The sequence below is a fragment of the Schistocerca serialis genome, chromosome 1 (assembly GCF_023864345.2).
Source record: "Schistocerca serialis cubense isolate TAMUIC-IGC-003099 chromosome 1, iqSchSeri2.2, whole genome shotgun sequence".
NCBI classification, from domain to species: Eukaryota; Metazoa; Arthropoda; class Insecta; order Orthoptera; family Acrididae; genus Schistocerca; species Schistocerca serialis.
Window position 1 is genome coordinate 31570712 of NC_064638.1, and position 144179 is coordinate 31714890.

Here is a 144179-nt window from a genome sequence, read left to right on the forward strand (position 1 = left end):
AAATGCAGTAAATGAAGCAGGCAAAAAGGAATACAAAAGTGTCAAAAATGAGATCGACAGGATGTGCAAAATGGCTAAGCAGGGATGGCTAGAGGATAAATGTTACGGTGTAGAGGCATATATCACTAAGGGTAAGATAGATACTGCCTACAGGAAAATTAAAAAGACGTTTGGAGAAAAGAGAACCACTTGTATAAACATCAAGAGCTCAGATGGAGAACCAGTAGTACTAACCAAACAGGAGAAAGCAGAAAGGTGGAAGGAGTATATAGAGGGTTTATACAATGGTACTTGAGGGCAATGTTATGGAGATGGAAGAGGAAGTACTTGAGGATGAAATGGGAGATATGATACTCCATGAAGAATTTGATAGAGCACTGGAAGATCAAGTCGAAACAAGGCCCAGGGAGTAGACAACATTTCGTTAGAAATGCTGATCTACCGATAGCCTTGGCAGAGCCAGCCGTGACAAAACGCTACCATCTGGTGAGCAAGAGGTATGATACAGGCAAAATACCCTCAGACTTCAAGAAGAATGTAATAGTTCCAATCCCAAAGAGAGCAGGTGTTGACAGATCTGAAAATTACCGAACTATCAGATTAATAAGTCATGGCTGCAGAATACTAACACGATTTATTTACAGACGAATGGAAAAAGTAATAGAAGCCGACATCGGGGAAGCTCGGTTGGGATTTCGTAGAATGTTGGAACACGTGAGGTAATACTGACCCTACAACTTACCTTAGAAGATAGATTAAGGAAAGGCAAACCTACATTTCTGGCATTTGTATCCTCAGAGAAAGCTTTTGACAATGTTGACTGGAATACTCTCTTTCAAATTCTGAAGGTGGCAGGGGTCAAGTACAGGGAGCGAAAGGTTATTGCCAGCCGGTGTGGCCGAGCGGTTCTAGGCGCTTCAGTCTGGAATCGCGCGACCACTACGGTCGCAGGTTAGAATCCTGATTTGGGCATGGATGTTTGTGATGTCCTTGGGTTGGTTAGGTTTAAGTAGTTCTAAGTTCTAGGGGACTGGTGACCTCAGATGTTAAGACCCATAGTGCTCAGAGCCATTTGAACCATTTTAAAGTCTATTTACAATTTGTACAGAAACCAGATGGCAGTTATAAGAGTCGAGGGGGATGAAAGGGAAGCAGTGGTTGGGAAGGGAGTGAGACAGGAATGTAGTCTCTTCCCAATGTTATTATATCTGTATATTGACCAAGCAGTAAAGGAAACAAAAGAAAAATTTGGAGTAGGAATTAAAATACATGGAGAAGAAATAAAACTTTCAGGTTTGCCGATGACATTGTAATTCTGTCAGAGACAGCAAAGGACCTGCAAGAGCAGTGTTTTGAAATGAGGATATAAGATGAACATCCACAAAACCAAAACGATGGTAATGGAATGTAGCCGAAGTAAATCAGGTGATGCTGAGGGAATTAGATTAGGAAATGAGACACTTAAAGTAGTAGATGAGTTTCGCTATTTGAGAAGCAAAATAACCGATGACGATCGAAGTAGAGGGGATATAAAATGTAGACTGGCAATGGCAAGGAAAGCGTTTCTGAAGAAGAGAAGTTTGTTAACATCGAGTATAGATTTAAGGACCATGAAGTCTTTTCTGAAAGTATTTGTATCGAGTGTAGCCGTGTATGGAAGTGAACCATTGACGATAAATAGTTTAGACAAGAAGGGAATACAAGCTTTCGAAATGTGGTGCTACCGATGAATGCTGAAGATTAGATGGGTATATCACGTAACTAATGAGTAGGTACTGAATAGAATTGGGGAGAAGAGGAATTTGTGACACAACTTGACCAGAAGAAGGGATCGGTTGGTAGGACATGTTCTGAGGCATCAAGGGATCACCAGTTTAGTACTGTAGGGCAGCGTGGTGGGTAAAAACCATACAGGGAGACCCAGAGATGAATACACTAAGCAGATTCAGAAGGATGTAGGTTGCAGTAGGGACTTGGAAATGAAGAAGATTGGAGGAGAGCTGAATGAAACCAGTCTCTGAACTGAAGACTATAACAACAACAACATGGTGTCACCAGTAGGGTGTTTATGGGATACTACCTCTGTGTCTCCTGTGCTACATTTTTGTTCCGTTTACTGGTTTCAGTATACTGCATGTGTAAAACATGTTTTGTCTTGGAATCTGTCCTTTTTTAAGCCTGTGTGACTTCGCGCCAGGATACCACTTAAACTAATCTATACTCTGAACTGTCAAAACAAACTAGTATAGCATATCCAGTTCTGAAATGTCTGTGTGGGCGTGTTTAAAAATGTACATGCAATGATCATTCTACATCGAAGGAAAAAAGAGTTACATGCAATGGTAATTCTACACCAAAACTGCACTTCCAAGGTGGCCAAGGACGAATGATTAGTATTTAGGCATACGACACGAACGATCATTCTAAGCAAGAAAGTCTAGCAAACATGGGGCCTTTAAGCATACGTTAAGGGCTGTGAGCACTATGTGAATCTAATTTCTTTCCATATTTTGAGAACACTTGGCTTCGTTGAACTAACATTCCTAACAGTGTGAATAGTAATCAATCAGTGTCCCCCACCCCCTGTCCTCTCTCTCGATTATTTAATGAATCGAACTCCCTTGTGTAAAACAGCTACAGAAGGCGGCTGATTACTTCACATATGAGTCTGTGTGTTAAATACTTGATATTAAGCATGTCCATCGTAGACCATATGCTCTAGATTCATATGAATAGTACCTTCCATCAGAGTCCTTTTATTTCTGTAAACATTTATACAGCCGATTTTAAGAACTATTGACCTTGTTCTGAAAAGTGGGTTTTACTCTTGAACTATGAGTACTACAATCATACAATTTTATTGGTATCTTGAATTGCATATGTTAATACCGTCTGGTAAATTGGTAACGATAGAGTTTATATTGAAGAAATAATAATTTGTACCGTCATTCTTGAAGCTGAAGTTTTGCCGTATGAGCAACGAGCAGTTAGTAAGCAATAAACTGTTTTCCTTTCATTATTTTCTGGGGCTGTAAGCGATAAGAAGCGTAGAAAAGGTTAGAAATTACCATTGCAGTTTGTTGGAAGTCGCTAAGTCCTCTCATTATCAAACGTATGGTCTGGGCAATTTGCGCTTCGTTTCGTGAATTTCTTTGTACGCATTCAGTCTTTGTGACGTCACATCTCCTGATCTATACCTCGTTCAATAATATAACTTTGGAGGTACCGGTACATGCAGTGATATATGTGGTTTTGTCTGCAACCTTTGTTGTGATTAAAATTAGAAGTGAAGAAGGAATGAATTAACACGACGTGCCCGAAGTTGACGTTTTACTGCATAAATATCGAAAATGTAGTAATCCATGTTGGGTTTATTTCATTGTTTTATGGGGAAAGTGTGATGCCAGCGAGAAGAAGTGTCAAAATGTTTTGAAATTAAGTGTAAGGTTTGTTTTCAGTGGCTACGTGTTCTCATTCTCAAACACTGGAGGAATATGTTCTGGGTAACTTGTGCGCCGAGACTTACACCACCTCAAGAAGCAGAACACAGTTTATAATTTTTATACTTGTCTTATTGTGTTAAATTTCTAACATGAGAATATACTTCTTATTGAGTAGATTATGACAGCATTTTCAGTGTATAAATACGTCAGTAATTATATGAAATACTGTAAATCGAAATCTTGCTGCCCCTGGAAGCAGTTAGATAGGCAACATGCAACTGTGAATGGACTTCCGTTTTAGCTAACCTTAAACACACCAGTCCAGAACGGATAAAGCGACAGACTGACCTCGTCACGTTGCCGTTTTTTTTCCAAATTCTTGAGAAAACGACAGTCGGTTGTGGATGTAGTGCCTCTTGTTCCTAGATCGTTGTTGTCCACTTCTGTCACAACAACAGCATCTTGTGGGAACTCCATTGCCCGGACTGCGATGCTGGCTGACTGTTCATACGCTTTGTGTTTGTTTCAGCATGCAACATATTTTTACACACAAATTAATAAAAGAATTTTTCCCATTTGTCGCCCTTGTCCCGTCGCTCACAAGCAACACGTGTTTAATTTCATTATGTTCTCTTTTTCATATTAAGTTAATCCTTTACAGGGGAATACAAGAACTCATATAACTGGACCATTACATAATCTCTGGTGCAATCTTGAGGAATACCGCCTGCTTCAGTTGCTATGACGTTTCAAATATCAGCCTGTGTGACCACAGATATGTTTGTACGCTTGTTTGCAAATCACTTTTCCTTTCACGCATGGGTGAGCGAAAGCCTCAGCTAACTCTTGACAGACGTGCATCTCATTGCTCTTTTCTGGAGCTTCTAGAAACACTCGAAGCGAGTAGTGGTTTTTTTCAATGCCTGCTTTCGCATACTACGCGTTAATTCCAGCCATTTAATAAAGCACCATGTTTGAAGAGAATGGATGAAGGGACACCCAGGAAGTAAATTATTACGACTGCAGTTTAGTGAACTCGTAACACAGAACTGGGGAAGGTCAGCCACTGTTGGAAATGCTGCGTCACGCTTTAGAGCTACGGGAATATTGCCCTGGAATCCTGACATCGTTCTCCATCACAGTCACACTGTGTCTGATGAAATACAAGCACAATGACGCAGCCTCCCAATCAACAAACTCCGGAGTATCCCACTGTAAAGACCATCATCCAGCTGGATGTGCGTCAACTGCGACACGATCATGTAGCGAGACAGCTGCTGAAATTCGATGTGACACTCCGATAGGCCAACGTGAGTTGCAGATCTGACTCCAGAGAAGCTCGTGGAATAATTGTACATCGCATCTAACAGAGTCACTTGCCTAAGAAAACGGGCAAAATCCGTGGTTGCTCTGTTACGTTTAAAAGTAAAGACGAAAAAAACGAAAAATACAGAGAACAAAATTTGAAAAAAAAGAAATCCTCAAAAAAGATGTAACGAAGGTCATGTTGTTATTGTTGTTATGGTCTTCAGTCCTGAGACTGGTTTGATGCAGCTCTCCATGCTACTCTATCCTGTGCAAGCTTTTTCATCTCCCAGTACCTACTGCAACTTACATCCTTCTGAATCTGCTTAGTGTATTCATCTCTTGGTCTCCCTCTACGATTTTTACCCTCCACGCTGCCCTCCAATACTAAATTGGTGATCCCTTGATGCCTCAGAACATGTCCTACCAACTGATCCCTTCTTCTGGTCAAGTTGTGCCACAAACTTCTCTTCTCCCCAATCCCATTCAATACTTCCTCATTAGTTATGTGATCTACCCATCTAATCTTCAGCATTCTTCTGTAGCACCGCATTTCGAAAGCTTCTATTCTCTTCTTGTCCAAACTATTTATCGTCCATGTTTCACTTCCATACATGGCTACACTCCATACAAATACTTTCAGAAATGACTTCCTGACACTTAAATCTATACTCGATGTTAACAAACCAGTTACATCCTTTTTTCTAGTCTAACTACCTTGTCCTGTTGCAGACCTTACGCCAGCCTGCGTGAGCTTAAACGCGTGCCTTTCGGCTTCCTCCAAACCCCGTGGGTTGGCTCCTGCCAATCCACAACAGATTTCCATGCCTGTTGCTCTTCGCTGGTCAATACGGGGACGGTTAAGGTTGTTTGTGGATGACGCAGGAGTTGTCGTCCGATGATGTCCCAGATGTCCTAGAATGGAGACAGATCTGGTAACTGAGATGGCTAAGGCATCATGCTGGCACTCTGTAGAGCATGTTGGGTTACAACAGAAGTATGTGGGCGAGCGCTATCCTGTTGGAAAACACTCCCTGGAATGCTATTCGTCAATACCAGCACAGGAGGTGACCACTGCTGCCATAAGTCATGTATAATGGCTGCATTCCTGCCAAGTGTTTCTGGAGTATCACAGAAGGAACATCCACCTCCTCGTAGCACGGTTAAACGACTTCGTTCAAACTCAGTGAGATGTTGATAATGGTGTCTTCTTTATTTTATCTTTATGACAAAAAGCAGACAATCTAGACGTGGAACTGAAGTATTACTAGTCGTGTTGGTGTATTCTTTCCCAACATGTTTGATGAGTGCCGTCACGGACGCAAGTGCACATTACCTACCATATATCTCAGTATCTGAGAAGGACTTTTATTAATAAAATATACTTGTTTGATTTTTAGAAGTGTTAAAAGAAATTCAGCCCGTCGCCACACCTTCCACTATGAAGAGAGGACCTGTCAATTAGAAATACCGCCTGGAGGTGGTGACTAGAAACAGTACCTAACCGGCAACAAGAAATACACTCATCAGATTACCTTCCATTCAGAAGGCTGTTGCACGCAGAACTGTTGTATTGCCTTGTAAATAATACATTTCAGCTATCAGTCGTCCTTTTTAAATTTTATTGGCAAATCTAGATTTCAGCTAAAAACTAGCCATTCTCAATTCACTATCATTTTTGATCAATGCATGTAATGCCTCTTGGTCGGGCTTTATCCACAGTACATTGAATACTACTGAATGAACTATGGATGAAGCCCGACCAAAAGGTATTACTTGCATTGATCACAAATGATAGTGAATTGAGAATGGCTAGTTTTTAGCTGAAATCTAGATCTGCCAATAAAATTTAAAAAGGACGACTGATAGCTGAAATCTATTATTTACGAATACACTCATGTTCAGAAAAGACAGAACGCCATGAACGACTAGAGACAGGACGTTCATATCTGTCCTGCAATGCGATATGGGTGAGGTGTCGATCTTCTCGGAGGTGGTGGTGTGGGGTGGTGGGTGGGTTGGGGACCTGGGTAGGGAGTGGCTGGCCTGAGTGGTGCGACCTGACGCATCTCGTCCTGTCCTTTGGCTTTCCGTGAACCACTCTGCACACAGACGTTGCACTGCCGGTACACTTCGTCCCACACGAGCAGCAATTTCCCCGGCGGATGCATCACATTATCTGATGCCAATAATGCCCCCTCTGTCACACTTACTGATCTGACACTATGGTTCGCACATACGTCTGCGAGGCATCGTGCACGTTTGCTCAAGTCACACCGATCCACTGCCTACGGTTTATAGCGACAACGAGAGTCGCAGGCAAGTTTTACTGGTACGTGGTGTTGCGCCGTGGTATCGATGCTGACCTTGAACCTGCGGGCCGACATGATTCAGTTCCAATCATTTCTTCAGAACATATTGATGTATATGTCCTGTGAATAAGAACGTCCTATCTCTAGTCGTTAAAGATGTTCTGTCTCTTCTGTACATGAGTCTAGTTGCATCACAATGAATATCCTATAAGTAGAGCATATCCTTTGGGTTGTTCATATTTTCCTAGGATATTCAGATTATATTCCCGTTCCCGATTTCATCCCAATTAACTATGACATGTGAACATAATTATCAGTGATTAAGAGAAACTAATCTCTACTGAAACAATAAATGTAATTCTGCACTATACAAATTTATTTTAAGTCAGAACTCGTTTAAATCAATATGAAATATGAGATAATCGTCCCATGGGCATATAAAACAAATAAAATTCACTCTAAAGTAGTACTAGTAAGCAACTGCCTAGTTCAGTCCTGCTTTTGGACACGTGATCTGTGAAATAAAACGCGATTTGACTGAGATCATCTCAATACGAAAATCTAGACGAAACTACTCCCAAACGTGAAATCTCAGTACAGATAAAAATTACGTCAACAGTAATCAACAGCAATTTACCTTTACAGTCCTGCAGTGCCGGAGCGAATCGCAATATCACCGTGAATACAGCGGGGCGGCGTAGCGGAGTCAGGTTTCCCGAAGAAATCTACGTCGTCGGCAAAGGTGCAACCCTGCCGAATATTCTGAATGCTCAGACACATGACCTTGGTCAGCAGACTGCAGTCAAAAACCCACTAAATCTAAATACTGTCTTCGTAACTTCTCTGCACACGACAGTCTTGAACTCCCAGCCACAACGGCGAAATTCAGAAGCCTCTCAGCGTGAGAGTATAACAAGCGAACTGCTGTAAAGACAACCGTATGCTGCGTAGTGGCCGAGAACTGCCAACCAGAAGGGCGGAGTTCAGCATCATCTGAGTTTACAGCAGGTACAGTAGGCCTAGTTACTCGCTAAAATACAAGTTATATGTTAAAAAATGACGAAATTCCTCCAGCTGTATTAAGGAGTTGGTTTTCTTGGCAACTAGTTTCCATGTTGTTACAACATCATAATCAGGCCCTAAATACAACATATCATACATAAACAACCAATGCAACAACAGTAATTTATGAGTTGTTATGCAAAACAATTCTTTTATAAACATATTACATAATGGATAATTTTAATGAAATTAATTATATTTTTGGTCATTTCCGTTAAAATGCCATCACTCTGGACATTTAGTCATTTACGTGGTATTACAAAATACAAATGAAGCTGCATATGCACAATCGTTTTGTTATAGGTTAATATCAGGTATTAAAAATGGGAGTATATAAAAGCTTAAGCGACAAGCCGTTATTCTAATGGATGGTAATATGGGCGTGGAACATTGTAATTGTTTTAAAATAATGAACTATAAAAAGGAGAACATACGCATTGCCAATGAGACATATGCTAGGTAAACTTTATTGTTTACTAGTAGTGAACGGTGAGCAAGGTAGACTAGAGTTACGTTTGCAAAATTCTGTGCTGTCGTCACACTAAAGTAACAGTGGTGTAATTTACTTAGACAACTTCGTTCCTAACACCACAAATGAAATGGTGAGGGACCGAAAAAATGGTGCGAAACCCAGTTGACACAAGGTAGTCAATAGTGTAAAATACATACTAATCAATTTAAAAAACTATACATTCCAATAAAATTATAAGTTAACACGTTGCTGAAATAATTTCTATGTCGGTGTCTTATCGAAGGCTATGACCAGGGTCTAAAATAATCAATTCCAGTAAGTTTACATGGTCAAAAGCACGATCAGGTACATAGCAATGTTCTAAAATAGAACCAATCTAGGTAGTATCAGTTGAAATAAACAGTCATATATGTAACCTATTTGTTGTTCCTGTAAAACATACGCACAAAAACAGCCACTCAGTAAAAAAAACGATGTGTAACTCTTGTATTAAGTATGTGATCTCGTCGAGTGTCAATTCGAGTTAATTACGATCAATGATGCGCTTAATCTTTATTTACTATGGGCAAGTAGTCTACTGGACCAATCACTACTACACCATGGGGACTCATTCATTTTACTTATCTTTATAATTCAGTTGTTGTATAGACTTGGTAGTTAAAACTTATCGGCTACCCACTGATTAACCTACAATAAACGATTCTGCATATACAGCTTCATTTGTATTTTGTGATACCACGTAAATGGCTAATATGCAGAGTGATGGCATTTTAACGGAAATGACCAAAAATACAATTAATTTCATTAAAATTATCCATTATGTAATATGGTTATAATAGAATTGTTTTGCATAATAACTCATTAATTACTGTTGTTGCATTGGTTGTTTATGTATGGTATGTTGTATTTAGGGCCTGACGATGATGTTGTAACAACATCGAAACTAGTTGCCAAGAGAGACAACTCCTTAATACAGCTGGAGGAATTTCGTCATTTTTTAACATATGTTATACTAGCTGACGTCCCAAGTCGTCCGTTTGAATTATGGATATACAAAGATAAAATACAAGTTCGCCTGAGAGCAAAACACAGCAAGTCCGTCCGTCGTCAACAACAGCTGACCCGGAAGACATCCGCTCCTCGCTGGCGCCCAGACTGAAGACCCTCACTAAAAACTGCCGGCTCTCCAGCAGATCTCTGATTTCCTCCGCCCTAAGTTGGGGCGGCGAATGATAGTCATAGAATTCCCTGCACATTATCCCTCTCTGCTCTGCACGACAAACGCCCACTAAACTCCGACTTTAGTTTATGACGTCGAAACGTCTTCAACTTATCCCCACTTTGCCATTTAAACAAAATTCCAGTAATCGGAGACCACTCGGTGAAAAATTCGTAGGAAGCAGCCTGACACCGACGTGTTGCTTAGAACGTTCCAAACGTCCTCTGCATTGTTCAACAGGAATTCCAGGCGCGACTGCAATGGCGCCGACCGACCACAGATGCGCATTGTGTCCCCGCTATCGTAGTCCAGTTTGTGAGGTCTCCAGCCGTTCATCTACATCGACATCTACATCGTACTCTGGAAGCGACCCAATGGTGTGTGGCGGAGAGTACTTTTCAACCACGCTGCACTGGCAAATGGCGCGTGGGAAGAATGATTCTTGGCAATCCTCTGTATTGGTTCTAATTTCTCGACTTTTTTCCTCGTGGCCATTACGCGAGACGTATGTAGGGGGAAGAAACATGTTGTCCGACTCTTGCCAGAAAGTGTTCTCTCGAATTTTCAATACTAGATCTCTCCTTGATGCACAACGCCTCTCTTGTAACTTCTGCCAATGGAATTTGTTATCTCCGTAACACTGTCGCATCGGCTAAACTATTCCGTGACAAAGCACTCCGCTCTTCGTTGGATCTTCTCTATCTCTTGTATCAGTCCTGCCTGGTAGGAATACCAGAGAGATGAACAGTACTCAAGAGTCAGTCGAACAAGCGCCTTATATGCCACTTCTATCGTGGATGAGCTATATTTCCTTACGGTTCTTCCTATGAATCTGAGTCTTGCATCTGCTTTATGTGGTCATGCCACTTACCCTTGCTCAGGATAGATACTCCTAAATATTTTACGGTAGATTCCGGTTCCAGCGGTTTGTCGTCAATAGTGTAGCTAAACAGTAGTGGTTTTCTTTCCCTATGTATGAACAATATGTTACGTTTATGTACGTCCAAAATCAACTGCCAGACACTGCACCATTCATCAGTTTCCTGGAGATCAATCAGCAATTCGTTACTATCTTCTGGCGTTGCTACTTTTTCATAGATAACCGCATCGCCTACGAACAGCCATAAAGAGCGTCCGACGCTCTCTATTAGATCATTTATATATCTTGTTAACAGTAACGGTCCCACCAAACTTCCTCGAGTACTCCAGAAATTACCTTTACATCTGTCGATTTTGTTCCTTTAAGAACGACGTGTTGAGTTCCATCTGCAAGGAAGTTTTGAATCCAGTCGCAAATCTGCTCCGATACTCGATAAGCTCGCATTTTTTTCACTAAACGGCAATGCGGGACAGTGTCAAATGCCTTCCCGAAGTCAGGTAACACAGCACCAACCTGAGCGCCGCTGTCCACTGCGCTGTGGATCTCACGGAGGAACAGAGCGAGCTGAGTTTCACAGGATCTCCGTTTGCGAAATCCATGTTGACTTCTCATGCTCCAAATACGTCATAATTCTTGAGCATAAAACGTTCCATAATTCTACAACAGACTGACGTCAACGATGTAGGTCTATAACTGTGTGCATCTGTCCTGCGGCCCTCCTTAAAAAGGGAATGACATGCGCTTTCTTCCAGTCGCTTCTTCCAGTTGCTCAAACAATCTACGATAAATTATTGCTAGAAGGGGAGCAAGTTGTTCCGTATAGTCTTTGTAGAACCTTACATGTTTCCACTACTAAGCGACTGTAATTCTTTTTCTATTCAGCGATCGGTTATCTCAATATCTGCCATTTCGACGTTCGTTCGACTATTGAGAGGAGGGTCCGTGTTACGATCTTCCGCGGTGATACAGTTTCGAAAAACCGAATTCAGTATTTCGGCCTTCTCTCTGTTATCTCCTGTTTCGCTGCCAGTATGCTCACTGAGTGAATGACTAGATAGTTTTGACCCACTTGCTGATTTTACGTACGACCAAAAATTCTTAGGGTTTTTACTCAGATCGGTTGTCAAAGTTCTACTTTCAAAGTCACCGAACGCTTCTCTCACTGCTCTCCTGATGCTCACTGTCGCTTCGCTCAGCTTTTGTTTGTCAGCTAGATTCTTACTTCTCTTCTATCTGACATTAAATTATCTTTGTTTACGTAGCAGTTTTCTTACACAGCTATTAAATCATGGTGGATCTTTTGCATCCCTTCACGCCTTACTCGGAACGTACTTGTATAGGGCATATACTTGTTTGACCCTGGCTGTCTATAAAAGCATCCGATTGCCATTTTTGACAGATCTCTGATATTTAACTTCTACCAGCTTAATTCGTAGTCGGATTTAGTTTTACCGAATTCTTCGCTACAATAAACACGCTACCACCATTGGCGACTAACCTGTACTTACAATAAATGTTGCAATCTGAATTTATGATTTCGTTGTCATTAACGTCCAGTTTCAACCAACTTTCTGTTTTTAATACTATCTGTGCATTGTAACCTTCAGTAAGCGTTATTAATTCTGGGACCTTGCCTTGGACACTGCTGCAGTTACATTAAATCATGTTAACCTTTTCTATCTCTGATATGCGAGGACGAATATTCTGTGAGGACACTGTGGCCAATTTATCAGGCAAATCGTCTTTGACGCCAAGGAAAGGTTGTTTACCACCATTCCTTGGATTCCTGCGAAAATGAATTGTTATACAGTCACTCATAGAAAACAACATGACAACCAAGGAAGGGTTTCTCTAACCTAAAAAAGCGCCATGTACAGGACACACGTGCTCTGGTACCCTAGTAGTCGCTTCCTGCGTGTACTGCACGCCTGACCTATGGGGGGGGGGGGGGGCAACCCTACAATTCTGCACCCAATACGGAGGTCGAGAAGTTCGCATCCGATACAGTCGTCTGAGCCTCTGGTTTAGACCTTCCACTGTGCTAAAACCGTAGGACCACGGTCAGCCCTTGATACGATGTAGTTTAGCCCATACTCTGCATACAATGCTAGGTGCCTTCACCAAATCAGCTAGCCGCAGAAAGGAGCCAAGCATACCCTCAAAACCCAAGCGACAGGCGTCATGGCCGGCCGCAGTGGCCGAGCGGTTCTAGGCGCTTCAGTCTGGAACCGCGCGACCGCTACGTCGCAGGTTCGAATCCTGCTTCGGGCATGGATGTGGTTGATGTCCTTAGGTTAGTTAGGTTTAAGTAGTTCTAAGTATAGGGGACTGATGACCTCAGATGTTAAGTCCCATAGTGCTCAGAGCCAATTGAACCAATTGACAGGCGTCATGCGTGCCGAGACGTGCCACTGCGTGCAACCGGTTGCACCCAGAGCACTAGATAGCCGCCAGCAGGGCCTTCTCCACATCGCGGAAGAGACCCGCTGGCAAACTTACCGAGTGCTCACTCGCATTCTTTCCAGCCTTGCCTGTTATTTTCCTGACCGGCTCTATCAGCGGCTGATATTGGAGCTGCCGATGACAAGCATCCACAACCTCTGCACTTGTCCGAACTGGGCAGGAAAATTGGTCGCTGACCCAACAGGAGAGGCATCCCGTGATGGCTCATAGTTACCAACACTGGGTAGCAGCTCGTATCTATTGCTCCCTCTTTCGCCTTCCGCACAGTGACACGCAAACCCACCGCTGTCTGCCACCAACTGTAGAGTGAGGATGGACCGGTCAGATGTTGCGTACCAGAAGACGCAGTGACATCCGGGTCACCAAGGGATTCCGACGGCACCAGAGGTGTCGCACGCCTCGCGGCCAGCGCCCCGATGTTGCCGTGACTTTGAGCGGTAGCCAGAAGCAAGCCGACGGTGGCCAACGCTGCTTCCAGCTGTTCAGGACAGCAGCTAACTTTCCCTGTACCCGCTCACAACACGCGCAGTCCCCATCCACATCGTAGTGTGCAAAGAATTGATATAAGATCTCAAATGGCGATACTGAGTTTGGTATGTGCGAAAAATATTACGAGCGGAGAAAAAAAAACACTAAAAGCTGCTCTGCCGATTTCTCACTATACCGTCAAACAGCAAGCTCTTAAGCAGAAATAAATTTCTCTACTGATGTGGATGTATCTACAGCTGCTGTTACTAGAAACTCTGCAAGAGATGAGTATGGAAACTAGAATGAACTGACCTTAACTATATGCTGTGTAACAGCACGAGACTTAAACTCAGTGCCGTAAAGTTGAGCTTCTGAAGGCGGGAAAATGACTCTACGAAGCCGCCTTACACACGGATATGCACCAAAATTGACGCGAAAACAAAAACTTAAAGTAAATTGCTAACCACTAGTCTACACAGAAAAATCCACAGGTGTAGTTCACTTTTTTGCAGAAGAACATGAAAAAAAACAGTAACCAAACTAAATTACTGTGTATCAGACAAGTGCTGCTGCTGCTGCTGCTGCTACAGCTGCTGGAACGTCCGCCCGGCTCGGCGTCTGCTGGTATTCTACCACACAGCAAGGGAGCTTGACAAATCGTCCATAGCGCAGGATTGCCTAGAAAACAGACAAAATACAGTCCGAAAATACTAAAGTGTTGGCTCATGCATATACATATTGGGACTCCGTTATAAAGGAAGAGGCCGAGATTCGTTTAAACAACAACAGTTTCAACAGAGGCCAAGGGTACACACTCAGCAGGGCATGGGGGCGGGCGTTGGACATGGAAAGAAAGCAGAGATGCGCGACGCGGGAGCGGCAGTTTCAGACGTGGCGACTGCCGCTGGCGGCCCCTGACGTCACCGGTGCTGCCACGGGCTACAGCCCCGCTAGCTGCACCGGTCGACTTACGCGCGCGCACCACATTGGGCCTATCCGATTGGCTGCTGATGATGTCATCATGCCCATATAAGCGAGAAACCGTAGCAGCCCCGGCAGTCAGTGAACTCCTGAAAACGATGACGGAGATGATCGAAAGCTCGAGGTTTTTATTAGAATTGACGCGGCTTGGAAACCGAGAACGTTTTATTCGTCTTTGCTGTTGACAGTTATCAGTAAATGCATGAGAGGTATCTTTGTCCAAGATGTGACTAGTTTGATCCCTGAAACCACAGATGAGCGTATAGTATGCGTCATCTGTGTTTGCGCGGTAGGCAGCGTCATTTCTATCTTGTTGAAGACCGACGCGAAAGATTTCATTCGACTGTTACGAATCCTGGTGGTTCCAGTTCCTGCTGCTTCTTAAGGTGACAGACGTGTAGTTTTTACTCCCCCAATAGCGTCCACTTATTACGTTACTTGTGCCCATAGGGCAGCACGTAGCGCAGCATGAACTGGTTGTAAGGGCATTAGAAAATCAGAATTTCAAAGCAGTCTCCAAATCCACTGTACTCATGTTCCACCGCTAACACAGGACGATGACTCTCTCTTTCTCGAAGTCGTATATAAAGTGCAGCAAATTCACACTGAAGCCTGAACAGTTAACCACGAGTTGGCTACATGTGCGTCTACATCTTTTAGTGTGTGGCGGAGGGCACTTTGTGCAATAGTGTAACTTCCCACCTTTTCCTGTTCCAGCCGCAAATAGTTGGCAGGAAGAACGATTACCGCTAAGCCTTCGTGTGCCGTCCGGCCTCTCTGATTTATCTTGGCGGTCTTTTAACGAGATACAGGTAGGAGGAGGCAGTGTACCGGGTGGCGGTAATTAAAGTTCTACTTCTCGCTGGAGGTCCACTGTGGACTGTAATTATAGTGTGGCAGCGAAAGTTTGTAGATATGCTAATGCGTTAATACGGAATCGAACCACGCTGGCAAAAAATTTGCCACCAGGTGCAAATCTGGCGCTGTACAGCATATAGTCGACGTCTGCGGTGCTCGTATTGAACAAACTATGTAAGTGGTGACAAATAGTAACATCAACACCATGCCTTTCTCACTTCTTTCGCCTGCTCTGTCCATGTCGTGTTGCTGATTTACTACATATCGAAAATTTTCTATACGTCTTTCTTGTTTTCATACCGCCAGATCTGCACCTGATAGCTAAAACTGGAACTATTTTTTTTCCTAGAATAAATCGGTTCCACATTAACTCATTAGAATATCTACCAACTTTCACTGTTATACGATAATTACAGCCCACACTGGACTCTGGACTTCTGTGAGTGGCTATAGATTAATTACAGCCACCAGATACTTGTTGACTCTTCTAGGAACGTACGCTCTCGAAACATTTAACAATAAACCGAAGCGCGATGTAGAGCGCGTCTCACGCAACATCTGTCGCTGGGGCTGGCTGATCATCTGTGTGACACTTTAGTGCTTACTAAATCGACCTGTAACGAGATGCGCTGCTCTCTTCGGATCTTTTCTATTTCCTCTCTTAGTTATACTTGGTACGGATCCCGTATTTACGAGCAATATTCAAATACAGACCGAACGAGTGTTTTGTATGTTCCTTCCTTTGTTCGTGGACTACATTCCTGGTGATTCCTCAGATCTACTTGGTGCGGATCCCGTACTGAAGAGCAATATTCAAATACAGGCCGAACGAGTGTTTTGTGTGTTCCTTCCTTTGTTCGCGGACTACATTTCCTGACGACTCTAGCAATGAGTCTCAGTCAGTCATTTCCCTCACTCGCAGTTAATTTTATGTGGTCGTTCCATTTCAGAACGCTCCGTACACATACTCCAAGGTATTAATTATTTATGTTCAGGGTCATGTACCACCAAGCAACGATTCTCTCTAGCTCTACCTGCATCTCGCTATTACTGTCTGACAGCAGTATCATTCGCCGAAAGCCTCACTGAACATCGGACGTTATCTACATATGACTAATAGAGTGTAGGGCTCCCCCGAGCACGCAGAAGTAGCGCCGCAACGACGCCGCATGGAGTCGACTAATGTCTGAACTGGTGCACGAGAGAATTGACGCCATGAATCCTGGAGGGTTGTCCATAAATCCGTAAGAGTACGAGGGGTTGGTGAAGTCCTCTGAACAGCACGTTGCAAGGCATCCCAGATACGATCAATTATCTCCATTTCTGGAAAGTTTGGTGGCCAGTGGAAGCGTTTAAACTCAGGAGAGTGTTTCTGGAGCCACGCTGTAGCAATTCTGGACGTGTGGGGTGTCGCACTGTCCAGCTGGAACTGCTTAGATCCGTCGGAGTGCACAATGGACATGAATGGATTCGGGTGATGAGACAGGATGCTTACATACACGTAGCCTGTCAGAGTCGTATCTAGACGTATCAGGGCTCCCGTATCACTCCAACAGCACACGCCCCACACCATTACATAGCCTCCATCAGCTTGAACAGTCGCTTGCTGACGTGCAGGGTCGATGGACTTATGAGGTTCTCTCCATAACCGTACACGTCCGCTCGATACAATTTGAGGTGAGACTCGTGCGACCAGGCAACATGTTTCCAGTCATCAACAGTCCAATGTCGGTGTTGACGGGCCCAGACGAGGCGTAAAGCTTTGTGTCGAGCAGTCATCAAAAGGTACAAGAGTGCGCCTTCGGCTCCGAAAGCCCATATCGATGATGTTTCGTTGAATGGTTCGCACGCTGGCACTTATTGATGGCGCAGCATTCAAATCTGCAGCAATTTGCGGAAGGGTTGCACTTCTGTCACGTTGATCGATTCTCTTCAGTCATCGTCGGTCCCGTTCTTGCAGGATCTTTTTCCGGCTGCAGCGATGTCGGAGATTTCATGTTTTACCGGATTCCTGATATTCACGATACACTCGTGAAATGGTCGTACTGGCAAATCCCCACTTCAGCGCTACCTCGGAGATGCTGTGTCCCATCGCTCATGAGGCGACTATGGCACCACGTTCAGACTCACTCAAATCTTGATAACCTGCCATTGTAGCAGCAGTATCCGATCTAACAACTGCGCCAGACGCTTGTTGTCTTACCTAGTTGTTGCCGACCGCAGCACCGTATTCTGCCTGTTTACGTATCTCTGTATTTAAATAATCATGCCTATACCAGTTTCTTTGGCGCTTCAGTGTATAATAGCTGAGATATGCGGAGTACTTTATAATGTTTTAACACAATATATGTTCCAAAATCCTGCCGCACATCAACGTTAACGATATGGGCCTGTAATTTAGTGGATTGCTCCTACTACGTTTCTTGAATATTGGTGTGACCTGTGCAACTTCCCAGTCTTTGGGTGCGGATCTTTTTTTTTAAATTCTTATGGGACTTAACTCCTAAGCTCATCAGTCCCTAAGCTTACACACTACTTAAACTAAATTATCCTAACGACAAACACACACACCCATGCCCGAGGGAGGACTCGAGCCGCCGCCGGGACCAACGGATCTTTCGTCGAGCGTACGGTTGTATGTGATTGTTAAGTATGGAGCTAATGAATCAGCACACTCAGAAACGAACCTAACTGGTATACAGTCTGGACCAGAAGACTTGCTTTTATTAAGTGATTTAAGTTGCTTCACTACTCCGAAGATGTTCACTTCTACGTTACTCATGTTGGCAGCTGTTCTTGAATTCTAGAATACTTCCTTCTTCATCTTTTGTGAAGACATTTCGGATCGAGAGCACGATTCACTTTTGCGCCATGTCGGTAAAAATTTATAGTCTTTGAAGATCGATTTTATTTAAACAGCTGAATCGATTTTAGCTTTTAAGTGGGTCATTCTATGAGAACTTTATGCTGTTTTATTTTGGAGTATTGAAAATTTTCTGTGGGATATTGTTTTCGAGTTATAATCGTTAAACTGAAAAAGTTAAAAAATGGCATCGTTTTTCGGCCCCCAAACGTTTACCAGAAGCAAAAATCATGGCCAACTCATTTACCTCATATTTTGGATGGCTAACACCGATTAAAATTATTTCCAGCTTGTGCATTTTTATTGGCCAGCAGAAGTCTGCTTTGCTTCCACTAGCCTACTTACACAGCTGTTTCGCAGGTGCTTATGATTTTCTTGCAAGCCATTGTTCTGACGACAGCTTCTACCATTGTCTGACGCCTGTCTGTTTCGAACGCATTATAGAAGACTGTGAGGAGCTATACTCTGCAGATAATACCTGTCATGGACCACTGAAAAACGGCCCCCGTTTATCTAACAATCTTAAATTTCTTCGAAATAGTAAATAATGCTTGAGTCATAGTCATGGGCACAATATCGTAAATGATTACTGCTGATATTTTAAAAATGTTGCTAAGATTATGTGGTACTTCTATCGAATACTGTGGATCTTTCTTGATATTATACTAGCTCTACACCATTGTGTAATAAACTGCATTGTTTTCAAGTTTCGGGAGTAAAACTGGTAGTAGTGCTGAAGCAGGAAAGGTATTTGTATTGTGAGGCTTGTGGCAATATCTTGCGGGTGCACGCAAACACAATGAAGCGCCAAAGAAACGGGTATAGGCATGGGTGTTCAAATACAGAGGTACATAAACAGGCAGAATATCGCGCTCCGGTCGCTAACGACTATATAAAAGCCGGCCGGAGTGGGCGAGCGGTTCTAGGCGCTACAGTCTGGAACCACGCGACCGCTACGGTCGCAGGTTCGAATCCTGCCGCGGGCATGGATGTGTGTGATGTCCTTAGGTTGGTTACGTTTAAGTAGTTCTAAGTTCTAGGGGACTGATGACCTCAGACGTTAAGTCCCATAGTGCTCAGAGCCATTTGGACCATTTGACTGTATAAGACAACAAGTGTCTGGCACAGTTGTTAGACCGGTTACTGCTGCTACAATGGCAGGCTATCAAGATTTAACTAAGTTTGAACGTGGTGCTATAGTCGGTGCACGAGCGATAGACAAATCATCTCCGAGCTAGCGATGAGGTGTGCATTGTTCCGTTTGACCAATTCACGAGAGTACCGTGAATATCGGGAATCCGGTAAAACATCAAATTTGCTACATCGCTGCAGCCGGAAAAAGTTCTTTCAAGTGATGTGTGGCGGCAATGGTCGGGCGAGCTATGGACATCCGGGCCTCACCGCTGCTCCAACCCAACTGGACAAGCGCCGCGTTTGAACTCCACGACCGGCAGGTCCGAACTGCCTTCCTGGCACGTTCCAACTCACTCCACGACAGACGACAACCAGTAAATAATAGCAGTGCAGCAAAGATGACACGTGGGGGCTGTATCGATAGGCGCTGCTGCTGCAGCTGACAGACAGACAAAGCAGCAACTCAGTGACAACAAAAAGTTAAACTAACATAACGAGCCACGCACGGCTTAGTGATAAAGTCGTTGTTTAGTGATGAAACCGCATTTACCAATCATGGCCAGGTAAACTGGCGAGAAATGCACTATTGGTCTGTTGATAATCCCCCTTGGCTTCGCCAGGTAGAAATAGCGCTCATATTAAGTAAATGTGTGGTGCTGGATACTGACCCGTAAGCACATGGGCTCGTAATTCATAGACATAACAATAAACATGCACAAGTACCGCAGCCTCCTAGCAGACCATCTTCGGCGGATGCTAGAGGACGTTCCTCTGCAGACTAGGAGGAACCCGTAGTACCAACATGATGGCAGTCCAGCCCATAGTGCTCGAAGTACTACAGCATGTCTTCACTAATTGTTCCCAAATTGTTGGATTGAACGCAGAGGATCTGTATGTTGTCTAGCCTGTTCCCTACATCGAATGTGTGTCGTCCTTTTTCTGTGGGGAAGCTGAAATTTGCTGTGTAAAAGGACACACGTGTACAACCGATGATATGCAACGACATATTACTGCAGCCTACTCGGACATGTTCTCTGAAATGCTAGCACATGTACAGCATTCGCTCCATACCAGACTAGAAACGTGTATTGCCGCCGCCGCTGGTAATTTTGACCGCAAACTGTGATGATCAGTTGCCTTGTTACTCATCAGAATCCACCTAGTGTATGCACTTATGGTGTTCTAATAGGGTATGCTGCCACAGAAGTGTTGCAGGTGTCGACGTGGGAACTTTTCAAAATACGATATCTCGTAATCGATTCGCACTAGATTCCTGCAACCAACACCACTGACACAACACCCACTTTTAGTTCATTAATGTAAATAGGCATTGTTCCATTTAAAGACGTGTATGTCTGCTCAAAATTACACTTTCTATGTATTATTACAATCTGTTGTTTGGCTAACAATATGAGAACCAAACTACCAATCCATTTCGTGAAACCCGTACACCAATAAATAGCACTTTTCGTTTCTCAATATTTGCGGTCAAAGGTTTGGGCGATTCACCCTGTATATCAGTATCACGTTAAAAATCGAGCTGTAGCAGACCGCATAACACCAATAACATTAAATATTAGGCAGACACTGGAACTACATTGAAGCACCAAAGAAATTGGTATAGGCATGCATATTCAAACACAGAGGTAAGTACACAGGCAGAATACTGCGCTGCGGTCGGCAACGCCTATATGAGACAAGTGACTGGCGCACTTGTTAGATCGGTTACTGCTGCTGCAGTGGCAGGTTATCAAGATTTAAGTGAGTGTGAGTGTGGTGCTATAGTCGGTCCACGATCGATGGGACACAGTATCTCTGAGCTAGCGATGAAGTGGGGAATTTCCCGTATAACCATTTCACGAGTGTACTGTGAATATCAGGAATCCGGTAAAACATCAAATCTCCGACATCGCGACGGCCGGGAAAAGATTCTCCATGAATGGGACCAACGACGACTGAAGAGAATCCTTCAGCGTCACAAAGGTGCAACCCTTCTACAAATTGCTGCACATTTCAATGGTGGGCCATCAACAACTGGAAGCGTGCACACCATTCAACGAAACACCACCGATGTGATCTTTCGGAGCCGAAGGACCGCTTGTGTACTCTTGATGACTGCATGAAAAAATGGTTCAAATGACTCTGAGCACTATGGGACTTAACTTCTGAGGTCATCAGTCCCCTAGAACTTAGAACTACTTAAACCTAACTAACCTAAGGACATCACACACACCCATGCCCAAGGCAGGATTCGAACCTGCGACCGTAGTAGTCGCGCGGTTCCAGACTGTAGCGACTAGAGCCGCTCGGCCACCTCGGCCGGCATGACTGCATGACACAAAGTTTTACTCCTCACCTGGGCCCGTCAACACCGACATTGGACTGTTGATGACTGAAAACATGCTGCCTGTTCGGACGAGTCTCGTTTCAGATTGTATCGAGCGGACCGACGTCTGCGCGTATGGAGACAGCCTCATGAGTCCATGGACTCTGCATGTCAGCAAGGCACTGTTCGAGCTGGTGGAGGTTCTATAACGGTGTGGGGCGTGTGCAGTTGGAGTGATATGGGACCCCTGACACGTCTGTATACGACGCTGACAGGTGACGCAAATGTAAGCATCCTGTCTGATCACCTGCATCCATTCATGTCCATTGTTAATTCCGACGGACTTGAGCAATTCCAGCAGGACAATGCGACACCCCACACATCTAGAATTGCTACAGAGTGGCTGGAGGAACATTCTTCTGAGTTTAAACACTTCTGCTCTCCACCAAACTCCCCAGACATGAACATTATTGAGCATATGTGGGATGCCTTGCAACGTGCTGTTCTTACGGATTTATGGATATCCCTGCATGATTCATGGTGTCAGTTCCCTCTAGCACTACTTCAGACATTAGTCGAGTCCATGGTACGTCGGGTTGCGACACTTTTACGTGCTCGCGGGGGCCCTACACGATATTAGGCAGGTGTACCAGTTTCTTTGGCTCTTCAGTGTATAACCCATTCTACCCTCATGCATAGCTTCACACACAGGAGCACTGCAGATGTTACATAAGAGGGGACAATATTGGGATGTTATTTGTAAACAATGACAGCTCTTTTCCCCCATCGTCTGTAGGAAGACAGGAGCCTCCAGACATGCAGAACACCATCCGCCTCTAACCCACGCCACTCAACATGGAGGTCTGCAGCGGGTGCCAGTACGATATCACCCAGCTGTGCCCGCCATAGAAGTCCTCTGAGCCACGCCTCCACCACTGCCACGATCACAGCTCACCACCAGCGAATGCTTCCCCGTGAGCGACCTCTGATACCACGAGAAAAATATTAAATGACAAAACGTTATCGTGCAGTGCGCATATGCAGACTTATATTAAAGTACAGATATGTGGCGTTATCTCCCTCGTTGTTACTTATGATTATTTCCTCCATTTTTGTGTTGTACATCTACTTCTACATGATTACTCTGCAACTCATAGTTAAATGCCTGGCCTCTACCGTTCCACTCTCGAACAGGGCGCAGGAAAACCGAACACTTGAATCTTTCCGTGAGCGCTCTTATTTCTCTTATTCTACTATGATGATTATTTCACCCTATGTAGGTGGGACTCTTATGTTGTACGTCTACTTCTACATGATTGCTCTGCTATTCACAGTATAAGTGCCTTTAAGCTACTTCTCTACCTTTCCACTCTTGAAGAGTGCGTGGGTAAAACCAACACTTAAACCTTTCGGTGTAACCTCTCATTTCCCTTATTTTATCACAATGATCATTTCTCCCTATGTAGATGGGTGCCAACAAATTATTTGCACATTCTGAGGATAAAGCTCGTGATTGAAATTTCATTAGGAGATCGTGCTGCAAATAAAAGGTGCCTTTGTTTTAATGCCTGCCACTCTAATTCGTGTATCATACCCGTGGTTCTCTCTCCCTTATTTCGCAGTAATACAAAACAAGCTCGCCTTCTTTCAACTTTTTCGATGTTCTGTCTGCTATCTGATGTGGCTTCATACCGTAGAGCAATACTGCAGAAGAAGGCGGATAAGCATAGTGTAAGCCGTCTCTTTAGGAAACCTACTACATTTTATTAGTGTTGTCCCAATAAATCACAGTCTTTGGCTTGCTTTCCCTACAGCATTATCTATGTGATCGTTCCAGTTTAAGTTACTCGTAACTGTAACTTCTAAGTATTTAGTTGAGCTTGTAGCCTTTAGATTGGTGCGAACTATCGCATAACTGAAATTTAGCAGTTTCTTTTTAGTGCTCATGTGGATGATTTCACACTTTTCGTGATTTGAAGTCAGTTGTCACTTTTTGGTCCATACAGGTATCTTGTCTAAATCATTTTTAAATATGTTGTGATCATCTCATGACTTTACGAGGTGGTAAATGAAAGCAGCATCTGCAAACAATCTAAGGGGACTGATGAGGTTGTCTTCTATATCATTTATCTGGATCACGAACAACAGAGGGCCTGTCACACTTCCTTGGGAACGCCAGATATTACTTCTGTTTTACTCGATAACCTACCGTCAGTTATTACGAACTGTGTCCATTTTGACAGGAAATCACGAATCCAGTCATGCAACTGAAACGATACTCCTATTTAGTTAGAAGTTGCTTGAGAGGAACGATGTCAAAAGCCTTCTGCAAATCTAAAAACGTGAAATTAATTTGACACCTCCTATCGATTGCACTCATTACTTCGTAAGAATAAAGAGCTAGTTGTGTTTCACAAAGACGATATTTTCTGAATCCCTGTTGGCCCTTTGTCAATAAATAATGTCGGACAGTAGTATATGTTCCAAAATCCTACCGCAAATTAATTTTAGTTATATGGGTCTGTAATTCAGTGGGTTACTCCTATCTCCTTTCTTGGGTATTGGTATGACTTGTGCAACTTTCAGTCTTTGGATATGGATTTTTCTACGGGCGAGCGGTAGTATATGATTGCTAAGTATGGTGTTGTTCTATCATCACACCCTGAAAGAAACCTGACTGAGATACAGTCTGGACCGGAAGTCTTGCCCTTCTTGTTTTAAGATGTTTCGCTACACCAAAAATATTTACTTCTAAGTTACTCATGTTGTCAGTTGTTCTTCATTCGTATTCTGAAATATTTACTTCGTCTTCTTTTGTGAAGGAATTCCAGAAAACCGTGTTTAGTAAGTTTGCTTTAAGGCGCTGTTATCAATAAACCGCCGTTGCAATCGTGCAGAGGAGGTAGTGATTGCGTCTCGATACTGGCTTCCTTACATACGACCAAAATCTCTTTCGATCTTCTGCAAGATTTCGAGACAGAGCTTCGTTGTGGAAACTATTGAAAGCATATGGCACTGAAGTTCGTCCTAAATTTCGACCTTCTCTAAAACGTTGCCACTCTTGGAAATTTAGCGTTCTTTTAAATTTGGCATGCTTTTTCCGATTTTGCTGCAAATGGTGTTCTGAACTGTTTTGTGGACCATGGTGCTCAGTACCATCTCTTATTAAATTGTCTGGTGTATACGTCTCAACTGACGTCGGTGCCATTTCTTTAAATTTAAGACTCATCTGGTCACTGCTTACACAGTCAGACAGGAGTGAGGAGTCTCCCTTAGGAAAGCGTAAAGCGAACTTTTTCTGATTTTTTTTTAATAGACGACAGTTCTACCATTTTAACTTCTGGAGGAGGTCGAGAAGTTTCGGTAAAACACTTAAACGACAAATACATGTCTTTAGAAGGCATCGATGTCCATGAATGGAACGATAATAAATCATACATTCTCAGAACACAATAGTGACTATTCTTTACGTTCAATAATGGTACTGCAATTACGAAAACTGTTTATACACTGGACAGCCAAAGAAACTTCCTGAGTCTCGCTATTACTTTCTAACGTTGAGACGTCTCACTATACAGCAGTATTCGCCAAAAGCCTCACTGAACATCGGACGTCTAATATAATGTAGAACCCCCGCGAGCACGCAGAAGGGCAGCGGTAGGACGTGGCATGGACACGACTACTGTCTGAAGTAGCGCTAGTGGCAAGTGACACCATGAATCCTGCAAGTCTGTCCATAAATCCGTAAGCGTACGAGGAAATGGAGATTTCTTCTGAACAGCACATTGCAAGGCATCCCAGCGAAGCTTAATAATGTTCATGTCTGGCGAGTGAGGTTGCCAGCGCAAGTGTTTAATGTCAGAAGAGTGTTCGTGGAGCCACACTACAGCAATTCTGGACGTGGGGTGTGTCGCATTGTCCTGTTGGAATTTTCCAAGTCCGTCGGAATGCTCAATGCTCATGAATGGATGCAGGTGATCAGACAGGATGTTTACGTACATGTCACCTGTCAGAATCCTATCTAGACGTATCAGGGGTCTCATATCACTCCAACTCCACACTATTACGGAGACTCCACCAGCTTCAACCCTGCCGACATTCAGGGCCCATGGATTCGTGAGGTTGTCTCCATACCCATACATGTCCATCCGCTCGATACAATTTGAAACGAGACTCGTACGACCAGGCAACATGTTTCCAGTGATCAACAGTCCAATGTCGGTGCTGACGGGCCGAGGGGAGGCGTAAAGCTATGTGGTGTCCACTCATCAAGGGTACGCGAGTGGGCCTTCGGCTCTGAAAGCCGATATAATATCATCGATATAATATCGATGATATTTCGTTGAATGGTTCTCAGACTGACACTTGTTGATGGCCCAGGATTGAAATATGCAGCAATTTGTGGAAGGGTTGTACTTCTGTCACGTTGAACAATTCTCTTCAGTCCCGTTCTTGCAGGATCTTTTCCGGCCCCAGCGATGTCGGAGATCTGATGTTTTGCCAGATTCCTGATATTCACGGTACACTCGTGAAACGGTCGTACGGGAAAATCCGCACTTCATCGGTACCTCGGGGATGCTGTGTCCCATTGCTCGTGCGTCGAATATAACTCCATGTTCAAACTCACATAAATCTTGATAACCTGCCATTGTATCAGAAGTAACCGATGTAACACCTGCTCCAGACATTTGTTGTCTTCTATAGGTTGTTGTTGACCGGAGCACCGTAGTCTGCCTGTTTAAATGTCTCTGTATTTGCAATCTGATACCTATACCAGTTTCTTCGGCGCTTCATTGTAGTTCTTGTAGCGAATAACTGTTCTACACAGAAATGTTCACAGGCTAAAACGAGAACTTAATATCACATTACATTTAACTCTGAGTTAAAGTGCACTATTCTGACTTACGACCGTACCTCGCTGCTGGATCTGAACTGCAATGAAGCTGCTATCAGGGTGGGCGAGAGCCGCTGCGCTCTGACGTAACTAGACTCCCAGCAGCGACGATATACGGAACCTCTTGAGGGTGTGTGTTGTATCCACGGACCCAACCAACTAACCTACCAACCAACCAACTCGCGCACGCGCGCCCTGACCGTGACATCGCTGGCCACAGTTCCTGTCGCGGCCGTCGGAAGAGGTCGCGTTACGGCTGAGCTCGCGTCCGCAGCGCCCTCTGCCTTTTGCATATAAGGAGGAGCGCTGGACAGTCTATTGTGGATTGTCTATTGCTAGCCTTTCGTGGAGTTTATAGCGGAGCCATTGCAGTGTGATATTTGCTATTGTATTCGACTAGGCTCGGTACACGGATTACTCTCGGATATTACTTGGACTTGTATTGCTGGTGCACGTTTCGTCAGAAATAAAGATAAGTTATCTCTTCATTCTAGCTGGCGCAATTCTTGCCATTAATTATTTTTCGGCCAACAGACATAGCTACATCGTGGTCACTACCCACGCTTTATACAATTTGTGGTGGCTGCCCCAAAAGTACCGCCGTGGACCTTGGGTAAGGAGCCGTCACAAAAGTGTGTGTGTGTTGACGTCTCTCATTCGTGGCTACGTCTGGCATCGATTGTCTTTAGCTTATGGTGCCACCGTGAGGTACCATTTTTACGATAGGACCTCATCCATTGGGCGACAGCACACTCCGTATACTCATTTTTTAAGGGCATCTATATTCAGAGGACAAAAGTTCTGGGATGATCCCTAATATCGTGTCAGACATCCTTTTGCCCGGCGTAATGCAGTAACTTGACCATGCTACCACTATATCCTTCCATAATTGCAGAAGTGTTGCTGGTGCAGGATTTTGTGCACGAACTGACCTCTCGGTTATATCCCATAAACATTCGATGAACCCATAACGGGCGATGTAGGTGGCCAAATAATTCGCTCGAATAGACCAGAACGTTCTTCAAACCAATCGCGAGCAGCTGTGATCCAGTGGCATGGCACAGTGTCATTCATAAAAATTCCATCGCTATTTGGCAATATGAACTCCATGAATGGCTACGAACGGTCTCCAAGCAGCCAGACATAACCATTTCCAGTCAACGATCGGTTCAGTTGGCCAGAGGACCCAGTCCACTCCGTGTAGACACAGCCACCACCACCTGGCAAAGTTCCTTGTTGACGTATATGAAGTCTTCACGGGTTGTCAGCCGAGTAGCGTTGTCGTCTCGTAGCAACGTTTCGATGGAATGCGTCTCCATCATCTTCGCCTGCAGATGATGGAGACGCATTCCATCGAAACGCTGCTACGAGACGACGACGCTACTCAGCTGACAACCCGTGAACACTTCATATATGAAATTCGCCGAGAAAGCCTGCACTCACATGCCTTGTTGACAGTTTGGATCCACGGCTCTGTCAACTGAAATAGTGATTCATCTGACCAGGCCACAGTTTTCCAGTAAGCCAGGGTCCAACCGATATGGTCACGAGCCCACGAGAGGTGTTGCAGGCGATCTCGTGCTAGTAATAAAGGCACTCGCGTCGGTCGTCTGTTGCCATAGTCCATTACTGCAGGACAACTCATTGCGGATGGTTTTGACCTAAATGAAAGCTGGAAGCATGAATGGTCAACAAAAACATTGGGAACAAGAGCCTATCACCTTGATCCCACAAAGAAGCCAAAAGGTTTTGACCTACCGAGGAACCTTTGGTGCCGCCTCAACGGGTTAAGGACTGGGCATGGTTGTTGTAGCTACTTCAGGTACAAATGGGGGCTGGATCAGTTCACCAATGTGTGAATGTAATCAAGAAGAGCAGACAATTGAACATTTAGTCCAACGCTGTCCACTTCATTCATACCCTGGAATTTCCGATGACTTTGAAACGTCCCCTTAGAAAATTTGTACACGACTGTGCTTAAACTGACACACAATATGTTTTGGCGCACGCAATCTGACTTTCAAAAATCCCTACAAAAGAATGGCCCTGACTAACATTAACCTATACCTTTCACAAATCACTTACCTCACAAAAATCTTCCTTCCTCTAACTACTGCAATACAGCGAGCGCCACTATTGCCAGCTAAATAAAAGATTGAAGCTACTGAAGGCACTAACTACTGATAGGCATAGTTAGCAAATGAAAGAATTTGATAGAGAACAAACAATGTATTTTCCTTGATGGTGTTCAAAAGTCATTATATATATATATATATATATATATATATATATATATATATATCAGTTCATGGCATCCAGTCTTACAAATTTACTGTCTCTGTCCAAAACTCCGCCATCTCACTCCCCACATCCACCACTGCTGGCGGCTCACCTCCAACTGCGCAACGCTACACGCTGTTAACAACCAACTGCCCAACACTACAATGGCCAACAACAATGCAAACCAGCCACAGACTCCACACAGCACAGCCAGTGATTTTCATACAGAGCGCTACGTGGCGTTACCAATATAAAAACCTAAACAGCCTACTTACATAGCCCCCATGCTCCCCACAAAAAATTTTACATATTGTTTTGGGCAATGGCCAATACATATTTGTTAAAAAATTTTTACAATTACAATAACAAAGAAATCAAGTGCACACACCTATTGATACAATGTTGGTCAAAAGATAAAATTTTCTCACAGTCCATAAAGACAGTCCTGATCGTTCATTACAGTAAAATAGCAGTGTTTTTCTCAAAGTCTGAGCAGTAAAAGAAAATGCACACAGAAGTAGTGGATTTCCATGTAGTCTTGAAGACTTAGTGTTGTCCTTCCAACGGAAAGACAGTGCTGACTCTCGACATGCAGACAGGTAATGGGCCACAACAGAGCAAACCCACAGCAGAGTCAGTCGAAGTTTTGAAGAATATTGGTAGGTAGGTCATCACAGACAGACCCACTATAGTCCTGGTAGAGATTATGGTATTGGTGGGCCACCAGAGATGCAGACCCACTGCAGTCCTTGTAGAAATAATGGTATTGGTGGGCCATCAAAGATGCAGACCCACTGTAGTCCATGTAGAGACGGCCAGCAGCCATCCGTTGCGACTGTGCAGGTGCACAATCACCATGGAAGAGTCTTGCGGAGAATATAGCAAGTCCATAAACCACCACTTGTGCACTCACAAAGCTTTTTTTTATTTTTTTTTAAATTGTCCTTAGAACCAGCAGTGCTGTTAATCAGTCCCTTGCTGAATCATTAACACACATGCAAACACTATCAGTCCCCACTTCTCACATATTGTCCATATACTATGACCAACAGATACGTGTGCAGTGAAATGTAACTTACAAGTTACTTAATTTGATAAACTGGTGTCAATTACAATTTTATAACATAAGAATACAATAACAAAGGTACAAAATACATCATTAAAGAACATAACAATACAGATAACATTTGTAGTAATAGGGGCTTTACAAAAGAATAGAAATAAACATATACATCAGTGTTACAGGAATTATGACATAAGTAAATACATAAAAGATCAGAATAACTTTTGAAACATCAACTTCACACATGAGCATTAAAACAAAGCAGAATAAATAATGTCTAAACATCTTTACAAAGTAAATAACATATTATCAGAAAAATTCTACAATGTAACTCTCATCAGATAAACACATAAAGACAGGAAGAACACAAATACCCAAGGGTACACAAACACATAGTGGGATAACACAAGGAAAGGACAGGGTTTGTTTTACTGCAGTGTTTTGCAAACAAAACTTTCTTTACTTCTCGGAGATCTCCCTTCGTTCTTCATTATTTCCAAAAAGTCCTATCTATACCTGCTTTCTGTACTTTTTTCGTATAACTTCTCAATGCATTTCTTCCAATTCATCGCAACTCATTCTCTTATATAGTCTACCCCCTCTTGAGCTAACTTAAATCTACTGAGCTCAGATGCATAAACTAAGGGACGAGGCAATGCAGCAGCACAAAACAATTAATACAAGCAGCAATGACAAAAAAATGCAAATTGGCAAAGCAAGCAGCAGCAGCAAATGCAATAACTTATATCTAATTATGACAAAGCTCAAGCATAAAAAATATTATAGTAAAGATGACCATGTCTAATACCTATGTCACATCTTAACACTAGAGGGATGCATCACCTTTACTTACCGTACCAAAAGTTTACCAAGTCATTGACAAAAATTATCTATGCAATTCCTGTGAAGGGAAATGTCTTTTTGTGCTCCCTCGTTTTTTTTGGAAGTAGATCATAAAATTATTTATTTACTGGATCTGTAGGCATAAAATATCTACATTAGTACAGCTATTAAATTTTATTTTAACCAATGCTGCAGTGCAGCTAGAAACTAGATATTAAACAAATTGAGCAATCTCTCAACTAGAAAGACAATAGATGTAAAAATGTTTCTCATCATTTCATTAGGCATTTTAGTAAATATCATAAATTAAGAGCTCAACAGTGTAATCATATGTTTTCAAGTTTGAGCGTGTTGTATTTGCGATGCTTTCTACAAAGGAATGTCAATAGCGAGGATAATGGCCTCTTTTTTTTTTCACCTGTGCCTCTGAAAGGCACACACTAATGGCTTTTTCCCAGGCGACTATCGTGCAGCTGGGTGCCCACCACGCATTACGTGAACGTCACTTAACTCTCCTACCGAACTATTTACGACAGCAGTTTGCGCTACAGAGACAGTCTCATATAAAAACTTCACAGGTCGAAAATTTGCATCACGAATGTGTAGAAACAAAATCCTGTAAATATAACAGTGTCCAAAAAATTTTCGCCGGCATTGTGATACATTCACACATATACACACATTTCATAACTCTTAAAGTACGATTCTTGGTTTCCAACATCCTTTTCATAAATCAGAGTCCCTAACCACTACTCCTTATTCCTTACCTTATTACACATGTACATATTCATATTCATCAACACGTCTTCAATATTTCATCATAATAACTACATAGCATAATCAGATTCCTCATATAGCATCATCTCATTGATCATAAACATACCTCAAAAGCATAATACACATTGTCGTCGTAATAGTAACACCATAACACCTCAGCCAAATCTCAAAAACGTCGTAACTTTCTGCAATAATTTCAAAACCTAAAAAATATTCTCTGCTCATTTCAATAGTGTCATCTACCTCAATCGTACTTTAAAAATCGTGATCCCATACCACATATATCATTCAAAGCTCGCATAGTATCACAATGGTTCCAAAAATATATGAACGGTTCACAAAGTACAGACAAAATACAATTTTATAAGTGTGAAGTTATCCAACTGTGTAATTGCGTAAACATGTGTCACTGGCATAGTAAGAAAAACATGTTTGTCTCTCTCAGTTGAATGATCAGATAGCTGTGTAATTTATGTGTTAGAGAAATATGATATCGATGTGTAAAGTTGTATAAGCAAATACCATATTAGCTAGGGCTCCTTGTGCTTGCCAAACACATGGTACACAAAGTAAGTGTGTACCCCCCTGAGCATTAATGTAATTATACCCTCAGGTGTTACAGATTACAGAAATGGAATGAAATGTATCACAGAAAACTTACATTGTAATTCAAAAATCTTTAAAAATAAATGTTTTAAGTACAAAATTAATCACTCAAATGCGTGTCCTGTAGCGCTAAATGTGCATCTTGCTGTAAGATAATTCTGTGGAAGTGTCGTAGTTATCATCCTCCGAAAGCTAAGTTCTGCAGAAGTCAATGTACTTACCTCGTAATAAACAACAGTGAAATGCTATGCATATAGGTATCGTAGTTATTACGTACATTACAGTATCAAGAAAGTACTATACTGTAACGTATTGTTGTGCTACGAAAAAGGCTGTCTCATTGTAGCTACACCACAAAAGTTACTACTAAAACATGTTTTACTTTCCAGAAGAATTCAGAAAAACTATGCAGATATAAAACATATACATTACAAAAGCAACAATGCAAAATGTTGCATTAAAATCTCGTTAGCACTACTGGTATATGTTCTAAGTATGTGAGCCTTATAGTCATTATGTAATCGTGCAACTAACAAGCAAGAATGTACAAATAACAACACTGTGTCATCTGTTCACTATAACAATGCATTCATAATTACTTGTCTACGTTCCCTAGGTTCTTGACTGGATAGTTAACTTTAAAACATAGTTGCATGTCAACAGTTTGTAAGTGTGACAAAGAGTACTAGTAACGTGAACTGAAAATTTTTTTTTAGCAAAGACTAAGTTAAAAAGCAGATTATCATTCAATAAACGGTTTTACATGTGAAATGTAGTGTAAGCCTTTACTCTTCCTAGTATGCAGAGTTTCAACTTCAACGCAATTATCATGTTATATACACCGGTAAGGAATGCTAAAATTTGCTCAAGGTTAGCGTCTATGTTATTTTTCTCTGAGTCAGCCGCCGCACGTGGCTGCCTGCGGTGTGAGTCATTGTGTGCTATCTCTTTGTTAGCGTGCGTCGTTATTGGGATTAGGAGACCTAACTTCTACAAATTCACCTTGACGAGAAGGCCCTGCCCTGTTTGAAGCTCGCCTGTTCTGATGGAATTCAGGACTGTCGTTTTTTCGGTAGTTTACATAGTTTCTTGTTTGTCGGTCATGTGGTGGAGAATTTCTCACGGAATCGTAACTGCGCGCTGGACCGTTGCGTCTGAAGTTATTCTGTCTCCCTTGATAATAATTATTTTGGTTCCCATATTGTCTGTTTCTATGGTTGTCTCTGTCACATTCATTACTATGGAAAAGCGATCTTTCTGTGTAACTATTAATCTGCCAACGGTTGTCATACAGGTGGTGTCTGTTTTGGTCACGATTTGTGTTGTGAGAATAGCCTTGTCATGTCCAGTTATTATTTCTTTCATCGCGGAATTGCGACGGATGTGACCTGTAATTGTTGTGTTCCTGTTTTCGCGTTCCGCGATTGTCAGTGTCAATTTCTAATTCTTGTAAGAGTCCCTGAAAAGCTTCAATTTCGTCTTTGCAACGTCCTGCCAAAATAATATGTCGTAAATGTTCAGGTAGTTTGATGAAGCAAATGCAGATGAGTTCTGAGGGGCTGTATGGGTTTGACAGGTACTGATTCTTGTGCAACATGTCTTCAAAATATTTCACAAGACTGGAAAATTCAGATTGTTCGAAATGTTTCATCATTATGATGCTATGTTTTACTCGGTCTTGTGTAGCTTGAGACCAATATGCTGAGAGGAAGGCATGATAAAATTCTCCTTCACTGTGGCAATCATGAATGACCGATCGCATTCTTACAGCTGGTTCATCCTCTAAATAGCCACACATAAATTCCAATCTGTGCTCTAATGACCAGTTGGGAGGAAAACAATGAGAGAATTGATGAAGCTACGCTTGTGGATGAATATCGTTGCCGGAATTCTTAAATGTTTTGAATTTATGTGTAGTAATAAACAGCTTATAGTCAAAATCATCATGTCGGTGAGTCGCATATCGGTCATTGTTACTTCGTTTCGGCGGTTCCATCTCAAAATTCGGTGTACCTTGCCAATTTCTTTCATAATTTCCGAAGTACCCCGTGTTATTACTTTGTGGCTGTTCCGTATTTCTATGTCCCTCTTCCCATATTGGAGCGCGAGTGTCCTCTAAAATAGGTAATTCCTGTATTACCTGTGTCAATTGATCTTGTACTTCCCGGATTTCTCTTTGGTGTTGCGTATTAATTTGATTCTGATTTTGTTTGAATTTCCTAATTTGTTCGCAATCTTCTGTGTCATTAAAGACTACCGGTTTTGTGTCATTCAGATTATCATCTACCTTCGTAGATAAATTATTTAGCTGATCCGAAAGTTCAACTACTTCCTCTGATAATGAACCAATTTCCTCCATGTGTCTTTCTGAACCAATTTTCAGAGTATCTACTGTGTCCTTTAAGTTTTCCTGAGTTTTTGCAAGTTGCGTAACAGAATCGGTAGGTGCAACTGAGTCAATTTTAGCTTGTAAGGTGTGGTGATTTTCATGAACTATAGTTTGCAGTTCCTTTATGGCTGCTTCGTGATTCTGTAATGCATTTTTATGACGCGAAAAAATAGGTTGGAAATGCTCACAAATTTGTATTTTTACGTCATTACAGACTTTTTGACATTTCGATTCGATTTTATGTAACTCAGTAGTTAAATCTTCACGTGTTTGTTCAAGTGTGGTGTATAACTTTTGAAGATTTTGTTCCATTGCGTCTAACTATTGCTGTGTTTGTCTCTGGTGTTGTCCATTGTGTCTAACTTTTGAAGATTTTGTTCCATTGTGTCTAACTTTTGAAGATTTTGTTCCATTGTGTCTAACTTTTGAAGCTTTTGCTCTGCTTGTCTCTGGTTTTGTTCCAATTGTTGCATTAATTGCAATAATAATGTCCTAGTGTCTGGAATCTGTTTCTCTATGCTTCTTGGCAGTGTATTTTCACCGGCAACATTCACATTTTGACAAGCAGAAAATGTGTCTTGACTCATTTGAGAAAACGGTGAGGACCCAAAACCTGAGTCAACAGTATTTGCAATATTGTGTTCTGTCATTTCGGATTCCTGAGGCGAGCTGTTGCCGACTGATCAATCGATAATGCTTCCTTGTTCAGTATTTCTTTCACTGTCTACGCCATTATTTGCCGCCCGTTCCATTTCCCTATGCACAATTACCAAATTACTACTTCGAATGTCTGTTAATTCATTACACAGTGGTGCTGATAAGCTACGTTCGTCGTCACTATTATTTCTGAGTTTACTTTGGAGCCTAGTGTTACGTTTCTCACACGCCATTATTGTTACAATATTTCACACGATAACACAGAAAAGCACAATTTGAAGAGCAAAAATAAGAGAACACATTAACATAGCACTGAAAATAATATCTAGTTAATTGCAAGCACAGCTGCGAAATACTTGGTGCAAATCTACATGCATGCCACAACTGTTTTACTGTACAACAATGAAAGACCGCAACTACAAAGGAAATTCTCTCTACAATTACGCGCTAGCAATAAACAATAGCTACACTAATTACACAAACAACAAGAAAAAAATCAGAAGATTCCAGTGAGGTATCCTTGGCTAAGGGTCGACATTTAAAACGTCCCCTGAGAAAATTTATAGATGACTGTGCTTAAACTGACACACAATATTTTTTGGCGCAACGCAATCCGACTTTCAAAAATCCATACAAAAGAATGGCCCTGACGAACATTAACCTGTGTTGTTGTTGTTGTGGTCATCAGTCCTGAGACTGGTTTGATGCAGCTCTCCATGCTACTCTATCCTGTGCAAGCTTCTTCATCTCCCAGTACCTACTGCAACCTACATCCTTCTGAATCTGCTTAGTGTATTCATCTCTTGGTCTCCCCCTACGATTTTTACCCTCCACGCTGCCCTCCAATACTAAATTGGTGATCCCTTGATGCCTCAGAACATGTCCTACCAACCGATCCCTTCTTCTGGTCAAGTTGTGCCACAAACTCCTCTTCTCCCCAATCCTATTCAGTACCTCCTCATTAGTTATGTGGTCTACCCATCTAATCTTCAGCATTCATCTGTAGCACCACATTTCGAATGCTTTTATTCTCTTCTTGTCCAAACTATTTACCATCCATGTTTCACTTCCATACATGGCTACACTCCATACAAATACTTTCAGAAATGACTTCCTGACACTTAAATCTATACTCGATGTTAACAAATTTCTCTTCTTCAGAAACGCTTTCCTTGCCATTGCCAGTCTACATTTTATATCCTCTCTACTTCGACCATCATCAGTTATTTTGCTCCCCAAATAGCAAAACTCCTTTACTACTTTAAGTGTCTCATTTCCTAATCTAATACCCTCAACATCACCCGACTTAATTCGACTACATTCCATTAACCTCGTTTTGCTTTTGTTGATGTTCATCTTATATCCTCCCTTCAAGACACTATCCATTCCGTTCAACTGCTCTTCCAAGTCCTTTGCTGTCTCTGACAGAATTACAATGTCATCGGCGAACCTCAAAGTTTTTATTTCTTCTCCATGGATTTTAATACCTACTCCGAATTTTTCTTTTGTTTCCTTTAAAGCTTGCTCAATATACAGATTGAATAACATCGGGGAGAGGCTACAACCCTGTCTTACTCCCTTCCCAACCACTGCTTCCCTTTCATGTCCCTCGACTCTTATAACTGCCATCTGGTTTCTGTACAAATTGTAAATAGCCTTTCGCTCCCTGTATTTTACCCCTGCCACCTTTAGAATTTGAAAGAGAGTATTCCAGTCAAGATTGTCAAAAGCTTTCTCTAAGTCTACAAATGCTAGAAACGTAAGTTTGCCTTTCCTTAATCCTTCTTCTAAGATAAGTCGTAAGGTCAGTATTGCCTCACGTGTTCCAGTATTTCTACGGAATCCAAACTGATCTTCCCCGATGTCGGCTTCTACCAGTTTTTCCATTCGTCTGTAAAGAATTCGTGTTAGTATTTTGCAGCTGTGGCTTATTAAACTGATTGTTCGGTAATTCTCACATCTGTCAACACCTGCCTTCTTTGGGATTGGAATTATTATATTCTTCTTGAAGTCTGAGGGTATTTCGCCTGTTTCATACATCTTGCTCACCAGATGGTAGAGTTTTGTCAGGATTGGCTCTCCCAAGGCCGTCAGTAGTTCCAATGGAATGTTGTCTACTCCGGGGGCCTTGTTTCGACTCAGGTCTTTTAGTGCTCTGTCAAACTCTTCACACAGTATCGTATCTCCCATTTCATCTTCATCTACATCCTCTTCCATTTCCATAATATTGTCCTCAAGTACATCGCCCTTGTATAGACCCTCTATATACTCCTTCCACCTTTCTGCTTTCCCTTCTTTGCTTAGAACTGGGTTTCCATCTGAGCTCTTGATGTTCATACAAGTGGTTCTCTTATCTCCAAAGGTCTCTTTAATTTTCCTGTACGCAGTATTATATACAGTATACATTAACCTATACCTTTCACAAATCACTTACCTCACAAAAATCTTCCTTACTCGAACTACTGCAATACAGCGAGCGCCACTACTGCCAGCTAAATAAAAGATTGAAACTACTGAAGGCACTAACTACTGATAGGCATAGTTAGCAAACGAAAGAATTTGATAGAGAACAAACAATGTATTTACCTCAATAGTGTTCAAAAGTTATTCTATATATATATATATATATATATATATATAAGTTCATGGCATCCAGTCTTACAAATCTACTGTCTCTGCCATCTCACTCATTTTCACATCCACCACTGCTGGCGGCTCACCTCCAACTTCGCAACGCTATGCGCTGTTAACAGCCAACTGCCCAACACTACAATGGCCAACAACAATGGAAACCAGCCACAGACTGCACACAGCACAGCCTGTGATTTTCATACAGAGCGCTACGTGGCGTTACCAATATAAAAACCTAAACAGCCTACTTACAACTTGTTCACTCTCACACCCAGCTTAATTAACTGGTTGAAACACACAGACTATAAGGTTTAATCTTATCTAATATCGTATGTATATTGTATAAAATCATTTGCCTTATATGAACTGTATATTGTATAAAATCACCATACGATTAAATAAATAAATAAATAAATAAATAACGCCAAATTTCGCCGTACTGTTCTAACGGTTCTAACGTTCGTCGTACGACCCACATTGATTTCTGTGGTTATTTAATGCAGCGTTGCTTGTCTATCAGCACTGACAACTCTACGCAAATGCCGCTACTTTCCGTCGTTACGTGAAGGCCGTCGGCCACTGCGTTGTCTGTGGTGAGAGATGATGGCTGAAATTTGGTATTCTCGGTACACTCTTCACTTTGTGGTTCTCGGGATACTGAATTTCGAAACGACTTCCGAAATGGAATGCCTCATGCGTCTCGCTCCAACTATCATTCCACGTTCAAAGTCTCTTAATTGCCGTCATGCGGACATAGTCAAGTCGGAAACCTTTTCACATGAATCACCTGAGCACCGCTCTCTTGTAAGTTGTGTACGCGGCAGTAACTCCTTCTGTATACGTGCATACCGCTGCCGCATCACTTTTGGCACCTCATTGTAATACTACTAAAGGGATCGGACATTCGGTGACAAAGTGAGGACGCAGGTTTCCCATGTACCCATTATAAATGACATTGTTTGCATTTTAAGTGTTTTGAAATATTGCCAATTTCTTCTATCGTGACGCAGCACAAGAGATAATTCATGAAGTTATTGTCCCTCAAAAAGACGTGAATGACATATAAACGTTACGCGTAATTGATTCTGCATAAGCATGCAGTAATTCCTGTAATATGCGATTTGCGGCGATTGCTATTAGTATTTGTAAATGCATATTATAACACTGCTTCCTCCATAAAGCGCCGGCCGAATTGGCCGAGCGGTTCTAGGCGCTACAGTCTGCAACCGCGCGCCCGCTACGGTCGCAGGTCCGAATCCTGCCTCGGGCATGGATGTGTGTGTTGTCCTTAGGTTAGTTAGTTCTAGCGGACTGATGACCACAGCAGTTAAGTCTCGTAGTGCTCAGAGCCATTTTTTTCCATAAAGCTTTTTTCCAGACTATGCTTTTCTCTATGTACATTAACCCATCTCCCTGTTCCACTCAGATGGAAAGAATGATTGCCAGTGAATTCATGCATTACTTCTGATTTCTCATGGCAGTCATTCTGCGGGACGTGTGGGATGAATTTACGTGTATTATTTAATACAGTAAACTTCCATGAATCCATCGCTTTCTGCAATGTACGGATAGTTTTAATTGGTATTTACAGTAAATACAAATATTTTTTCTTCTCAGTCATGGCCAAATTATTCCGTATACTATGTTTATAGTAATATGTGAGTCTAAATCGCCTCGTTCCCTTTATTTTGCACAATACTGTGTGTGGCGTATGGCAACAGTGGGGAGAGGTGGGCTACACAGTGGTGCTGCGACTGCCGTCGTAAGAAAGCCGCACACGAGCAGAAATGAAAGCTAACACGACAAACAGAAGGTTTACTTAGCTCGTTTTTCTCCAGCTGTACGAAGACTCATTACAAATAGTGCAGCAACAAACGGAGTCTGGCTGCTACAACAGCAACAAAGATGAGGCTCACTGAAATAATGCACGAGCGACGGAGTCAGAGCTGAGACTAGGAGGCGACTGCGCAGCGTCACTTAACGAAGAGGCTGAGCGTGTGTGTGCGGCGTCAGACTGCCGCCGGCCGTCCCACACTGCGGCGTGGCTCAGCCGGCGCGCACCACTGCCTCCCCCGGATTCCGCACGACCGCATCCGGCGTCTGGCGGAAGCTAGCAGTTTCGCTGCCAGCTTTGACGCCTGTGGTGTTTTAAGCGATTATTTTGCTGGTAAAACTTAAAAAAGCACTCCGTCTTCAAGCCACGAGTGGCCTACCGGGACCATCCGACCGCCGAGTCATCCTCAGTGGAGGATGTGGATAGGAGGGGCGTGGGGTCAGCACACCGCTCTCCCAGTCGTTATGATGGTATTCTTCACCGAAGCCGCTACTATTCGGTCGAGTAGCTCCTCAGTTGGCATCACGAGGCTGAGTGCACCCCGAAAAATGGCGACAGCACATGGCGGCCTGGATGGTCACCCATCCAGTAAAACTTAGGGTTCAGCAATAATAGGATTGACAGAGGACATAGAAAAACTGTTGAAACGACGGCAGCACATTTTAAATTGTACTTTATTGTATGCTTTGATCTTTGAGATTAACACCATCTGGCGCCGAGGCTGAAGTAGTGTGGTTCTCGAGTCTGCTGCCTACAGCCTGGCATGCGACGTCTCAAGGTAGCGTCTTTTCAAAAAACGCTTCATTGCAACTGCAGATGAGAGTGTACATTTTCCTTGTATTGCTCACTTGTATGGACTTACCTAAGCATATTGTAAGTACTTATACTCAATGTGTACTTCCATTCCAGATGCTGCATTCGTCTTGCAGTATTTATAGACAAGCTTTCCTATTTCTGTCTTTGTGTTAATTTTGGCCAGACTTATCTGGTGATGGTTATTGAAACACGTCATAAATAAAATATTAAGTGATCAGGATGTTGGCAAGGTATTATTAGTTGCCAAGTCTGATTGGCCGCAACTGTCAAAAACTGATGATTTCATCAGTCAAGTAGAAGTAGAAAGCTTGTCACAGACATGTTACACATGAATTGGTTTTACAACTGTCTAGCAAGCCGCTTCTTTCGCAAAGAAATTACATTTCCCTAAGATTCTCCCAATTAATCTGAGATAGATGTATACTTTTCAGGCATTTTGTTTCTTTTTTTTATGTTGTCATCCCACTCTAGATCACTCTCGTTGTTACTGTTTCCAGCGACAGTGTAATCGTACACTAGTGGATTTTTAGTCCTATTTATATTCACTGCGGTATATTTACATATATTGTCACCCCCAATCCTTGTGCCATCACCGATCCTCTTCCTGCATTTCGCTAGATACTGGTGTATACCTGTCCCAAATTTGAATTTCCCACCATTTCTTCTCTGGGTTATGCCACTGTTTGAAATAAAACACTGTAATTCGTCCATAAGGTGATGATTGCGGAACATAAGAGAAATTGTTGTTACATATAAAACCAGTCGGCTATCTTGGATTTTTTTAAAAATTTCCAGTAGTTTAAACTTGGAACAAGTAAGCTTAATGGGCGACTCTGATTTTCCGTTAGAATAAGCAAGACATATTGGGTTTTTTCACCAATTTTGAATTACCCTCTGTAGTGAGCTAGCGCCACGATTTTGGGGAAGGGGCTATGAGGATAATTAAGTGACATCATTAATTACAAAAAAATGTATAAGAAAAGACAAGGCATCTGTAGTGCATACAAATCTATTGAAAGAGTCACGTTTTATAAGTATGTGTATATGTAGGACATTAGTGGAAAATGAAACTGGAACCACTAATTTGGGATAAATCTGGTAACCATGCAGGCTGGCCCAGCTTTTCTGACCAATTGGTACATACTTTGTTGAACTTCCTCCCCAATTTTTAACTTACCAATTGACCTAGAGCGGTGAGGAAGGTGGGAGGGGGAAGGGGTATGGCAACTGGAGGGAGTGGGAGTACCTTGATCTTGATACTGGAGGAGAACTGGCAAGAATGGGTAGTGCCCTGGAACTGACCCTGTCCCACTGTTCATTGTGTGGGGAGCTGTCAGGTATGACTTCAGGGCACAGCTGGTAGTGATACAGAGAACTCTGTTGACACAGCAGTATGTCATGGACCTACTGCATCCTCAAGTGTTACCTCTCATGCAAGGGTATTGTGGTGCCATTCTTCAACAGGATAATGCTCATCAATAGATGGCACGTGTCTCTATGGACAGTCTGCGTGATACTGAGGTACTGCCACGGCCAGCAAGATCACCAAAGCTACACCCGATAGAATACGTATGAGAGCTGCTCAAACGTCAGTTCTGTTGCAATGGCTGTATCAAGGATATCAAGAGCCAGTTTACTTCTGTTGTGGCCCATCTTGCCGAAGGAGAACATACAACGGCTTTATGATACCCTCCCAACCGAATTGATGCACGCATCCAGACCATGTTGCAGCGTCATACAGATAAGTGGGCTCATACTGTGAAGTATAACCACTGAAATAACATCACATGCCCTCTTAAGCAATGAAGGCTCATTCTGTTTCCTCGTTCTTTTCTCGGTGCTTCATATTTTTTAGCAAGTGGTTTATATGCAGTCTCTAGGAGAGTGTTGTTTCCAGTCAGAAACCGTTCGCCCATGAGCCTTAGCGAAATCAGTATACACCTGTTCCCTCCTCGCAAATACAATTCGTAGACTTCTAGCAGGTCCATAATATCAGTTGGTGAGTTAAGGAACCTTAGTGATATTCTGTCAGCCGCCTTAGGAATAGGAAAGGAAATGGTCTGTTCTGTAGGATGGGCGAGCGAAATTTAGTCCTTTTCTGCTCCAGTCAGGTTGAGAGGCACCCACATGCCTTGCTCATACTGTGGCATCAAGCAGTCAGGCCTGAAAGATGAGTGGGCTGCCAAGCGAGTGGATTCATTCTTATTGAGCGAGTAACATAAACTCTAGTACTCACACTTAAGTTACAAGTTATCCTCCCATATGATTAATACGCAACGGAAACACGCATCTGACTATCAGTAATTTACAGAACACTGACTGTACACTACGCACTGGCAATACCACATTTTCTTTATGTCTTTTATTTAACGGCTTTTGTCAACACGTGGCCACCGCACTGAATATGAGTGGCGCACACATTATAAATTTGGGACATTATGACAACATACAATTCGAAGGAAAAGTCCACCAATCTTTTTCTTTTCACTATCTCATTTATTCCGATAAATTCTCTAACCTAAACACACAAATTCTATAACCTACAACAATAACACATGAGAAATTCCGCCCAGTGGGCATGGCTTTACTTTGGTGAATCTCTATATTATGGTCTCGTAATTATTTAACGCTACAGTGCACTTTCTGGATAGGATGGTGGATCTTTTATTATATCTCATACTTCGACTCTCACAATCATCATCATGAAACTTTCCTCCAGATCGAGCGGTACAGAAGGAACAAGCATAACCCACTAATTTTTTGAAACTACCTTTCTACTCTCCCATGCAAACCACACATACCCAAATTACATGACATACATCACAATACAATATGAAATACAAAACACTAACCGAGCGAGGTGGCGCAGTGGTTAGACACTGGACTCGCATTCGGGAGGACGACGGTTCAATCCCGCGTCCGGCCATCCTGATTTAGGTTTTCCGTGATTTCCCTAAATCACTCCAGGCAAATGCCGGGATGGTTCCTCGGAAAGGGCACGGCCGACTTCCTTCCCCATCCTTCCCTAATCCGATGAGACCGATGACCACGCTGTCTGGTCTCCTTCCCCAAAAAAACAACCAACAACAACAACAAAACACTAAATAGTCACAACACTATCACTTTCAGCTTTCCCACTTCAATTAATATTTATCCCAGTTTCACACGACACTGCCCCACTTCGTAATTCTACTTTCCTACTATGAACTCTCGAGATATATGCACGTCTTCCTGTGCAATGCAAGCCAAGTGGCGTTGCTGGATAGACGGCCGACTCACCTTGCTTCTCTCTCAGAGTTTGAATCTAGCGTCACACGGAATCATATCACGCAAAGTAATATTAAGAACGTCTTCATCACACACGCGAGTCCTCAACTGATACCATGGACGAGTACTTCTCTTTATCTTCTGTCTCATACATAGTTTGAGACTCACACAGTACTCACCACGTGGAAGTACTCGTCTCTAATTTCAAGTCCTGCACATGCCATTTCTTAAATATTTCAACTTATGGTACACACGCTATTTCTTACATATTTCAACTTATTGTACACACGCTAGTAATTCAGCTTAACTTAAGCACACGGAAATATTTCAACTTATTGCTACACGTGGTTTCATTGTGACCGTTGGTCACTTCCGAAGATTACTACAATCCCATTAATATCACCTGCCTGACACTTAATTCTCCCCACAAAAGTTCCTGAAATAGAGAAATTATTATTTCAAACTACTCTCAAATATTCCACATGCATACCATGTCTCCACTCTTTTGTCATTACGGAGCACAACTAAAACAGGTCTTAACAGCACAAGATCCAGCGGCAGAGTGCTGAAACATGGCCGTTCTCCAGGTCCTCTCGCACCTTTGCTGAAGTGGGGGAGCACCTTGCTACCGTATTGGTCAGCCACATTTCAGGTGCTCACAGCTCAGGTAAATTTCATCTCTTTGGTCCCACCAAACGTGGCCAAAGGATCGTCTCAAAGATGAATATATATTCACATTCACAATCTGCGGTTAGCAGATGACCATACATTCATTCATTTCACAGATCTCACCAAACTGGATGTAGGGATTTATTTTGTGGGAGTGCACATGTGATCAATTAAATAAATTTCCCACACTGGTATCGGGCTTCGCTGTATTAATTGAAATTGAGTTATTTTACAAAGAAAATGTGTTGTTCTGACAAAAATAATGAAGTATGTTGTACCTATTTTCAATGTCGGGCAGTACTGTACCCTTTCACCACCAGCTACCCATGCAGAAAAAAATGGCACGGTACTATCCTTGCAATGCAAGGGTAGTTCCGAACATTTTTTTAAGAAAACTGTATTAGAACAAACATAGCAAGTCATCAAAATAACCAGGAGGAGACCTTAGCCCCTGGTGACCACAAATTGACGACCAAATGTTGTTACTTTACCAAATTATTGACACAGTTGTTGCATGATTGTACTCTCCACAATCCGGAGTAACATACACATACAAATTTACAACAATCCACATGACATATAAAACATTACATCATACAAAAATAGAAAATAATGTTGAGATAAATATTTGCTTAATTACCGGGATCTCCGTTATTTTTAGGAATAATCCAAACTTCACTAATTCTATGACAAATAAAAGAAAATACTAATTGTACTCGTGAAATATTAAATAGCTCACCGTCCAAACACAGAACAAGTAATCTGACATTCATAAATTGCGTTGTAATAATCTTTACACGGAAATGTCTAAATACAAAACAAAATCAACAAATGAAAAAAATTGCGTACACTAGTTACACGTAGAAGTCAGGCTCCATATCAATACACGCAATAAATAGTTAGAAATAAGTGCTTGAATCCACCAGTCACTCTCGTATCTTACTCTACTGCTCATTTCTCTGTTGTTACACATTTAGACGACAAGAACATGCATTTCGACTAGCTTTCATTACACTTTAATGTGAAATATCACCACTGTGATAATGCAAATAAGTGGCTTCAGTCAACACACCAACAAGATCATTACTGTCCACGACATCAAAATGCATCAATTAATTCCGATATTTGTTGTGCAATGCAAACTCTTGTCCCCTGTGACAACCTTACTGACCTACGCAACAAGAGCCGCTACGTTAGTATTATGCCACTGGCTAATAATTAAAGCATCATTGTACCAAATTTTCTAATAAACATGCTATGTGAACTGGTAGCCCAGAACAAACAAAAAAAAACACTAACTATTCTAAACACAAATGTTAATGAAATACAATTACACTTGCTGTCCCTTCAGGAATGAAACATATAAAAAAAATTACACAATTACAAATACATTATTCCCTATCTTGCGAGTCCCATGGAAACATTTCATTCTGTGATTTTCTTGGGGTCAAAAAGTTGCTGATAGGTTCCCCAGATACACTGTCTCGGTGTCAAAGCTCTCCCATGGTTACCCGGACGAAAGTCTTTAAGTCACTCAAATCGGCATTTTGAACACGCACTGAACAGTAAACTGTATCTCACATTAAACACAAATGTCATAGTCACTCTCAGAGTACCATCCACACGAATCTGGTCGTCCAAAAATGGCCCCACAACTACTATTACCCACGGTTCTGTCCTTTCAGTTCATGGTGTAATTAAAAGTCGTAAGTTCCAACAAACAGCACTTATTCCCACACCAATTAAAGAAATGTCTCCTACTACAAATGCAAATGTCAATGTCCCACTTTAGTTTCTTGCATTCATACAATAATTAGTCACCAAACGACAACTCTCCTCTTTAAGTATACCAAGCGTCCCACATGCAATTCACAAAGCACACTTAACAAGTCACTGCCAAAAGTTTATGAATCCCACCGTTCAGTGGTCAAGACAAAACAAAACGATCGTCCTGTCTGCTAAAGACAAAATCTTTTCCACCACTCACAACGTGAAAACACCAGTCCTTCACTTTCCACCTTATGGAGACGTAACGAGCAGTCATCTTGTTTCACGGCTCCACAGTCCAGTACTAGTTAATAGTCGCTGGTAAAAAATGCCAGCCGGACTCTGCCATGCGTCGTTCATTCTGCCGTGGCGCCGCCGCGCGAGCCGTTGTGCAGAAGAAACCACCCACTGTTGCCTCCGCGGGATACTTTCTCCCGTCGTAAGGGTGGCGGAACTTATGAATGGCCAGTGGTACGTGCGTGTCGCCCCAGGCCGTTGATCTGCTGTAGTGGGCGCGTGGAGTGTACCCCGACCGACAGTGGAGTGGGGAAGGGCCGCGGCTGTGTCGCCTCTCCCATGGCGAAGTCGGCTTGGCCTCCTTCATTTTTTATGCGGTAGGGCGCGTTCCGCGTAGCACCTCAGCATTACGACACCCATTCAGTCAGACCCTTCCGTGCATCTCGCAACATTACAGACAAAAGGATATTCTTACAGTATTTAAATACTCATTGATTACATGTATGATCTATTAGATACATTGGAATAAAAGAATCTTTGTTCTAAAAAACATAAAATCATACACCCTAGTTTTCTACACATACACCAACATTTATGCCTTTTCTATGTACAACCCACACTTGGGCTATTGATTGTACCTGTTGTCCCTCATACAAAACATGAAAGTGTAAAAAAAAAAAGGAATAAGGAACAATCTATACAGCTCATAATTACAATATCAAATAGTAGACTACTCTAACATCCTATCACAGTGAAAATATTAGAAACTGTTGATTCTAAAACTACAGTATACAGTGAACCTTTGTGCTTGTGACAGACTGAAATTAATATATCTTTATACATTTTACCTTTTTATTATATATAACAACATTTCTAGGACATGTATGTACCATCCACACGATGCCAGATCCTGACCTGCCATCGAGGTTCATCCAAATCAAACAATAACACAATAGTGTGTTAGTTATGGATCGGTAGCATCCCCTTTACAGGGGTGTGCTCATTGATCACACTACTCTGCGACTCTCACTCACCAGACATCACATTTTCCTTCTCATTCAACCCATTAATACACTAACAGAATAGGTCTAGAAGTCATCTAACCTTAACACCATCACACTCACGACAACATACCATACCTTTGCTCCCTTATACTTATAACACCACCCCACTCACGACAACATACCATACCTTTCCTCCCTTATACTCAACCACATAACACATGAAGCTGTTTCGGAGATAGCTTTCCAGTCTCCGAATTCGTCCTTTCACTCTGGCACCTCTCTCCATCGGCTTACCTCTGCATTCACTTTACCGATTATTCATCCTGCTAAATATCAACTTCGAATTGCGACATTTCATCTAAGAACAAAAAATACACAAATTATTCATCCTGCAAAATAACTGTACACATTCTTGGTACCGTTTTGATTAGTTATATTGGTACCAGGCTTCAACAACAACAACAACAAAGATTTTTTTTTTATATAGCAAATGTTATGGTAAGAATTAGATTTACACTTATATTACATCTTACGTCAGTATTCCACAACGTTCACCATCTGGATCTCATACTCCCTTTATGTCCTTTCACGTTGTGCAGTTGTCCTCATCTCTTCATTCGTATTTCGGCTCTCCGTCCGTCGATTACTTCATCATTTCCTCGTCATCCTTCGCCATTCGCATCAATCTCGATTGCAGCATACACAGACCTCTCTGTAACATACCTCTAAGACATCTCCACATTATTAGTTCTACTCACCTTTATTTACCACTGTTTCATCACGTCGAATCTCTCTTTATTAATCACACTGCTTCACGTCGCTTCTCTCCTTAAATATCACCTTTATCCACTACTATTTATCACGTCGCTTCTCTGTCTACCATCTTTATCCACTCATTAATCATCACGTCGTTTCTGCTTGATCCTTATTCATATGACAAGAAATACGTACATACACTACTCTGTCGACTCCTGTTCATGACTCATTCGACCAGTCTATTCCGTCATACTTCCTGACATTCCGCCTGAAAATTCTTATGTTCGATTTGACCCTGCACAACGTTACACACCACAAATAAATACACTGACTATCTACCATAACTTGCCGACTTTCGATCTATCCTTAACTTTTCCATAATTTGATGTTAGAAATGTGATGAAGCCTACGCGATTGTTTTCCCTTGATCGTCTCAACCAGTACAGCATTTTCCTGGACAATCCACCTCACTCTGAATGGTCCACTATACACAGTAAAGAATTTGCTGGTTAGGAATCTGAGCTTACATGAAAATTAAATGTGTGCAGAGAATACAAGCTGGGAGAAATGGGCAGCCCAAGTGTTAGAAACTTAGGTGCTAGTGGCCTCTTTCCCTAACACCAGATTCCGAACAACCATACATAGCACCTCATTATAACTGTCACCACGACAATGACATACTATATATCAGATAGCAACTAATCTAAAAACTTCGATCACATTGCTGATATCACCTGTAACAGCAGAGTAAATGTACCCCATGCCATACAGATAACAATGTTGACTTTTTTACCTTACGTGTTAAATACCTGCAATAGTCAAATCGCACTAATTAAACTGGACTCATTGGCATTATTACATAACTTTTTTTTTAAACAGTCCTTTTACTTTACTGTTCCGAATAAAAATTTGCAAATTTTGCTCTGAGAGACCAGCCTAACAGATTCCATTACTGGTGTTTTATTCTCTGATCAGAAGTATGGCATTTGCATTCTTACATATCAGTAGAGTATGTCTGCTACATAGACAATTTTCAGTGCCAGCTGCATGTGTTTTAAGGCAAGATGCTAAGGGCTGATATGTTGGATTAGTTTCTCCTATCCTTCAATCCATTATGACAAGAATGAAATGCCAGGATTCCATGCTTTCCTGTCATTCTGATCGTTTCTGCCGTTCCTATCCTCGACGCTATCTGACCTATGAGTCGTGTCTCCGTTCACGATATTGCTCTCATTACCCAATCCTTGTAACAAGTGCTGAAATGACGCAGAATCGTCTACGCCTCTGTCTGCTATCGCTATATCTCTGCGCAATTTTACTGGCAACTTCGTTATACAGATCCCAATGAGCTCCCCAGTTTCGTATGGTACATCCAAATACCTATTTCGTCTCAGCCTTTCCTGATAGCACGACGCTGGATTTCTTCGTTACAATTTGGCATCATCAATATGCTTTGCTTAACCTGGTCCTGCTTACTTTTCGACCAGAATTCATTTAAAAACTTGTCACAAAATATCTTGTAGCTACTACAGTCTTTAATAACTTCCTGCATTTTCGCTCTAGCCTCGTCCCTCAAATGGTTACACACAAACTTCATTTTGAGGAGCAGTCCCCACGATGAAGGTAATGAATCTTGAAATTGAGACAGCCACAGGCATGGATGTTGGTAATTATCAGGATCCGGAAAACAAGTGTACGTTTGTACCGACACGAAGTGCCTCCTACATTCTTCTTCCGCATTTATGTTTTCCGACCTTGGACTATACCCAGTTGGGTTTGCCATCTGTTTTATCCGACACAACCGTTCTTCTAACTCTCTCAGTTCGTCTTCCTCTTTCTGCCTATTTTCGTTTTTGAATTTATCTCACTCTCCCCCTTCAGTCTACCTTGTGGTGTTTCACCTTCACTTCTGCACGCTAATTGCAACTGTGCAAGTTCTTCCCTATGTTTCCTATTTGTTTCTAATTGTGCCTCTTTAAACTGTAATAGTGATTGTATCTCCTCCTGGTCGGCATAAACCTCTCGCTGCGTACTGTCAGAGCCTGTTTCGCCTCTCATACTGATCTTTTCTACATCTGTGCTAATCGTATTCAATCTGACCACTACCTCCGCAACTTCATCCCTGTGTTTATTTAGCGCCACTTCCTGCCGGGTGACTTGAGCTTCCACGATGTCTAGTGCCGCTTGTTTATCTGCAAGTAAGTCCTCCACTATCTCTTTGATTCGCTCATCCGGCAACCCGTCCCTACATTCTGTAATATCGCTCTCTATTGCACTTATTCGTACCTCCAAATTATTGGCTTTTTCTTTCACAATATCACATACTTGCTTCATCGCACCCAGATTCTTCTCCCCTTCATCTAACCGATTATTAACTGCGCACAGACGCTCATCGATAACTGTGTGTAGCTTCCTCATTGCCTCTTTATTTCCCTTATCCATTGCCTCCAGTCTTTCCTTATTGGCTTCCAATCTTTCCTTAGTTGCTTCAAATCTTTCCTTATTCTCCCTATCTCTCTCCTTATTATCTCTATCCACCCTCTGTAAAAACTGCAGTAGCACACTGTCATTTGCTACTTTCGGTGCGCTCACCTCGTTCGCCTGAGAAACCGTAGCTTCGCTAAGGGTAGCTGCACTTTCACTGCATACCTGACCTAGTCCCGGCTCGCCCGCGTCGTTGGGAAAAGATCCCGATTGTGAACAAAGCCCGCCGCTCAAAGGATCGCCTAGCAGCGGTCCACTGAGCAATTCAGCCCCTTCCGAGTGTTTGCCATTCCCGCCCATTAGCCCATGGTCGACACCTACTTCCTGCTGCACTGCTACGTTCACCCCAGAATCGCTATTCTCCCTGGTGACTACACTTTTCGGCTGCGACCTAGTTACTACAGAAATTACGTAAAAAAAATTATACAACGATCTTCCAGCCTAGGCCGATATAGCAATTAATTACATAAAAAAATAAAAGATCCTCACAAATCCAGAAAGAAATTGCTAACAGAAAACATTTTACTTCTTAGCGCTATCACAATATATTACGTCAAAAAAAAATCTTAACAGCAATAAACCTAACAGCAAAATTTCCTGGCAGGGTCGAAATTATGAGAGGCATGCACATGCCTTACTCATACTGTGGCATCAAGCAGTCAGGCCTGCAAGATGAGTGGTCTGCCAAGCGAGTGGATTCATTCTTATTTATCGAGTAACATGAACTCTAGTACTCACACTTAAGTTACAAGTTATCCTCCCATATGATTAATACGCAACGGAAACACGCATCTGACTATCAGTAATTTACAGAACTCTGACTGTACACTACGCACTGGCAATACCACATTTTCTTTATGTCTTTTATTTAACGGCTTTTGTCAACACGTGGCCACCGCACTGAATATGAGTGGCGCACACATTATAAATTCGGGACATTATGACAACATACAATTCGAAGGAAAAGTCCACCAATCTTTTTCTTTTTGAAGATTTTGTTCCATTGTGTCTAACTTTTTAAGATTTTGTTCCACTGTGTCTAACTGTTGTTGTGTTTGTCTCTGGTGTTGTTCCATTGTGTCTAACTTTTCAAGCTTTTGTCCCATTTGTTGCATTAATTGTAATAACAATGCACTGGTGTCTGAAACATGTTCCTCAGTGCTTTTCGGCAGTGAAGTTGCACCGGCAACATTCACATTTTGACAAGCAGAAAATGTTTCTTGACTCATTTGAGAAAACGGCGAGAACCCAAAACCTGAGTTTACAGTATTTGCAATATTGTGTTCTGTCATTCCCGAGTCCTGAGGCGAGCTGTTGCCGATCGATCGATCGATAATGCTTCCCTGTTCACTAATTGTTTCACTGCCTACGCCATTGTTTGTCGCCCGCTCCATTTCCCTATGCACAATTACCAAATTACTACTTTGAACATCAGTTAATTCATTACTCGGTGGCGCTAACACACTGCTTTCGTTTTCACTGTCATTTCTCAATTTACTTTGGAGCCTAGTATTACGTTTTTCACACGCCATTATTGTCACAATATTTCACACGACAACACAGAAAAACACAATTTGAAGAGCAAAAATAGGGGAACACATTAACATAGCACTGAAAATAATATCTAGTTAATTGCAAGCGCAGCTGCGAAATACTTGCTGCAAATCTACATGCATGCCACAACTGTTTTACTGTACAACAATGAAAAACTACAACTATAAAGGAAATTCTCTCTACAATTACGCGCTAGCAATAAACAAAATCTACACTAATTACACAAACTACAAGAAAAAATCAGAAGATTCCAGTGAGGTATCCTCGCCTAAGGGTCGACATATGAAACGTCCCCTTTGAAGAATTATACATGACTGTCCTTAAACTGACATACAATATTTTTAGCGCAACGCAATCTGACTTTCAAAAATCCCTGCAAAAGAATGGACCTGAGTAACATTACACTATACCTTTCAGAAATCACTTACCTCACAAAAACCTTCATTACTCGAACTACTGCAGTACAGCGAGCGCCACTACTGCCAGCTAAATAAAAGATTCAAACTACTGAAGGCACTAACTACTGATAGGGATAGTTAGCAAATGAAAGATATTAATAGAGAACAAACAATGTATTTACCTTGATAGTCATAATATATATAGCAGTTCATGACAAATTACAAAACTCCGCCATCTTTCTCCCCACATCCACCACTGCTGGCGGCTCACCTCCAACTGCGCAACGCTACGCGCTGGTCACATCCAGCTGCCGCTGCCCAACACTACAATGGCAGACAACAATGCAAAGTAGCCACAGACTGCACACAGCACAGCCAGTGATTCTCACACAGAGCGCTACGTGGCGTTACCAATAAGAAAACCTAAACAGCCTACTTACACAACGTCCTCCACACCGTTCGAACCGATCAGACCGGTCTTGGGTAGCGAAACGGTTGCCGTCTTGTCCGGATTGTTTTAAATAACATAACGTGAAGACTGTCTTGACAGATGGGCCTATTGCGAACACTGATCTTCCAACGACCATTTATCTTCTGCGCGTCACAAGTCCCGTCGGGCAAGACAGCCTCCTGCCCAACCGATGGATGCTTAACTCACGCCCGGTACTCACAGCTTCACTTCTGCCAGTACCTCGTCTCCTACCTTCCAAACTTTACAGAAGCTCTCCTGCGAACCTTGCAGAACTAGCACTCCTGAAAGAAAGGATATTGCGGAGACATGGCTTAGCCACAGCCTGGGGGATGTTTCCAGAATGAGATTTTCACTCTGCAGTGGAGTGTGCGCTGATATGAAACTTCCTGGCAGAGAGCTTCTGTAAAGTTTGGAAGGTAGGAGACGAGGTACTGGCAGAAGTGAAGCTGTGAGTACCGGGCGTGAGTCGTGGTTCGGTAGCTCAGTTGGTAGAGCACTTGCCCGCGAAAGGCAAAGGTCCCGAGTTCGAGTCTCGGTCGGGCACACAGTTTTAATCTGCGAGGAAGTTTCATATCAGCGCACACTCCGCTGCAGAGTGAAAATCTCATTCTGGACATGGATGCTTATCTGGTAGCCACTATAGGCCATCAAGAGATCTCCAATAATCATTTTGTAGAAGTGCGAATTGCAGAGAAACCAGTTTAATTACAATTAGACACCGGCGCAGCCGTGAGTATTCTGAATTACAGTACCTATTTGAAATGTGGAGCTCCTCCCTTGCAAGAAAGAAAGAGACGTCCCAGTACGTGGTCAAGTCAAACTGCCAACGACATATAATAATGTCACCCACCACACTACCTTCTCAGTTGTTAACAGGGATTCCGCTTGGAACTTGTTGTGACTGCGCTCTTTTCACAAATTTGGATTTTCAATAGCCGGTCCTGTGAATCTGGTATCCGAAGACCTAGAGACCTAGAGACACTTTGCCAAGATTATGAGGATCTGTTAACCGTGGAACTTGGCAACGCAAACGATGTTGAGGTGCACATAGCACTGACACATAATTCGTGGCATCGGTACTTTCGAGTCCGCGCCGTTAGCTCTCTGAGACCAAGTAAAGAACGAATTGCATCACGTAACGGCAATTGGAACTGTAGAATCTATTCCTTCTAAGCAGTGGTCTACCCCATTAGTTATACTGCGAAAGCCATCGGGGAAGAACCGCCTGTGATTTTAAAGTAACTGTCAACGCCCAATCAGAGAATGAGACATATCCTATTCCCAAGCACGAAGAAATATTGTCAAAATTAAAAGGGTGGAAACTTGTCTAAAATACACGCAAAGGATGCATACTCCAGCTTCCCCTTGATGCAGAATATCAACGGTTTCTTACACTTAACACGCCAGATGGGCATTATCGATTGAAACACTTAATGATTGGTATAGCAAGGCTCCCGCCTTTTTCCAACGGTTTTTGAAACAATTAGTACTCAAAGTGTATGGACGCATTAACTATTTAGACGACATCGTTGTAATAGGGAGAACCACGGAGGAAAACATTCGCAATCTGAAATCTTTATTCAGCGTCTTAAGGGAGGCTGGCCTAAAATGCAGAAAAGGAAAATATTGTTTATCCAGTCGGAGATTGGGTACCTCGGCCATACCATTTCCAGTTCAGGCATTCGTCTACTGGATAAGCCAAATTTACTGTAGTTGTTCTTAAAATGATGAGCCTTCAGCCGCTTTAAAATTTTGCATTCTTACGTAACAAATCTTACATCACTTGGGCTTAAATACTATTTAAGGTTAAAAGCTTTGGGCCCTCTGCCTTGGAAAAATGGTTGCAGTTTTTTTTAAACAAAGGCCTTCAGCCATTTGAAGTAAGGTTTCTTATTGGTCATAAAGCTTGGGCTTTCTGGCTATTGAAAGATTATTGTAGTTATGTTGTTTTAAATTCATGGGCCTTCAACCGCTTTTAAAAGCTTAATCTATCTGACTAGTCAAGTCTTACATCGCTTGGCCTTAAATACTATTTAAGGGTAAAGCCTAGAGCCTTCTGTCTCAAAAAAAAAAAAAAAAAATATTTATAGCAGTTGTATTTAATTCATGGACCTTCAGCCGTATTAGAATTAAAGACGTTTTCTGTCGATTGTCAAGCTGGAACAAACTCTTGAACAAACACATGAAGTTTTAACTACTGAGTTACATAACATTGAATCGAAATGTCAAAAAGTCTGTAATGACGTAAAAACACAAATTTGTGAGCATTTTCAACCTATTTTTTCGCGGCATGAAAATGCATTACAGAATCACGAAGCAGCCATAAAAGAGCTGCAAACTATTGTTCATGAAAATCATGCGACCTTGCAAGCTAAATTTGACTCAGTTGCATCTACCGATTCGGTTATGCAACTTGCAAAAACTCAAGAAAACTTAAAGGACACAGTAGATACTCTGAAAATTGGTTCAGAAAGACACATGGAGGAAATTAGTTCATTATCAGAGAAGGTAGTTGAACTTTCGGATCAGCTAAATAATTTATCTACGAAGGTTAATGATAATCTGAATGACACAAAACCGGTAGTCTTTAATGACACAGAAGAGAGTGAACAAATTAGGAAACTGAAACAAAATCTGAATCAAATTAATACGCAACACCAAAGAGAAATCCGGGAAGTACAAGATCAGCTGACACAGGTAATACAAGAATTACGTATTTCAGAGGACACTCGCGCTCCAACACGAGAAGAGGGACTTAGAAATATGGAAAAGCCGCAAAATAATAACACAGGGCATTTCGGAAGTTATGAAAGAAATTGGCAATGTGCACCGAATTTTGAGATGGAACGGCCGACACGACCTAACAATGACCGATATGCGACTCGCCGACATGATGATTTTGACTATAAGGTGTTCATTACTACACGTAAATTCAAAACATTTAAGAATTCTGGCAACGACATTCATCCACAAGCATGGCTCCATCAATTCTCTCATTGTTTTCCTCCCAACTGGTCGTTAGAACACAGATTAGGATTTATGTGTGGCTACTTAGAGAATGAACCAGCTGTAAGAATGCGATCGGTCATTCACGATTGCCACAGTGAAGGAGAATTTTACCATGCCTTCCTCTCAGCATATTGGTCTCAAGCTACACAAGACCGAGTAAAACATGGCATCATAATGATGAAACATTTCGAACAATCTGAATTCTCCAGTCTTGTGAAATATTTTGAAGACATGTTGCACAAGAATCAGTGCCTGTCAAACCCATACAGCCCCTCAGAACTCATCCGCATTTGCTTAATCAAATTACCTGAACATTTACGACATATTATTTTAGCAGGACGTTGCAAAGAAGACACTGAGGCTTTTCAGGGACTGTTACAAGAACTGGAAATTGACACAGACAGTCGCGGGATGCGAAAACAGGAAAACAATCACTACAGGTCACATCCGTCACAATTCCGTGACGACAGAAACAATAACTGGACACGACAGGTCTGTTCTTACAACGCAAATCGTGACCAAAATAGACACCACCCGTACGACAACCATTGGCAGAGTAGTAATAATTACAGGGAAAGATCACCTCTCCGCGGTAGTGACTATCACAGAGACAATCAGAGAAACAGACAATATGGGAACCAAAATAATTATTATTACGGGAGACAGAATAACTTTAGACGCAACGGTCCAGCGCGCAGTTACGATTCAGGGAGAAATTCTCCACCACTTAACCGACAAGAAAGAAACTACAGGAACTACCGACATGACGACAGACGATGTGTTCGTAACGACAGACCTGAATTGCATCAGAACTGGCGGGATTCAAACAGAGCAGGGCCCTCTCGTCACGGTGAATTTGTAGAAGTTAGGTCTCCAAACCCCAATAACGATGCGCGCCAACAAAGAGACAACAGGCTATGACTCATACCGCTGGCAGCCACAAAACGTACGTATGACACTAACGACGCAGCTGCCGTAGCTAGTAATTACGTAAAAATGGAAGACATTAGGGACATCTTACTCCAAGAACACGACATAAAACATAACAACATTGCATATCCTGTGATTCACATTACTGTAAAAGACGTAAAATTTACGGCAGTACTTGACTCTGGCAGTCCCATTTCAGTAATTAGTGAAACAGCTTTTAGCAAATGCAACAAATCGAACGATTGCCCCACACTTCCGTTACGTAAGATTAAATTACAAGGTGCAATTTTTGGACAAAAGTGTAGATGTACGCCAACAAACCAACTAAGAATTCTGTTGTCAAAACCACAGCTTCTCTATGAACTTTCTTATTGTTCCATTATTGTCGACGGAAATTATACTGGGAGCAGAGTTTTTGAATGAATACAAAGCAATCTTAAACTTTGACGATGCTGAAATAAGTTTAGAGAAAGAAGGTAAGTCAGTAGCTTTGAAATTTGAAGATTGGCTCTCAAACCATGACGAAGAAATTAATCGGCTTTACCTCCTGTTAGACAACAGTTCGGAATTTTCGACGGAACTTGACACTAACAATCACTCTGCAAGTACTGACAGGGATGATATCGACGGCATTTTTGAAATTAATGAGTTAATTCAGAATAAAATTCAAACAATTGAGAATTGTAATGACACTGATAGGCAGGACCTTTTTGAGATTTTACAAGCACATTCCACAGTTTTTACTCACAAAACAGGAACAATCAAGGGATTTCAATACCAATTTCGTGTTCGTGAGCATACTAAATTTTGTGTTAGACCATACGTAATTCCAGCACATTATAGGGACCGTGTTAGAACAGAAATACAATCTATGCTTGACGAGGGCATTATTGAGCCTGCAGTAAGCTCATACAACAATCCATTACATGTTGTTGAGAAGAAAAATGGATCGATCAGGCTTGTCTTAGATTCGAGACAAATCAATACTATCATCATTCCTGAAACAGACAGGCCGCAAACGTTGGAAGAACTTCTTCAAAATTTTAATGGTGTAAAAGTGTTGTCTTCTATTGATCTCAGATCCAGCTTTTATCAGATCGAACTTCATCCAGAATGTAGAAAATACACAGCTTTCCTTTGTTTCGGCGTTTGTTATCAGTTTCGGAAACTTCCTTTTGGTTTGAACATTTCTTCGGCAGCATTCATTCGCGGGCTAAAGCCCATATTACCTGAGTTCTTAAAACGTCACATCACCTTATATGTGGACGATATTCCAATAGCGGAAGCTTCATGGGAACAACATAATCGCATCCTCAACAGTTTGTTACATATTTTTGCAGAATCTGGAATTACAGTTAACTTGGAAAGGTCTGAATTCGGTAGGACAAAAGTGAAGTTTTTGGGACATATTATTTCTTCTGAAGGCATTCAGCCGGATCCTGAAAAGTTAGAAGCAATCAGAGCCATTCCAGTTCCATCCACAAAAAGACAAGTCCGCAGTTTTCTAGGTTTCGTAAATTTTTACCGTCGTTTTCTGAATATGCAAATTCTTGTTACACCAAAACTTTGTTCTCTCACTGGAAAAAATACTATTTGGAACTGGGACGAACAAGCACAGTTGGAATTCAATTCTTTGAAAGAATCGCTACTTAACGAGCCAATACTAGCTCATCCAGATCTGTCACAAGATTTCTGCCTTAGCACGGATTCTTCTAAAGTCGGTCTTGATGCCCATTTATTTCAAGAAGCCATAGAAAATGAGACTACCGTTCAGAAAACCATTGCTTTTGCTAGCCGAGTGCTAACAAAATCTGAAAAAAATTATTCCGTTACTGAATTAGAAGCTTTAGCTATCGTTTGGGCATTTAACAAATTCCGTTTCTTCCTTTCTGGTAAGCACGTAAAAGTATACAGTGATCATCGTGCATTACAATTTCTTATGTCTTCAAAATTAAATCATGACAGGTTAAAACGTTGGGCATTGTTTCTGCAAGAATTCCGCTTCACAATAGTCTACATTCCCGGCAAGGAGAACATTGTTGCGGACGCACTGTCACGCGCACCGGCTGGGCTTCAGAAAAGTAACACAGAAGGCAACCTCGAGAAAAATTTCAGTATTCTTTACATTCAGAAAGTCGCCTTTGAAAACTTCATCACCACATCTTTAAAGGACATTGCTCATGAACAAGATAAAGATCCGATTTGGAAAGACATCAAAAGCAAATGGTATGAAAAGACACACACACAGATTCGGCATTATTATCTGGTTAGAAACAACATACTGTTCAAACGCTGCACTATTGATGACAAGCTATGGGTACTTTGCATTCCTGACGATTTTGTTAATAAGCTCATTTGGTACATTCATTTCAGCTACGTACATTTTGGTCCACGAAAATGTTATCATATTCTTCGAACGACTTGTTATTTTAACAATATGGAAAAAAGAATTCGAAGAGTCTTGTCTATTTGTAAACTTTGTCAAAAGGCGAAACCATCTACAGTCTCACATCGTGCTCCATTGTTCCCTATTATTCCTTCTAAATTAAAAGAATTTGCTGCTGTTGATCTCTTGGGACCGCTTGTCGGAACATCTAATGGATTTTCGTACGTTCTAGTCGCTGTTGAACTTACTTCAAAATATGTTTCTTTCACTCCGTTACGTAAAGCCACTGGACGATCTGTATCCAACGCCTTTGTTAAAAATTTCTTATGTGAAGTTGGACATGTTAGCAAAGTCATTTCAGATAATGGACCTCAATTCAGATCTGCTGTTTGGTCACGCATGCTTCGGAATCATAAAATCAAACCTGTTTTTATTTCATTGTACTCACCACATTGTAACCTGTCTGAACGGATTATGAAAGAAATCAATAAGCTTTGCAGACTTTATTGTCACAGAAAGCATCAGCATTGGGACAGATATATACACTTATTTCAAAATGTGCTGAATGAAATGCCTCATGATTACACTGCTTTACCACCTACTCTTGTACTAAAGAATGAAGATCCAGTGAACAGAATCAGAGAGCTTGTACCTTTCCCGAATACACGTAAACTTCGACACAAAGACATAATTGATTTGGCTCTTAAAAATATAAAATCTGCAGCAGACAAAAGGAGAAAACTACACGGTAAAGCAAATGCAAAGAAATTGTATATTGGTCAGAAAGTTCTCGTTAAAGCTCATTCATTGTCACATAAGAAGAAACACTTGAGTCACAAATTCTTTCTAGTTTACAATGGACCTTACAGAATCCGACGTATACCACATGATAATTGCGTTGAAGTTGAAACTCTGCGTACTAGGAAGAGTAAAGGTTTACACCACATTTCACATGTAAAACCGTTTATTGAAAGATAATCTGCTTTTTAACTTTGTCTTTGCCATATAACTTTTCACTTTACATTGCTAGTATGCTTTGTCAGACTTAGAATCTGTTAACATACAACAATGTTTGAAGTTAAATATCCAGTCAAGAACCAAGAGAACTTATTTAAACGGAAATTACGAATGCATTGTTAATGTGAACAGACGACACAGTGTTATTGTGTGTGTACATTCTTGCTTGTTAGTTGCATGTTTACGTAACGACTATAAGGCTCACATACTTAGAACATTTACCAGTACTGCTAATGAGATTTTAATGCAACATTTTGGTTTACTTGCAAATACATTATAGATTCAAGGTGCTTTCTGAGAGATACCAGGTGACACAGTGGTTAGTTTATTTGACAGCTACACGACTATATCACGACACTACTAATGAGTGACAATTTACAATGTTGCTTTTGTGGTGTTTCTGTTTTATATCTGCACAGTTTTTCTGAATTATTCTGGAAAGTAAAACATGTTTTAGTAGTAACTTTTGTGGTATAGCAACAATGAGACAGCCTTTTTCGTGGCACAACAATACATTACTGTACTGTACTTTCTTCATGACGCCAATAAGCATAGTAACTACGATATCTATACGCAAAGCATTTCACTTTTGTTTATCATGAGGTAAGTACATTGACTTCTGCAGAACTTAGCTTTCAGAGGACGATAACTACGAGACTTCCACAGAGATTATCTTACAACATGACGCACAGTTTAGCGCTACAGTACGCGTATTTGAGTGATTAATTTCGCACTTAAAACATTTATTTTTTTTAAGATATTTGAAGTACAATGATACAAGGGTTTTCTGTGACACATTTCATTCCATTGCTGTAATCTGTAACACCTGAGGGTATAATTACATTAATCCTCAGGGGGGTACACGCCTACTTTGTGTACCATGTGTTTGGCAAGCACAAGGAGCCGTAGCTAATATGGTATTTGCTTATACAACTTTACACATCGGTACCATATTTCTCTAAGACAGAATTACACAGCTATCTGATCATTTAACTGAGAGAGACAAACATTTTTTTTACTACGTCAGTGACAGATGTTTACGTAATTACACAGTTGGGTAACTTCACACTTACGAAATTGTATTTTGTCTGTACTTTGTGAACTGTTCATATTTTTTTGGAACCATTGTGATACTACGAGAGCTTTGAATGATGTATTTGGTATGAGATCATGATTTTTAAAGTACGTTTGAGGTAGATGACACTATTGAAATGAGCAGAGAATTTTTTTTAGGGTTTGAAATTATTGGAGGAAGCTACGAGGATTTTGAGAATTGACTGAGGTGTTATGATGTTATTTTTATGATGACGATGTGTATTATGCTGTTGAGGTACGATCAATGAGATGATGCTATACGAGGAATTTGATTATGCTACGTATTTATCACAATGAAATATTGAAGAAGTCTACGAATACGTATATGTGTAATAAGGTAAGAAATAATGAGTAGGGGTTAGGGACTCTGGTTTGTGAAAAAGGTTGTGGGAAACCTAGAATCGTACTTTAAGAGTTATGAAAAGTATGTAAATGCGTGAATGTATTACAATGCCACTGAAAATTTTTTGGACTCTGTTATATTTACAGGATTTTGTTTCTACAGATTTGTAACACAAATTCTTGACCTGTGAAATATTTTCATATGAGACTGTCACTGTAGCGGAAACTGGTGTCGTAAATATTTCGGTAAGAAAGTTAAGTGACCAACTGCACGTAATGCGTCGTGGGCACCCAGCTGGGCGACAGTCGCCTTGAAAAAAGCCATTAGCATGTGCCTTCCAGAGGCACAGGTGAAAAAAAAGGAGGGAGGCCATTATCCTTGCTATTGATGTTCCTTTGTAGAAAGCATCGGAAAAACGACACGGTCGAACTTGATAACATATGATTACACTGTGGAGCTCTTAATTTATGATATTTACTAAATTGCCTAATGAAATTACGAGAAATATTTTTATGTCTATACACCTGATTATGACTACTGTCTCTCTAGTTGAGAGATTTTTCTACTAACTTATGAAATGCCTAATGACTACTGAATGATGTTCTTATGCTTTACTTTGTACATAGTTGCTTATTTCATTTGATATCTAGTTTTTAGCTGCACTGTAGCATTGGTTAAAATAAAATTTAATAGATGTACTAATATAAATATTTTCTGTCTACAGATCGAGTAAATAATAATTTTTTTCAAAAAAATGAGGGAGCACAAAACGACATTTACCTTCACAGGAACTGCATTCATAATTTTCTTTTCAAGTACTTGGTAATTTCTTTTGTAGAATAAATTGTGATGCATCACTCTAGTGTTAAGATGTGACATAGGTATAGACATGGCCATTTTTAGTGTAATATTTTTTTCTGCTTGAGCTATGTCATGTTTAGATATAAGCTGCTGTTTGCCAGGCATAGTGCTACTGAATTTTAATTTGTGTTACTCTGCTAAGCCAGATTTATTTTTCTTGTTTGCTGCAAGTTGCCTTATATTAGTTGTAATATTGCAATTGCTTTGCCAGTTTGAATTTTTTGTCATTGATGTTTGTGTTACTTGTTTTGTGCTGCTGCATTGCCTCGTCCCTTAGTTTAGCATCTGAGCTCAGTAGATTTAAGTTAGCTTAAGAGAGGGTAGACTATATAAGAGAATGAGTTGCGATGAATTGGAAGAAACGCATTGAGAAGATATAAGAAACAGATTTGGTAAAAATGAGTATTGTGCACTGAGAAATAATTATTTTGAAAGAAATATGAATAGAATACAGAAAGCAGGTATAGATAGGACTTTTTGGGAATAATGATGAATGAAGGGAGATCTCCAAGAAGTAAAGAAAGTTTTGTTTGCAAAATACTGCAGTAAAACAAACCCTGTTCTTTCCTTTTGTATTATTATGCTATGTGTTTGTGTACCCTTGTGTATTTCTTTTCTTCCTGTCTCTGTGTACTGTTTGATAGAAATTTTTTTCTGTTCTAGTACTAAGCTACATTCACTATGATGAGGAATACTGTTATCCTCAAATATAATTGGCATTTATATATGTTATTTTCTTTGTAAAGATGTTGAGACATTATTTATTCTGTTTTGTTGCTCATGTGTGAAGTTGATGTTTCAAAACTTATTCTGATCTTTTATGTATGTACTTATGTCATAATTCCTGTAACACTGATGTATGTTTATTTCTATTCTTTTGTAAAGCCTGTGTTACTGCAAATGTTATCTGTATTGTTATGTTCTTTAATGATGTATTTTGTACCTTTGTAATTGTATTTTCATGTTGTAAATTTATAATTCCTGCTGCCACCCCGTACCCCCTGGGATGGAATTAGTGTACCCCAGCTGTCTGCGTCAAGTGTAATTCAGGGAATAGTGCAAATGTGTTTAGATGTCGGCGAGTCGTGTAATGGACTCGGAAAGTGGGGACCAGCCTGGTATTGACGTAGTGGGATGTGGAAAACCGCCTAAAAACAACATACAGGCTGACCGGAACACCAGCCCTCGTGGTTAATCCGCCGGGCGGATTCGATCCGGGGCCGGCGCACCTACCCGAGTCCAGTAAGCAGCGCGTTAGCGCTCTCGGCTATTCTGGCGGGTTAGAACTGAACTTTTTTTTTCCTTTATTGTAATTTTTATATCTATACATAGGTAGGCTGGCATCAGCATCCTACGCTGCTCTTCAGCCTTCGAGTCGACAATGACAGAAAAAACATGAAGAAGATACATAATAGATATATGATGGGCAAAAAACAGGAGACACAGAAATACAAAACACGGAACTGTTCACACTCGACGAAAATTACACTGAAACACGTTGGTGCGGCGCACAAACACTGATGATTCGACGGCACAGGTGAACGTTGGAGTATGACGGTCAACACGAACCACAAACATGAAGGCACACACACGAGAAAATGGATGGCAATGATTTCCGTCGCGCGAATGTTCACGTAACGTGTGCAAGTCCGGGGGGCTGCCAAGAGGTGGAAGGGGAGGGAGAGGGGAGAGCAAAGATGCCAATGGCAGAGGGATGTGAGGAGGAATGGGGGGATGGGGGTGGGGGAAGCCCGGGGGAGGAGTGGGGAGAAAGGGAGGAGTGTGGGAAGGGGGAGAGAAGGGAGTGAGGGTGCCCAAAGGAAAAAACAGAGGAAGAGGGAGGGAGGATCAAAGTTGGTAGGAGGGGAGATGGAGGGGAGGAGGGCATCATCAGGGAGGGGGAGCTGGCGGAAGCCACCTTGGGAGAGGGTATGGAGAGTTTAGAGATGGAGAGCAGGTGGGACGTGGGAATACAGGCACAGCAGCGGATGGGGGCGGGAGAGGATGGGAGAGACCAGCAGGTGAGGAGGATAGACTTTACGGGAGGTGTAGAGGATCCGTGTCCGTTCGAGGAAAAGGAGGAGGTGGGGGAAGGGAATTAGGTCGTACAGGATCCGCGTGGGGGAGGGGAGAGGGATGTGATAGGCGAGGCGAAGAGCATGGTGTTCTAGGATCTGAAGGGATTTGTAAAAGGTAGGGGGAGCGGAGATCCAGGCAGGGTGGGCGTAGCAAAGGATAGGGCGAATGAGGGATTTATAGGTATGGAGGATGGTGGAGGGAGCTTGAGGAGACAGAGTCGGCATCGTGCCTTGGCTTGGATCGTCCGGAGGTGGGGAGGTCCAGGAGAGGCGACGGTCGAGGGTGAGGGCGATAGGACGGACATAGATGGTGATGCAGAAATCGAGGAGACGGAAGGAAGGGGTGGTTTTGCCTACAATGATCGCCTGGGTTTTGGAGGGATTGACCTTCAGCAACCACTGGGTGCACCAAGCGGTGAACTGGTCAAGATGGGATTGGATTAGAACTGAACGTCAGTAGTGGCGTTAAATAAGGCTCAATAGTTAACAGAGCCAACGGCTGGGGTCGCTGTTACTCTGAGCGGCCAATCGCTGAGTGCTAGGGGTGGCCAGCATCCGTGGTTTGAAGCACGCGCGTGGGAAGGCGGCCTGCGATGCTGTCAGCGGGCCGCGCACGGGGAAGCGCGGCCGACGACGCGATTCTCGGACGCTCGTAACAGCGCGCCGCTGCTCGGTGCGCAGATTTAGTATTGGTGGATACCACAAACTTGTAAATATACTGTGAAAAGTAATGATCGTATAATACCCCTTTGGGGCGCCCCCGAAGTTTCTTTTACCTCTGAAGACTGCTCTACATTGGGGTGGCATGATGTGTTTAGTTTGGTATAAACTCTTCAGTCCACTCACACAGTTGGTCTGGCATTCCGTATGCTCATAATTTGTACATTAGATGGTAAAACGCAAGCCTAGAGTACGCCTTCCTGAAGTCTAGTAACACAGCATCTACCTGGGCGCCTGTATCTACTGCCTCCTCGGTCTTTCGGAATCAATGTTGATTTCTGCTGAGGACATTTTTGATGTTCAGAAATGGCATAACACGCAACCATATAACTTGTTCCAAACTTCTTCAAGAGACCGATTTCAGGGATACAGCTCATTAGTTTCGCGTATTTATAACAGTGCTATCACATTCGGTTTATCAGTATTAGCTAATAGGAAGACACAAGCCTACATCCATGGTGTTCGTAATTCCGTGCGTGAATTCATTACGCCATCTTAAGCCTCTGTTTCATACATTCCAGCAGTTTCCACCCTTATAGCTGACACTGTGCTCGCAGAGCACTGACTGACAGCACAGCATCTGCTCTCATCACCATGCACCATTGTGTTGCGCTAACGCTAGTAATGACCCTCCTACAACTGCGTCTTCTGCCACCCCCCCCCCCCTCCATCACCCCACGCAGTGGTACGAGGTATGACCGACAGGCATGGCTGGTGGTGGCGATAGTTTAAGTGAAATATTAATGAACATAAAATGGGGAACTAATGTAGGTGATATGTAAGGCAATACGGTCGGGAGGAAGAATTTTAATTACTGTAGTAACACGGACAGAAAAATAATACTAACGATTTATTAAAGAAGCAGTGTTAGGGTTTAGTGGCAACTGTACCAAAGGGTAACTAATGCATGTGAATTATAAGGAATGGTAATTGCCATGTACATTCTTTCATCTGAATTTTTGTGGTTTCCGTATAGAATATTCCAGGATGATAGTTATTGTTGTTGTTGTGGTCTTCAGTCCTGAGACTGGTTTCATGCAGCTCTCGATGCTACTCTATCCCGTGCAAGCTTCTTCATCTCCCAGTACTTACTGCAACCTATATCCTTCTGAATCTGCTTAGTATATTCATCTCTTGGTCTCCCTCTACGATTTTTACCCTCCGCGCGTCCCTCCAATACTAAATTGGTGATCCCTTGATGCATCACATGTCCTACCAACCGATCCCTTCTTCTTGTCAAGTTGTGCCACAAACTCTTCTTCTCCTCAATTATATTCAATACCTCCTCATTAGTTATGTGATCTACCCATCGAATCTTCAGCATTCTTCTGTAGCGCCACATTTCGAAAGATTCTATTCTCTTCTTGTCCAAACACATGACAGTAAGACAAGTAAAAACAGTTGTGTAACAACAGCCACGAGTTGGAGTACGAATAGGAAGAGATACGACGGAAATGCTTGTCTGATAAACAGTGATTGCAGACTCTAAGACAAAGAAAGAAAAGTGACGCACCACGACGGAATTAACAGAAAGGGACGGAAATCGGTAGATGTGTTGTACATCTACAGACAAACATATGATTACAGTTTCGGAAAAGTTGGATGAATTGTTCAAGAGAAAGAGTTTCACAAATTGAGCAAGGTAATAACATGTTTGTCGACCTCTGGCCATTATGCAAACAATTATTCGGCTTTACATTGAATCATAGAGTTGCTTCACGTCTTCCTGAGGGATATCGTGCCGAATTCTATCCGATTGACGCCTTATCTCGTGAAACTCCCGAGATGGTTGGAGGGACCTGCCCAAAACGGTCCAAACGTTCTCAGTTTTAGAGAATTCTAACGACCTAGCTGGTCGATGTATGGTTTGGTGAGCACGAGAGAAGGGATGACGTGGCACCCCAGACCGTCACTCCTGGTTGTCGGGCTGTACGGCGGGCGAAGTTCAGGTTGGTCTCCCACCGCTGACTAGAGCGTCTCCAGGTAAGTCTTCGCTGCTCATCGGGGCTCAGTTAGAAGTGGGACACAAAACTGGAGACAGTTCCAGTCCAGTCAATGAGATTCCAGGCGGAAGAAGTGTCTGGAGAATCCCCAGACAGAGGTAGGATACCAACCTAACTGTCGCCCGCCATATGGACCGACAACGAGGAGTAGTGGTGTAGGATGCCATTCAGTTTCATAGCAGGACTCCTTTGGTTCTCATCCGCGGCATCCTCTCAGCATAGCGGAACGTCAACGATATTCTACACCCGTTTTGTTGCCCTTCATGGCGAGCCATCCCGGGCTGAAATTTCAGCAAGATAATGCCCGCCCGCACATAGTGGGAGTTTCTACTGGTTGTCTTCGTGCTTGCCATACACTACCTTGGCCAGGAAGGTAGCGGGATCTCTCCCTAACTGAGTTTTGAACGTTATGGGCAGGACACTCCATCCAACTCGGGATTTTGCCGATACAAAGCGCCAGTTGGACAGAATTTGGCGCGATATCTCCCTTACAAGGACAGCAAGTCAACGGCCAAGGCCAGTAAGTGCTTGCACAATGGCCAGAGGAGTACAAACGCATCACTGACTTGCTCAGTTTGTGAAGCTCTTTCTCCTGAATAAATCATCCAGTTGTTCTGAAATCATAATCATTCGTTTGTCTGTACATGTAAGTCACATTCAGAGATTTCCGTCCCATTCGGATAATTCCTTCGAGGTGCGTCGTTTTTGAGCTAGAGACTATTCGCGTGATTTGATCGTCCTGAACTAATGAATATAAACCATGCGCATTCAGTTATCTATTTGAATTGAAATGAATAATTATCAAACTTTATCTAAATGGAGCAGGAATTTCTGATGAATGCTATGCAACCGGTTACAGCTCTTAAACTTTGCCATGTTTACCTAAATGCGATTTCCGGCTTCCAAGTAAAGAGAGTTAGACTTTCCTAATTCAACTTGCGACCGTTAATGACTGCGGAATATACGACACAGTAGAGGTGGAAGTTTACAATCCTTTGTACTGAATTCCAGAGCCTGGGGACTTTAATCGCTACTTTTCTGCTGTGACTTATTTCTCAACGTGAACGTAGTATTTCTCAGCCTAATCTTCCGAGGCAACATTTTTCATATTCCGAGAATGTATTGTGCGAAGACAAATGTTAATGCACCTAACTGAGAATGGCCTTGATGGAACGCCGTGCTCGAACTGTTCCAGAATTTTCAACCAGCTCGGCGGGTATGCAGCGTGCAAATCTGGGACTCCTTACGTATGCCGCGCGGCTGCTTTTTCCAGACAGCTGCTCCTGCAGGCAGCGACTGCTATTAATAACAACGTGACTGGTGGGCGGTTATGCAACAGGTAAAAAGGAGAACAGGAATAGCACGCAAGATTTTTCTCACAGCAAGCGGTGTTGACGCGACACGTCTCTGGCATTGGGTGCACGTGCATCTGAGCAGATACTCACTCCACTCTCTGCCCGGTACCACGAGGCGTGTATTAACGACGCAGCGATACACGAACAGGCAGTGTATTGCGTAAACAGTGAGCTACCTTGTAAGCACGGCGCACTCAGGGCGTAGCGTCACAAACCAACCACGCACTGTGTCCTCTTAGTAAAAAATCTACCACTTGTTTGCAATATTTTTATTACAATGTTAATAATGATATAGGACACCCTGGGCACACGTAAAGCAGGTAGAAATGAATCTTATGGCGACATATCAGAGTTCCATCCGAACAATATCTCGCGATCGATGTGACGAGATTATTCGTTTATACGATTTGGACTTAGAATCCGTTAAGGAGTTCGGATACTACGAGGGTCACTCCAAAAGAAATGCACACTATTTTTGTAAAAATAAAGTTTTCATTCTGCATGTGTGTAAGTTTTACAGTGTGTAGATACATCCTCCCCGATTGTTTTCAAACTTGTTCAACCTGTTCCCCTGAGTGGCGCAGTCACAGCACGTCTTCAAGATGGCTGCTACACTTGACGTTCGTCAGAAGCAACGCGCTGTCATAGAATTCCTGTGCTGTGAAAACGAGACAGTGGGAAACATCGACAAGAGGTTGAAAAAGGTGTACAGAGAGATGCTGCTGTCGATCGCAGTACAGTTAGTCGATGGGCAAGTAGGATACGTGATGAAAGCGGGCACGGCAATATTGAGGATTGTCCTCGCAGCGGCAGGCCTCGTACTGCACATACTCCAGACAATGTGCAGAGAGTCAACGAATTGCTGACTGCTGACAGACGCATCACAGTGAACGAATGGTCACGCTACGTTGGGATAGGGGAAGGAAGTGTTTGCAGAACACTGAAAGTGTTGGCGTTAAAAAAGGCTTGTGCCAGGTGGGTTCCCAGGATGTTGACATTGGCTCACATAGAAAGAAGAAAAACGGTATGCAGCAGAACTTTTGGAACGGTACGAGAATGGTAGAGATGAATTTCTTGGAAGAATTGTGACAGGTGATGAAACATGGCTCTATCATTTTTCACCAGAGACGAAGAGGCAATCAATGGAGTGGCATCATGCAAATTCACCCAAGAAAAAAAAAAAAAAATTCAAAACCCCACCTTCTGCTGGAAAAGTTACGGCTATGGTGTTTGTCGATTCCGAAGGACTCTTGCTTGTAGACATCATGCCAAGTGGAACCACCACAAATCCTGATGCATATGTGACGACACTGAAGAAACTTTGAAAGCGACTGAGTCGTGTTTGACCACATCGGCAATAGCAGGATGTTTTACTGTTGCACGACAATGCACGGCCACATGTCAGTCAAAAAACCATGGAAGCGATCACAAAAGTCGGATGGACAACACTGAAACACCCGCCTTACAGTCCTGACCTGGTTCCATGTGACTATCATCTCTCTGGGAAACTGAAAGACTCTCTTCGTGGAACAAGGTTTGAAGATGGTGACTCCCTTGTCCACGCTGCCAAACAGTGGCTCCAACAGGTTGGTCCAGAATTTTACCGTGCGGGTATACAGGCGCTGGTTCCAAGATGGCGTAAGGCAGTTGAGAGGGATGGAAATTATGTGGAGAAATGAAAATATTGTCCCTACAGGATGTATCTACACACTGTAAAACTTTCAAACATGTAGAATAAAAGATGCACTGTAAAAAAAATAGTGTGCATTTCTTTTGAAGTGACCCGCGTAGTTCGCCCCCGTATTTCCTGTACTTGGAAAAACGGTTTTGGTAGCAGACGTTATGTTAATGAAGGGACGTATGTAGTTGGATAGTTAACTGTAAACTGAAAATAGTGATCTTCATTCTATGACTGCTTCATTTCATGCAAATGACTGGACTATAATATGAAAATACGGTTTCGCATCATACTACTCAGCAACAACGCTACACCACAGTGTTTTGTGGATCGTTCTTGGATGGCGTAGAAAGCAAATTTGGATGCTATGAGTTGATCAGTTCTGCCAGGGGTCGAACTGTATAATGGAACCGTGTTTCATGTCATCAAACTGTGCGCCATCAACCGTAGTTCACATTGTTTCGCGAATTCCAAAAACTCACGCCTGGAATGATTCAGAGTCCAAACTTAAAATCACTGCTATTTTTCATAGAGTTGCATGGTCTTCCACAGGATATACACTGAGCGCCAAAAAAAAAAAAAAAAAAAACAGGTATAGGCATGTGTATTCAAGTACAGAGATATGTAAACAGGCAGAATACGGCGCTGCGGTCGGCAACGCCTGTATAAGACAACAAGTGTCTGGCGCAGTTGTTAGATCCGTTACTGCTGCTACGAAGGCAGGCTATAGAGATTTAAGTGAGTTTGAACGTGTTTCTGTAGTCGGCGCACGAGTGATAGGACACAGAATCTCCGAGGCAGCGATGAAGTGAGGATTTTCCCATAGGACCATTTCACTAGTGTACCGTGAATATCAGGAATGTGGTAAAACATCAAATTTCCGACATCGCTGCCGCCGGAAAAAGATCCTGCAAGACGGGTACAAACGACAACTGAAGAGAATCGTTCAACGTGACAGAACTGTAATCCTTCCGCAAATTCCTGCAGATTTGAATGCTGGACCATCAACAAGTGTCAGCTTGCGAACCATTAAACGAAACATCATCTATATGGGTTTTCGAAACCAAAGGCCCACTCGTGTTTCCTTGATGACCGCACGACACATAGCTTTACGCCTCTCCTGGGCCTGCCTACACAGAAATTGGACTGTTGATGACTGGAAACTTGTTGCCTGGTCGGACGAGTCTTGTTTCAAATTTTCAAAATGTATCGAGCGGGTGGACGTGTACGGGTATGCAGACAACCTCATGAATCCATGGACTTTGCATGTCAGCAGGGGACTGTTCAAGCTGGTGGACGCTCTGTAATAGTGTGGAACGTGTGCAGTTGGAGTGATATGGACCCCTGATACGTCTAGATACGACTCTGACAAGTGACACATACGTAAGCGCCATGTCTGATCACCTGCATCCATTCATGTGAATTGTGCTTCCGACTTGGAAATTCGACATCCCACACGTCCAGAATTGCTACAGAGTGGCTCCAGGAACACTGTTATGAGTTTAAACACCTCCTCTGGCCACCAGACTCGCCAGACATAAACATCATTGAGCATATCTGGGACGCCTTGCAACGTGCTGCTCGGAAGATAGCTCCACCTCCTCGTATTCTTACGGATTTATGGACAGCCCTGCAGCACTCATGGTGTCAGTTTCCTCCAGCAGTACTTTAGTTGAGGCACTTCTGCCTGCTTGTGGGGGCCGTAAACGATATTAGGCAGGTGTACCACTTTCTTTGGCCTTTAGGAGGAAAGACTTTATCGCACAAAACGGAAGAATTAGACTAATATGTCCGCGCTCTGGCTATCTCTTTACATGGCGAAGATCATCGTCAGCTACAATTTCGTTGGAATACCAATATCTCCAAATGAAAGGAACAACAGACTGTCATCACTCTTCACAAAAACTGCCTGTGGGCTAGACGGGAGAGCTTTATGCAGCCACCGAATCGTTAGTCGTTTATCTTATAACATAAAACGTCTGCCAGACAACAAAGAAAATTTTAAAACCAAATCTCTTTTTTTTTTCTTATGTGCAACCCTTCTGTTATAGGTATGAATTTGTAATTAAGTACTTAACACACATGTGAACGATTCAGTGGATTCTCAGAAAAATTGACTCATAATGTGCATTAGTTTTACTGAATGAATTAATTAAAATAGGTACTTGTTAATAATAACCGCAATTAAGTGATAAATTTGTTTGTGTGGCTGACTGTAAGAATGGGGATGCACTTATATCACCCACTACATGAAAGTCACTGTTCTGGGTACATATGCAGATTAGAGAGAATTTTGTAATGCTTCAGTCGCCACATATACACTACTGGCAATTAAAATTGCTACACCACGAAGATGATGCGCTACAGACGCGAACTTTAACAACCGGGAAGAAGATGCTGTGATATGCAGCTTTTCAGAGCATTCACACAAAGTTGACGCCAGTGGCGACATCTACAACGTCCTGACATGAGGAAAGCTTCCAACCGATTTCTCATACACAAACAACAGTTGACCGGCGTTGCCTGGTGAAACGTTGTTGTGATGCCTCGTGTAAGGAGGAGAAATGCGTACCATCACGTTTCCGACATTGCTAAAGGTCGGCTTTTAACCTATCGCGATTGCGGTTTATCGTATCGCGACATTGCTGCTCGCGTTGGTCGAGATCCGATGACTGTTAGCAGAATATGGAATCGGTGGTTTCAGGATAGCAATACGGAACGCCGTACTGGATCCCAACGGCCTCGTATCACTAGCAGTCGAGATGACAGGCATCTTATCCACATGGTTGTAACGGATCGTGCAGCCACGTCTCGATCCCTGAGTCAAGACATGGGGACGTTTGCAAGAGAACAACCATCTGCACGAACAGTTCGACGACGTCTGCAGCAGCATGGACTATCAGCTCGGAGACCATGGCTGCGGTTACCCTTGACGCTGCATCACAGACAGCAGCGCCTGCGATGGTGTACTCAACGATGAACCTGGGTGCACGAATGGCAAAACGTCATTTTTGCGGATGAATTCAGGTTCTGTTTACAGCTTCATGATGGTCACATCCGTGTTTGGTGACATGTCTGTGAACGCACATTGCAAGCGTGTATTCGTCATCGCCAATACTTTCGTATCACCTGGCGTGATGGTATGGGGTGCCATTGGTTACACGTCTCGGTCACCCCTTGTTCGCATTGACGGCACTTTGAACAGTGGACGTTACATTCCAGATGTGTTACGATCCGTGGCTCTACCCTTCATTCGATCCCTATGAAACCCTACATCGTGGTTGCCTGGTGAAGAAACCATTGACAAAACTGCTCCCGATGTGGAAAGTCTGTTGCTAGTAAGCCCTGTAAGTGATAAGAGTAGTGACAATTGTCATGGAGAATATTCTACACGGTCATCTGACATACCCTGTGCTGACCGGCCAGCAGCCTGGTACTGACAGGATGTTAATCACATTTTCCTCCAGGTCTGGTGTCCGAACATTTCGGTTACGTCATTCATGATTTCCTGCTTCCTGAACGACCCTGTCTCAGACAAACGGCGAAACACCGTTGCAAACGTTGAATGCTATGTTTGTTGTCGGCGGGAATAGGTCTCTTGATACGACCTTGCTGTCCGCCGCCCATTGCCGTTTGCCTTTCTGTAATTAAACATATGACAAGCTCTCGATTCGGACACGAAACCACTGTATACAACGCTGTGTCACATCCACTACAAGGTGACTGAGCAACATAGCGAGGTGCCGGGGTGGAAAAGAGTTTGTACCTTTTTAATTCTGACGAATTTTGCTTGAGAACTAGACATTCACTCGACCCCTCCTTACCTACCACCTAATTAATTATGCGCACAACGGCAACGAAAGGCAATGACGGTGGACCCCGCTAGCTGGTAAAATAAGGAGTGCACACTCACAATAATTTAATAAAAATCGTAATCTACTCAGAGAAAAAAAGATAACTTTATCATAACAAAAAACAGGAAATGGGATTCTGCATATATCTACAAAATAATATGCAGATTAAATATTACAATGAGATTTATTATAAATCAGAACATAAAGGCATTTGACTATCGACACAAACAGTAGGTTAAAGGATAGGGTGTCCTGAACTGAGAATAAGAGTTGGCTCGAGAACAAGGGGCTCCTACTCTCTGTGATGCAATAGACTGACGATAGTGACTGGAGGCCCTAATGAATCAAATATTACTCTCCCGACTATATTGCTGTATCGCGATTAGTAGTGAGAGCTCAAATGGGATCACATGGAGAATCAAGGAAGGTGGACTTGTAGCAGAGCAAGCGCGCGTGCTGTCGAGCACTTCAGAATAAAATTGATAGGTCATGCAATGCCGAAGCCGCAGAATACTGTACCAGAACTGAAATCTGCAGCTTGTCGTCAGTAGGCTGCATTCTGATGATGTAGACAACCCCTGGCCTCGAAGGCTGTCCGAGAATTGTAAGGTCTGCCGAAAAAGTGTGACTAATTCACAAGACCGTCCCCCTCCGACGAAGATCAGATCCCATATCACCCGCACAACGCAAGAGCGAAGCCAACATTGCTCAACTTCCTACCATCCTCGAAAACCGCGAATCAGCATTCAGTTCTCATTCCAGAATTCCTCCACTCTGTCTCAGAACATCATTCGCGCCAATAGCGACCGTTCCCTCCAATTTTGAGCAGGGCTTTAATAACGCGAACTAGCCTCAGTTTAAGATGACCAATCATGCCTCTGCTATTCAGCTGACGGCACTGAACTTGCCGTTTGACCGACTACGAAAACAACCTGCCTAGACCACCGGCCATCTGGCGCCAGACAGTCGCACCCAGCAGGGCTTGGTCCACAAGTATTCTCAGAATCAAGAGGACAATGGAGTCAGTGGGTGCCAGGAGTCTTCGTTCTGGACGCGCCGAAACGGGAAACACATAAACTGCGGCAACATTCAGACGCCTCGCAGATCGTTTCGCCCTGCATACAATAGGCGAAACTCGCCCGACGTCAGTCGTTCCGCCAGGCGCTTAAGCCTATTGTACGAACCCCTCAGAATTCAGGGAAGTGCAGCCCCCAACCGGAAGTGCCGTGTGCCGCGTCCTCCGATGCTCGCCTCGCACAGGCCAGCTAGGGAACTAACCGAACATGTATAGGAATCAAGTGAAAAGTATTTTGAGCTCTCAGTACAAATACTCTCATTACAATAACCTTATTTGGTCTGTTACCAACGTACAATGACATAAAACATTAATAAAATTGATGAAAATGAGAGGCAACATGCAACAGAGGGAGTGGAACCTCTCAACATAACCAATTACCATGGCAGGAGAGAGGGCCAGGGCATGACGTATGAGGAACAGTACTATCCCCTAGGAGGAAACCATGCATTCTTTGTGGTCGCATGGTAACGAGCGTATTAGACTCCAGTCTCTATAACAGAGTTGTTGTTGTTGTTGTGGTCTTCAGTCCTGAGACTGGTTTGATGCAGCTCTCCATGCTACTCTATCCTGTGCAAGCTTCTTCATCTCCCAGTACCTACTGCAACCTACATCCTTCTGAATCCGCTTAGTGTATTCATCTCTTGGTCTCCCTCTACGATTTTTACCCTCCACGCTGCCCTCCAATACTAAACTGATGACCCCTTGATGCCTCATAATATGTCCTACCAATCGAACCCTTCTTCTAGTCAAGTTGCGCCACAAACTTCTCCCCAATCCTATTCAGTACTTCCTCATTAGTTATGTGATCCACCCATCTAATCTTCAGCGTTCTTCTGTAGCACCACATTTCTCAGAGTATGATGGAATAAACGTCTCTAGCAATTAAACCACGGATTTCCGTACATAAGTTCATTAGACCCTTTTTGTTCCGTATTGCCGGCCGCGGTGGCCGAGCGGTTCTAGGCACTTCAGTCCGGAACTGCGCGACTGTTAGGGTCGCAGGTTCGAATCCTGCGTCGGGCATGGATGTGTGTGACGTCCTTAGGTTAGTTTGGTTTAAGCAGTTCTAAGTCTAGGGAAATGATGACCTCAGATATTAAGTCCCATAGTGCTCAGAGCCATTTGAACCATTTCAACCAACGTCGGGCCAGGCTTACGCCTGGAGAACGCCAAAAGATGCCTACAATCCTGATGGCTTGATTCCAACGGTTTAGCATGGAGGCGGAAGTGAGATGGTGTGGGCAGCCACATCATGGTATTCTTCTGGTGACATTATTACTCTTATTGGCCATGTTACACCCCATAATTCAAATATTGTTCCCCAATGATGATACCATATTTCAGGACGATAATACACCCATTCATACAGCCTGGACAGTACGATCGTGGTATGAGGAGCATGCAGCGGAACTGCAGCTTCTTCCCTGGCTGTCACAGTCCCCGGGATTGAACGTTATCGAACCGCTGTGGGCGGTATTGGAGCGCAGAATCCGTAGTTAGAAGACGTTCTGATCGAGGAACAGCATAACATTCCACTGGAGGCTATATAATCATTATGCCAGTACTCCAAGAAAAATTGCAGATGTATTACGGGCAAATGGGGTTCAGCCACTTATTAATAAACCATTCCCAAGTAAATACAGCTGTTCACATTATTTTGCCTGTCCTCTGTATCTATGATGGGATTTTCTTTGTTTGCCGACCTATGTGGCCTAGCGGTTCTAGGCGCTTCACTCTAGAACCGCGCGACCGCTACGGTCGCAGGTTCGAATCCTGCCTCGGGCGTGGATGTGTGTGTGATGTCCTTAGGTTAGTTAGGTTTAAGTAGTTCTAGGTTCTAGGGGACTGATGATGTCCGATGTTAAGTCCCATAGTGCTCAGAGCCATTTTTTTTCTTTGATTGAAGGAACTTCACCATTTGTCGGCCGAGTATACATATTCTAAGCCCGCCCGGTTGGCCGTGCGGTCTAAGGCACGGCTTTCCGGGTTTGAGGAGTGCCTGGTCCCAGGCACGAATCCTCCCGGCGGATTTGTGTCGAGGTCCGTTGAACCGGCCAGTCTGTGGATGGTTTTTAGGCGGTTTTCCATCTGCCTCGGCGAATGCGGGCTGGTTCCCCTTATTCCGCCTCAGTTACACTATGACGGCGATTGCTGCGCAAACAAGTTCTCCACGTACTCTACCACGCAAACATAGGGGTACACTCGTCTGGTGTGAGACGTTCCCTGGGGGGTCCACCGGGAACACAATAACCCTGGGTTTGGTGTGGGGCGGCTGAGGGGTGAAGTGGACTGCGGTAGTCGTAGTGGGGTTGTGGACCACTGCGGCGGGGACGCAGCCTCTTCGTCGTTTCTAGGTCCCGGGTTAACATACAATACAATACAATACATATTCTGCTTCTGAATACATTATGTGATCAATGAGTTGCAAATATTTACTGTTAAAAACAGTCCTGATCACGATTTATTTATTAAGGTGACCGCTTTCGACCACTACTGTGGTCATCTTCAGACCATCGTATAGGAACCTCTTTCTGCTGGAGAAGAGCAGTGATTCTCCAGCAGAAAGAGGTTCCTACACAATAGTCTGAAGATGACCACAGTAGTGGTCGAAACCGGGTGCCTTAATAAATCAATCGTGATCAGGACTGTTTTTAACAGTAAACATATTCTGCTGTTCACGGGCATGTCCTGTTTGGCGCGAAGAAATAGCAGGGTGTGAGATTCACCTAGAAAAAACAGAGTTCGTTTGTTTGGAGACGGGGGAGCATACACGTCTCCTGAACACCTAAGGAGCTCATGTAAAGGCGAACGAGTCTACGCAGCCCCTGAAAATCTAGGGGCTACTGGAGAGACGTGGAGATGTGCGCACCTTGAGCACATTTTTAAGATTTCGTTCGGAGACGTGGCTAAGTGTACATCTATGTCAGGCTCGTACACTAGGAGAGGGACAGTGGCACGCGTCCTAGCAGAGCAGCAGGACCCAGAGTTGTTGCGGTGGGAGCGCACCGCTGGCCCTCTGCGGCAGACGGCGGCGTTCTGCAAGTCTGTTGCTGAATAATTACGGTGAGCGTTATTAGCGGCACCGGCGTGACAGGGCATCTCTTGGTCCGCACTTGCTCAGGGCATTGCGATCAACCGCCTCAGGACCAGCAATGCTCTGGCGGATGTGTGAGTTTCTCAACATACCTATCAGGCCAAGAGTATCTGTTTTTCCATTCGGGTTAAAAATTCGAGGATAATGTTGAGACAGCATCAGTTGAGTCAGAGGAGCATGTTTCTTGCTGGCTCAAGTAACGCCGAAAACCATTAAATCCACTAGCTACAATGAATACACTACTGGCCATTAAAATTGCTACACCACGAAGATCACGTGCTACAGACACGAAATTTAACCGACAGGAAGAAGATGCTGTGATATGCAAATGATTAGCTTTTCAGAGCATTAACACATTGTTGGCGCCGGTGGCGACACCTACAACGTGCTGACATGAGGAAAGTTTCCAACCCATTTCTCATACGCAAACAACAGTTGACCGGCGTTGCCTGGTAAAACGTTGTTGTGATGCCTCGTGTAAGGAGGACAAATGAGTACCATCACGTTTCGGACTTTGATAAAGGTGGGATTGTGGTTTATCGTATTGCAACATTGCTGCTCGCGTTGGTCGAGATCCAATGACTGTTAGCAGAATATGGAATCGGTGGGTTCAGGAGGGTAATACGGAATCAGTGGGTTCAGGAGGGTAATACGGAACGCCGTGCTGGATCCCAACGGTTTCGTTTCACTAGCAGTCCAGATGACAGCCATCTTATACGCACGGCTGTAATGGATCGTGCCGCCACGTCTCGATCCCTGAGTCAACAGATGGGGACGTTTGCATGACAACAACCATCTGCACGAACAGTTCGACGACGTTTGCAGCAGCATGGACTATCAGCTCGGAGACCATGGCTGCGTTACCCTTGACGCTGCATCACAGACAGGAGTGCCTGCGATGGTGTACTCAACGACTAACCTGTGTGTACGAATGGCAAAACGTCATTTTTTCGGATGAATCCAGGTTCTGTGTACAGCATCATGATGGTCGCATCCGTGTTTGGCGACATCGCGGTGAACGCACATTGGAAGCGTGTATTCGTCGTCGCCATACTGGCGTATCACCTGGGGTGATGGTATGGGGTGCCATTGGTTACACGTCTCGGTCACCTCTTGTTCGCATTCACGGCACTTTGAACAGTGGACGTTACATTTCAGATGTGTTACGATCCGTGGCTCTACCCTTCATTCGATCCCTGCGAAACCCTACATTTCAGCAGGATAATGCACGACCGCATGTTACACGTCCTGTACGGGCCTTTCTTGATACAGGAAATGTACGACTGCTGCCCTGGCCAGCTCATTCTCCAGATCTCTCACCAACTGAAAAAGTCTGGTCAATGGTGGCCGAGCAACTGGCTCGTCACAATACGCCAGTCACTACTCTTAATGAACTGTGGTATCGTGTTGAAGCTGCATGGGCAGCTGTACCTGTACACGCGATTCAAGCTCTGTTTGACCCAATGCCCAGGCGTATAAAGGCCGTTATTACCGCCAGAGGTGGTTGTTCTGGGTACTGATTTCTCAGGATCTATGCACCCAAATTGCATGAAAATGTAATCACATGTCAGTTCTAGTATAATATATTTGGCCGATGAATACCCGTTTATCATCTGCATTTATTCTTGGTGCAGCAATTTTAATGGCCAGTAGTGTATAATGAACTTATAAAATGTTTCGCATTCTTCCATGACCTGATAGGATTAATTATATTTTTATTTGAATAAATTACTGTGTTAAGGACTATCAAGGCCGTTATTGCGGCCAGTGACGTTTGTTCTCGGTCCTATCATCTACATTTATTCTTGGTGCAGCAATTTTAATGGCCAGTAGTGTATAATGAACTTATAAAATGTTTCACATTCGTCCATGACCTGATAGGATTAATTATATTTTTATTTGAATAAATTACTGTGTTAATGCAAAGATTTTTCTGTTAACACCGTCCATTCATATAAAAAAAGAATTCTTCGCAGACCTCCTCTCTAGGATACACAGCTTCGGCCGTAAATAAAATGCGTCATCCACTAATGCTGCGCACACTAATTACAGCTTGGGACTTGAAGGCTTATTCGGCTCTTAATTAATTTTCTGCGTCAGGGTAAAATTTTACACGCACGGAGTACTCGAGGTTGACAGGTATATCCGTAGGAACCTACACTTCTGTTCAAAAGCTAGTCGTAGCTAAGATATGCGGGAGTATTTTCTGAATAGACTGTCGGAAAGGACTGCAGGACATGTAACTGCATCACCACATCTCTGTCACAAAGCGGCGTCCGGAACCCGCATTGCCCCTCACTTGCTTAGTACGTGAAAAACTGTCCATTGGTACCTAGGGTCCAAGTGACACCTCTGTGGCATTAGTCTGTAGGCCACAAAGTGATACACTTTGCCGACAAAGGAAGTGTAAGTGCGATATACGCACTACTGTTGCAATGGTTTTCGTTTTGTATGAATCACATCTTTATCTGCATCCATACTGTGAAAACCACCGTGAGATGCATGGTAGCGGTCACGTCCTACTGTGCCTGTTCCGGCGTAACGATAAGCGACGTCACGAAGATGAAGGACGCGGGCTGTGAGGCGACGTGAGCCGACAGCCCGCTGACATGCGCCGCACCACGACAGGAGCGCCCTCTAGCCGAAGAGAACATAAGCGCCGCACAGCACCAGACCGGGACTCGCAGACCAGTACAGTTTTAGACCGACACTACGATAGCAGCTATCATCACCCACATCCATTGCTTTCATGGACATTGCCCGTAGCGAAGAACATTACTTGTTTGCATGTCGCCCATCGCTTGCGACACCGTTGTAAATTCATTGACAATCTTCTTATGTTCAAAATGGCTCTGAGCACTATGGGACTCAACATCTGAAGTCATCAGTCCCCTAGAACTTAGAACTACTTAAACCTAACTAACTTAAGGACATCACACACAGCCATGCCCGAGGCAGGATTCGAACCCGCGACTGTAGCGGTCACGCGGTTCGGAAATGAAGTGCCTAGAACCGCACGCCCACAACGGCCGGCTTTCTTATGTGTAATAAAAACTACTAGTGTGATTTGCTTGAATTGTTGTATAGCATTCCGAGAACGCACATCCTTTAGGCACGCTATACGAGACGAGGGGCAGGACCCCGCAGTACCAGTTAGGCTAGGCGCAAATTGAGACGCGTGTAGCTCGTGTGACGTGACCCGACACTACAGCACGACGGGGGCGTGCAGCGCTGGTCATGCGCGTATTGAGACGCGTACACATTGTTTGCACGCTCAAGTTGGTGATGCTCTGCGCTGACAAAATCGAAGCGCGCACTCTGCAACCTTTTGAAAGACGTGCACTTCATTTACCATTCAGTGCTCGCATTTCATATTTCTGATCCAACCATTCTGGTATTCGGTAAAATAATAATTCAGGCAATATTAATAATTTCTATGGGTTGCCTGATTTATTTGACGATTTTTATAGCTTGTCTCACACTGATCTGTGAGAGGAGCTTGGCGCTAGAAATTTTCTTTATTTATGGGCGAGGGCAGCAGTTATTCTAGCAGCCATGATGGCTTCCCGTTTCCCATCCCTTTTCCGACCGCCAGGGTAGCACGTGGTGTCGTTTGAACATTCAGAAGTGCCCAAGGTTTCTCCTGTTCTGATCCCCAACCTGCCTTACCAACCTTGTAACTGCTATTCCTGCTCGATTTTAACATCGCGAGGTCGCCTCCCTGTGAAATTCCGGCCCTATAATTGGCCAGTTCAGGTGAGCGTCCGTTTTTCGCGGGTATGCGCCAGCCGCCCTCCGCGGTTGGATGGTGGACAAAGGGGCAGTAGAGGCAGTTCTAGTGGGACCGTGCCTGAGGCCGGAGGTGCCGCTCCCAGTAGAGACGAAGTTCAGCAAGCATGAGCGCCGACGTGCACTGTAGATTCGCGCCCTGCGGCCCAGAGGGAACCTTATACGACACTGAGAATAGTTTCGCGTCTTGCGGGTTTTATTGCTTTAGTTCGGGAGGCTTCTTAGCGATTCACGCACAGTAGCATCTTTCTTAGTCTTTGGCTGATTCATGGTGGTGTTCGTTGCATGCCTGCAACCCCTTCCTTTAGTAAGTTCCATAAATTCCTTTTCTCCTGCTGTCGTGGCTTGTTATGATCGTACGTTGGGGCAGGCTCCTGAACTCGAATCTTTCTTCCCCCACTCCCATTTCGTTGCATTGTTGTTCGATTTTCAACTGTTTAATAAATGAGTCTTCTCCCTTTCATTACGTGAACTCACCCCTAGTGTTACAGAATAATGCAGAACTACAACGGTACCTATAAGGTCGTGCAGGTCTCGCGCCATTAACGATAGGATAAAGATTCGATATCGCGCACCTGGCACGACCATTGTACGCATGGCACCGATGATAGTAATAATCATTTTCAATTATTCCCCACTGATAAACTGGGAAGTGTTCACGGCTCAGTGTGAGTACGTGAGCACTAAATCCACTTCATGTGGAGGAAGTAGTGGGCTCTGTTTTACCTTGCTGGTTTAGACAAAGTATCAAAAATCACAGCCCCTACACCAAGGAATAGTAACCTGAAAATAACAAGCCACCGCTTTTACTTTCTCAGACGATTTTACAGAAACTAATCTGTAAAAACATTTGATATTTGCGTTACTTGTAGCATTATATGTCAGATTCGTGGTGAATAACTGTCTTACTTATCATGAGCTCCGGCGGGTGTGACCTCAGCTGTTAAGTCCCATAGTGCTCAGAGCCATATTATGAGAAACACATTTAAAAGACACTGGGCAAAATTCGAGAGGTTTGAAATGAAAAATAGGTGTGGTAATAATTTTTCGTTTGGTGCATGTTACAGCGTATGGTGCAGCGTATGAAATTTCGCTAACATATTGAATTTTTATTTAGACTTGGAATGAGGTCTCAATCTGTCTCCGATCTCGAAGCAATGGATCGTATGTAGCGCGTTCGCTCCAGATAACATGTCCCCGAGAATGAAATATTCAAAACATCCGTCATATCTCCTAAACCAATCGAGACATGGAAATTAGATTTTGGCGAATGATAGCACGCAAGGAGAAGAGTATTTTGCCAAATTGTTAACACACGCACCTTCCTTAACTGTGGCGATATATTAGGAGTTACAGCTTTTATTTAATTTTTTTTCGCTCAAGTAACTGTAATTTTTAACAGTCATGGACAGATCATAAAACAAGAATTTCCTAGTATGAAAATAAACATGAAATTTCTTCTCTAACGTTACTGCAAACCGACACCATGAGGATTTACGTAATGTACAGACTCCTGCCGCGAGCTGCTTGTATAATGGGACACTGTTCAGAATTCTGTCGCAATAGCAGCTGCAAGATGAGTTTGTGCAAATAATACACTGTGTTTTGGTAAAAAATGCGCAATTACATCTGGCAACAAGAGAAATGTGGCCGTTACTCGTAAATGGTGATGTTTCTTCGAATGAGAAAAGGTTAACAATTAACACAAAAATAAATCGCCAATTGTGTTGAAGTTTTGGTTCAATTACCGTATCCCATCGTATTTTTAACACTGAACAACTCGAGTGGAAATTTTATTCCTGTTCTTCGTCTGAGAAATATTAAAATAAAGACGAACGTGCCTTTCATACATGTATAATGAAGTCTCTTATCACATCCATATCCAGACAACCACAGAGAAACTCACATACTTAAGGTCGTGGACGCTTCTTAGCAGGAGCTCAAAGGGGTATGTGTAGGGAAATTCCCACTTATCGAATGTTTACAACAGGTTAAAAGCGGTGGCCCGTTATTTTCAGGTTACTATTCCTTGCTGCAGGGGATGTGATTTTTGATACTTTGTCTAAACCAGCAAGGTACAACAGAGCCCACTACTTCCACCACATCAAGTGGATTTAGTGCTCACGTACTCACACTGAGCCGTGAACACTTCCCAGTTTATCAATGGGGAATAATTGAAAATGATTATTACTATCATCGGTGCCATGCGTGCAATGGTCGTGCCAGGTGCGCGATATTGAATCCTTATCGTATCGTTAATGGTGCGAGACCTGCACGACCTTATAGCAAGCGTTATAGTTCTCCATTCTGTGACATTACGGGTGATTTCACGTAATAAAAGGGAGAATGTAAGATTAAAGGACTCATTTATTAAGCAGTTGAAAATCGAACAATAATACAACCAAATGGGGGTGGGGGGAAGAAAGATTCGAGTTCAGCAGCCTGCCCAACGTACGATCATAACAAGCCACGACAGCAGGAGGAAAGGAATTTTAGTAACGATCGCCGTATTATCAAATAGGATCCAATTTACTAAAGGAACGGTTGCAGGCGTGCAACGACCACCACCAGGAAACAGCAAAGGACTAAGAAGATGCTCTTGCGATTTGAAGAGTTTGTGGAGGAAGAAGATATAATCCCAAGGCTAATGTCTCACCAGTTATTGAAGTGTTCTTCACAAAAGAAAAAACAAAGCAAAAAAATAATACGGATGTAGATAACTGAAAAATACCAAGTACTAACGAAAAAAGATGGAGCGCTTAAATGACGAAAAACGAATCGCTGCTCACTGACGATGAAATTCGGTATCATTAAGGCTATAACGGTCGGACGGGCAATACTTCCACTGACCATATGCGCGATGTCGAAGTGAGCACACGGCAGGACTGCCTCCCTGCTCCCCGCCTCGCCCCTTCCACATTACTCGCGCGCCGCGAGGCGCGAGAAACTGTGCCGCCGCGCGGCCGGGTGCAGACACGTGTCGCGTCCCAGTCGCGTCGCGTCGCAGTTTGCGCGGTCCCGTTTGAACCTGTTAAGTCACAAAAATGCGCGCTGCGCTGCACCGCGCCACACGCGCGATATGCGTCTCAATATGCGCCTAGCGGGGTTTCTTCCCATTCCATTCACGCATGGAGCGGGGGGAGAGTTTTTCAATGCCTCTGTACCAGCAGTAATTATTCTAATCTTATCCTCACGGTCCGTATAGGACCAACAAGTAGGGGGTTGTTGTATATTTCTAGACTCATCATTCAAAAACGGTTCATGAAACTTCGTTAACAGACTTTCTCGTGAGAGTTCACGTCTATCTTCAAGAGCCTTCCAGTTCAGTTCCTTCAGTGTCCCTGTGACACTTTCCCACAGATTAAACAAACTTGTGATCTTTCGTGCTGTCTTCTCTGTATACATTCAGTATCTCCTGTTAGTACTGTTTGGTATGGGTCCCACACACTGAGAACTATTCTAGCATCGGTTGCACTAGCAATTTGTAACAAATATCCTTTGTAGACTGTCTGCACTTGCCCAGTATTCTACTAATAAACCGAAGTCTACCACCTGCCTTGTCCACGTCATTCTATTTCATATCCCTAGAAAGTGTTTCACCCAGGTATTTGTGTGAGTTCGCCGGATCCAGCAGCGACTCATTAATACGATACTCGTAGGATACTACGTTTTTCAGTTTCGTGAAGTGCACAGTTTTACGTTTCTGGACATTTAAAGCCGGTTAGTAATCTCTCCACGACTTTGGAATATTATCAAGGTCTGACTGAATATTTATGCAACTTCTTTCAGGTAGTACGTCACTGCAGACAACTGCATCATCTGCAAAAAGCCTGATGCTGCTATTAATATTCTCTCCAAGGTCATTAATATACAAGTTGTGCCCCATGAAATCGCGTGCCTCATTGAATCAGAAAACACGTTTCCCGTTTGTGGCGAAATATATATCGTCTATAACCATCGTCTGATCATTTACGTTTAGGCCTGCTCTTGATTTCAGTCAACTTTCTGTGTTAGTGTAATTGTTTCAGTGTGTGGCATTTATGCCACATTTCAGGCTGTGTTTTATTATACTGTACTTGAAGGTTTACTCTGCTGCAGCTATGCGAGCAAGCAGCAACCGGACACAACCCATTCCACAAGTAAGAAGTGGCCAGCAAGTGTGGGGACTGTGTCAGTACATGCCGCGTTGTGCCGAAGTGTCAACAGGGAGCAGCGAAACCACGTACTAAACTTGGGCACGAAGACGAATAACTTTGGTACGTATATTCAATTTTTAAATGTTTATACTCTACACTAACATTACTGGTAACCTTATCATCACCGACAGATTTATAATTACGATTGCAGTCACTCACAATTTACCTGCAAAGTAAAATTAAAGAATTAGATTAATGTTACTAGTCATTGGTTGACTTAACCGACTTGTCTGTCGATGATGACGATGAAATGATGAGGAGCAAAACACGACACACGGTCTCCGAGCTGAGAAAATCTTCCACCGGGCCGGGAATCGAACCCGGGCTCGTTGCATGGCAGTCACACACGCTGACTACTCAGGTAAGGAAGTTGACATGGCCAAGCGCCTTACATTCCACGCTACGACTCGTAGAACGTTATCCTTTCGTTGGTTGTCCAATCTTTTCCTTCAGGTACAATTGGTGTCTGTTGTTCGCACGCGACTGCTCAAATTTTGGCTCGGATTCTTACTACCTCCGCATGTCCAATTTTTGAATCGCTCTCGTGTTCGGTTTTAGGAAAACAAACGAAAAATGCTTTCGGCGACACCTTCTCTGGCGGGCCGCTTGAATTTGCGCGCGCAACTTCCTGATTGGTTAGCTTCAGTGCTAATTAAAACTCGGAAGCGACGCAACGAATCGAATCTTTTTCTTAACAATTATCTTTCAGCACAGCCTACCCTGCAGCATCCTTACAAGGTTTCCGGAGTATTTCGGACAAGCCTGTATATATTCTGCAACTGCCGTCGAGACCGCGTGGAAGCCGATATTGTGTGCTGGGTTGTCGGTGTCATGGCCTCGATAACTTGAAATTGGACTCCGCGATCGTTACTGAGAGGAACGCTTTTAGACGGACTCTCATACGAGATTCAGTGAGAAAGCACATTTTTTCTCATTTTGATGTAAATTAACCGATGAGATGACATCCCAGATTTTTGAAACTTTATTGTACCATCGTACCAGTATTCTCAAACGCCACTCCGAAAAGCATTGCCTACTGACTGCATGTTAGGAGGCACGGATGAGGGAGAAGAAATCCGGCGGGGTGCATCGAGACAACTTTAGAAGATACGATGTAAGGATGCTTCATCCTGACAAGCGAGAGAAGCATCAGCAGAAAATTGCTAGATTCCTTCTTCCCAGATTGTTCAACGTACTCCTCCACAACAATTTCGGGATTGTGAATCCGCCTTGATGCAAAACATCTTGTTATTTATTTACTTATTTATTTCCCAAACAAGCTTCGACGACGAATATCACCATCACCACTGGGTTCTTTAAATCTAAAACATGCAGAAAATAGCCTATTTGTACAAACACAGTAACACATCCTTACATTTTACCTGTTTGTTTTTTGAAATATAGTTTTCTATGGATACTTTCCTACTACCTCATTTCTTGTATGTTTTGGCATGTTTTTAAGAATTATTGTCGGAGTTTGCGCATATGTCCTGTGCGTTTTTCTGTTGCCGTTTTGACATCATGTCATCTGAAAACTGTGTGGGAGGCTGTTAGTAAAGAAATACTAAAAGGTGAACTTAGTATGTCAGTGCCGGCCGGTGTGGCCGAGCGGTTCTAGGCGCTTCAGTCCGGAACCGCGCTGCTGCTACGGTCACTGGTTCGAATCCTGCCTCGGGCATGGATGTGTATGACGTCCTTAGTTAGTTCTAACTCTAAGGGACAGATGACCTCAGATGTTAAGTCCCATACCGCTTAGAGGCATTTGAACCATTTGTATGTCAGTATTATACACTTGAGGTTGCGGTAGTGTTGTGGAATACAGTTTTGGTGTATACTGGGCTGTTACTTAGGAACAGAAGTAATCGTAAATCCCTCTATAGTTTTCATAGCCTTCTCGCAACATGCGATACAACTCTCGCTACACACGCGAACAGCAAGTTGGCGTAATGTTCTTGATCATAAACAAAATTGCGAAAGTTTTGTTTTTCTGTGTGTAGAATCAGCTACATGCCCTCCAACGAATGTGTGTACCCGGTATATCTTGTATTTTTTTGGTGCACAGTATAATGTTTAGACGTCTGCTGAATGTTAAAACTATACCCCAGCTACGACACTATTTGTATATTAGTTCCCTAGGAACAAATCAACCAAACTTCTGTTTGGCAGTAAACTGTCGGTTAGGTCTAAATTAATGTTATAATCTGTAAACCGGTGCAATTTCTTAAAAATGGCGTAACATTTAATTCGGACTTAGTAAGTGTGACTGGAGTGAGCTAAGTTGTAAGAGCATTGAAAATGCATTGTGATGTGGTTTGCCACTTTCACATGTGTTTAACAACAGTACATTACGGCTGACTGGTAAAACGATGCAAGCTGTAGGCTGGCTAGGAATGAGATTGATTATAAAATATTGCCGGCCGTGGTGGCCGAGCGGTTCTAGGCGCTTCAGTCCGCAATCGCGCGACTACTGCGGTCGCAGGTTCGAATCCTGCCTCGGGCATGGATGTGTATATTGTCCTTAGGTTAGTTAGGTTTAAGTAGTTCTAAGTTCTAGGGGACTGATGACCTCAGATGTTAAGTCCCATAGTGCTCAGAGCCATTTGAAGCATTTTTGATTATGAAATATTAGTATCACCTCTTGTGGAAAGTGATTCACCTTTGTGTGGTGCGTGCACTATTCAGTTAGTTTAGGTATTAGTAATATGGATTGTGGGTCGCCATGTTGATGGATGTGGGTCAGACGAGTTACTCAGGTGCAGAACGCGGGGCGAAAGTTGTGCCGTTCAAGGGCGAGGTGGAAATTGCATAAGATAGCGAGTGTGAAGCAACGCTGCCGTAGGTCAGGACTCGCGTTCTGGCCACTGCCTGTACCACGCCTTTTCAAGACAGCTCACAAGGGGCCGGTTCCGTGTTTCACTAAGTCTGTCCGCGCTTTCGATCGAGCATGTCTCGTGCCCCCGGGGGAAAACGCAACTCACTAGAGAGAGTTGCTTAATAGCAGCGTGAGGGACGTCTCTACATGATATCCAGAGAACACAAGTGACACAGGTGTAGGTCAAGGAAAGTCTTCAACATTATTAGTTCCGTCCGTATTATAACAACTGCAGACTTCAATTTTCAAACAGGAAAGCGCGCGTACAAATACAGCGCTTTAGAAATGTATAGTCCCTATATGTGATTCTAGGCCGGCCGGAGTGGCCGAGCGGTTCTAGGCACTACAGTCTGGAACCGCGCGACCGCTCCGGTCGCAGGTTCGAATCCTGCCTCGGTCATGGATGTGTGTGATGTCCTTAGGTTAGTTAGGCTTAAGTAGTTCTAAGTTCTAGGGGACTGATGACCTCCGAAGTTAAGTCCCATAGTGCTCTGAGCCATTTGAACCATTTTGTGATTCTGTATGAGAACAGATAGAGAAATAAGACTTACGAAGCAATTCTTTTTGGTGGGAGCTCTGGTATCCTTTCTATTTTTGCTTTTGACGTACAGTTACATTTTTCTACCTCGAACTGGAATCGGCAATATAATTTTACTTAGTGGTGGCGAGTAAGCTGAGCTGCGAGACCTAAATTGTAAAACGTTGCTGTTTGAAATTTTCACGTAGCGCCTGACATGTTCATACACTGCAATTTTGAACTGTGCCGACGGAATGGAAATGGCGCTCAGCGTTTGTATGGTTACGATTTATGAAATGTGAGATCACAATTTAATAAGGAGATTCAGTAAATTACGTCTAGCCTGAACATTAATTACAAACTTCACATGTGCGTGGACAGATGTGGGTGATGATTTTATGAAAGGCCCATAGAGTGTCTGAAAATCGAGAGTTATCTAAGCCAAATGACCGTCTTTCAATCAACAAAATCATTTTTTTCGCGGTTTATCCAGTGTCAGTCTTTCAGTATGGTTCAGGCATATCAACTGAGTCAACTACCAACAGTCAATATTAAATTCTTTAAGAAAAACATGAAATAAGTGTTCTTTTTTTCTTTGCATTTGGCGAAGTATTTATTTCATTTCAGGAATAATTCAGACTTCCTTGAAACCTGGAATTTGGAAGACATAGGTACAAATTAACGCTAGAAATAACGAATGACGAACTGGATACTGTATACAGGCTTATACCAGACGTACGTGAAATTAAAGTACTAGAAATAATGATGGATGATAAATCGTAGAAAATATCGTAGCCAACAACACGTTAAAAACATCTGTTTCATAATAACAGTATTGTATTACGGAAGTCATAAATAGGTGGGAAAATAGGTGATATAATTAATTTCACTATTTTTTTATATGCGACTGAGTAAAATTTGTAAAGTGTACAGCAGTGCAAAAATACTATGCCCTTTCGCTCACATATCGATACGTCCGAGAGCACTTACATCGCTAGTATCAAGGTATCAGTATTAAAATGACACATGCTTGTTGTGGCTTGTGATTTACTGATCGATTTTAATATCGATGTGTAGAAATTGTGTGCAGACAAATCAAATTATCTTCTTCCATTTCAAATCTCCAGTGTTGCGATCGATTTGCTGCTGTATTCCATGCTTCCTATCAAGTGTTATAGCTCCCATCCTTCTGTCTTTACAGTCCTCGTAGATCTCTTTCACGTGTGCAAATGCTAATTAAAACTCTGATTTTCCCCTGTTCTGCTCCTTGCAGTAATAACTGCTGCTAAATCTCTTAGCTCAAGCCCAATTAATGTGTAACTGTCTCTAATATACTTCACTTGGTCGATGTCGCAATACGTTTAAAATTTTCCTCCTTTCTTCTTATCCTGTCCGCACTTCCATTTTTTTCTGTGCTTCAGATTTACAGCTCTCGGAACTTGTCCCTAAGTTTCATGTCACCGTTCCTGTGGGTTGTTTCGTCTAGCCTCCCACTATCCAACCTCAGCGCCCTTCCTCAAACGCTGCCGTCATAGCAAAGCGGTACCTCGCATTTCCTAACAAGCTCTTCAAGAGATTCTGAAACACAACAGAGAACTTAAGTCACGCTGCAGTCAGCAGCCATCCCTCCGGTAATGTGGTAAGTAGATATGTTCACGCAGTAACAACCGGCTTTTCAACGCGATTTTCATGTTTTTACCGTGCTTTACGGACTATAAAATGCAGTTTTCACCTCGAAAAATAGCTTCTAAAATTCAGGTGCGTCATATAGTCGAAATTAATATAAAAACGACCAGTGTTTAATTTTAAATTGGCTCCCGTCTTAAAAATGGCCATATATTCGATGCCGCAGTTAACCTATCTCTCTGTCTGGCAACACTGGATTCACCTGGCGGCAGCTCTGAACCGATGCAACGAACGTGTTTCGGGCACTCACAAGAAGCTAACACTGTTTCCCCTCCCGCTCCGCCATCACAAACCCAGAACACTGTTTAGCCCATTGCAGTCTACGGAGCCAGTGAACTTGAACTGAAACTGATTTGCCTTATCGGTAACAGTACAAAATATTTGTTAGTAATTAGTTTCGTAAAGGAAAAAAAGAAGAGGTATTCATATGACGCGGGCTATAAAAAGAAAAAAATGGCCAAAATAGAAGATGACGATTTTCAGGGATTTTGAAGATCGTTTCGATTTTATAAACTGAGAATTTTTTTAATCTGGCATTGAAATCTACACTACTGGCCATTAAAATTGCTACACCAAGAAGAAATGCGGATGATAAACGGGTATTCATTGTACAAATATATTATACTAAAACTGACATGTGATTACATTTTCACGCAATTTGGGTGCATAGATCCTGAGAAATAAGTACCCAGAACAATCACCTCTGGCCGTAATAACGGTCTTGATACGCCTGGGCATTGAGTCAGAGCTTGGATGGCATGTACAGGTACAGCTGGCCATGCAGCTTCAACACGATACCACAGTTCATGAAGAATGGTGACTGGCGTATTGTGACGAGCCAGTTGCTCGGCCACCATTGACCAAACGTTTTCAGTTGGTGAGAGATCTGGAGAATGTGCTGGCCTGGGCAACAATCGAACATTTTCTGTATCCAGAAAGGCCTGTACAGGACCTGCAACGTGCGGTCGTGCTTTATCCTGCTGAAATGTAGGGTTTCGCAGGGAGCGAATGAAGGGTAGAGCCACGGATCGTAACACATCTGAAATGTAACGTCCACTGTTCAAAGTGCCGTCAATGCGAACAAGGGGTGACCGAGACGTGTAACCAATGGCACCCCATACCAGCACGCCGGGTGATACGAAAGTATTGGCGATGACGAATACACGCTTCGAATGTGCGCTCACAGAGATGTCACCAAACACGGATGTGACCATCATGAAGCTGTAAACAGAACCTGAATTCATCCGAAAAAGACGTTTTTCCATTCGTGCAGGGAGGTTCGTCGTTGAGTACACCATCGCAAGTGCTCCTGTCTATGATGCAGCGTCAAGGGTAACCGCAGCCATGGTCTCCGAGTTGATAGTCCATGCTGCTGCAAACGTCGTCGAACTGTTCGTGCAGATGGTTGTTGTCTTGCAAACGCCCCCATCTGTTGACTCAGGGATCGAGACGTGGCTGCACGATCCGTTACGGCCATGCGGATAAGATGGCTGTCATCTGGACTGCTAGTGATACGAGGCCGTTGGGATCCAGCACAGCGTTCCGTATTACCCTCCTGAATCAAACGATTCCTTATTCTGCTAACAGTCATTGGATCTCGACCAACGCGAGTAGCAATGTCGCGATACGATAAATCCCAATCGCGGTAGGCGAAATATCAAAGTCGGAAAGGTGATGGTACGCATTTATCCTTCTTACACGAGGCATCACAACAACGTTTCTCCAGGCAACGCCGGTCAACTGCTGTTTGTGTATGAGAAACGGGCTGGAAGCTTTCCTCGTGTCAGCACGTTGTAGGTTTCGCCACAGGCACCAACCTTGTGTGAGTGCTCTGAAAACCGCAGCATCTTCTTCGTGTCGGTTATATTTCGCGTCTGTAGCACGTCATCTTCGTGGTGTAGCAATTTTAATGGCCAGCAGTGTAATAATAAGAATGGCAAAAATGTTGTTGTCTAAAAAAACTGCTCTAAAACTGAGGCGCATCTTGTAGCCTAGCCCGCACCGTCCGTAGCGAAGAAACTACTCTGATTGCCGGACACCGGGGTCGTCTTCCTACACTGCTATGGGAGCCAAGTACTTTTTCTAACAGGTCACAAGCAAGGACGTACCAAGAGGGCTCCAGGAGAGGGCCTCACCCCAAGCAGAAAGAAAATTATGGTCGCCACAAACCCTCTCAAGTGAAGTACATTGTACATACCAGTTAACAACAGTGATGTGCGAAGCTTTAGCAGATTATGTCGCTGCCAAGTAACATAGCACAGAAGGTAAGTGAAAAAAAAACGCAATGAGACAATAATTACAATGAAGTCAGTCTTGATGGTGCTCTGCGTTCCGGTGTAACAGCAACCGCCGGCACGACGATCAGGAACGGAAGAGCAGAGAGGCCTGTGAGACGACCTCAGCCAATAGTACGCTGACTGGGACGACACCAAGGCAGGAGTGGTCCCTGTACGAAGGGAACATAAACGCCGCGCCGGCTCGCCGCGGCCGGAGTGTAAGTCCGGCCGTCGTACAAACGCTGCAGCAGTGACTTATGAACTTAATTCTTTTGCTTGCACTGAAGTTGTATATACCGAAGACCATTGATTATTCGCACGTCGCCGTTTGCTAGCGACACATCTTTGTGAATACGCGAAGTTAAGTATTGTCAATTTAACTTCATGTAATAAACTCCATTAATACAATTTGCTTGAATTGTTGTCTAGTGATTCGAGAAAACAGCTTCCTAGGCACCCTGTAGTAGAGGAGTGGGCAGATACAAAACTTTGGACATTGCAGAAGACGCTACATGGTTCTTAAGGGGGTTAGGAAGTCAAACGAACCGACTTCGAGAAGGAGAGGCACCACAGGACATTTTAATTTGTACTGTCTATACTTTTACAAATAAATTCGTAAAACTTTGTGGGCATGACCAGGAAGGATTCAGGATTCGCACTAATAGCAGTGGAAGTTCAAAAACAAGAAAAAGTAATATTTTTTAAATGTGAAATTTCATGATTTTTTTCATTTACTGTTGGTTGTATTTGTTGCTATAGGTACACTTTTCTTCATAAGTAAGAGCGATTCTTCGATGAATTTTGCACAACTTACAAACCATACTTACAGGTGTATGAAACTCTAGAATTTATTTAATCTATGCAAAAATGAATGGGCTGTTACGTTTTATACTTCGTGTTTAGATAAAACTCGAATTTTATAGTTAATTATCTCAATTTTTACCACAGTTTTTAACACATTTGGTAAATACTAGAGTTTCTACATCTGTAAGTATGGTTTGTATGATGGTAAAATTCATCGAAGAATCTCTCTTACTTATGAAGAAAAGTGTACCTACAGCAACAAATGCAGCCAATACCAAGTGAAAAAATGATGAAATTTCACATGTAAAAAAATGTTTTTTTTATGTTTTAGAGCTTCCTCTGCTATGAGTGTGACTCCTGAATCCTTCCTGGTCATGCTCACAAAGCATTATGAATTTATTTGTAAAAGTACAGACAGTGTAAATTAAAATGTCCTGTGGTGCCTCTCCTGCTCCAAGTCGGCCCGTTTCACGTCCTACCCCCCTTTATGGACTCTGTGATCATCGCGGACGGCAATGCGCGCTGTGCAGTGTGCTGCCAAGCTGACCACAGGGCTGGCGAGGAGCTGTTGTGGTGGGTCAATTACTCAAAAACAGTCTTCATCGCATTTATTATTATTATACCGCCAGCCGGTTTCAACCCGACGTAGGGGTCATCTTCTGGGCGTTGACACCATTGGTCGACTGCTGGTGGTGTCACTCCTGTGTACATAACGGCAGGAAACTATACGTACACAGGAGTGACACCACCAGCAGTCGACCAATGGTGTCAACGCCCAGAAGATGACCCCTAAGTCGGGTTGAAACCGGCTGGCGGTATAATAATAATAAATGCGATTAAGACTGGTTTTGAGTAATTGATTAATCATACTATTCGCTGCTTCATCTCCACAACCATGTTGTTCAAAAAAAAAAAATGTTATGGTTGGGCCTTCCATTCCTCCATCAGCGCGGCTGACACTTCTGAATGGTCCTTCGTGCGTATGGATGTGCTGCACACGTCTCCCCAACGCATCTCACACGTGCGCGATGGTATTTAAGTCAGGGGAACCGGGAGGCCAGCCCTTTCGCCTAATATCCTCTCGTTCCGAGAGCTCCTCCACCAGTCATCTGTAGAAATGAAGCCAGTGTCGAATGCACACATCGAAAGAGACGCACATTGGGATGGAGTACAGTTTCGCAACGACGTTGACCGATCAGTGTACCGTGTTCAAGATTTGGACGTCTGTACAGCCATGGAAACATTATGCATCCACACACCATAACTCGTGGACCACCAAAACGACAATGTTCGACAATGGTGGACGTACTTTAATATCACGGCAGGAGATGTCAAAACGTAATGGAGGAGCCAGAAACATTGTCGAACATGATCTTTTATCGTGGTTCAGGTATTAAGGTATGTGCGTGCAGCAGGGGGTGGGGGGCAGACGAGCTGAGCTCCAAACTTAACGAGCGACGTCACTGTGACACTGAAGCCTTTCCCAACGTGTGTCTTTCCGGGGGACAGTGCGCGACCGCTTCGAATAGCTCTGTGAGAGTAGCTCTTGGAACGAAAGGATATTCGGCGAATTGTCTGGTCTGCCCACCTCCCCTGACTTGTCCTATCGAGCACGTGTGGGATGCGCTGGTGACACGTAATGCAGACGTTCACATGCACCGCAGACCGTCCACAAGTTGTCAGCCGTGCTGGTGGAGGAATAGACTGCCCTACAACAAGAACTCCTTATGAACCTGGTGGGAGCACACTGCAGAGCATCCAGCACCTTCTTCCCAGGTCATCACACACACCATCTCTCGCATTTTTCAACGTCTAGGGGACCAGTCTGAAAATGCCATTTGTAATTATTGTCTTGGAATAAAAGTGTCGTTTCTGTTCGACCCATTGCGTAGTTCTTTCAGCTAACTTCTGCATTAGACTCTAGCATTTCTTTCTATTTAGTACTAGTAATTGTAGTAGTAGTAGCTTTATTCATCCGTAGATCTCTTTTTACAAGGATATAGGACACGTCAAAGTATTCACAAATTTAGATCAATTTAAAATAAGCTAATTCGTATACACCTACATTTACAGACTTCTAGTTAGAGACAATCAATAGATTTACTCCAGGTATACAATACTTATTTTACAAATAACTTATTAAATAATGTAATGCGACACTGTTCACTCATATCTCACTATCAGTCACTGCACACATTATACACACATTGTTTCATAACACTTCTATCACTACACAAACACACACACACACATACACACACACACACACACACACACTGGTGACTCTGGCCCATTTTATGTACCGCAACTTCCCATTTGCTATCCTGCAAAACTGAGTAAGCATCCCTCCATAATGAGCGAGACGTTGAGCTCAGAAAGAGGCAAAGTTGTTAGTATTGGGCTATGCATAGCTTGGGGATAAGTCTGCAAGTTTGCTACTTTCTTTTGTAATCAGGACTTTAATAAAAATGGCAAAGGTAATGTTAATCAGAACACAGAGAGGAGTTGTGATTTAAATAACAATAGATTTATTCATTCTTAACATGACAAGACTAAAAATGGCTAAAGAAATGTCACATAAACATTTTTATTTTACAAATACTTCCACGAACATGCTGTCATTGGTGGACAAAGTGATCAGTTGGGGATAGACACAAGGCACTAACCACAACACTAATCGCTTTATCTGACTTCATACTCATCAATCCGGGTTATGCCACAAAAACTACACCATCAAGCATCTATCCTCTACTATTCCAAAAAGAAAAATATGGCTCGAAAAAGCAGGGTGCTGACAAACGTATAATGGAGCCCTACGGTGTAGCAGCGAATACTTTACCCTTCTGCTGGTCAGGGCGGCACACCACGATGCGTTCGGTGACTCAAGTCATGGACGCCAGCAATCTGTTATTAAAGGCGCGCGCTCGAAAAATGGAAGTATGTGTTCTCGCGTTCGGCTAATTCGGAATGCAGGTGCTTCCCTATGAGCCTCTGAGACGCTGGTGGATTCCAGCGCGCAGGTGGACCCGTTTGCTGGTCTGCCAAACCAATTTGACTCTATCCCATGACTATGCGTCACGGAATATGTCAAATGTTTAGACGGGCGACTCAAGACAAATAGCTACAGCCACGCATCACTTGTTGTGTGCGTGATGCTAGAAGCAGTACCTTCGACAGTTCAGAAGGTGACTGTCACAGGCTCTAAGTGGCACACCAGCAAAGGACACAAGTCTCACTCTTTAGGCAGATCCTGCAGTTCTTTACTAGCGAAGCGCCAGTACAAGAGTGACCTCTTCTCTTTCTCTCTGCTTTCCTCTCCAGCTTGGTAGCAAAGCACATTTACGTCTTGGACTACTCCCACTTTAGCACAAGCCAATCACGAGCTGGAGCGCCGCATTCGAAGATGGGAGACCGCCCCCTGCTCTGCATACACCGATTCGACCAAACAGAGACTTTAAAGTTAACTGGGAGAAAAGCAAAAGAAGCTTCAGCTTCACAGCCTCTTTCCCACACGTGTACGCCGAGTCTGTTGCTAACAACATGGCCAGGATGGAACCACAGCCCTCCATACAAAGACTGTTATTTCCCCTGTTATATCCATTTCGAAGTTTCCAAAGAATGGCCATAAACTCGCTAAAAGCCGCGTGCCTTCACAAACATGTTTTCGTAACAGAGTCTGGACGTCTGGGCGCCACTGGCCTCTCCCACGGAAATTCGTATAATGCTCACAGTCGTCTCATCGGCTTACTACTAACAAGGGCCCATCCTCTGCTTTATTGGCTGTCTTCAATGCTTTGGCCATTGCAGTGGCGTCTCCTCGAAGGTAGTCAGCCTACCTGGACGTGACTGGTGACCGATCGGCGCCATCCAACGTGTCTGCACAATGAGACCGAGGAACTGGGCAGTCCGCATAAGTTTTCACCCAGGTTCCACAGAAAAAACGCTCTCCTCGGCCCTCAGCTGCCGTACGCTCTTACTGCAGTCGTTTAAATCGGCACGCTATTCCTCTGAATGCAGGTAAAGCTACCACTATTCCTTCACAAGAGCACACAAGCAAGAGCGTTAACTACTGCCCACCATTTCATCATGATGTATGAAGTCAGATCGTAATAAAGGTCATCTTCCTTAAGAACATTAAACAGAGTGACACCGAAACAGAAGTCAGAGTGCCCTCCAATCTATCACAACCTCCCCGTTCCTCTCAAATTTATTCTTGGAGAGTCTCACACTTTAAAAGGTTAGTGTGACATGGAACAGAATAAATTTTGACACTTTAGTTGGGTCATTATCAGAGAAATGAACATGAATCAGTCGTTGTGCACCATAAATCCCAGCACAACATTATACCCTGTCTTTACCACGTTCAACCAGGGGTCATCCATACACTCCCTGCTGAATGCCTACAAAATCAAAGTGAGGAACAAAAACCTGACTGGGCATACCATCATGTCATATTCTTGAAGACCCACACTTACTGACAATTACTAAACGGTTACTGGGTCACGCAGACATTTATCTACTCATTCATCCTGAAATTGGGACCAGAGAAGGTTATTCCCTGACCTGAATATAATATTTTTGTCTTCAGGATTTTGTGCCCCATGGAAAATTACTACCCCTGCCCAATTATCCACATTCATTCCTTGATAGAACATCAATCACAGATGGTCTCACGTTCACCCGATATAAAGGATTCCTAGTTTTCATTTCGCCCGTGTTATATGTTCAGCTTATTTCTTTAAAATCTGTCAGTCTGTTCCTTAAGTACCAAGATGTGTCAACACAACAACATATGATTGACATAAAACAAGTGAATTTTTACACAAAACGTAAAAATAATGCGTGAGTTCATTAAGAGCAAATAAAGCTTGATAAGAAAACAGAAAATACATGTAATCTTGTAAAAACGATGGCCGTGCGATTCTAGGCGCTTCAGTGTGGAACCGCGTGACCGCTACGGTCGCAGGTTCGAATCCTACCTTGGGCGTGGATGTGTGTGATGTCCTTAGGTTAGTTAGGTTTAATTAGTTCTAAGTTCTAGGCGGCTGATGACCTCAGAAATTAAGTCGCATAGTGCTCAGAGCCATTTGTAAAAATGAAAACAGCAAGGCGCATAAAAAACATATATAAAAAATATCTAAAGCAAACATACAAAAAAAAAATTAATGAAAACAACGAATGCCTCCTACAGCTCCCTTCTCAAAGGTCTTTAGGGAGTCCGATTTTTTAAATTTACAATTGTCACATGAATAAACACCGCACTACACATGTCATGTAATATGTTAGATGTAGCAGCTATGTGGGATGAGTTTGCCAAGATGGGTTACTCCTTTTTCTCGGCATGCACAGTACAGGCAGCTCCATCAGTGTGGCAGGACCCTGTGTGTGGCAGGAGTCAGTGGCGTGTCGATTACTGAGCATTTTGGATGACGCGGTGGTTGGCAGTGCGTTGCCGCTGTTGAAGACGATGAGGGGATGACCCGGGCAGCAGCATGTGGACGCAGGTCTGAGGTGAACCACCTTCCAGCATCGACATCGCGGTCGACCGTGTCTCCAGACACGTAAGTACCTCCATTCAGCGCTCCCCAGCAGCATGTGGACACAGGTCTGAGGTGAACCACCTTCCAGCATCGACATCGCTGTCGACCGTGTCTCCAGACACGTAAGTACCTCCATTCAGCGCTCCCCAGTGCGTCCCACTCACGCGGACCTCGTCCTTCCATTGGGCGGTAGGCCCTCTGGACTTTGGAGTCAGAAGCGGCAGTGAAAGAGCTTCCATGTTAGCCGGACACCACCCCTTTGTTGACAGCTCGTGCCGCAAAGGGGTTCAACCACACCTGCCTCCATTCAGGTAGCCCGATGATGTCATGTCGACCGGCTGCCCTGCGGTTGCTAAGTGGGTCACTTTCCCCTGCTGCATCACCCCCAGCTCACAGGCGTGGCACACGACCATAACCGTCCTGTCTGCTTTGCGCTCCATCTGAACAGCTGCTGCAGGCTCTCCGATGTCTGCGACCTCTCCAACTGCCTGATGCGTCGCCATCAACTCAGCTCCCATATCCTGAGAATGCTTACATGGAGACTTAGTGCTGTGTCCTTACAAATATGTTTACAGCGTAAATACAGTGAATTATAATGAAATTATAAAGGGTTGTTTTACATGATTACTCCAAGAATAAAAAAAAATAAAATGGTTTGCATAGCTGTACAAAAATATAATCTTATTCTATTGCATAGCAATAATTTTAAATGATTAATTTTGTGTGTCTAAATCTTTATAATCTTAAGTCGTGGTGAGGTGTTGTACTGTATGATAGTACAGTGTTAATTTCCCACAACCTTTCATGCACTCTAAGTACTAAGCCGTCTTAGACTGCACATTCACTTCAGTCATTCTCATTCCATCTAAGTCTACTACTTATTCATGGAACCCAACTACTATGAAAGATATAAAAGATATACGAACTACTATACTATTCCATATATACCGGGTGATCAAAAAGTCCGTATAAATTTGAAAACTTAATAGACCACGGAATAATGTAGATAGAGAGCTAAAACTTGACACACATGCTTGGAATGACATGGGGTTTTATTAGAACAAAAAAAAAAAAAAAAAAAAAAAGTTCACAAAATGTCCGACAGATGGCGCTGGACGGCAAAACGTCAGTCACTGCGCATGACAATCGTGTATAAAAGGAGCTGTAATGAGAGAGAGAATCAGATGCGCCAGTAGTTGCAGCATGTTGACGTTACCTGAAAAAGCGCTTTTAGTGAAGCTGTATTATCAGAATGGGGAATGTGCTAGTTCAGCGTTTCGATGCTATCGTCATAGGAATGTGATTCCGTTGAAAAATGCGGCTGTGGCGAGAATGATTTCGACGTTCGAAGCCACGGGTTGTTCAGACGATAGACTCCGTAGTGGCTGACCGAGCACAAGGCGTAATGCTGCTGAGACAGTTCAGGAAGAAGTGGAGACTGTAGCGGGTTCGTTCATGCACAGGGAAGTCAGCGCTCGTGCAGTCGCACGTCGCACCGCCATTCCATACACTACTGTTTGGTTGTCACTGAGGCGTACTCTCCATCGGCATCATGAACTGTTACCTGGCGATTTAGTGAGGCGGAGGGCATTTGCGGTGTGGGCGTTTCAAAAGATGGCGGAAGATGACGATTGGTTGAATAACGTGTTCTGGACCGACGAAGCTCATTTCACGCTCCGAGGGTCTGTCAACGCCCACAACTGCAGAATTTGGGCTACCGAAAATCCTAGAACTGTCCTGGAAACTCCACTGCACGGCGAGGAAGTGACGGTATAGGTTGGATTTACCACATCCACCGTTATCGGGCCTTTCTTCTTCGAGGAAATGCCCGATTCTGGTTTTGTAACTGCTACCGTGACGTGTGAGAGGTACGCAGATATGTTACAGAATCGCATCATCCCCAGTCTGGCTGATAAACACCTACTGGAACGTACGGTGTTTATGAAGGATGGCGCTCCACCCCATATTGCTAGACGCGTGAAAGATCTCTTGCGCGCGTCGTTTGGTGATGATCGTGTGCTCAGCCGCCACTTTCGTAATGCTTAGCCTCCCAGGTCCCCAGACCTCATTCCGTGCGATTATTGGCTTTGGGGTTACCTGAAGTCGCAAGTGTATCGTGATCGACCGATATCTCTAGAGATGCTGAAAGACAACATCCGATGTCAATGCCTCACCATAACTCCGGGCATGCTTTCACAACATTATTCCTCGACTACAGCTATTGTTGAGGAATGATGGTGGACATATTGAGCATTTCCTGTAAAGAACGTCATCTTTGCTTTGTCTTACTTTGTTATGTCAATTATTGCTATTCTGATCAGATGAAGCGCCATCCGTCGGACATTTTTTGAACGTTTGTATTTTTTTGGTTCTAATAAAACCCCATGTCATTACAAGCATGTGTGTCAATTATTCCGTGATTTATTTAGTTTTCAAATTTATTCTGACTTTTTGATCACCCGTTATGGTGGCACTAACACTGGTGTATGACGTGAATCTCGATGAGTGCCGATGTCACCAGTCTGCTCGCTGTCCTATTCCAAAACAACCGCTGCGAAATTCTCTTTTTGCTGAAACTGACACAAATTTTCTCAGGTTGGTGTACAAATTTTCCACTCCAGCTCCTGAAACAAACATGAAAAGCACAAGGTATTACCGACGTTTGACTGCAAAGCTACACACCTTCCGTTCTTCTCTTTCTCACAAATTGATGGTGTGCCTCGCTCACTCTGCAAAAACATACCCAAGTGATTCGCACGTTCCGTGCTCACGCTACAACTAATCGCCCAAGATCTACCATTGAGGCGCTCGCGAACTACTCGCGAAAGCCCACACGAATATCGTCGCACAATAGTGCGGAAAACCACATGCGAAAACCGCAAGCGAATAACCACAGTGAACAACAATCGCATAAGACGCGGTAGCTCATTTGTGTAAGCACACTCGAATAAAATATCCCATTCGTGAGAAACATCGCACAAAGGGCGACATCCACAGACAAAAAACACACCAAAAATACATCGCGCCACTGGCGATGACAATAATCAGCCCACAGCGAAGACACATTGCACTGGGCACTGGTCGCAAACCACGATGAAAGACACAAGGAAGTCAACACGCCTCTCGCATGGACAATACACTACCATCCTGCACGATACCCTGTAAGGTGGCAACGGCCTTTCACCTTACATGAGTCCATTTAACGTGACACTTTAGTTTTTATTGGAGTAATATTCTAAATTACGGTGTAGGAAATCTATGTGGAAACGCATCGGCACGCGAGAATTCCGCGATTTTGTAAATATAAGATTTTGCAGAAAGGCAGTACGCGAGACAGAGCTCGGCTGCCTCCCCACCTAGCCACCGAAGGCCACAGCCTAACGGTATGAATGGTGAACTGGGGGATATCTGTAATCCGTTTAGAGAGGCCACAGCGGTCGCCAACCTCTGAAGGACGTGTGGCTGCAGGTGTTCAAGTGTTTACCAAAGCAGAGCAGTGGATAGTTGGACGGGCTTTCCTGCGCATGCTCTCGCCTATGACCCACTAATTTTACGCCTTCGAGTAACTCAAGTGGGGCAGGCCAGAAGTTCCGAATAACAAACTTTCAATGCAAGAATCTGTGTTCGCTACGACGTGGAATCTCGAGTGGTCTCTTGGGAGAAAACTTCCAGTACACGTGTCATTGCCCACAGCTGTGGTTCTTCCCAGCCGGCGAGGGCGGAGTATACTTGTGAAATTTTGTAGAAATAAAAGAATGGTGGAAAAGAGTTCTGTTCCCAGGCCGCACATTGGTCGGCACTGGCAAACTGGGTACTTTGAGAGCTTCTAGTGATGTGATTCGCTCGGTAAAAGTTGAGGGGAGAAAACAAGGGTGAAGAGCGATCTCCCTGGACTCTCGGTAAAGGTCTTCCGTTCAGGGCTCTGGTACTGGGAGGACGTCAGCCAAGTCGTCTCCCGTCTTGGTCTTTCGTTCTGAGAGGACGTTAGCCGCACCAGCTCTTTGCTGGCGGAAACATTGTCGCAATTAGAGAAGTTTACGTACAGCGGTCTGTTGTCCGAGTAGTGTAGGAGTGTACTGTCCGAGACGCCACACGCCAACCGCACAGCCGCGCCGTCGCCGTCGGAGACCTCCGCTGCAACAGGAACATTATTGTGAGATCGCTCCCGCTTCGGCCTGTGTTAGGAGTAGCGTTCAATAGTTGGATCACGTGCAATTGCTGCTTCCACAGAGGTTTCACGGTACTTTGGTGTGTAGTGGAGCTTTGTATTTTACGTTTTGTGTCAATGTCAGTCGGTTAGCCAAGTTATAAGAGATCGCGTTTTGGACCAGTTTCAACACAGTTCACTGCCAATGCCAGTCAGGAGGATAATTTGTAAATTGTTCACTGTTTTTTATTCAGCATTGATCTGAAGGTTATAGTAAAATTATTGTGATTCAGTAGAGCCTTTACTTTCAGTAGTTGATCCTGAATTCACCCTTTTGTTTTATTTCATTTTTATGTATGTGTTTGATGTCATTGAACACTCTAAGTGTTCATGATCATTCATGTTTGGAAGTAAAAACAGGTGTGATTCATCGTCAACGCTACCACCGCAGATTAATTAGGGGTGACAGGGCTACATTTAAATCTAGCGTTATCCATTTTTGCGTACAGTTCCACTCCCAATTTCTCTGTAAGTTGTTTGTCAGGGGCGAACACACGCAAAAATCGGACAAGCAACGGGTGGGGCGTTACAACCTCCATGGGTCTCGCAAACTAATCTCAACGACGCCCCTCTCACACACTATACTACGAATTATATACCGGATCGTGCAAGGGCGTTTACTGCAATGCACACAAAATAAACAGAAGAAATTTGATTGTAGCTGAACTCCAAGATGTTACAAGAAGAATTCCGTCCCCAATACTCGTGCACTTTTTTCGGATTCGAAGACATAAAATCTATCGTTGTTGTGACACCTGATGTCGTTCTGTGCGAACTGCAAAACGGCTGTAAGGACAAATTAACTCGCGCGAAATAGGACCCAAACAAACAACGAAGTTTTCGTCGTGAAATCGGCACATCTCTACTCCCAACAATTGTAATTAGCCGGCTCTGGGATGACCAACTGTACACCTATAAACTTGATACATGTTGCGAAGAAATACTTGTACAATGAATTCTAACAATGCCCAACTCTTACGACTAGTAGTAATGGGAGAAGTTCCTATGCTAATTGCCATGGTGAATCACAAAAAATATCTAACGAAATGATAGTTATCTTTAAAGCTATTATAACTAAACAAACTTATGCTGCAGTGCTTATGTTAGGCTGTCACCGACCACTAAACTATCTGTGGCTTGTTCTGAAGGTCAGTGGCGTTGGTTGTCATTTCCTCGCGCCGCTCGACCTGGGTTTGGTCCCCGAATCTCAATTTCCTCGACCTGTGCTCTATTTCCGTTTCCTCCATTGTTTGTTTGCTCACCTCTTCCATTATCGTTAAAAACGGTGCCATGGTTTCGCCATCCATTGTTTTGTAGTCCGTAGACTTCATTCCTCCTTCCATTCCAGCCTCGGTTGCACAGTATATAATTATTGCAGTCCCCATTCCAGTCTGTTCATTGTTCAAATTACAATGACATTTCCTGGCCTTGAATGGTTTCCGTAAGGCGTTCCATTCTGTACATTTCCGTTCCTATTATTGTAGTATTTATATGTTAGACGCGACATAGGGCCTGCGACGTATCAGAGTTTCCTCTGTGTTCTCTGATATTCTCTGCTCGGAATGCGTATCCAAGTGCGCGGGTGAGTAAAATTACCCTCATCTCGGAAAGTGCTGAGCTTCACATTACACCTGCCACCTAATACTTGTTGATATGCTGACGGAAGTTTGGTGAAACAATGACGATTGAGTTCACCGGTAGATTGCATCAAGGAACTTGACTGGGCTTTTATAGCCTGAACTCTCGAAAGCTTTGTCTACAATCATCTCGTATTTTATGCGCTCTGCGTCTCCTTGGACCAGCAGATTTTTAGGAAGCTGTCCTTGAACTCCTGATGAATTCTACACGTCACTGACAATTCGCGCATTTTCTCCGCAACTGACCCTTGCAAGTGTCCGCAAATAAAGTCTAATTTGTATTTTAAAGGCCAATTTGGAGGGAAAGAGAGGTCAAATTGTGATATCCAAGTGCGTGGGTGTGTAAAATTACCCTCATCTCGGAAAATTTCGAATTTTCGGACTTGTAAGAAGTGTTGAAAATCAGATGGCGTTTCATCGACAACTTCCGTCCTACAGAAAATATCAGTACTTTGGATGTCCTCGTTCGATGTCCCTTCGTTTGCGCTTCCTCCATGGCTTTCATCATGATGTATGAAGTCAGATCATAATAAAGATCATCTTCCCTAAGAATATTAAGTGGCATGACACCAAATCAGAAGTGAGAGTGCTCTGAAATCCCCTAAGTTTTTCTAGAAAAGGAAAAAAGGAAAAGAAAACATAGTGTGAAGGTGTTATGTGGAATGTTGGATGTTTTATAATCATTATTATTATTTATTTGTATAACATAAACAAACCACAACTCTGTTTTATAATCCTTCAATGTATAAAATGTATTGCATAACAGGTACTTTTTAGCTGCCTTTTTGAATAAGTGTATTTTTGCAATTTATCTAATCTCTTTCGGTAATTTGTTGTTCAGTTTTATTGCTTGGTAGAAAATGCTGTTTTGAGTTCTATGTTTATTTTTTCTTGGTAGTAAGTTGAGTCTAGCTTTTTTCCATGGTCATGGACAGAGCTGTTTGTGCACTAATTACCAATGTTATTTTTCATGTGTAGAACCAACTTGTAAATGTATTCAGATGGAGCAGTTAAAATACCCAGTGTTTTGAACAGATCTACAGTCCAAGTTTCGTCGACCAATGTTACTTGGCAGTGACACATCGAGCAAAATTTACTCTCCTGCGTAAGATTTGCACATCAGTAAGTCATACCTTAGTGTGTTGGCTTATTAATAAACATTTTTAAATAGTTCTGATTTTTATTTAAAAAAAAAATGTTCCACACCTTTCCCACACATCCCCTGTGAGGCAGAATTGTACTTTGTACTCCCTTTCACGAAAATAATATGAGTTACAAACTTCATCCCCGACTTCACTCCGATTCCTCCCTCTTAGCTGGCTGTGCTCTTGCTCACCACATGCGCTTTATCCCACCAGACAAGGTACGGCGATCTCAAGTTCTGACATGAACTGATCGCTGGCTGTAGCGATCTGCACTCACTTGTCCACTACTGGACTGGAAGTATAATATTAACAGTCTGTGTTTGTCCTCCAACTGACTTTCTTCAATGTCTTCGGCACTCACAGCAAAGAGAAAAGGAGTCGGAGTAACACTTCACAGATATGCATGTCAAAAATTCAAGTAAAAAACAAACGCTCACTTGCCACAGAAAACAATACGGTTTATTCTTGTTTCGGTACAGTTTGCCAAGTCTTTCCTCATATGTCCTATGTTGTACGGTTTATTCTTCTCCTTATGCTCCTCCTTTCGTGAGTTAGCCGATTTCACTTGTTCCGATTTGCTTCTTTGGTCTTCCCCTCAGCCTTGTCTCTCAAGTTTTGTAGACAATAACTTGTTTTGGAAGCCAATTTTTATGCATTCATGCAGATGTTACTACTATCTGTTTCTCTTTCGATCTTCTCTGGTGCTTCTTCAACACTAAGGAGAAATCTCAATTCTGCAGACTGGATCCTGCTCGTATCCTTCTGTGTGAGAACCCAGGTTTCAGATTCGTAGAGTACAACAGGTACTGTCTTCATTTTGTAAAACTTCATCGCTTTCTCTTTGGGGGCATTATATATGACGTACTTCTAATTGTTCCACACAGGGTGGAAATTTTTGGATTTTGTTGTTAATATTATTGTAAAAATTTCGTCCTATGTCACAGCCGAAGTACTGACAGTCTGTTATTATAATTTTACGTTTTCAGGCGAATTTCCGTTGAATGCCGTGAATCTTTATTTTACTAGCAGAGATGTTCATGCTGTACTTAGACGTCAATAAATTAAGGTAATAAATGGCTCTATGAAGAGTATTTTCATTTTCTTGAATTATTATTTGATCACTTACATGTTTTACAGTATTAAAACGTTTCTCCTTATTGGTAATTTTTTGTATTTCCAAGCATTGACTAGTTTATCTACGAAGATGTTGGAAAGAGTTGGAGATATGTGACATCCTTGTCTACCTCGCTGTGCCATTTTTAATTGTTTAGACCAATTTTCTGCATCTTCGATCGTAATTTTTGTCTGATTGGAGAGAGCTTTTACGAAGTTAATCAGATGTCTTCGGAAGCCTCTTTTACTCAGAATTTGCCACAATATTTGTCTATCGACTCTGTCAAAAGCTTCTTCACGATCTACAAACACTATGTGTAACTCTAAGCTAAACTCTTTCCCTTCCTCTACCAGTTGTATTAAACTAAAAATACCATTGTAGAGAATCTTCCTTTTCTAAAACCTATTTGGTCTTCTCTTACAACTGTATCAAAGAGAGGGCACAGTCTGTTGTTTAAGAGAGTGTTATAAATTTTATAGGGTCTCTGTAGTTGTCTGGCTCGCCTTTGTTCCCATTCTTGAATATGGAGAACATTTTAGCAAGTTCCCATTGCTCAGGTCCTTTACCAGCAGTCGAGAATAGGTTAATGAACTGAAGCACACGTTCCTTCAGTGAAAGACCTCCGTGTGTAAACCATTCGGCATTTATTCCGTCTGCCCCTGTCAGATTCCTTTTCTTGAATTTTTGCATTGCTACATCCAATGCGCTCATGTCGATGAGATTTATGTTCCTCTTTAGTCCAGTTTTCTCAGTATAGCTCTGCCGCTGATCGTCAACCCAGTGGTTTCTATAATGCTGTTCCTATCGTTCTGAATTATTATATATATATTTTGGCTGTCTCTTTAGGATTCATGTGTCTCATTAATTTGTGTGCTATTGACCATGATTCCGGAATGCCATTCTAAATTTCATTAATAATATGTGTCCTTGATTCTTCTTGCCTTTTTCTGCTTTTTTATATTCCTAGATGTATTTCCTTTACTAGGATGTATTTGGAGACGTTCTGAAGAGTGTGACTGGTGGATATTACGTGGTTGTTATTTTTCTTTCATTGATTGCTCTATTTCTTCTTCTGAAATTTTTAAGCCTTCCTTTGTTAATTGTCATTAAAATAAAGCGTGCCAAGTCCGACGTCATATATGCTAACCAGCAGCTCTCTGATGTAAAATAAAACTGCTACCGAGCCATATCACCAGTTGGGGCTAAATGACACTCGACTGTCAAAAATCACGACTGCCAGTCGGCTGGTGCTGCACCAAATACGCACCTCCTCTGGTGGAAGCGCCAAACTATGCACGGAAAAACTCTCACCTTCCATTGGCTGGCAACAGTGTATTTTAATTGCATTACGATAGACCGACGGAGTCTTTGCGACAGCCGGCAGCATCAGAGACTTTCTCAGAAGGCGTTCCGGACTGGATCGGCATTGGTATCAGTTTCGAAGCAGTCCGGAGCGCCTTCTGAGAAAGTCTCTGATGCTGCCGGCTGTCCCAAAGACTCCGTCGGTCTGTCGTACCGCAGTTAAAATACCTGAAATTGCTGCCCGGACTGACTGTTGCCTTCCATTCCTAGACACTGATTAGAGTAGTTTCTCTAACGGCCAAACTGATCGTTGCTAAGTTTCTCTTCAGGTTTCCTATCTGTTCGTCTGTTTTATCATTCATGTCACTATTTTATAGGATTGAGATCTCAGACTGATCGTTTGACAGTTTTCACGTTCAAACAACGGCAAGCGACAAATTGGTTGTTTAGAGAATTACGCCGTGAAGTTTCAGTAAAATCTCATTAATAAGATATTTCAGGTATATACAATGTGAGATTTTTATTCAGATAAGTCATTGGTTTCAAACATATTTACAGTAACTACATATTGTTAAACTGATAATTCCACCCAAAATTTTATTCTGAAAAATCACCAAGGGGTACTTCACACTCTTTACTTGCAAACTAAGTGGGTTTAAGATGTGTGATCATTTAGTTGCTGGGTCAATTAATGCAACGTTACTGCAAAACAACTCAAAAATAGAAATTTACAGTGTGCGAGTTGTTTCAGTTTCTTGTACTGAGATTTGAATTAGGGATTTTTACAACAATAAGTATGACAATCTCGAAAATTGATCTATGGTTGAGCCCAAAATAAAATAATTTCCTCAGTCACCATAGTGCAACATGTAAACGACGTTAAGGGTGGCCCTTAACATGCCTATTGTTACTGTGTCACGTAAGTTCACGTAAACATCGGTGAGGGTAGCTACTTAACATTTTTTACGTGTTTAAATAAATATTCTCGTTTGGCTGATTAGAAACAACTTTTGAGGCCCATTTGCGTTCAGCAACGTACTCAGGACATTTATCTGAGTTGTAGTCACCCACATTATGCTCGGATTCGGACATATCGTCCCTGAAAAGTAATTTCCTGGCATGAATCCTGCATGCATTGTCACTATCAGCAGCTGTGTGTTTCGTGCCCACCACAGTTTATACGCATGCATCCCGACGAGGATTAGGCCGGCCATTTTTCGCTTTATCCGCCGATACCAGGTCGCGACTTTCAATTCAAAATGTCGCCCCGTGCAAGGGAACTGCGTAATGCGTGTTCGAGTACAGGCTGCAACGCAGGAATGACGACGTATGGAACTGTGGGAACGGCCATGGATCGTCCTCGAATAGCGAAAGCGGTTGAGGCGACTGCTCACGTACAGCGGGAAATCGGCGTTCCAGTCCCGGTCAGGCACAAAGTTTCACTGTCGTGGTTTCCGTATACAGCTGATGGTTGTTCGGCTTCGCCACTGCGAATACATTTCATGTATATCGCGGTTCACTTTGGAACTGTCAAACAATATGGATGAAGTACATCAAGTGCCGTGCGTTACGTGCGATAACTATTTTGCCCATCGACAGTCCCGTCGGCACACCGACACTAATTTCGAATGTTGAGGGTTAAGAGCGCCTAGTTTCTGACGTCACTGCGTGGACAAAGCACGTTCGGGAGTCTTTCCGAACGTAGAGCGTATGCAATGGGTGAACGCCACCTACGTCATATGCACGCCAACTCCCTTCAGTACAGGGTGACAAGACGCCATGTTGGCTTTCAGTTGGAGACCAGATGTATGTATGCTGTTTCTCAGCACCAGTAAATTAAGGATCTCTCGAAGACTGGTCGTTAATTGTATGATCTGTTGTAGTAAAATGACGGCAAACGTCGTATTGGTGGTTAAAACATTATTGTAACTTGAGTATTCTGATAGAACACCGTTTCAAGGCAAATGCACGTTCAGGATCCATTATTCTTGGTACAATCTGTTGTAATCAAATGTCAGGCAATAACATATTGCGTAATAGTGTAAGGTCTCAGGTGATGCGTTGCTGGTTGACGATTCACTGGATGCAACTTTTTTTACCAGCCTTCGCGTCTCCCAATGGGGCCTGATTCTGTGTTATTGGCTTAACAAAAGTATATTCTATAGTATTCGATGTTTAAGTGCGCATTTCCTGAGGAGTGAGTTTATTCGGTTCGCTTAATCTACTCGACAGCTCTGTGACTTTAGGGTTTTACTAAAAAGTGGAAGCGAGCGGGGTGGCGCATTGGCCAACACACTGCACTCGCATTCGGGAGGACAACGATTCAGAACCGTGTCCGGCTATCCAGATTTCGGTTTTCCGTGATTTCCCTGAACCGCTCCAGGCAAATGACAGGACAGTTCCTTTGAAAGGGACACAGTCCGAGCTTCTCGTCCGTCTGTAACGACCTCGATGTCGACAGAACGTTAAACCCAACCTTCCTTTAGAACAATGAAATAAAGTTTATTTTATGTAGGGAACTATTGTAAATTTTTCTCACACGATTGGTAACGGAACTTTTAAAAGCCGATCTTCTTACTCAATGGACATGATAATTTTCTTTTTGCCTTTAAAATGTTCAAAATAGTTCAAATGGCTCTGAGCACCATGGGACTTAACTTCTGAGGTCATCAGTCCCCTAGAACTTAGAACTACTTAAACCTAACTAACCTAAGGACATCATACACATCCATGCCCGAGGCAGGATTTGCTATCAAATGTACAGTTCGGCCTTAGAAGTCGTTTAACAACAGAAAATGCTATATTCTCTTTTCACTGTGAGGATCTGGATGGATCGAAGACAACGGTTCGAACGCCAAGCATCCTTTTTTTTTTTTTTTATTTAACTAAGGTGTTTGATTGTGTTGATCACAAAATATTACTGCAGACTTGGACCATTATGGAATACAGGGAGTAGCTCACAATTGGTTCACATTTTACTTTAACAACAGACGGCAGTATTGACAATGGCTGCGACGTGTGGTGTGAGTGGGCACAGTCAAGTGAGGGGGTGCCCTAGGGATCAGTGTTGGCACCACACCTGTTCCTTACTTATCTAAATGATTCGCCCTCTAGTATTACAGGTAATTCTAAAATATTTCTGTTTGCTGATGACACTAGCTTGGTAGTGTGCAATATTGGCTCTGTTCCAAATAGCGCACTTCATGACACAAGTTGATGGCTTGTAGAAAATAAACTAACACTAAATCACAGTAAGACTCAGTTTTTGTAGTTCCTAACAGACAATTCAACAAAACCCGACGTTTTAATGTCGCAGAATGGGCATATGATTAGTGAAACTGAACAGTTCGAATTTATAGGTCTTCAAACAGATAGTGAACTGTCGTGGAAATCCCACGTTCAGGATTTCGTTCAAAGACTTAATACTGCGATTTTTATTATTCGAACGTTATCTGAAGTAAGTGATCGTTCGACGCGATAATTAGTTTACTTTGCTTATTTTCATTCGCTTATGTCGTATGGTATTATATTTTTGGGCAACTCTTCCCATTCTCAAACGATATTTCTGGCTCAGAAACGGGCAGTTCGGGCAATAAGTGGTGTAAGTTTGCGAACCTCTTGTAGACTCCTGTTCACTAATCTGGGTATTCTGACACTGGCATCTCAATATATATATATTCCCTACTGTCGTTTCTTGTTAACAATATTGGCTTATTTTCAAGAGTTAGCAGTTTTCACTCTGTTAATACTAGGCAGAAATCCAATCTGCATTTTGATCGCACTTAACTCTTGTGGAGAAACGTGTGCAGTATACTGCTGCATCCATTTTGAATAAGCTACCACAAGAATTAAAAAATGTAAGCGGTAATCCACTCGCTTTCAAATCGAAACTGAAGAGCTTCCTCACGGGTCACTCCTACTCTGTCGAGGAGTTCCTTGAAAAATTAAGCTGATTCCCATGTTATATTGTTGATTGCGCTTACTTAAATTTATGGTTTGATTGCTTTTGGGTTCATAAATATCAGATTTTATCTGTTATTACTTTTATGTTGCAATTTGATGAACTGACACGTTCCACGACCTTGGAGGTTTGCTCCTCAATTTGGTCCTACGGATCTAGACGTATAAATAAAATAAAATAAAAAAATGATATGTCCTCCGACCCGTTTCGTCAGTCTCACAGGATTCCTACCACAGCTCCTCTCCCAGCGTTTTTACTCGTAATCTTATCCCCCGCCTGAACCCCAGGATTTGAGCTGTCCTCTCAATTCTGCCGTTCTTCACCCAGTACCGAGTTTACTTTTTACATGATCTCTGAACCTCAGACCTGGCATCAGCGCCAGGTGTTCGGTGCGCAGTAGTGCGAGCACAGTCGGCTAATTTGGCCGCGGTTTCCGCGCCTCTCAGATAACGCGTCGCTGGAGAGCGCGCCCGGGCTCTGAGCACGCCCACCGCCTGCTGCGGCCGCGACTCCTCCCGCCGGCCGCACGCCTTCTTAATGGCCGGCGCGATGGCGCGCCTCACGGCCGTCTGACGAGAGAGGGGACCTGCGCGCTGGCCAGAGGACACCAGCCGCTGTTAATGCGCTGCGCTCGGACCGGTTCGAGGACAGTGGGGCCGCTCTCCACTGCCTGTGACGCGTGAGTGGACGGGACGGGGTGAACCTGTTCTGCGCGGAAAACTACCACCAGGCGGGTGGGTACGGTGTGCGGGCTGCCGCACATTTGCCACGCCGGACATTTGCCACACTTGCCCCTTCGCCAGGTAGCTTGAGTAGCGATCCCTCAGGTAAGGGACGCCCTTCCCCGCACTACCTCAGTCCGTCTCCACACCTTACTCGCTACAATCCGTACGTAAGGGACCTTCTTCTTCGTCATCTTGGCCAAATACAGAGCTTCTTTTCCGAAATAGAAATATTTATAACTTTTGGGAAACAAAAGCAATACGGACGATTATGTCAGTATGTAATTAGTTCCGCCAAGTATAAATATAGATTCCTCTATCTGTACGGTAGCTTTCTTTCACGCTTAATGATTGCGATAGAAACAGTCCATCGGCATGGGAGCAACAAGAAACGAACTATGTAACGAGAATGCGAATGTACGCTAATCATTTCTTTTTGATCACTGCATTTATGCCTACTTTAATTGTTGTTGTTGTGGTCTTCAGTCCTGAGACTGGTTCGATGCAGCTCTCCATGCCACTCTATCATGTGCAAGCTTCTTCATCTCCCAGTACTCACTGCAACCTATGTTCTTCTGAATCTGCTTAGTGTATTCATTTCTTGGTCTCCCTCTATGATTTTTACGCTCCACACTGCCCTCCAATGCTAAATTTGTGATCCCTTGATGCCTCAGAACATGTCCTACCAACCGGTCCCTCCTTCTTGTCAAGTTGTGCCACAAACTCCTCTTCTCCCTAATTCTATTCAATACCTCCTCGTTAGTTGTGTGATCTAAGTATCTAATCTTCAGCATTCTTCTGTAGCTTCTATTCTCTTCTTGTCCAAACTATTTATCGTCCATGTTTCACTTCCATACATGGCTACACTCCATACAAATACTTTCAGATATGACTTCCTCACACTTAAATCTATACTCGATGTTAAAAAATTTCTCTTCTTCAGAAACGCTTTTCTTGCCATTCCCAGTCTACATTTTATATCCTCTCTACTTCGACCATCATCAGTTATTTTGCTCCCCAAATAGCAAAATCCTCTACTACTTCAAGTGTCTCATTTCCTAATCTAATTCCCTCAGCATCACCCGAGTTAAATTGACTACATTCCATTATCCTCTTTTTCCTTTTGTTGATGTTCATCTTACATCCTCCTTTCAAGACACTGTCCATTCCGTTCAACTGCTCCTCCGAGTCCTTTGCTGTCTCTGACAGAATTAAAATGTCATCGCCGAACCTCAAAGTTTTTATTTCTTCTCCCTGGATTTCAATACGTACTCCGAATTTTTCTTTTGTTTCCTTTACTGCTTGCTCAATATACAGATTGAATAACATCGGGGAGAGGCTACAACCCTGTCTCACTCCCTTCCCAACCGCTGCTTCCCTTTCATGTCCCTCGACTCTTATAACTGCCATCTGGTTTCTGTACAAATTGTAAATTGCCTTTCGCTCCCCGTATTTTAGCCCTGCCACCTTTAGAATTTGAAAGAGAGTATTCCAGTCAAGATTGTCAAAAGCTTTCTCTAAGTCTACAAATGCTAGAAACATAGGTTTGCCTTTCCTTAATCTATTTTCTAAGATAAGTCGTAGGGTCAGTATTGCCTCACGTGTTCCAATATTTCTACAGAATCCAAACTCATCTCCATCAAGGCTGGCTTCTACTAGTTTTTCCATTCGCCTGTAAAGAATTCGCGTTAGTATTTTGCAGCTTAATTACTACAACTGAATACCCAAAATAAAACAGGAAAAGAATAAATGAGTTTGTGAATGTTTGAAAAGAAGAACGAGGTACTCCATATTAATTTACTCTCTAAAAACACCAGTTAATAAAGTGTAGCAGGCCAATGTTCAAAACATAACTGAAAACATGTTCACTAAATAGAGATAAGAACAGCAATGATTGACATGTCATCTAAAGTTGGCTTACAATATTAAAATGTTAGAAGTAAGGAAATGAAGTAATACAGAATGCTACGCTTGTAACGTACGTTGTTGTTCTACATTATTTAGCTCTGGTATTTACAGGGTCACAGAGAAAGCATCTTAGGTTCTCGAGGGAAAAGCCGTAATTGTTATTATCTGCACTAGAACAGAAAGAAGAAGGACAACTTAAGGAAATATAATGTAAGCTCACAATCGACTTTGAAGCAGATAGTTCCTGTGACTTAGTACGGGCAGAGGTTATATTCGACAACCGGAATAAATTAATAACTGGCTCCTTTTACCAACATCCATTCTCAGATGAAACAGTTGCTTAACATTTCAAAGAAAACTCGAATCTCGTCGCAAACAGGTGCCCTACTCATACAATTATAGTTGGCAGTGACTTCAATCTACCTTCTGTATGTTGACAAAAATACATTTTCAGCCCCTACTGTAACATAGGTTTGCCTTTCCTTAATCTTTCTTCTAAGATAAGTCGTAAGGTCAGTATTGCCTCACGTGTTCCAATATTTCTACAGAATCCAAATTCATCTCCATCAAGGTTGGCTTCTACTAGTTTTTCCATTCGCCTGTAAAGAACTCGCGTTAGTATTTTGCAGCTTAATTACTACAACTGAATACCCAAAATAAAACAGGGAAAGAATAAATGAGTTTGTGAATGTTTGAAAAGAAGAACGAGGTATTCCATATTAATTTACTCTCTAAAAACACCAGTTAATAAAGTGTAGCAGGCCAATGTTCAAAACATAACTGAAAACATGTTCACTAAATAGAGATAAGAACAGCTATGATTGACATGTCATCTAAAGTTGGCTTACAATATTAAAATGTTAGAAGTAAGGAAATGAAAACAGTTGCTTAACATTTCAAAGAAAACTCGAATCTCGTCGCAAACAGGTGCCCTACTCATACAATTATAGTTGGCAGTGACTTCAATCTACCTTCTGTATGTTGACAAAAATACATTTTCAGCCCCTACTGTAGGTAGAAAACAATTTCCGTAATTGTTCTATATGCTTTTTATAAAATTATTTTGAACAATTAGTTCATGAGGCCATTCAAATTGTAAATGCTTACGAAAACACACTTGACCACTTAGCCACAAATAATCCTGAGCATCATGACAGATACAGGGATTAGTAAACACGCACCCGGAGTGAGGCTCACGTCCGTAACAAAGAAATTCACCAAAACTAAACACGAAATATATCTGCTTATGTTGTTGTTGTTGTGGTCTTCATCCTGAGACTGGTTTGATGCAGCTCTCCATGCTAGTCTATCCTGTACAAGCTTCTTCATCTCCCAGTACTTACTGCAACCTACATCCTTCTAGATCCGCTTAGTGTATTCATCTCTTGGTCTCCCTCTACGTTTTTTAACCTCCACGCTGCCCTCCAGTGCTAAATTGGTGATCCCTTGGTGCCTCAGAATGGTGTGCGGACAGTTGCCACGTCGGACATTTGCCACACCGGACATTTGCCACGCCGGACATTTGCCACGGCGGACATTTGTCACGCTGGACATTTGCCACGCCGGACATTTGCCACGCCGGAGATTTGGCACGATTTTACCTGCTCCGAAGGGTTGGGTCCCTTGTCTCCCCCTCCTCCTGCTCCTCAGTCTCCGCCAGACCCGCAGTAAAGGTACTTACTGAGCCTTTCTGCTGGTTTTCTTAACATAGGACCAGAATCTATACAGATTTTTCGCCACATTTCTAGGGAGAGTTTCGTTGCGGAAACTATTAAATGCATCTCGCAATGAAATCCGCACCAAATTTCGAACCACAGTAAAAATTCACCTATCTTGGAGATTTTGCGTTCGTCTAAATTATACATGCCTTTTTCAGTGCTGCTGCAGCAGCTTTACGTCGTGTTTTGTGTACCATGGGGGATCAGTTCCGTCTGATATTAATTTATTTGGTATGAATCTCTCGAGTGCTGTTGATATTATTTCTTTGAACTTAAGCCACATATGGTCTTCACTTACATAGTTTGGAAGGATTGGAGACTGTTTCTTAGAAAGACATCAACCGAATTTTTAGTTGCTTTTATAAATATGTGTATTTCACATTCAGTTTTGATGGATTTCTTTGTTCCGGAATTGAGCCTCGCTATGACTGTGTGTTCACAAATTCCTGTACCCACTGTGATGCTCAGGATTATTTGTGGCTAAGAGGTCAAGTGTGTTTTCGTAAGCGTTTACAATTTGAATGGCCTCGTGACTAATTGTTCAAAATAATTTTATAAAAAGGATTTAGAAGAATTATGGAAGTTGTTTTTTTATTATCTGTAACAGGGTCTGAAACTGTATTTTTGTCAACATACGGAAGGTAGATTGAAGTCACTGCCAACTATAATTGTATGAGTAGGGTGTCTATTTGTGATGAGACTCGAGTTTTCTTTGAACTGTTCAGCAACTGTTTTATCAGAGACCAGGGGTCTGTAAAAGGAGCCAGTTATTACTTTATCCCGATCGTCGAATATAATCTCTGCCCATACTAAGTCACAGGAACTACCTGCTTCAATGTAGCTTGTGAGCTGGAACACACATTACATTATTTCTCCTTAAGTTGTGCTTCTTCTTTCTTTTGTAGTGCAGATCATTACAATTACGGCTTTTCCCTCCAAAACCTAGAATGCTTTCTCTGTGACCCTGTAAATACAGAGATAAACAATGTAGAACAACAATGTACGTTACAAGCATAGCATTCTGTATTTCTTCATTTCCTTATTTCTAACATTTTAAAATTGTATGTCGACTTTAGATGACACGTCGATCATAGATGATCTTATCTCTATTTAGTGAACATATTTTCAGTCATGTTTTGAACACTGTCCCGCTACACTTTATTAACTAATGTTTCGCCGCAAGGGACATAGTATTTTAGAGGGTAAATTAATAAGGATTGTGTCGTTCTTCTTTTCAAACATCCACATACCCATTTCTTCTTTCCTTATTGTCTTTTGGGCATGCAGTTGCAGTACTTAAAGCAGGCACAAATGCAGTGGTCAAAAAGAAATGATTAGCATACATTCGCATTCTCTTTACATCGTCCCTTTCTTGTTGCTCTCATGGCAATGGAATGTTTCTATCGCAATCAGGAAGCTACCTTCCAGACAAAGGGATCTATATTAATACTTGGCAGAACTAAAAACATAGTGATATAATCTTCGGTATTGCTTTTGTTTCCCAAAAGTTATAAATATTTCTATTTTGAAAAAGAAGCTCTGTATTTGGCCAAGGTGTCGAAGAAGAAGGTCCCTTACGTACTGGTTGTATCGAGTAAGGTGTGGAGACGGCAGTTTGAAAGCGGACAGGAGAAGTACGAGGAAGGGCGACACTTACCTGAGGGATCGCTACTCAAGCTACCTGGCGAAGGGGCGAGTGTGGCAAATGCCCGGCATTCGGTGGCGGGCGGCTCCAGCGCTCCGCCGCAACGCCACCAGCGCCGAAGCCGAGGTTTCCGAAACCTATATGCAGCGGCACAGCTGCTCGGGGGACGTTCACAACGTAGGAAAGCTACGAAAGGTCGCTATAACGTCGCTGTAGTTTAATTTCACAGATTTTAACAGCACTTTGGCACAGACTCGCGGTTCGATTACAGAGCGGAGGGAACGACAGAAGGGAACTATCACATCCAATACTCAACAGCCCAAGGTAAGCAGGTACTAAACGAATACACGTCACTTTGCAATAAAACAATCATTGCCACAGTATTCCAGTATTTCCAATTCGGTTTTACAGAAAGTACTCTACTGCAAGGCTCCTTACTTAGCTTGCATTTATCGCAAATCTCTTGCCCAACGTAAAGTCCCGACTGACTGAAAAAAAGCGCAGGCGAGGCCCGTATATAAGAAGGGTAGAAGGACGGATCCTCAAAATTACGGACCAATATCCTTAACTACGGCTTGTTGCAGGATTCTCGAACACATTCTCAGTTCGAATATAATGAATTTCCTTGAGACAGAGAAGTTGCTGTCCATGCATCAGCACGGCTTCAGAAAGCATCGCTCCTGCGAAACGCAACTCGCCCTTTTTTCACATCATATCTTGCGAACCGTGGATTAAGGGTATCAGACGGATGCCATATTCGTTGACTTCCGAAAAGCATTTGACTCGGTGCCCCGCTGCAGACTCCTAACTAAGGTACGAGCATATGGGATTGGTTCCCAAATATATGAGTGGCTCGAAGACTTCTTAAGTAATAGAACCCAGTACGTTGTCCTCGATGGTGAGTGTTCATTGGAGGTGAGGGTATCATCTGGAGTGACCCAGGGAAGTGTGATAGATCCTCTGTTGTTTTCTATCTACATAAATGATCTTTTGGACAGGATGGATAGCAATGTGCAGCTGTTTGCTGATGATGCTGTGGTGTACAGAAAGGTGTCGTCGTTGAGTGACTTTAGGAGGATACAAGATGACTTGGACAGGATTTGTGATTGGTGTAAGGAATGGCAGCAAACTTTAAATATAGATAAATGTAAATTAATGCAGATGAATAGGAAAAAAGAGTAGTGTAATGTTTGAACACTCCATTAGTAGTGTAGCGCTTGACACAGTCACGTCGATTAAATATTTGGGCGTAACATTGTAGAGCGATATGAAGTGGGACAAGCATGTAATGGCAGTTGTGGGGAAGGCGGATAGTCGGTTCATTGGTAGAATTTTGGGAAGATGTGGTTCATCTGTAAAGGAGACCGCTTATAAAACACTAATACGACTTATTCTTGAGTACTGCGAGAGAGTTTGGGATCCATATCAGGTCGAAATGAGGGAGAACATAGAAGCAATTCAGAGGCGGGCTGCTAGATTTGTTACTAGTAGGTTTGACCATCACGCGAGTGTTACGGAAATGCTTCAGGAACAGGGGTGGGAGTCTAGAGGAAAGGAGGCGTTCTTTTCGTGAATCGCTACTGAGGAAATTTAGAGAACCAGCGTTTGACGCTGACTGCAGTACAATTTTACTGCCGCCAACTTATATTTCGCGGAAAGACCACAAAGATAAGATAAGAGAGATTAGGACTCGTACAGAGGCATATAGGCAGTCATTTTTCCGTCGTTCTGTTTGGGAGTGAAACAGGGAGAGAAGATGCTAGTTGTGGTACGAGGTACCCTCCGCCACGCACCGTATGGTGGATTGCGGAGTATGTATGTAGATGTAGATATAGAAGAAACTGGGTAAATAATATCCATCCAGAACTGCGTATGATCAGCCTCGAAAATTAAATTCCCTTCACCCCATACCACACAACATTCACTCTACATGCCGAACCACAACTACTGCCCCCCTCCCCCCTCCCTCTCTCTCTCTCCTCTCACACCATTGGAAGCGCAACACACACACACACACACACACACACACATACACACACACACACACACACACACACACACATATGAACTGAACACTACAAACGTCAACAACACTTAAAATAAGGCGCCACATCCCAAAGGAACATGCTGCCAACCAAATGAACAGTACACAGCTACAACAGCACGCAATAGCGACGAATGAAATCCCATTTCGGTTTTACAAAGAGTACTCTTCGGCATTTGCCCCATACATAGCTTGCATTTGTCGTGACTCTCTCGCTCAGCACAGAGTCCACAATGACTGGAAAGAAGTCTAGGTGACTCCAGTACATAAGAAGGGTAAAAGAACGGACCCGCAAAATTACAGACCAGTATCCATGAATTGGGTTTGCTGCAGAATCGTTGAACACATTTTCAGTTCGAATATATTCAAAATGGTTCAAATGGCTCTGAGCACTATGCGACTTAACTTCTGAGGTCATCGGTCGCCTAGAACTTAGAACTATTTAAACCTAACTAACCTAAGGACATCACACACATCCGTACCCGAGGCAGGATTCGAACCTGCGACCGTAGCGGTCGCTCGGTTCCAGACTGTAGCCCCTAGAACCGCACGGCCACTCCGGCCGGCTCGAATATATTAAACTTTCTTGAGACCGAGAATCTTATGTCTGCGAATCAGCACGGTTTTAGAAAGCATCGCTAGTCCGATACTCAGCTGGCCTCTTCTCACATCATATACTGCGAACTATGAAAGAAGGACAACAGGCAGATTCCGTATTTCTAGATTTCCGGAAAGCGTTTGACGCGGCGCTCCACTGCAGGCTGTTAATGTAGGTACGAGGGTATGGAATAAGTTGACAGATATTTGAGTGGCTTGATGACTTCTAAAGTTAAAGAACCCAGTATGTTCTCCTAGACGGCGAGTGTCGATAAGAGGAAGGGATATCGTCAGGAGTATCCCAGAGAATTGTGGCAGGTCTCCTGTTGTTGAAACTTCCTGGCAGTTTAAAACTCTGTACCGTACCGAGACTCGAACTCGGGAATGCTAGTTCTGCAAGGTTCGGAGGAGAGCTTCTGTTAAGTTTGGAAGGTAGGAGACGAGGTACTGGCGGAATTAAAGCTGTGAGGACGGGGCGTGAGTCGTGCTTGGGTAGCTCAGTTGGTAGAGCACTTGCCTGCGATAGGCAAGGTCCCGAGTTCGAGTCTCGGTTCGGCACACAGTTTTAATCTGCCAGGAAGTTTCATATCAGCGGACACTGTAGAGTGAAATTTTCATTCTGCTGTTGTTGTCTATACTCGTTATGACTTGGTGCACGGGGTGGCCAGCAGTATGCGCTTGTTTGTTGCTGATGCTGTGGTGTACGGTAAGGTGTCGAAGTTCAGTGACTGTAGAAAGATACAAGGCGACTTACACAAAATTTCTAGTCGGTGTGATGAATAGCAGCTAGCCCTAAATGTGGAAGACTGTAAGTTAATGCGGATGACTAGGAAGATCAAACCTGTAATGTCCAGATACAGTATTATTAGTGTCCTTCTTGACACAGTCAAGTCGTTCAAATATCCGGGTGGAACGGTGCAAAGTGGTATGGAATGGGACGAGCATGTCAGAACTGTGGTTGGGATGGCGAAAGGTCGACTTCGGTTTATTGGGAGAATTTTAGGAAAGAGCTGTTCACCTCTAAAGGCAACCGCATGTAGGACACTGGTGCGACCTATTCTTGAATACTCTTCAAGTGGGCTTCGTATCCTGTCGGACTGAAGGAAGACATCGAAGCAATTCAGATTTGTTACCGGCTGTTTCGAACAACACGTAAGTGTTAGGAAGATGCTTCGAGAATTCAAATTGAAATCCGTGGAGGGAAGGCAACGTTCTTTTCAAGAAACACGATTCAGAAAATTTAGAGCACCGGCATTTGAAGCTGAATGCCACACGATTCTACAGCCGTCAACATATATTGCGTGTAATCACCACGAAGTATAGATACGAGAAATTAGGATTCTTACGGACATCGTTTTCCGTCGCCCTGTTTGCGAGATGAACAGGAAAAGAAATGACTAGCAGTCGTACAAGGTACCCACCGCCAGCCACCGTACGGTGGCTTGCGCAGTATCTATGTTGATGTAGATGTTGATGTAGAAAACTCTGTGATTGGCGAAGAAATAGTAGGAAATGCATGTGTATCGACAAAAGTGCAAGACATAAACGTGTTGCCACGACACATACTAAGAAAAAACACCAGAACATCAAAAACTATAAGTAACACGCTAATTAACAGATTACATAGCGATTCTCACTTGCCTGTATGCACAATAAACAGAAGATTAAAACAGCGTTTTTCTGTCTGCAGATGACAAGCTGTAGATTGCGTAGCAGACCTAGTTACTAGCATAAACATCCATTAGCTTCATGTGAAGGATGCAAATAAATACACACATCCACTTAATTTCCAGTGTAATACAAAACTGGAACCTTTAGACATATCGTAAATAAAAAATGTTGACTGCTTCAGCTCAGTGATGTATCTCTGAACTCTGTATGGAAAAATAACTACTCATTTTACAAAGTAAATATTTTTACCGAAACTTGTTTTAATGGTTAACATGTAACAACAATTTTCCAAAGAAATATAAACAAATAAACCCACTGAAAGTAGCACAAAAAGCGCTGAAACATATCTGGGCGAAAACAAAACTACATAAGGTGAAATTCCTCCCCAGAATAATTGCATCTTTACATCATTGGTTAGTACAGTACTTTTGTTTTTTGTAGGGACCGTGGCCCAAGACCAATGATCGGCAAGCACGTGACAACACTTCAGCACGTCGCAAAACGAGAGAGAGAGTGTTTCGCAGAGGGAACGGCAGTAACGAAAATATTTAGTGGAAAAGTTCACACAGATAGATCCGACTTTAAGGTAAGATTCAGGTTCTTCTTCTTCTTCTTTACATCTACAGCCCTAGAAAGACCTTGGTTTGTTTAACATTCTGCCTCCACATACCTTTGGAATTTTTCTCCTCCATCTTCAGAGCTCCACCTTGAAAAGATCCGCCAGCATCTCGTACTATCCCCCCATCTTGCTCTCCATCAGTCTTTCCTTCTACTGGGGTATAAACTTCCTTTCATTATTCGCTGGAGTACCATGTCATATCCGGCATAGGCTTTGAGCTTTAATAGTTTAGCTGTATGTTTCCCATGCATAGATTTCTGTACTATGTATGTTTATCTTATTCTCCTTGACTCTAACTCTCTCACAACAGATACACAAATCTTTCGAAGGATTTTTCTAGATGTTTTTTTAATGTCATTGTTTTTATAATTAGAAAGTTCTCAATGTTCTGTCTTTTCTAACACACAATGACCTTTGTGCCTTAAAAATGCACAGTTTACACACCCTGCATAGGCTCAAATGCAGAATTAAAAGAAAAAGCAAACTGGAGCACAATATTTGCTGAACTTCAAATGTATCAGTATGTGTTACCAACAAAGTAAATGAACCCATTGTTGAAGGTAACACTTCACAGAAACATTGTTTGGGGTTTAACAGGAAGAATTTTGTTTGTTCATGCCTGAACCATATTTCGACAATTACTTGTATATGGGGTGCTAGGGTATAGCTACTGATATTGTAGCTCAACATGTACCCACTTCGATATGTTAAGTTGCTTTTTCTCACTGCAGTCTAACAGTCTTTCCACAAGCACATCACATAACTCACCACCGGATGTCTTGTGCACAACTGTAACCGTGCCGTGAAGTGCACTACGCCTGTCAGTATAGACTGGCTGTTACGCGTCCATGTGTCTTTTCAGTACCTCACCTGCTGCCTAGGGGAAAATAAACATTGACGGTTTGCTTGTGCCACACACACTTGGAGGTACAAACCAGCATAAAAACATAAATAGCTGTAATTATGAAGTTACTACTGATGTGATGTCGTTCAGTACAATATCTCCAGCTTTCAGTACAAATATCTGTACTTAGACCTCCAACACGAACAGAAATTCAGTTTCAGCCACAAGACGTTTAGCTTAAAGTTAGATGTTATGGGACTCCGTGATTTGCAGTTGCAGGAAGAACACAATTTCTAGTCATCTGAGCACAGGCTATCAGCACAAACACAAGTTGGAATAACGTAGCAACAGAACTACTAATGAAGGAGACAATAGGGGTGCGGGAGTAATACACTGGTGTCCAAAACTAAGCAACAATCCGCTATTTCCCCGTCTTGTGTCTAATTCACGATACAATCATACAAAATGTCAGCAGATGTAGGTACGATCGTGCTCTGGCATTTCAGTCAACTGGTAACCACGCCAACGATCACGTCAGGGCACCTATCTAAAGGATTAATGTTTGCCGGTTAGCCCCACAATCGCTGTGTACACAGTCACAGACGGTGCAGTATGGCACAGAGAAGACGCCTACCAGATTCTCTGCGACACAGGGCCATAGGAAGAATGGAAGCAGGACATTGGCAAACTGATGTGGCCCGATGGCTTAACGTGAATCGTTCTGTTGTCTTTTGGATGTGGCGACAGTTTATAGAGACCGAAACTGTATACCGAAGACCACGGCAGGGCCGACCACGTGTGATACTAGAACTGGAGGACTATTATTTGGCTATAAGGACAAGACGGTACCGCCTTAGTAACGCGCAACAGCTGGCATCTGGCCCCGCAGCATCCACTGCAGGTGTTGTGCCGAGGCAAACGGTGTGGAGAAGCCTCCGACAAAGTGGCCTTTATTGTCGGAAACGTGCTACATGTGTGCCTCTGATGCGTCTTCACAGAAGGAAACATCTAGGGTGGAGTCGTCAACGTGTCATCTGGACAGTCGAACAGTGGGCCAATGTTCTTTTCACAGATAAATCCCGATCTGGTCTGGAGAGTGATTCTCGACCTATTAATATCTGAAGGCAATGTGGAACACGGTTTAGGGACCCGAGTGTTGTGGAAAGAGATCGATATCGAGGAGGATCGCTAATCGTATGGGCTGGGATTATGTTGACCACTCGACCACCCCTTCATGAAACTGTACGGGTGAATCGAAAAGATTTAACTGCTGTCAGATATCGTGACAAGGTCTTATGAGCTCATGTGCGGTTTTGTGAGGTGCTCTGCGCCCAGAGTTCGTATTGATGGACGATAAAGCTCAACCTCATACAGCGCTAGTGGCTGATGTTTTCTTGGAAACGGAAGCATGTCTGGGCGGCACCACGCAGACGGGTTGCAACACGTCAGCATCGACCAACCATTCTCGAAGACTTGCGAGAAGCCTCTTAGCGTTATTGCTTCAACATGACATTGATGATGTTATTTACAGCACTTTCCGTCGTTTTCAGGGCTGTATTGCTGCCAGAGGTGGTCACACCCCACATTAACGAGTTGTCGGAACGTGCGTGTTGAGTGATCGTGACACGCGGGCGCTGAGAAGGGTTGTAATGAATAATAAGAGGACCACAGTTGTAAAAGTCACTGCAGAACTGAACGTCGCATTCGCGAACCCTGTCAGCACCGAAACAACACGAAGGGAATTCCAGAAACAGGAAATTGCTGGCGGGGCTGGAATACGAAAACAACCCACCACTGATGCAAGTATCTGTAAAAGGAAAACGTGTTGCCAAAGTCACAACACTTGGACTACGGAACAATGGAAAAATACCATGTGGTCGGATGGGTCTTGTTTCACACTATTGCCAACGTTTACGTCCCAAAAGTGAAACGTCCGCGTGGCATCTTTGGTGATCCTGGGCATGGTATTCCATGAGCTCCAAGATTACTTTCCAAGGACGCATTACTACCAAGAATTATGTAATAATTTTGGCCGATAAGGTCTATCCCATGGCAAAATGTCTGTACCGCGTTTGCGATGCTTCAGGCCCCTGTTCACACGGCTCGCATTGTCCAGGACTGCTTTTGTCCACACGAGTATGAATTGTTGCAGCTCCCCTGGCCACTACGGCTACCAGATGTCAAAGTTATTGAGCCTTTGTGGTCTGCTTCGGAGAGACGGGTGCGTGATCTGTATCCACCTTCATCACCGATGACTGAACTTGTCACTGTTTTGCAGTAAGAATGATGTAAGATTCCCTTGAAAGCGATACAAGAGCTGCATTTATTCATTCCCAGAAGAAGCTGTTTTGCACACCAATGGGTTTCCTGTACCATATTAGGCACGGCAACGGGTTGTGGTTTTCACGTTTCCATATTTTTGTTCACTCCCTCTCCGCCACTTACCTGTAATCAATGGTCTGTAGCGATCCAGCTGCATTCTAAAGACTCTCGGATGCGACCACTGGACTGGAAAACGGGCACCGCCAACACTGTCGTAAACTGGTTCTCAGCCCTCCCGACGTTAAGCTGTCCCACAAAGAAAACAAAATAACAGACTAAAGCTGAAAACGTGAAGGACATGCACAAGAACTTCAAGTTTAATTTGTACAAAAACTAATTTATTACTTCACAAGCTCTCCTGGTTCATCAACCAACACCTTCAGGTAACCAGTGGCTGCTATGCGGCCTCCTCCAACACAGTACACGTACGGCCACTTGACAGCAGACCGATGACCACGCAGTCTGGTCTCCTTCCCCAAACCAACAACAACAACTTGACAGCAATATCTACATCTACATACATACACCGCAATCCACCACACGGTGCGTGGCGGAGGGTACCTCGTACCACAACTAGCATCTTCTCTCCCTTTTCCACTCCCAAACAGAACGAGGGAAAAATCACTGCCTATATGCCTCTGTACGAGCCCTAATCTCTCTTATCTTTGTGGTTTTTCCGCGAAATTTAAGTTGGCGGCAGTGAAATTCTACTGCAGTCAGCGTCAAATGCTGGTTCTCTAAATTTCCTCAGTAGCGATTCACGAAAAGAACGCCTCCTTTCCTCTAAAGACTCTCACCGCTGTTCCTGAAGCATTTCCGTAACACTCGCGTGATGATCAAACCTATCATTGACAAATCTAGCAGCCCGCTTCTGAATTGATTATATGTCCTCCCTCAATCCGACCTGATAGGGATGCCAAACGCTCTCGCAGTACTCAAGAATAGGTCGTATTAGTGTTTTATAAGTGGTATCCTTTACAGATGAACCACATCTTCCCAAAATTCTACCAACGAACGGAAGACGACTACCCGCCTTCCCCACAACTGCCATTACATGCTTGTCCCACTTCATATCGCTCTGCAGTGTTACGCCCAAATATTTAACCGACGTGACTGTGTCAAGCGCTACACTACTAATGGACTATTCAAACATTACAGGATTCTTTTTTCTATTCATCTGCATTAATTTACATTTATCTGTATTAAACTGCCATTCTTTACACCAATCACAAATCCTGTCCAAGTCATCTTGTATCCTCCCACAGTCACTCAACGACGACACCTTTCTGTACACCACAGCATCATCAGCAAACAGCCGCACATTGCTATCCACCCTATCCAAAAGATCATTTATGTAGGTAGAAAATAACAGTGGACCTACCAGACTTCCCTGGGGCATTCCAGATGACACCCTCACCTCCGATGAACACTGACCATCGAGGACAACGTACTGGGATCTATTACTTAAGAAGTCTTCGAGCCACTCACATACTTGGGAACCAATCCCATATGCTCGTACCTTAGTTAGGAGTCTACAGTGGGGCACCGAGTGAAACGCTTTCCGGAAGTCACGGAATATGGCATCCGTCTGATACCCTTGATCCATGGTTCGCAAGATGTCATGTGAAGAGAGGGCGAGTTGCGTTACGCAGGAGCGATGCTTCTTAAAGCCGAGCTGATGCATGGAAAGCAACTTTTCTCTCTCAAGGAAATTCATTATATTCGAACTGAGAATGTGTTCGAAAATCCTGCAAGAAACCGATGTTACGGATATTGGTCTGTAATTTTGAGGATCCGTCCTTCTACCCTTCTTATATACAGCCGTCACCTGCGCGTTTTCCAGTCTGCAAGGACTGACTAACTAGGAGACGACACAGCATTCGGTTTTTTTTTTTGGAATTTTTTTGATTTATGGTACATGGCGTCCAAACCTCAGATATTAGTCCACAAAGGCGTTCGATGCAAATCATAAAAACTCTCTAGAAAATTGACTTTTAATTTTAGGAAACGCCTTTAATTCCATATAGTAAGATCAAAGTATTGACAGACAGCGTGGCCCCGTGGTAGGGGTCCTTGCCTGCGTTTCTGACAGCCCTAGTTCAACTGCCAGACGTAGTAAAATTTTTAATGGGTGTACATATTCTGCGACCATTTCCGTGAATAGGTAAACAAAGTATTTATTATGTAATACTCTTTTAATTTAAACGATCTTTGTTGACAATCTTTAATAAGAGATCCCTAATTGAGAATTCGTATTTGGTATTCATATTTGCAATGAAATTGTTTATTTGTGCAATACACCTCGTAATACAGCGTCGGAGATCTGTTTCCATGGCGCAGTGCGGCAAGTCGACTTGGTGTGCACAAATCCTTGGGAGTCTTGTGTAGAAATATTGTGCCATGCTGCATCTACGGCCGTCCATAATTTCGAAAGTTTTGCCGGTAAGGGATTTTGTGCACGTACTGGCCTCTCGATTACGCCCCATAAACGTTCGATGAGGTTCACGTCAGGTGATCTGGATTGTCAAAACATTCACTCGAACTGTCCAGAATGATCTTCAAACCACTGGCGAAAAATTGTGGGCCGCTGACATTACGCAATGTCACCTATAAAAATTGAATCATCGTCTGGAACATGGCGTCCATGAATGACTACAAACGGTCTCCAAGTAGCCTAACCTCCAAAGTACCCACCCAGTCAGTTCCGTACAATCACAGCCCACACCACTGTGGATCCACCGCCGGCTTGCACGATGCCTTGTTGACAATTTGGGTTCATGGCTTAGTGGGGTCTGCGCCACTCTCGAATCCTACCATCAGCTCTTATCAGCTGAAATCGTATCTCATCTGGCCACGTCACACACGACTTTACAGTCGTCTAGCGTCCAGCCTATATGGTCACGAGCGCAGGGAAGGCGATGTCACGCTGTTGGCGGAGGCACTCGCGCGGGTCGTCTGCTGCCGTAGCCCATCAACGCCAAATTTCGCTGCGCTGTCCTATCGGATGCGTTCGTCTTACGTCCCACATTGATTTCTGCGGTTATTTCAAGCAGTGATGCTTGTCTGTTAGGACTGACAGCACTACGCAAACGCTGTGTAACAACTAAAACGGCTTCTGACACCAATTGTAACAGTTGTGTTACTAAATGTGACACTTCTGTCACTCAATGTAACTGGGTTTTCTCTTTTGATGCTGTCAGTTGTCAGGATGAGCACTCTAAAGCATTCTGTTAGGGTGAAAATATTAAATAAATTAACTTTTCTCTCTTAATAACATGTGGGCAGGGTGGGTTCTTCCTTGGCTCGGGTATGAGGTCGAATGAAACATCATTTTTACATAAGATAACTTTTATTGAAGATTTGTACAACTGTATCTTACAGGATGTTCTGGTTCGGAGAGCAGCAGCTGTGTCGTTTGTGAAGTCTTCTGCTGCGGCAGCGGCGGCGGCGGCGTCTGATTACGCGTAGCGGTGTGAATCTCGTGTCGCCGTCTCGCCCAGCTGACTGGAGACGCGCAGCGCGAGGTGGCCGGTTTAACTATTGCGAGCGAAGTCGTGCATCGGATGATACCTTGGGTGTGGCGTCCCAGTGTTTCTCTTCTCTAAGCGGCCGTGTGTGTTGTGCGTCGACCAGCGGAGCGGCGCGGCGGGGCAAGGCCAGTGTCCCGAACTCGAACCACGGACTCCCGCTTGCCAGTCTTCGGCTGTCAGGTCTTCATCCCAGCTCACAGGTGACTGCTGAGGTGAGGCCGTCTCCTTCCCGTCCTCACGAGCCACCCGGGTATGTAAAAATCAGACTTCAAATACCTTTTATCTTCTGTCTTCTGGCGCCGCGGCTGCTGCTTGCTATTCCATTACAGTGGCGGACTTGGTGCGTCTGTGCATGATGCAGTCTCTTCTTGCATGACGGTCTTCAGCACCGAAACTGACTGAAAACTACTGCTACTCTTCTTTTCTTCCTTCGTCTCTTGTCTTCATCTCCGTCCCCGTCCCCGTCTCCGTCCTCGTCTTCGTCCCCGTCTTCATCTGTCTTCATCTGTCGGGCCCACCGCGTCTCGCGTATTTATTCACTTCAGTTCACTGGAGGTGAACTACTTCACGGCCATTGCCTCTTCTGTCACGTTGAAAAGCTTCTCGAAGAATCTTCTTAACGTCGGTCATTGGCTCTTGGAATGTAGGCGGGGGCCTCTGATCGCATGTGACGACTGAGAAACACGTGATCCGGTCATTGCCTCTTCCGTCACGTTGAAAAGCTTCTCGAAGAATCTTGTTAACGTCGGTCATTGGCTCTTGGAATGTAGGCGAGGGCCTTTGCTCACATGCGACAACTGAGAAACACGTGAGCCGGTCGGGCGATGCCCTGACGGCTGAATCGACAGCGCCCACTTATGTGGAACTTGCTGACTTCACGGTCATTGTCTCTTCTGTTCTGCTGTTCTGCCCGCTGAATGCGAGTATGTAACTCTCTAAACTAAACCAAGTTTTCCATTTATATTCTAATTTCTAGTTCACTTTGATTTCACTAATTTATTTACTTAAGTACCACTCAACAGCTGCTGCTCTCGGTCATTAAATGAAGGCCGTCGGCCACTAGGTTGCCTGCGTTGGAGGTAATACCTGAAATATGATATTCTCGGCACACTCTTGATGCTGTGGAATCGGAATACTGGATTTCCTAACGATTTCCGAAATGGAGTATCCCATGCATCTAGTTCCAACTACCATTCCATGCTCAAAGTCTGTTAACTTTCGTCGTGCGGCCATAATCACGTAGGAAACTTTTTCACATGAATCACCTGAGCACAAATAACACCTCCGCCAATGCGGTGCCCTTTTACATCTGGCTTTGCGTTTTCAAACGGTGCTGCACACAAAATCTCGGATATATTCAGTTCTATGACCTATTCGTAGCGGAAATTTAATTAGTTGATTTATATAATGTTTGTGTGTGGTACTCAAACGTTGAAAATATGATTTATTACGAAGAAGGATCATTGTAAGGTGTTGGTGAGCGTTTTATGCCATCTATTTGACTCCTGTATTTGACTCTAGCTCAAAGTTCAAGGTACTTTGATCAGAGTCAGTGCAATTCGTTTTGGATAACATTTCCTTCAGTGCTTTTTTCTTCGCTAGTACTTTGAACATTGTACTTCTCAACGCTGTTCCTAGAAAAACTGCACAATTTCATTTGTGTACCTACTTTTTCTCATACAATATAATTTTATTGACACTTTCACTACTGTCATTGACACTTTCGTTTTCTTCGATTTTCACATTTTTGCATCTCTTCTTCAATATCTCACTAAAATTTACCAAGTTTCTCTTATGTTGAGGCATGTTTGTTACTAGTAGTTACTGGTATTTCATCATGTCAGAGAATGTGTAGGAGAGCGATGAAAGAGTTGAAATAGCGCACGTGGACACTCACCACCCATTGCGGAAAGCACATTCCCGTAATCTCTGCGTCCTCATGGACAGGTCATCTGACCTGTGTGGAGCTGACCACAAGGAATAAAAACGTGTCTTTTCTGGCTGCCAGATGTCGTGCTGTCATCAATCGCCTGGCTTCCATGGCGTGTTAGTATTGGAAGACTGCCGGCCGGAGTGGCCGAGCGGTTCTAGGAACGCAGTCTGGAACCGCTACACTCCCAGGTTTGAATCCTGCCTCGGGCATGGATGTGTGTGTTGTCCTTAGGTTAGTTAGGTTTAAGTAGTTCTAAGTTCTAGGGGACCGATGACCTCAGAAATTAAATCCCATAGTGCTCAGAGCCATTTGATTGGTAGACTGCAGGGGCGTCGACCGTTAGAGTATATGTATGGATCATGGTATGAATAAAGTGATATAAAGCAACTGGACTATGTTCGAATGTTGATCACCTGATACCCCTAAGAACCTCATACTCTGCCGCCACCAATCCAGCACCAGAAACCTTTATGAATATTTACTTTCCTGGCCACAAGTCAGTCGGCCATGAACATAAATCCTAATGTAGTTACACTTATTTATTTACATAGATTTCAGATGGGCATATAGATTACGGCCACATGTACATACAAAATTATGGATGTCATACATATTATGCACATATACGGACATGCTCAAACAAAATATACATTTCAATTACATTTCTGCAGTGTCCATATGTATCTAGTGACAGAAAACTAACTGTACTTCAAATTTTTGAAAAAATCGAAATGGCCACAATAAAAAATACTACTCGTCCGTCAATTTTAAATATTTCTGGCCCAAAATTTTTTGTGAATACATTCCATGATAATCAAGAACTCCACGTGTGGGTTTGATATGTGATAGCGCTGGTGCGATGAGGATCAAGGCGATCCGCGGTTGACATGAAGGAGGTGCCACTTCGTCGACCAGAAGTCCTGTGATACTGTTGAGGCTGTGATTCCATAACTTGAAGATCGTACGGAGGTAAAGAGCTGTAGCGCGCGCATCAACATTGACCAGAGTGAGATCTCCTCTTCGCTTGCGAATACGTTCCATGATAATCAACAACTCCACGTGTGGGTTTGAAAATATAATGATTTTTTCAAAACTCAAAAATCCAAATGCATGAAAAAAATTTTTGGGTAGCAGATTGCATTTACCCACTTCATTTAGCATGCCGAGATTTGTTATGAAACAAATTTTCAGCCCCGTGTGATTTTTTTACGATCGTGCTGAAATTTCACCAGTACCTCCCCTTAAACAAGTAATTTGGTAGGGCAGTGGAAACGGACTATTTCCCATCTCTTTTTGATATTCTGAGAAGATGTAAAAATCTCCATCTACACTACTGGCCATTAAAATTGCTACACCAAGAAGAAATGCAGATGACAAATATGTATTCATTGGACAAATATATTATACTAGAGCTGACATTTGGTTACATTTTCACGCACTTTGGGTACATAGATCCTGAGAAATCAGTACCCAGAACAATCACCTCTGACGGTAATAACGGCCTTGATATGCCTGGGCATTGAGTCAAACAGAGCTTGGATGGCGTATACGGGTACAGCTGCCCATGCAGCTTCAACACGATACCACAGTTCATCAAGAGTAGTGACTGGCGTATTGTGACGAGCCTTTTGCTTCGCCACCATTGACCAGACGTTTTCAATTGGTGAATGATCTGGAGAATGTGCTGGCCAGGGCAGCAGTCGAACATTTTCTGTATCCAGAAAGGCCGGTACGGAACCTGCAATATGCGGTCCTGCATTATCCTGCTGAAATGTAGGGATTCTCAGGGATCGAATGAAGGGCAGAGCCACGGGTCGTAACACATCTGAAATGTAGCGTCCACTGTTCACAGTGCCGTCAATACGAACGAGAGGTGACCGAGACGTGTAAGGCACCCTATCACACCGGGCGATACGCCAGTATGGCGATGATGAATACACGTTTCCAATGTGCGTTCACCGCGATGTCGCCAAACACGGATGCGACCATCATGATGCTGTAAACAGAAACTGAATTCATCCGAAAAAATGACGTTTTGCCATTCGAGCACCAAGGTTAGTCGTTGAGTACACCATCGCAGGCGCTCCTGTCTGTGATGCAGCGTCAAGGGTGACCGCAGCCATGGTCTCCGAGCTGATAGTCCATGCTGCTGCAAACGTCGTTGAACTGTTCGTGCAGATGGTTGTTGTCTTGCTAACGTCCATATCTGTTGACTCAGGGATCGAGACGTGGCTGCACGATCCGCTACAGCCATGCTGATAATATGCCTGTCATCTCGACTGCTAGTGATACGAGGCCGTTGGGATACAGCACGGCGTTCCGTATTACCCTCCTGAACCCATCGATTCCATATTCCGCCAACAGTCATTGGATCTCGACCAACACGAGCAGCAATGTCGCGATACGATAAACCGCAATCGCGATAGGTTACAATCCGACCTTTATCGAAGTCGGAAACGTGATGGTACGCATTTATCCTCCTTACACGAGGCATCACAACAACGTTTCACCAAGCAACGTCGGTCGACTGCTGCTTGTGTATGAGAAATCGGTTGGAAAGTTTCCTCATGTCAGCACGTTGTAGGTGTCGCCACCGGCGCCAACCTTGTGTGAATGCTCTGAAAAGCTAATCATTTGCATATCACAGCGTCTTCTTGCTGTCGGTTAAATTTCGCGTCTGTAGCACATCTTCGTGGTGTAGTAATTGTAATGGCCAGTAGTGCATGTGTTTGGAGACATTTGTTCACACACAAACAGGAAGTAGCCACTTGAGACCGAGACAGGAAGCAAGTTTGAAATTTCCTGTTGAAGAGTATGCCACCACCTGATGCTTCGTTCAAGGTCACGAGATCAAAGGATGCCGACATCCGGTCTGTGCTCGCTTACATTACGTATCGTGACTGGGCGGTTTTTGACCTCCGAGGTGGCGCCCGGACGACAGACGCGCAAGTGGGGTGCGCCAAACAGCAGTACCGTACATCGCACTTCATACCATTCCTTGATGCGTACAGTTATTACGTCACGGGAAGTGGAGGTGGGCGTGCAGACGTGAGCTCTACCCAAGTGGGGGAGCCCTGTCTCCTGCAAACTGATTAAATAAAGAATATGCAACAATGTAATGACACTGATTTGAATTGCGTGTCATGAGATGCTTCCTCTCCAGCACGGCTGAGTCTTTTACCTGCCAATTTTTTTCTGGAAGAGGTCGTTTTACACAGAGAGTTTCCCATATTTTAAAAATACGACGTTGTGTCTGTGAGTGGGTAGTACAGACTAAAATTCCTTTTGCAAATTGTTTATGTAAAGTATATTCATACAAATTGTTTAAATGTTGTTGTTGTGGTCTCCAGACAGTAAATTTAGGTATTTGAACCTGGAGGTGCCAAGTCCAACGAGAAAGTTTTCACAGCAGCAAATGAGCTGCATTGAATTCCGCTTGGGAGCAAACCTATTGTTCCAAATTTGAATGAGAAAGGAACTACATATTTGTCGCGAAAGTTCATACACATTATTGTAACATTTCCCTCAGATGACATGGAACAAGTATAATTATATTTTTGTTGTGGTCTTCAGAACTGCGACTGGTTTGATGCAGCTCTCCATGCTACTCTATCCTGTGCAATCTTCTTCATCTCCCAGTACATACACTGCAACCTACATCCTTCTGAATCTGTCTAGTGTATTCATCTCTTGGTCTCCCTCTATGATTTTTACCCTCCACGCTGCCCTCCAATACTAAATTGGTGATCCCTTGATGCCTCAGAACATGTCCTACCAACAGATCCCTTCTTCTAGTCAAGTTGTGCCACAAACGCCTCTTCTCCCCAATCCTATTCAATACTTCCTCATTAGTTATGTGATCTACCCATCTAATCTTCAGCATTCTTCTGTAGCACCACATTTCGAAAGCTTCTATTCTCTTCTTGTCCAAACTGTTTATCGTTCATGTTTCACTTCCACACGTGGCTACACTCCATACAAATACTTTCAGAAACGACATCCTGACGCTTAAATCTATACTCGATGTTAACAAATTTCTCTTCTTCAGAAACGCTTTCCTTGCCATTGCCAGTCTACATTTTATATCCTATCTACTTCGACCATCATCAGTTATTTTGCTCCCCAAATAGCAAAACTCCTTTACTACTTTAAGTGTCTCATTTCCTAATCTAATTCCCTCAGCATCACCCGACTCAATTCGACTACATTCCATTATCCTCGTTTTGCTTCTGTTGATGTTGATCTTATATCCTACTTTCAAGACACTGTCCATTCCGTTCAACTGCTCTTCCATGTCCTTTGCTGTCTCTGACAGAATTACAATGTCTTCGGCGAATCTCAAAGTTTTTATTTCTTCTCCATGGATTTTAATACCTACTCTCAATTTTTCTTTTGTTTCCTTCACTGCTTGCTCAATATACAGATTGAATAGCATCGGGGAGAGGCTACAACCCTGTCTCTATCCCTTCCCAACCACTGCTTCCCTTTCATTTCCCTCGACTCTTATAACTGCCACCTGGTTTCTGAGTTTTCCAGTCAACTTTGTCAAAAGCTTTCTCTAAGTCTACAATTGCTATGAACGTAGGTTTGCCTTTCCTTAATCTATTTTCTAAGATAAGTCGTAGGGTCAGTATTGCCTCACGTGTTCCAACATTTCTACGGAATCCAAACTGATCTTCCCCGACGTCGGCTTCTACCAGTTTTTCCATTCGTCTGTAAAGAATTCGCGTTAGTATTTTGCAGCCATGACTTATTAAACTGATAGTTCGGTAATTTTCACATCTGTCAATACCTTCTTTCTTTGGGATTGGAATTAGTTTATTCTTCTTGAAGTCTGAGGGTATTTCGCCTGTCTCATACATCTTGCTCACCAGATGGTAGAGTTTTGTCAGGACTGGCTCTCCCAAGGCTGTCCGTAGTTTTAAAGGAATGTTGTCTACTCCTGGGGCCTTGTTTCGACTTAGGTCTTTCAGTGCTCTGTCAAACTCTTCACGCAGTATCATATCTCCCATTTCATCTTCATCTTCATCTGCATCCTCTTCCATTTCCATAATATTGTCCTCAAGTACATCGCCCTTGTATGGAGCCTCTATATACTCCTTCCACCTTTCTGCCTTCCCATCTTTGCTTAGAACTGGGTTTCCATCTGAGCTCTTGATACTCATACAAGTAGTTCTCTTTTCTCCAAAGGTCTCTTTAATTTTCCTGTAGGCAGTATCTATCTTACCCCTAGTGAGATAAGCCTCTGCATCCTTACATTTGTCCTCTAGCCATCCCTGCTTAGCCATTTTGCATTTCCTGTCGATCTCATTTTTGAGACGTTTGTATTCCTTTTTGCCTGCTTCATTTACTGCCTTTTTATATTTTTTCCTTTTATCAATTAAATTCAATATTTCTTCTGTTACCCAACGATTTCTACTAGTCCTCGTCTTTTTACCTACTTGAACCTCTGCTGTCTTCACTACTTCATCTCTCAAAGCTACCCATTCCTCTTCTACTGTATTTCTTTCCCCCATTCCTGTCAATTGTTCCCTTATGCTCTGCCTGAAACTCTGTACAACCTCTGGTTCTTTCAGTTTATCCAGGTCCCATCTCCTTAAATTCCCACCTTTTTGCAGTTTCTTCAGTTTTAATCTACAGTTCACAACCAATAGATTGTGGTCAGAGTCCACATCTGCCCCTGGAAATGTCTTATAATTTAAAATCTGGTTCCTAAATCTCTGCTTACCATTATGTAATCTATCAGACACTTTTAAGTATCTCCAGGGTTCTTCCATGTATACAACCTTCTTTCATGATTCTTGAACCAAGTGTTAGCTATGATTAAGTTATGCTCTGTGCAAAATTCTACCAGGAGGCTTCCTCTTCCATTTCTTACCCCCCAATCCATATTCACCTACTACGTTTCCTTCTCTTCCATTTCCTACTATCGAATTCCAGTCACCCATGCCTATTAAATTTTCGTCTCCCTTCACTATCTGATTAATTTCTTATATCTCATCATACATTTCATCAATTTCCTCATCATCTGCAGAGCTAGTTGGCATATAAACTTGTACTACTGTAGTAGGCGTGGGCTTCGTGTCTATCTTGGCCACAATAATGCGTTCACTAGGTAGCCTACCCTCACTCCTATTTTTGATTCATTATTAAACAAATTCATGCATTACCCCTATTTGATTTTGTATTTGTAACCCTGTATTCACCTGACCAAAAGTCTTGTTCTCCTGCCACTGAACTTCACTAGTTCCCACTGTGTCTAACTTTAACCAATCCATTTCCCTTTTTAAATTTTGTAACCTACCTGCCCGATTAAGGGATCTGACATTCCACGCTCCGATCTGTAGAGCCCCAGTTTTCTTTCTCCTGATAACGACGTCCTCTTGAGCAGTCCCCTCCCGGAGATCCGAATGGGGGGACTATTTTACCTCCGGAATATTTTACCCAAGAGGACGCCATCATCATTTAACCATACAGTAAGGCTGCATGCCCTCGGGAAAAATTACGACTGTAGTTTCCCCTTGCTTTCAGCCGTTCGCAGTACGAGCACAGCAAGGCCGTTTTGGTTAGTGTTACAAGGCCAGATAAGTCAATCATCCAGACTGTTACCCCTGCAACTGCTGAAAGGGCTGCTGCCCCTCTTCAGGAACCACACGTTTGTCTGGTCTCTCAACAGATACCCCTCCGTTGTGGTTGCACCTACTGTACGGCTATCTGTATTGCTGAGGCATGCAAGCCTCTCCACCGACGGCAAGGTCCATGGTTCCTGGTGGGTGTGGGGTGGGGGGATTGTTTAAATAAATATTGATAAACATTGGTATTATGAGCACAACAAGACAGTCCAACAATAGTATATGGACCATACTCAGATGTAGTTTTGTATATTCCAGAGTCTGCGTTTGGATCACGACCACGATTTATGCTTCATCTCTGTCTTTGTTGTTGTTTATTAAATGTAGAGAAGCTAATTTCTAATTTGTTGTTTTTTAAGATATTTGCAGTCATTTGTGATACACTTCCACTGCATAGGATGATAAATACACATTTATTTTTTCTCTTTAACTGCTGTGGTGTGGTTTGTTTCTTGGTCTTTCTTTACTTAGTCAAATACTGAGTCAACCATGGAAACGGTACCGTCATTGACAACTGCAATCTGTTTCATTATTTTTATTTCGTACCATGGTTCCCTATCTCAAATTCGTACATTTGCCCCTTATACTTGATTTTTCTTTTATGGTCGTATTGGAAACGTTTCAACAGGTTTCTTTCTTTGAAAATTATTAACTTACAGAATTAGTTTCAATACCTGCAAATATTCAAATCATTTGATACAGTCAAACAACGCAGACTCAAAACTTAAGGAGTTCTCATCTCATCCGTTGCACATCAGCGCGTGAAACTGCTCCTTATTCAGAGACACGGCGTTATTTGTGAAAAGTGCATGCCCACTTCAATTTCTATTGAAAGCGCCCTCAATAGCGTGATCGTTGCAATATTTTTGACAAATATGGCAATACTGTGGATTTAGAGAAATTTTCTTCCCGTTTTGGATCATTGAAAGGGTTCGAAGAAAGAATGTACTTACCTTCAATTTACCAAAGTTAGTCTGATCATATCTTTGTTGTGTTTTCATGCGTGCCTCATGCTGTTAAGAAGTATCTAGAAAAACTTGTCTACCACGTAAGATGTCTCGCCCGACCGTATTTACGTTACTGTCTTTCAATTCATCCAACATACAACACACATCAATGCAAAATTGTGTTCTGAAGGTTAGTACTTTCTTTCGCCTACTCCTGCTACTGTTTTCAAAGGAAATAGCGAAATAATTGGCATATTCTGTACGTGGAAATAATGAGGCTTAAGTCCGGAAATTGTGACTTAAGTTTCCTGTATTTAACCTAGCTCTATTTAAATGGGAGTTGGAAGACCTAATCTACAGGAGCTGGTGTTTTGTTCATAATGATGCTAGCTTCCATGGGATGGTGAATGTTTATCTTTTTCCTTCTAGAGTAATTGTTGCATGGACTTATAATCTATCGACATAACTATTTAACTTGACTAAGGTACAGCGGTTTTTACTATACGGACTTCTGCAATTTGGACACTATTAAAGAGAAAATTCGGCTTTATCTATACGACATTGCTTTCTGAGTATGGCGTCAGAGATTTTTGTTGGAGTCGCTGTACTGCTTTTCATGAACATCCCGTTATCAGATTATAAGGAACTGACCAACAATGCTAAAGTCGAGTCGGCTTCATGAGATAGTTACCAGCGCTGTTGCCAGCTTTCCGTTGCGTGGCAGTAACAGCTGCAAGCCAAACCAACGGTCGTCTATATAGCTGCGATAACACTGCAGCTTTCCCGTAGAGACATATGCGAAATTGCATTACATGATGCGTGCATGTAGACAGACACGCGAAACTGCTGCTCCAAGAATCCTGGAAGCGTCAGGGATGTTTTCATGCCGACTCGACTATAGATAAGATCTCAAAAACTGGAGGTGACCGTAAATCTGCCGACTGGCTGAGACTACCAACACCAGAGGGTACCGATGAAACGATGTACGCTAGCACACGAAAAACTTTAGTCATCTCGGCGCATTCCAGATACCAGGCTCAGATAGCGCTGGCAGTAGCACCTGTATACAAGACAGACGTGAAGTTGTCTGGGTGTAAAACTGCACTTTTTAGCACTGCCATTAAACCACATAACACAGAGAGCCAAGTCTGTGCCATTTCAAGGGAGAGATACAAGAGACATAAATAATTTTCTGTGCGATTTATTATACTTGTACGAGAACAGTACGCAACGACACAGCATTACAACGGTGCAGTAAACACGACGTTACAAGGCCTCAAAAATCTCTGTCAACCGCTAGCATTTACAGAATAGCGCTGCTGGTGCAGATTCGATCCGTCATATAGCATTACTCACCTACCGAATAAATGTTGTTAGTTGCAATTTTTTCGAACAAGGCAAAATTAATTAAATATATTGAAATGAAATGAATCCGTGGCTGGGGGGGAGGGGGGGGGGATATATCAGATAGAACGCAATGACGTTAAATGATGTTAGTGGAAAACCTTTCACTTAGGCTGTGTATTGAATATTTAGTGTCATCTGAAAATTTCTGACGAATTTAGTCACTAATTCGGCTTTGCTGTTTATCAGGAGCTACCGCTTTCCGCTTTAGCTCATATAACTTAGTGTCATTGCATACTCATTGATTTCATACCCATCAATCTAATCAATTCGTGTATTTAATTAATTCACTTGATACGAAATTTGATGAGCGAAGTCTTTACGATCACTGCCCACAGTGAATCTGTGTGCCACGCACTTCAGCTGCAGGCACGTGGCTCGGCAAGGCAAGTACAAACTGAGGCGACAATTTGTGGCACTCCTTTTGATATCCTGTTGGACCTCTTTTTGCCTGGCTTACAGCAACAGTTCGATGTGACATGGACTCAACAAGCCGTTGAAATTTCGCTACAGAAATATGCTGCCTCTATAACCGTCCATAATTTCGAATGTGTTGGCCAGTGCAGGATTCTGTGCACGCACTTACCTCTCGATTATGTCCCATGAACGTACGACGGGTTCATCCTGGGCGATTTGGATGGCCAGATCATTCGCTCGCATTTTCCAGAAAGCTCTTCAGATTAATTCCGAAGAATTTTGCAGAGAGCACCGCACCACAATCGATAAGCCGCGCTTGAAACGCTCGGAGCGCAGCAGCTGTAGGGGTTGGCAGTACTGACTATACCGAGGTCTTCCAGGGGCAGCAGCTGCCAACCCGTGGACATCACATGTATGCATAGCGATTGGACGAAGCCTTGTTAAATACCGGAGCACTGAGCTACAGTGGAGAGAGTCTGAACCCCTCCACCATCCTCCACACCTATAAATCCCTCATCCGCCCTATCCTCTGCTACACCCACCCTGCCTGGATCTCCGCCCCCCCCCCTCCCCTACCTTTTACAAATCCCTTCAAATCGTAGAACGCCATGCTCTCTGCCTCACCTATCGCATCTGTCTCCCTTCCCCCAAGCGGCTCCTGTATGACCTTATTCCGTTCCTGCACCTCCTCCTTTTCCTCGGATATGCATCCTCTACACCTCCCATAAACTTCACCCCCCTCACCCACTTGTCTTTACCATCCTCTCCCACCTGCATCCACTGCGGTGCCTGTATTACCACATCCTGCCTGCTATCCATCTCTCCACTCTCCATACCCTCTCCCAAGGTGGCTCCCGCCAGCTCCCCCTCCCTGATGATGCCCTCCTCCCCTCCATCTACCCCTCCTACCAACTTTGATCCTCCCCTTCCACATCCTGTATTTCTTTCCTTAGGGCACCCTCTCTCCCTTCATCCCCCCATGGGCTTCCCCTACCCCTCTGTACCTTTTTTTCTCCCCCTCCCATCTCCTCTGCCACTGGCATCCACAGTCTCCCCTCTCTCCCCTCCCCCACCTTTTCCGCTTTTGGCAGGTCCCTGGACTCACACACATCAAGTGAACATTCGCACGCCGGAAATCGTTGCCATCGGTTCTGTGTGTGTGCTGTTGTGTTAGTACTTCAGTGTTTTCACCGCCCACGCTCCATCGTTCTCGTGAGTCATCTCAGTCATCAGTGTTCGTGTACAGAGCTGACCGTTTTTTATTTTCCTACACCTGTGAATGGCTCCGCGTTTTTTACTCATGTGTCTACTGATTTTTGTCCACCATTATGTTTTGTTTTTCTGTGTCTTCCTTGTTTCTATTTGTACTGTCTGTGGCCAAAGAGCGGCGTACTATTGCCAGCCCACCTTTTGTCTAAGGTGTTAAAATAACAATAAAGGAAGAAAAAAGCTACGGCGGACAGTTCTCTTCAGTGCGCCGAATCGTGTACGGTCT

At 43.1% G+C, this 144179-nt stretch overlaps 1 non-coding gene across 1 annotated transcript; it reads left to right on the top strand.

Moving 5' to 3' along the window:
• The first annotated feature begins 53654 nt into the window (after window positions 1-53654).
• Trnas-cga (transfer RNA serine (anticodon CGA)) lies at window positions 53655-53729 on the top strand. The gene has a single exon. It is a non-coding gene; the product is annotated as a tRNA-Ser (tRNA).
• The last annotated feature ends 90450 nt before the right edge of the window (window positions 53730-144179 follow it).